Below are 112,621 nucleotides of genomic sequence, written 5' to 3'. Positions count from 1 at the left end.
TTTATGGGATTTGTATACCTGGGCGTTTGATGGTGATTGTGAAAGAGCCCTGAATGACTGGTGACTGATCCAAGGCACTAGAATTTGTAATATATATTTCGTATTTGAGGGCTGTTGTCATGTCGGGATGGTGATAATTTCTTAGCAACTGGTACTGTACATTCCCATCCCTGCTCAGTTTCTAAACAGATACCACCAAAACACCAGATGTTTCTAGGAAACTGGACTTGTAAATAGCCTGGGGAAGTGTGAAACAAGACCACTGTTTTATAGAAGGGATGTTCTCATCACACATCATAGAATAGGTACTCACAATTCAGTAATATTTTTGTCTTTTTTTGTTAATGCAGTCTGGGTAACATGCTGCCTTGGTAGTAACTTATCACCACATGAGATGTGATTCGAAATATTACCCAAATCCTGATACTCTTAGGCCTTGGTTTCTAGAGTCACCTGATGGTATGGTTTTGACAATACCAGTGTAAATTATTAGATCAGCATTATCACAAGTCTGACTATCTGATATGAACTAACACAATATGTGTTATGTGCCAAGAATTACCTTCTACAAAAGTTTAAAAGGAAGACTCCAGTGTGAAGCTGTTAAGTTAGATTTCATGCACAGATTGGATGAGATAGGCACCGACTACGCAATGCAGGAAATCAGTGTTCCCTTTAGCACTCTTAATTACATCTGCTTCCACCAATTTTCACTCCACCTTCATCTAAATTTAATTCAGTTTCCTTATGATATCTTCTGCATATAGACTGAAGAGATGGGGGGATAAAATACCTATTTGTCAGCTGGAAACCATCTTTGTCTACCTTTGCCAGATGAAAACCATTCTGTTTCTTCATATTCTGTCCCAACAATGACCTCTGGTCTAGAGTATAAGTTGTGCATCAAAACAATCAGGTGTTGTGACACACCCATTTATTTTAAAAGCAACTATAGCTTTTCATGATCCACAATCAAAAGTTTTGCTACAATCTGGGAAACACAAGTTGATTTTCTTCTGAAATTTTCTCATAGGCTCCAGTAACCAGTGTTAATTTGCAATATGATATCTAGTGCCTCTTCTTGTTCAGAAACCGGTTTGAACATCTGGCAATTCTTGTTCCATATATAGTAACAGTCTTTGCTGTAAGATTTTGAGCATCACTTTACTTGTATGAAAAATTAATGTGATCATCCCCTTTTTTAATGTTCCTTTTTTTTAAGAATTGGGGCATTTCCAGTCTATGAATTCTAGTCAATCAATCAATCAAGTGCCGTAGCTTTGTTTTCCATATTTGTTAGCATAGTAGCATTAAGATTACGATGTTGTCTTGAACCATTTTATGATTTTTTACTTGTTCTATGATCTAAGCTTTGTTCCCTTTGACCTGTCTTTAACCTGTGTTTTATTTGGGCATCAGTTTCTTACAGCTCTTCTGCTTGCTGGTGTTTTATCATTGTAACCTTGCTGGACTGATGTATGCTCTTAGAAATATGTATAGTGATTAGAAGCTTGGGCGCACTTTTGCCTGGGAACAGAGAGCGCCTGGCCCATTAGTGAGCCAAGATTCAAATTGGAGGGAGGGGTTGTAAGGGTAGCAGAAAAGTGTGCTTGTAGTTCTGCTTGCCAGTTCAAGCAAGGAAAATCCCTGCTTCTGTTTGCCATTTTCTTCAGTAAAGAGATTTCTTGTTTACAACAGATCTGCTTTTTGGGAACCTGATGGATACTTAACAGGTGTGTATCCAAGAGGGCCAAAAGCTTAAGCCAGACTTAATGGGTTAATTTTTATAGTGCCACCAGTTAGAATTAGAATATTTTTTCCTGGTATCTAGCAAAAGTACTAACCAGACTTAAGCTTACAAAATCTCAAATATGCTGCACCTCTTTGTGAACTACAAAGAAAATGCCACCTGAAATGTAAGAACGATTTTCACATGATCAAGAGGGAGTGTCAGTGGTTTAGTTAGAGGAAAAAATGAACTACACCCTGCAATGTGCCAGTAACCAAAAAAATTAAAAAATCCAGCTAATGTGAGTGATTTCTATGATAATAAACCAGTCATCATTGTATGATAATAAACCAGTCAGTGATCACCTGACATTTTCCCCCTTTTTGTTTGGTTATTGAGTTAAACACATATTTCTGGCATCCAGGCATCCACTAGAGGGCACTATCCACTGTATTGATATATTTCCAAATGCTACTGTAGTGCATGATACAGTAAACAATAGATTTGGAGTTTCCCATTTTCTAATCCAGTCCCAAAATTGTACTTTTAACAGCAGTTGATATACGGATTTTAGTTGGTATAAATGATTATCTCAATGCTGTGAAAGGATTTCCTGCGGATTTCTGCAACCCTATAAAAGGTGTAAGAGCAAGCAAGACTGATATTTCTTCTCCAATAAATTGGCAAACCTAGCTCTGGACTAAACTCCTGTAGAAATAAATGGAAAGGGCAGTTAATCTTCTGTAGCACTGATTACTATTTGATATGTATCCAACTCTTTAAGTTAGTCTGTGAACCTGAGATCTCATTTTTGAGACATGGATCAGGAAGTCAAGAAATCTATTGTCAAGAAGTACCAAAATTATTTCCTATTTTGCATCAACTGCCTTTCCAAAAGTAATAGCCAAGATATTCCATTAAAAGATATAAAACCAATACAACATGGTATGGACAAATCATGGTATAATAACAAAGTAGTTCACAGTTGAATAGCCACCAGCATAAACAGGAGAGTCTGTAGCGGCATCTTAAGAGCTGCAATGACTTAGTGGTCTTGTCATTCAGAGAATTCTAGAGGATAGATGCCATAACTGACAACATCCTAACCCACTCAGCATTCAAAATGTAATATTCTAAGTCTATTTGGAAGTCTTGGTATTTGATGATCTTCTCCTGTTCTTTCTCTTCTATTCTGCTGTCACCTGGGATTAATGATCCAAACCCTGTTTCTCATTTCTTTTCCCAATTGTGATATCAAGGATGTTAAGCTATCCCAATTGTAGAAAAAAATATGATCGTCACAGTCAGATTTTTGCCAGGTCAAGTCAAGTTCTTAAGAATTGCAGATGTATCTTTCTCAGGACTCATGCTATTCCAAGCACCGCTACCTTCGGGGCTGAGCTGGCATTATTTTTTTAGTACCCAGAATGTCCAGGTGTTTCTTGAGACTTCTGGGCACTGCCTCAAAAGCTCCAATGATAACTGGCATGGTGGTAACCACCTTCTCCCAGAGGCACTCTGGTTGTGGTTGTTGGCATTTTGTAGTCTTCCCCTGTTCCTTCTACTCAGTGATCCAAGCCTAATTGTTATTTTTTTCTACAGTTGTGATATCAGGAATATTGTGCTCCATGTGTTTATCTGTTTTTAACTAAAAGCCCCCCAAAATTTTCCTTTCACTATGCTCCACGATTTTGTCTGGTTTGTGCTCTCATGAATTTCTGGCTAATGATAAGTTCTTATTCATCTTCATATCATTATTACTATTTATGAGCTGCTGTCATTTACCTCCATGCCATGGAAAAAGCTACATATTTCCACACATTAAACCTCTCTCAAAAGGACAGGTATGCAGTAGGGAGGATGTGGCTCACCAGTGGCTGAAACTTTTGTGGTGGCAGCATCCACTCCCTTGGCCAGCGATGGCATTTTGAGTCCGTCACCTGGTTCTTTCCTGTCTTTTGGCCCCACCCATGCTGCCTTCTAATGTAAGCCTCCTCACTCATGTCCCAGCTAGAAGCGCAGCAAGACCTTGCCAGGAGTCACATGTGCTGTGCCCTCATGTCCTCCAGCAGAGAATAAGGTGTGCACCTGCTGCAAGACCTGCACAGGGCACAGGCAGAAGCTAAAGTCCTTCTGAGCCTCCCAAGTGCCATCCAGGGCACAAGCCCTGGCTGCCCTGCCCTAGATACGCTGCTGCAGTTCCCTGCCATGTAGTAGGCCTGGCCCAGTGGCCGGCACTGCACAACAATGTTATAGTTTTCCTAGGCAAAGGCTGCCCTGGGAGGGGAAGAAAAGCTGAAGACAGAGGGTAAGGGTGGGTTTGGTAGAAAGGAGAGAAGGAAGCAGGAACGGGGGAAAGGCTATGAGTTATTTCAGGGAAGAAAAAGAGGAAACAGTAGGAGAAGGGGAAATTAAATGTCCCCCACAAGTACTTGCACCCCTTGTTTGGTTTCTATTAAAGGAACAAAACATTCCATGCAGCATTTAAACTAGTAGGGAATCTTATCCTGTTTTCAGAAGTGTAAACTGTGGAAGGACATTTAATTTCATAGGGGATACAGGACTGGTTTTGTTTCTTTGTTTTTATAAGAGGGGAAGGGACCTTCAGTGGCTAATACTGTCTGGGAAGATACTTGTTTTATGAGCTAACTGTGCCTTCCTTTGGAGAAGATGAGGTCAAGGCTCTTCTCCGGCTATCTGAATGAGTGGCCAAAACCTTTGGCAGGAGACTGCTTTACTAATGGGAAATCCACAAGCCTACCCATTGCCACAAGGACCTGCAAAGCTATGCACCAATACAGTTCCATAAGCTAACACGTATCTTCTTGAATGCAACGTCTAGTTAATTTCAAGAAGCCAGGTAAGAAATCCTAACTTGAACTAACCTTGCCTGAATGTCATTGAACCCACCAGCCTGCCTCAGGCATGGGTGAATCCTTCACCCTGCCAGGATGCAATCACGTTTCGTTACTTTTCTGGGAAGCTGCCAGGGTTGCCAGGTCCCCCCTGGCGGGGTTGGGGCAGGATGGCAGATCTGCCAAATCAAAGTTGGAAAACTCTTGAAGGTTTGGGAGTGGTGCCACAGGAGGACGGGGACCTGTAAGGTGCAATGCCATAGAGTCCACCCTCCAAAGGATCCATTTTCTTCAGGGAAACTAATCTCTGTAGTCCACAGATGAGCTGTAATTCCTGGAGATCTCCAAGTCTTACCTGGAGGCTAGCATCCCTGGAAGCTCCCTCCCTTAATTCAATCACAGCCAAGAAATACATAGACTATCTTGGTCTCACCATGAATTCCTGGCCTTTACAATAATTTCTTTAATATTATTTTGGGCTGACTGCTAGAAGTATCATTGCTCTGCCAGCCAAAACAGTACAGCCCCATTCTCTCCACTTGTGCAGAAGCTGAAAACTTTTTTCTGCCTATACCGCCAAAAGAGCATTACGCTCCACCACTGCCCCAGAGAAGTGCATTGGACCTCAACAAGGCCCAGAACCTTCTCAGTCCTGGCCCCCACCTGGTGGAACGAGCTCCCTGAGGAGATCAGAGCCCTGCCTGAACTCCCAGTTCTGCAGCGCCTGCAAAAGGGAGCTCTTCCACCAGGCATTCGCTTGAGGCCGACTGACTTGAAATATCTGCTGTTCCCCCCCCAGACACCCTGTCATGACTGAACAATTTGATCTCCCCAGTGTTGTTATTCATGTTGTGTTGTAATTGTTACTGATAGATTGTGATGTTCTATTGAAAATTGTATAATGTTATAGATTGTTATAATGTTCCATGTAAATTTATGCAATGTTCCATGTAAACCGCCCAGAATGGGTGGTATAAAAATCCAAATAAATAAATAAATAAGCAAATAAATTAATGAATAAATAAATAATATACCTTGAATAAAACTTCATTGGTGTTAAAGGTACTGCTGGACTCAAACGTTGTTCTGCTGATTCAGACCAACATGGTTTTCCCACAAAGAAGAACTAGAATAGTACTGTGTGCTTGTGAGAATATCTGTTGAATATACAAAGCAGTCACTTTGAGCAATAAATTATATAGGGGATACCGTTTTCCTGCCAGTGTGGGATACAGGTGAGACTACTGATGGGGAAAGCCAGACTGAAACTCTCACTAAACCATAACACTCACTGGATGACCTCCTGCCAATCTCTCTCTCAGCCCAGCTTCCCACACATGGTTGTTCATGAAAGGACTCAGAAAATCTTGCTATTTGTTTCCTAAATGTGATGAAGAGTGCCTACTGTGCCATTCCACGGGAAGGTCAGGCACTGTAACCCCTGTGTGGCATCAATCCTTTACTTGGAAGTAAACCTCATGTTACTCAATGGGCATACTCTCAGGAAAGTATCCTTAGGATTTCAGCCTGCATTACTGTAAAATCCTTGACATCATTACATTGCCTTCTGTGTGGCTGGAATGACCAAGAGACTTGGCAGAGAACAGACAACTTCTCCCTGGCTGTCAGGTCTGATCACTAGTTCAAATGAGTTCATGGAGGAGGGAACAGAGAACTGTGCTACTATTTTTAACCATGTTCTTGGACCTGGAATTAGCTGTGTTACCTAACAGTAAAATCCAGATGAAGTGACAGAGGTGTAGAGATTGGTTGCTGGCATTTTTACCAGGGAATGTTTTGTCTCAATTAACTGGGAAGCAGCATAAACAGGACGTCCCCTTTGTACAGTTTGTTTTAAAATCAGTTCATTCCAGAAGGAGTTAGACTGTCAGACTAGGGCTGGGCAGGCCCAGGTTCAAATCCCTGCTCTGTGACAAAGTGCACAGGTTGACCTTGGAACCGTTAGGCCTTCCGCCTAACCGGCTCAAGGTCAACCTATAAGCTTCACTGCAGAGTAGGGATTTGCATATGAGTCTCTCCTTTCCTAGTCTGACAGTTTGACTCCTTTTGGAATGAAGTTATTTTAAGGGTATTATAATCTGTGCTGCAAATTTATAAAAGAAATAATTTCTTTTCCATGAGAAATTGTAGCTCACTGGGGAACCTGAGCATACATGCCAAACTACAGTTCCCAGGATTCTTTAGAGCAAGGGTAGTCAAACTGCAGCCCTCCAGATGTCCATGGACTACAATTCCCATGAGCCCCTGCCAGCGAACCCTGCTTTAGAGGAAGTTCTAGCAAATTCAACTGGCATAAGATAAAAGTCAAATTATTTAAGACTCAAGGCAAACAGTATATGCTGCAAGGGTCTATTATAAACTTCCAGCAACTGTTTAAAACTAAGAAACAATGCACAAACTTAAAAAGCAGCCAGACCAGTTTATTCTCCGCCCGTTAAATAGCTGCAGGGCACCACAATTTGCAGTGTTGGGACAATTGCCTGCACTGATGGGCTACAAGCAAGTTTTTTTTAAGAAAGGCAAGTAGTGTTTCTGGTGGATGTTTCAGGCTGGGAGAACAGAGTGTAAAGGAGGTTTAAGCCCACTTCTCCATGTGCAGTGCAGTTCCAATGCAAGACCAGACCCCATGAACCTGAGAATTGTTTCAAAATGGAACTTCCAGGATACAGTTCACTTAATAGTACCCAGGAAGGACATGGACACTGTGTAACTGAGTACTTAGGCGTCACCCACTCCATTCCTAGGACAGCAGCCATGATGATATGTTGTAGCAAACACAGCTAGGAGTATATCTGAAACATAATGTGCTCAGATGGGAGAGATTCTATAGAGAAAAGAGGAAACACATGTTAACACCGACAATGAAAGTCAGTACAGTCTACAACATTTCTCTGAAAGGTTTAGCTGAGTCTAAGATAAGAATTACTGGATTACGAGTTATTACAACACTTAGAACATCATATACCTCCTTGGATTTAAGAGGGACATTGGTTTCTTATCTCACTACATTTGCTAATCTCAGCCAGTCACATCTGCTTTCCCACTGAGAAGGACCGTACATTGTCTTTATTCTATTGTAGTTTTAATTGGATTTCTTATTTGGAATAGTGATTGTAATGCAATACAATGAATAGTAGAATGTAGTGCAATTTGGAATGGTAGATTGGAATGTACTTCTCTGGTCATGTGACAAGGATATAACACTGCCCAATCAGTCACTGTACCTTAAAGAAAAGGGTGTTGTTAGTTACCTGCATGCTCGAAAGGCAACAAATGGCGTTTAACAAGAGTCTCAGTTACTCTCAGCATTCTACAATTAAGGGTACATTTACACATCTAAATCCAATTTTGATATACTTATTTGCTCCGCTGTTTCCCTTTATAATTAAATCCAAACAAAGGTGACTATATAAGCTAAGCTTGTTATTCCTGTTTGGGCCTCGCATCTGTTAAACATCTTAATTATGTTGCATGCTAATGTGCTGCATGTATACAGACCGGTAACTTCCATTTCAAGGTACCTGAGGAAGCGTGCCTGCACATGAAAGCTTATACAAATCTGTTGCCCTTCCAGATGCCACTGGATTCCAATGTTTTGTTGCTTCAGACCAACACGGGGACCCACCCCCGCGTCAACCTACACTGGAAAGGCCCAGGCTTTGCAAAGACCGCTAACGCTGCCCCTGATGCAAAGCTGCCTTGTCCGTTTTATAGTCTGTCACTTGGAAAGCAGGTGACGCTCTATCTGCTAGCAGGGGTAGTCAAACTGCGGCCCTCCAGATGTCCATGGACTACAATTCCCAGAAGCCCCTGCCAGCATTCGCTGGCAGGGGCTCCTGGGAACTGTAGTCCATGGACATCTGGAGGGCCGCAGTTTGACTACCCCTGTGCTAAGGCAATCGCAACCCCTCCCATGGTCGCCCTGAAGAGCCAACCGCCTTAAAGCGGCTTCAGCGATACCAGGAATTACAATTCCCACTTTTCTCTCGACGGAGGCCCGCGGACTACAAGTCCCATGGCGCATCGCGGCCACCCGCTCCCTCCGGCCTCAGGCGTCCTGTCCCGCCGGGACGTCTGTGACGGTGCGGTGACGTCGGCGGGGTCAGGGGTCGGGGAGGCCGGGACCGGCGTCTGTCTGGTCGCGGGCAGCACTGAAGAGGAGGCCGGGAGTTGGGCGCTTCCTCCGGGTCCCCCCCCCCCTTCATGGCGGCCCGCCGGCTCCGGGAAGTTCTGCAACGGGGAGCGCGGGGAGGGCTGCGGCTGAGGGCGCCCCCGGCCGGCAGGTGAGCGGCGGGCAGACGGAGGGGCAGCGACAGGTGGGGCTGGCGGGATGAGCGAGGCCAGACGGGGCACGGCCAAGGGCGCCGCCTCGGGCTCCTGACCACACTCCGGTGCCTTCGCGGGAACGGCAAGAGCCGACGCGGCCTCCCGGCCCCAGAGGAAAAGGAGGCTGTTTCCGGGAAGGACCGGGCGGCGCGGGGGGGGGGAGGAGGTCTCCGGCTCCGGCAGCGCTTACAGCGGGGAAGCCGAGAAGGGAGGGGGAGAGGCAGAGACGGAAAAGGCGCCCGTCAGACGGGGGGAAGAGAAGGGAGGCAAGCGGGGATTGGAAACAAGGCTGAGGGGCGGCCGGCAGCCCCCCGCAGGGAGCTTGGAGCGCGGAAAGGTCGCTCTGGAAACACGCTGGCTTCTTCTGGCTTCGCTTTTCATTAAATGGGGCCGTTTGGAGGAGTTGGGGGGGGGGAACTGCTCTCTTCTGTCCTGTGGAGGCCTGTGGGAGAAGCCAAGGGAAAGGCCTTGTAAAAGGAAGGAGAGACGGAGGTTAAGATGGATACTCTTCGGCTGTTGAGGCTTGCTGGCTGGAGCCCAGGGCTGGCGCTCGGGAAGGGCCGGAAGGAGGGTTGTGGATGAGGAGATAGGTGTGAGGGAAGGCAGCTGGCTTGGTTGGTGAGGCTCTTTGGGGCCTTCGTGGCGCAGGATCCTGTGGGTGCCGGCCCACAAGTTACAGTGGATTCCCTTGAATAGGTTCTTGCAGGGAAACTCATTCGTTTACATGGAGGTGTGTATCCTAGATTACTTCATATGCACAAGGAAGGGCCTCCACTTTTGTGGTGGACTTGGTAAAGAATCTTGTTTCCTACACTACAGTGATGTAGTGCAAATGCATATCTTTCGTACACAGGGCCCAGCAAGAGGGCTCTGCAGAACAGCAAACAGGAAACATGTATGGAGCATCCTTCCCAATCCATGTTGCTGTGTTTCAGCCTTAGGCCACCTTGGAAGAAAGACACTCTGCTCCCCCTTGCCACTCTTAATGCTTTTAAAATGCTTCTTCAATAGCACAGCACAATTGCTATCCATCACCATCACTAGGGAATGTATTTGTAAACCATAATTTTGCACAGGATAGCCTGATCTTGGGAGTAAAGCTGGCTCAGCCCTGGTTAGTATTAGTATTTAGATGGGAAACTACTAAGAAAGGCGGAGATTAGAAAGCAGAGGCAGGCAACCTCTAAACATCTTTTGCCTTAAAAACCCTATTGGGTTGCGACTTGACAGCATTTTCCAAAAATGTACATGCGATTTCTCTCTCTCAGTTCTTGATTTGTACACTGGCGATTTTGAATACACATTAATGGACCTGAAAAAGCATAGTGTTCTCTCCCACACACACAAACTCTGATGGTGTACAGGGGTAGTCAAACGGCGGCCCTCCAGATGTCCATGGACTACAATTCCCATGAGCCCTGGCAGGGGAGGGCCGCCGTTTGACTACCCCATGTTCATAGAAGCAGCTCACACCATTCAATTGTATAGGAATCTCTTAGTTGAGCTTTGGAGATGTGAATGCCTAAGAGAATTGTATCTTTTAATATTGGTAGATATGCCCCATATAATTTAATAGCAATTTAGAACAGTTCTTTATTGTAACAGTATAATCTCTTTAAAGCTGTAAGTGGATATGGAAACGAGAGAACTGAGCAGCTGACAGTTGTCAGACTCATAATTTTTATTTTAAAATGCTGTGAATGTTCTTCAGGCTTCATAAATCTTTCTAGATCTCTGTTGGCTATTGCAGCAGCAAAACCAAGTTCTCAGATCAAACAGAAACGAAACATTCTGCACTCTTGATGGTTTGAGTTGGTTGGTGGTGCCTGTTTCTTCAGTAATCAGACATGATTTGTTAATGCTCAAGGAGCCTCAAAGAGTTGCAGTGTGGTAGAAGGGCTGGTGACACAACTTTCAGAACTTATTTTGGCTCCCTGATTGGATTCTAGACCAATGACTTTTGGACAGCTTCCAATAGGGCTTTTCCCCCCTCAACTTCTGAATTACATTTCTGATCAAAAAGCATATACTGGCATGTGTCCAATGAAAAGTGGATAGTAGTAATCTCCAGTTTGGTGGTATTCCATGAATAAAAGGACTATTGTGCAAGTAGTAGGCCTGCTTTTGTCACCGGTCTTGCACCATCATGTACTATTTGCTGCAGTTGAATATAATTGTATAAAATGCATTGTTAAACAGCAGGTATGCAAATAAAAAATTAATGTACCACTGTAGTCTCAGTGCTTCTGCAAGTGGAGAGAACTGTCTGGATACCACAACACTTTCTCTGCACTGTATGTATTGCAAGTTTTTTTTTAAGTGTTTCTCCTAATGCAAATACAATTGGGTTTGAGGAAGTGGCTCCCAAGATGCATGCTGATGTATATGTAAAACATACACTACGTCTTATAGCTGTGCTCCAATCATACTGTCGGAAGTGCCACAATTATGCATTGCTATAGCATAATGACTTAGTTTCACAGGATGCAAATGGGGATAGCTTTTGAAACATAAAGCGGAGGTCATTTGTGCTCAAAAGACTGTTGTTGGGGAGGAAGGCCTCCTGGTTCCCCCCCCCCTCCACACTCACTGAAGCCATTTTTTCCATGGGTAAAATGGGACTTCTTCCCAATTTGTTCTCAGAAAACAGCTCAGGGGCAGGAGTCCTTCCTCCTTATGCAGCAGCATTATGAGGCCAAATGGGCTCTCCTTTATTCTTAAAAAAGCACCCCCTTCAGCTGCTGTGATGCTTCAGGAACCTAGATCCCATTCTTTAAAAACAAGCATGTCTAGTTTTGTCCTCAAATGCATGACCTGAACATACTTGGAACTCCAGTGGGAGGTATCACAGTTCTCCAACATGGAGGAGCATTAGGCAGCTGATGCTCTGCAAAGATGTTTTCTCATGTCGTTATGGAACGAGAGTGGTGCTTGAATGTGAGTCCTTCCCTAAGCTGGTATAGTAGTTAAGAGCCTGGTTTCATCCATGAGTTCACTGTTAGAACACATGCTTTGCATGCAGAAAGTATCATGTTAATTCTGGAATTTCCAGGTAGAAGACTTCTGGCAGCTATGGTTGGAGGGAATATCTTGTTTCTGCCTGAGATCTCAGAATTGCTTCCTGACAGAGAAGATAGACTGGGCTAGATGGTCCAGTGATCTAACTTTGTGTTAGGCAAGTGGTCCCGTAGATACTATGGTCTTGGACCATTTAGGACTTTGAAGGTGAGAACTAAAACCTTGAACCTGATCTGCTTTTCAATCTGGCGCCAGTGCAGCTGGATGAGGACAGCTTGTATATGGGCCTCAGTCAGGTCCTGGTAAGTTCCCATGCAACCACATCCTTGACCAGTTGATGTTTTTGGAGCAGCTTCAAGGGTAGCCCTGCACTATGCTTTATCAGTTCAGCTAAAAGCTACCATGGCATTCCGTTTGTCCTCCTCTCTGATTAGGGCAGATGCCCTTTTTGATCTTGAGTAAATTGGAGATGCTTGCTCAGGGTACAGAATGATGGTAAAGACTAAGTAAACAGTACTAAACATTCCTCTTCTGAGTTCTGAGAGAAATGTGTCCATTTCCTAAATTCTGCAGGGGGGTTGGACTAGATGACCCTGGAGGTACCTTCTAACTGTGTGTGTGTATAGGTATTGAACAAAGCTTGGGGGTAGATATCAGTGTCATGTTTCTGTGACTTTTAAAGTGATTTTTCTTATATATTGTTGGGGGAAAAAGATCCCTGTGTTTTACCAGAGAGATTTGATGAAGTGCTGTCACGGGAGGTCTCAGGCCTGATCGTTTCCCCCATAAACCCTACTTTCAGCCTTGGTAGCTGTTCTGACAATCCTTGGGAACCTGTGCTGCTACTAAGGCCTTATGCTCCCCTCTCCTAGGGTTTCTGCTGTTCAAGGTGTTGGCCAACCTCACGGCAGTATTTATCCTTAGCTGTGCCAGTCTTTTGAGCTTGAGCCACCAAGGGCACCAGCCAGGGAGGTTTCATCATTGTGGCAAAGATCCAATGGTAAAGTTCTGACGGGTCACATATATAATCTGAGGCATGGCTTTAGACTGTGATATAAGTCTACTTGTATCTAGAACTGGGCAGGGGAGGGGAAGAGGAGAATGGTGGGAGTCTGCAGCATACAACCATTGTCTCCTTATAGGCAATGAGCTTTGAAGGGCTAATCTACTGATAGCTCTCAAGTTCTTGCCACCTTGGGTTTTAAAAGGCCTGTTCCTGAAGTGGTGCATTGGATTTCCTGTGACTTAATTTTCTTATGTAAGTGTCCTAGTCTCGAACACCTGAGATTGCTTGGCACTACCCCAAGACAAATATGTCCCAGCTAACCTGTCAGGGCAGCTATTCCAGTATCTGGCCATTCTTCCCAGAGTCCCTTTGTCCCTGAACATGCTATAACCTCCCCATACTGAATGGGCAACTCTGGGTCAAATTGCATTTAGTACATAAAAATTGCCTATTTCATAACAGCCAAATGCATCCCTCTTTTTTTGTAATCTTGGATTGCTCCCTACCCTTGCTGTTTACTAGGGTACATCTGCCTCAGCAGCAAGACTGTCTGGTGTAGCACATGCCCATACAGTGGATGCTGAAAGATGGACAGAACTGGGACACTTTCTTTGGTTTTCTTCTGCTTCTGGCAGTCGGGTTTGTGCCCCTTGGCTAAGGGCAAGAAGAACTTGGCCAGCTGTGGTCCCCTTACACTATATGTCCGACCCATCGCGACCGACCCTTACGCTATATAGTCTGCTAGCAACTGTGGACACCTTTTCCTTCTCCCCCAATATTGCAAAGGGGCAGCCAACTGCTTACTTGTGTTCATGGACAAGACAGGATTGGGAATGAAAGCAGCCTGCAGCTTTGTCAGTCTTGCAGAAGTGCCATTCTTTCCTATTCCTCTTCTCAGGCCAGAGAGCTCACTCTGCCTTCCCTGGAAGGGCTTCCAACTCGGTATTCCAAGCATTCATTGGCTGAAGCAAGAACTCACCAGGCACAGCGGGGAGGGCTTAGCAGCAACTGTAAGTCAGTCAAGAGCTGTGTGCCAAGCCAGTGCAGAAGGAAGTGTACAGGGACTTGTCAGACTTTCTCTGATGCTTCCTCCCATGCAATTTTGAGCAACCTGTGGAGAGGAAACCACCCTACTGCTTATGGAAGTGTTTATATTTCCCAACTGACAACTTCAAATAAGTAATCACTATGGTAAATCTCATTTAAAGTACCTCCTACCATTTAAGCAGTCATCGATGCTACTAACTAGTTATATTCTTAACCTTCCAATCCAAAACGAAGATGTTTTCATCAGTTTTTTTAAAAGATCAAAAAAGAGGACAAGTATTAAAGAAAAACAAAGCATGTGGTAACCCTAGTTTAATAGGCTAGGGACCCAAGCATTGCATGCTTGCTTTGGCAGAAAGTACGGACTCCCTGGAGAAGAGCCTAATGCTGGGAGCGATTGAGGGCAAAAGAAGAAGGGGACGACAGAGAATGAGGTGGCTGGATGGAGTCACTGAAGCAGTAGGTGCAAACTTAAATGGACTCCGGGGAATGGTAGAGGACAGGAAGGCCTGGAGGATCATTGTCCATGGGGTCGCGATGGGTTGGACATGACTTTACACCTAACAACAACAACTTGCAATCCAAGCACAAGATATGTTGGTACAGAACTAGTCCAAGATGTGCATTATCCTATGCATGTGGGAAGTAATCTGAATGACACCCTGATATAATATGGCTTCTTTTAGCTCACTTTGTTCTTTAATTCTGTAATCCTAGTTCTATTTTGTTCATGGTTTATTTTATGCTGTGTGGTTACATTGTTTTATATCCTTGTAACCTGTCTTATGTCCCAGTAAGAAAGGCGACCATAAACAAACATCATGCACAGTCCACAGGAAGTTCAAGTTTCACTGAAGTAGGACCTGCCATAGCCCTGGTAGCACTGTTATGTAGTTATCAGTGATCTCTGTGGTCTTTTGCAGGAGAACTTCCTGATGGATTGAATCCCATGAGTGACATTTGTTGGTCTGCCTTATCACCCTTATTTTTTGCTTTGATGGATGGGTTATGCATTTCCACAAACATGCAGAGACGGACACACTTACAAGTCTGAGAGATAATTGTAGGGTTTAGGGATGGTGAAGGAGCCTCAAGAAGAACAAGGGCCACTGTCCTTGGAGGGTGATTTGCCCAGGATCAGTCTTTCCAATTGATATCCCTGTGGAGATGATGCGTGAGAGGAGTTTGCATTTCCCTCTAGTACATAATAGGAGTACATAAGAGAGCTCTAGGTCATGCTTCTTTGAAATACATTGGTGAATAAAGAAAAGAGCTGTTAAAATTCTTTGTTTTTTTGTTTTTGTTTTGTTTACTTTGTTTTGTTTTTGTTAATGTTCGTACTGAAGTGCAGTCCTTTTATGTTTAATCTCTGTTAACGTGAAGTGCATTTCCAAGCCTAATTCCAAGGGATTTTTAGTTTCAGGTACATACCATCCTGTGGGATTCTGATGATCCGAGCTAGCCATGCTATTGGCAACCTTGATTGGGATCTCAGTGCCCAGCACAGCCGGACGTTCATCAACTTTACGGGGCCTTTCACCAACAAACGGAAGGAATATTCAGAAAGGAGGATCATTGGGTGAGCAGGCTTGTTTCACAGGAAGATGAATGGGGTGCTTACAGGGAAGTTGCACGATGTGTTAGTTTGACTTGTGCAACTCAGCTGAGTATCTGTCACCTTGCTTTTCTCAGAGGTCATAACGTATACAAAAGGACGCTATTTTGGGATTGCAGAGGGTCAGTTACAGCATGAACAAGTTATTTCTTGATAAGTGGGAGACAATCCTACTTAAAGGTAGAAAATACTTACCTTGTTGAGGCCTGAGGAGGCCACTTCAGTTAGATGGTGGCTTGAGTTTCCTACTAGATGCACTTAAACTGATATCTCTGGAAGTGTTGCATCGCTTCTGAATTCCTTCTTTTCTTACTTGCAGGTACTCCATGCAGGAAATGTATGATGTAGTGTCCAATGTAGATGAATACAAGGACTTTGTCCCTTGGTGCAAGAAATCAGTGGTGGTCTCTAAGCGCACAGGCCACGCAAAGGCCCAACTGGAAGTTGGATTCCCTCCCGTCGTGGAACGTTACACATCAATAGTGACGCTGGTGCGGCCTCATATGGTGAAGGTGCGCCTTAGTCTGTTTCTGTCTCTGAATTCCCTGGCACTTCAAGTTCTTTTGAACCATGATTGGCACTTGGAGGCTGAGTTGGCCTTCGTGTTCCAATGAGCCCTGGTGGTCCTGCAGAATCAGGATAGGCCTTGTTAGGAATGTCATCCTCTGATGCTGCCTCTGTTCTTTCCCATAGGCGGTCTGCACTGATGGAAAACTATTCAACCATCTGGAGACTAGCTGGCGTTTCAGCCCTGGCATTCCTGGCTACCCTCGCACATGCACGGTGGATTTCTCAGTAAGTACCCATGTCTGAAAGGCTGCCAGCCAGCACATCCTGCATTGCGTGACAGGTTCATCAGGCTGTGCTAATAAGGATGGGGCTTGGCCCTCTTATGATGATAAAGGATTATATTTGTGTATGGGCTTGTGGCCTGACTGAAGAGATGGAAGCTGGGATCGCTCAGGTGGCAGAAAATGCATTTGTTTATTGGGATAGTCACACCTTGTTCCCCTTCCCTCCCCCCAGAAGGGACCCAGAGTAGCTCACTGCATCATTCTTCTCTTTTTTATCCTTGCATTGACAACCTGGTGAGGTAGGTTAAGTTGAGAAAGAGCAACTGGCCCATAATCCCCCTCAGAGTGCTTGTATGACAGAATGGAGATGCATACCTCAGTCTCCCAGATGCTAGTCTGCCATTCGAACCACTGCACCTTGCTGGCTCTAACAAACTGAGCAAGTAAAAGAAGCAAATGCTCTATTCCTGTGATACTGTACAAGAGGAAGGCTCTTAGGCATTGTGCCTGTTGCATTCAGTCTCTGGCTGTTGGAGAGTTAGTGAGGCGGAGAGCCACTGCTCCTGACCTGGCTTCATTTCATGTTCAAATAATGACGTTGAGTATTTCTCAGCCATGATTCACACTGTGTCTCCATGCTAAAGTGTGGGCATTTCCTATGGGAAACATGAGCAGCTGCTCCTGTCCCGTGTGTGTGTGCACCAAGTGTAGAAATAGCCCTGATTTTTCTTGCACTCCTAAATAATCCCTGCCAATGGTAGCAGTATAGTGCTCTGCTTATTCTATGAAACGTTATGCTTTAGGACCTACAAAATAACTTTTGCTTTTAGGTAGTTATCTTCACGTTCCTGGTTTGCAGGTGGTGCTTCCCTTGGCAGTACAGGGCGGGGGGATCAGTCATTACAGGATGCAGGTAGCGTCTTGTAGATTCTCCAGCCAACACTGCCTGGAGAGAGAAATTCAAACAAGACTTCAAGGAGCCATTAAGCGACTTCCTGCGGTTGACACATTCTTTGACAGCATTAGAAATGCTTTGCTGGAATAGTTCTCATAGGTACTTGAATGTAAACTTTACTTTTGGGATTAACCCTGATGCGCCTCACCCTGTCCTCTGTCAGCCTTCTCAGAGCTGTTCTTGGGAAGTTGCCCATTCTCCATCAACTTTAATCATAGACCACCCAATGAAAGCAGGATTCCTTAATCCTGGCACAGCAAACTCCTCCCGTTCAGGGAAAACAGAACTCTCCTATTGAAGTGGTGTTATTCGTGTGTTGGAGACAGCCCTGGCTGCTCAGTGTCCTTTTCCTCCATGGCTTCGTCTAATCCTCTTCCTTGTTCTTCTTTTCTGCTCAGATTTCTTTTGAGTTCCGCTCCTTGCTGCATTCACAACTGGCCACCGTTTTCTTCGATGAAGTGGTCAAGCAGATGGTGGCAGCCTTTGAGCGGCGGGCAGGAAAGAACTTCGGTCCCGAGACTCGCATTCCCAGAGAGCTCATGTTCCACGAGGTGCACCAGACGTGAAGGCTGCCCGTCCGCTGTGGAGGCGACACGGACTCTTTGGGCTGGGCTGCCCACTCAAGGGCTTACCCAGCCATCTCCTTTTACCTATTTATTTGGTTTCTTCCAGTATCCTATCTAATTTATCCACCGGACCTTGTGTAATGAGGAGACTCGTTCCAGGAAAGCAGCCGGGCTACTGTGTTGCCTGTGGAACAACCAACCGCTCAGCCTTCTGATTGCCTGGCTGTGCTCTTATGCTGGGTCACCTTTTTTTTTTTTTTTGGATAGCGCATTTTACTTTAAGCTTCCCCTTTTTAAAATCCCCAATCTGAGGGTTTCCTCTCTATCTCATTGCCATTCATCCCTGTGCTATGTGCTCGCATGGCTGCCTTAAGCTGTGGACCGTGTGCCAGTCCCTGTCTCTTGAGAGCCTGGTAGCAGGAAGCGCTCATGTGCAATCAGGATCTCTCTTTGTGCCTCTTAAATCATGTGAATTTGGCCATACAAGATGGGGTGAGCAGGCTATGCCAGTAGTCTGACAGTCTCATTGAGCAGTGAGCTGGCAACAGCTGTGTAATAACCTTGCTGTCCAGGAACATTTGAAGCCAAACAGAGAGCGCACAAGTGCAGTAGAGGAGAAGCAGGCAGCTGCTAAGGACAAGAGTGGAAGAAAGGAGATGATCTGTAGTGGCTCCTTAGGGGCTCCAAAACAAGCAAGCAACATGCAGCAGCTGGTCTGGGCTGCTCTTCCTCATCCAATTTTTGTACCCATGCGTCCTTAGAGACTCAGTGGAACGACGCCCGCAAAACGGCTGCTGAAAATCTGACCTTTAGAAAAAGAGGTGTGAGAAGCGAACCAGTATGGGTGGGAGGGAGGGAGGCAGGGAGAAACCACGTAGCCCATTGCGACGGCCACCAGAGCTTTCTTAAAAGTTGACATTTCCTGTGTCTCCCGGCTTGTTTAAACCCAAATTCCAAGTACCTGAATATACCTAGCTTCTAGTGGCAGGTAGAGGGAGAAATGTCCCTCTCATGTGAAGAAGACTGACCAAATTATCTTGAGAGCTAGAGGTATTGGAGCTGGGGTATAAGCAAGCATCTTCCATTTCATCAGCTCTATGGCTGTGTGCTGGTGCTCCCAATAGCAGCTAGGGTGTAAGGCATTAGTAGCTTGGGGGCCGATTATTTTGGGGTACGGTCTCTCCCCGCCTTGCCTTCCCACAACTATGGCTGCTATTTCTGTACAAGGAGAGTGGCTGTGCCTTGTGTGCTGCGTATTGCAGAGGGTTTGTCTGAAAGTGAGTGACTGGAGCTCCATTCTCTTCAGGAGCTTCATCCGGAATCCATGGTTTCTGCCATTCTGTCCCATGAAGCTCCGTTCACAGCCATCATGGCTGCTGTCAGTCTAATTAGCCGTTCCATAAACTGCCTTCTGTTCCCCTGATGCTGTGTAAGTATTTCAGGAGAGCTCTCTCTCTGAGACCCATTTTGTTTTCCTTCAGTTTGCCTCGCTCTACTAATCAGGAAGATAAGTTTACTTAAGTTAGATGCACATTTTGCACAAACCATAGCTGCGTGTTATTGCTGTGTGGAGTTAGGGGGTCTACTTTGGCAAGATGCCAGAAGAGGGCAGAGATGCCATTCCTCAAATGCTCCCATATCAAGGGCTGAGCCATGCAGTGTACTGCATGATTTGGTTTCCAAGATTGGTTAGTTGGGAGGGAGTTTCTGTATGAGAGTGCATACATATGCTGTCATAGTTTACCATTGAGACTGTGTTGGGAAAGGGAAGGCAAGAGAGGAAAGGAGTACTGGGGTGGGGAGGAGCAGGAGTAGGGAAGTCTTAGGCACTGCTTCCCAACCTTTCACTTGCTCAAAAGTTCTGTCTGATGAATGGCTCAACAGAAGCTTGACTTGGCAATATAACTGAAACCACTGGTTGCTGAGGTTTCTTCCAGTATCAAGATTTCCAGCCCTACTTAGAGATCTTCCAACTTATCTCTTTGTTGCTCAGACGGGAATTTGCCCTGTGATTTCTACTTGGGTTGAAAAGGCAGGCTACAGAAACCTGTGTGTAGCAAACGTCTAGCTTGGTGTAACAGCTAGGTTGCAGATTTAAAACCATGTTTGGGGTACTGGGAAGCAAGCAACATGTGGACCATTCAGATGAAGATACCTGACCAGTCACTTGTGATGTAGCATGACATTTCCCCCCCAGTCCAACACCTTTCTCTGATGACTTTCCTTTCTCCCACAGGGAGCTGGTTGTTCTCTTGCTGAACATTTGTGTATGCCTACCAGTTCACCTTAAATTTGTGTGTTGCCTCTTGATGACTTCCCTGTGGAAAGACTGCTGTCCTGCCTTTTATGTCCAGCCCCTTCTTATTGCTGGTGGTTTTCAAATCCAACTTGTGCATTGTAGAGTTACACCATGATCAGCGTGACTGTATGGATTCATACCTATTGTTCATATCCTTTATTGAAAGTTTTCCTGTCAATTGATGGTTCAGATTTGAAAGCACTCTTTCGTCCCTTCCTGCTAGAAGGGGGGGAAAAAGAAGTAGCATTCTTTTCCCAACATAGGCTGAAGAAGATCTGGTTGCAAAGAACATCCCTTTTCTGAATCTTCACCCCAGTTTATGCCATTGTCCTTCATATAAGACAGATAGGTTCAACTATGGTGGAGCATAAAGGAGAGACATTTTGAAAGCCAGTAATTTGGACCAGGAGACTGTCCGTGTAAGCAAATAGTTTCCCTCTCAGTTTATTTCAAGCATTTGTCCTCATGAGGAAGCCATCCTGGGAGGAGCAGTTATTCACAATTTTTTCTAATTAGCCAAGAAGAAATAATTCACTTAGCAGACATGCATATTCTGTACTGCACTCATGCGGAAGGGAACCTTCTAGCTTATTTGTTACCTTAAGGGTGCATTGTGGGGGGAGGAACTGCAGTTCTCCCTCACCCACCCCTAGTTGCTTAACTAGCACAGAATGCTGGACAGTGCACTTTTCCCCATTTTGTGTTGAAGTGTGATGCCATGGGCTCATGGAGGGTTTAGTTACACAGAAGGAAGAACGGAGATTTGATTGGGGAAGCCCCAGATTCCTGCCTCACACATGAATGTCAGCAGGTGGATGCTTAGAGTGATCCTTTTAACCAGCTCTGTGTGCTGAATTGTTACAAAAATAATCCAAGCAGATGCAGCTTCTCCCAGTGCTGTGTAGTGATGAGATGTAGATGTAGTCTTCATGAAAGTTCTTCCGTAGTTGCAGAGCTCTTCTATCTAGCAGTCTTGCCTGGTTATGCAGTTGGGTGGGTGTAGAAATGCATTAATCAACTCAAGAGACTGGTGATTCAAAGACAACCGAGCTCTGACCACACTGGGCTTGCTGGTCTGCAGAAGCACTACGTGGGGGGCAGTGGGGCATTGAGGGCAGAATTCAGCTTCCTGCAAGTCTCAAGTTTTCATTTTTTAAAGAAGCAGGTTTCTAGTCCTTGTGGCTATGAAGATGTGTGTGAAAATGCACAGGCTTTCAGCAGGTCGGGCATATTCCTCTTATTTGCAAAATGTAGAGTAAACAGTGCCGGATGGGGGGGGAGTGATATACTGTTAATTGGTATCATATAGGCCATTGAATTCAGCTGTTCTTGATGCAGAAATGGGGTTGTCTGGGCATGAGCTCCCATGTTAGCATGGAATGCAGCCAGCCCTGCCTATAAACAGCTACTTCTCTGCCTGAGCACCTGCCTTGGTGGTTTCTCTTTCTGAGTCTGGCTGTGTGCATTCCACCAAGATGGCTGCTTCCTACACGGAGGTACAGCTTGTGCAAAGGAATAGCTGCATGGGTGGGGAAGGAGGTGAACCTGATTCTTTGTCACTTCCAGCAGTGAAACTGTGCTTGTGGAAGATGTATTTTGAGTGTGTGTGTGTGTTCCCGGTTCAAGTGGCTGCTCCCCAGTAATGACCTTCATAGGGGCCAGAAGGGGCTGTGGACAAATCCACATTCTGTGTGTGTGGAGCTAGATCATCAGTAATAATAGCAGGGATTCTTCTGGCTAGGCTCTGTGCACACTTGTGGCCCACAAAGTTGTTGGATTCTGTTCTCCAATGCTTGGCGTGACACTGATTTTGGTCATCAGTTTGTTCGTACCTTTGGTGCTTTGAACTGCTGGTGGGATATTTCTTTCATAGCTGAGTGTTAGAAACTTGCTTGTTCCCATTGGAAGCGCAGTGACTTAGATACTGACTAAATGCAAGTTGTCATCTCACCATTCTGCACTTGCCAAGAAAGGACCAAGACAAACTTGTATATACTAAAACAGTGTTCTTGTTTTGTGGAAGGATGGGTGGTAGAAATTCTCCAGAGACTATTTTTCCCCTGGGTGACTTTGAATTATTGTAAACTTGATCCTTGAATCATGAATGGCTTTTGACGTAGATGCCAGCTGAGTCCCCTTTAGATTGACAGAAGGAGATTGAGACATCAGGCCACCTAAGTTTATCAAATTGTGACTAACATCCCATTGGATGTTAGGTGCACGTATGTAGAGTGAGGCTCTTACTTCCGGTTAAATAAAACAAGCGAAAGCGTTCTTCATTAAGCGCTTGTTGAAACTCCATCCCTATTATGTTGAATTTTCTCAGTCTCTGCTGAGCCTCAGTTTCTCCAGCAAGGGCTTTGCCTTGATGAGATTCATGCTGGACCTTGCTTATCACCGGGCAATGCACGCTCCCATTGGTGTCTTCCATTGTAGGCTGAGGGGTGTACGGATGTACTTGGCTCCTGTAAGCCGGGTGTCCTGACTTTCTCAACACATTGAAACTTAAGCCACCCCATGCTGAGCCTCCCATCCCAGTTCTCAAGATCAAAGCAGTTCTGGCATAGGTGTTGTCGTGCCTCCTGCTTCCATTCACCTGTCCCCCAGCTGCCTCGTGCTGTTAAGCCTGGTGCCTGCTACCTCAGCTTGCTAGGAAAAGGAATTACTGCTGGAGAAAAAAGATGCAAAGCCAATCTCCTCAAAAAGTTAAAAGACTGAACCAATCCCAAGAGCATTTTTATAGACCAATAAAAAACCTCTTTGCAAAAGAGCATATGTGCATTGTCGGCTTTTTTGGAAAGATCGTCATTTTGGCTGAAATATTCATATGGGTCGCAATAAAGTTGGTGCTACAAGGACCCTGGGGTGTGGTGGGACAGTAACGTCTGCAGGGATCGCAGATGGCATTGGGGTTCTTCAGTGCCGCTTCGGCTAAAGCTAGAATTGCAGATGGTATGATGCTTTTAGAGCAGGGGTAGTCAACCTGTGGCCCTCCAGATGTTCATGGACTACAATTCCCATGAGCCCCTGCCAGTGTTTGCTGGCAGGGGCTCATGTGAATTGTAGTCCATGAACATCTGGAGGATCACAGGTTGACTACCCCTGATCTAGAGTATGTTCTTAGAACCACACATTCTGTACTCAGCCATCAATGTATGGCTGGCCCAATTCCTAATCTGTTTGGGGTGCTGTCAGGAGGGGTAGCAGAGAGGTACAGCTGCAGTGGCCCTGCTCATTCAAGGGAGGGGAACTAAGTTGTGGAAAGGAGTTGCAAAGGCCTGTGGCCAGCCAGCTCAATCAGACTCTGCAAGTTTCAACAGGTGTGTACTTCAGAATGTCTGTTATAACCATGCATCTGAACAGCTGGCTGCAGACCGCAGGATCTACTTATTCAGAAAAATAGGCTTCATGGGACCACACCACATGATTGAAGCTCTTGCACACAGACAGTGTAGTAATGAAAAACTTTTTTTTTCTGGTTTTCCAGAATTTGGCAGGAAGAAGATGGGCAACGGTTTGAGATACAAGGATCCTTTTCTGAAGGTTTATTGGGCTTGTGCCCTGCAGCTGCCTCTGTTTTGCTGGGCCATGATATTCTGTCTCTTTTGACAGGCTGTCCTCTCAAAGTGCAGCAGCCTGTGCTACCTGGCACAAACCCAAGCTACCCAGCCTATTTACGGAAGACTTCTGGGAACGTAATTCCAGAAGGGGCTGCAGCAGTCTCCCTTCATTCTTCAGGCAGTGGCTTCCTTCCAGTACGTGCCCAGTACTCTTTAAGGGCAAGAAAAGGCTTACCCAAGTTCAACTGAGGTTGGGGTTCTTATGTTCGGACTCCTTATGTTCATTTGATTCTGCCTTTAGGGATATGCTAGCAGTCTCCTTTCTCCAACAGCTGCTTTGCCATGCTGGACATGGTGGTGTTCATAGGTCGGAAACCATGGATCCTTCTTCCATTTTAAAGCCTAATTAAATTTTAAAATGCTATCAGGACTTGATCCTGATCAGGCCTGCAGCTTAATGGGATGAGGGATTCCCCCCCCCCTCCAGTCTTTTCTAGTGCCAAAGTTTCTGCTGGGGGGATTCAGCACTTCAAAAGCCATGGTGGGAGGTTGCCTTCAAAATGTTGGTGAAGTCTGAGCCGTGGACAGCATCTAGTTTGGCCCGTAGAAGGAATAATATTATGCCTCTGTCCCCCTCTTCAAACTGCAATCTCCCCAAGGGTATCTTCAGCCAGCTACATTTGTTTGCCAAACTTTAATTTGCAAGTTGAAGGGTTATACCCATGCCTGTCCTTATTTAAAAAGCACAACCACACTACCGCCACACCCATTTCCTTAAAGACAATGAATAAAGTTTGTGCCCAGATTATTACAAAGGCCAGATAAGATAGCAAAGCCTCCAGCTGCTGACTTGCGACTCAATAAATACACAGAGTCTGAAACCATATTGTTTTATCTGGGTCCAGTATGACAGAGGAAACCCCTCTGTTATTTTTTGCTAACAGAAGTATTAATCAAAAGAGTGCAACTAGCTAACTTTTTAGCGAGCTTTCAGATTTCCAGCAGAAATGGTTTGGCCTCCCAGCCCGGAGCTGGACTTCTAATTGAAGTCTTTAAAACAAGACAGGCAACACACATACACATGGCCAGTTTAATGTACATCCTCCATCCCCTATAACTGAGATGGGGACCTGATTAAAATATGGCAGTCTCTTATCGCCCAATGTCCAATAGGTGATGTAAGGCCATAAGGAGAAGGAGGTGCATTTGCAGACAACCGCTTGCAGACAACCGCTTGGTACCTGAAGAAATCTGCTGAGAGGCAACAGGGTTCCAGAGAGTAGTGATTTGACACTGTGTTGTGTCTAAGACCCTCTTGTTGCCCATTACAGTCTCTCATTGAGATGCAAAAGTTGAAGACTACTTCCTATCTTTGGTGAGTCTGAACTCCTGTGACAGTCATGCTGAGGAGCTCTTTTTGAGGCCCAATGGACTCTGTCCTGATGTTCTGGTAAAGGAAGTAAAGGCTGACATCTTTCTTTTAAACACTTAGGTGCTTGAAATCTTGGTGCACAATTGGGTTTACAAAAGGAAGAGAAGCGTTTATTGGGCTTGCTGTCTATCTTGTGGGAACCCCTTATCTTTATCTTCCACCAGATAGCCATACCTTCCATGAAGAGATTAGCTCCCTTGAATGGTACGCTAGACACTCTGGCCTGGGATGAAGGATCCACTTCCCAACTGCAAAACCAAGTATTTCTCCTGGCTGTTACGTTTGAAGTCATTGCTCTGGCCAACAGATGGATTGCATCCAGCAAAACATCTTCAGAGAAGACTATTTTACCATGGTGCTAAGATTTGTCTCCAAAGAGCTCTGAAAACGGATTGTGAGGTGTGTCATGATAGTACAACATTGGGGCACTTTGGTTTCTTTAAAACTTACCTGCTGGTCTGCTGACAATTCCAGTAACCTGGGCTTCATGAACACATTGCCACCGAGCCATGGCAAGACGGTTATTTGGATAGTGGTGGATCTGTTTTCAAAACAAGCTCATTTCATGCCTTGCACTTCGTTGTCCTCAGCCCAAAAGCTGGTGAAGCTATTTATACACCACATCCTACACCTCCTTCCCTGATAAGATAATCTCTAATAAGGGCATTCCATTTACTGGTGAGTTTTGGAGAGCCCTGTTGACAATGGTGGGGGTTGGCCAAGGTTTAAATTCCACCTATCATCCGGCCAGTGATAGACCAAGTGGGTCAATCAGGTATTAGAGCACTACATGCTCTGCTTCATAAATTACCAACAGGATGATTGAGGCTCAGTGCTCCCCCTGGCCAAATATGTGTACAACAATGCCTCCCACCAGTGTCAGAGGTTTTCTATGGCTATGCGCTATGGCTATTCCCTGCCTTCATGCCCCTAACAGGAGCAGGATGCTGTTCCTCCTGCACTGGAGAAGTGGGTGGAATCCTGGGAGGGGGGGTGGTGTTAGACAAAGCCCCTTTTTTTGTACAAAAAAGGGTCTGATCTTGAAAGCTCCCCTAAGCCTAGTTTGGGAAAAGGGGGCTTTGTTTACACCACAAAGAACCTACAAAACAGGCTCCCAAGTAAGTTGAGCTATAAGTTTGTGGGTCCTTTTAAAATCTTGGATATGCTAAATGAGGTGGCTGCCAGGGTGGACCTGTCTCCTATCTACTAGAAAATACATAGTTTTTTTTCATGTTAATCTGTTGAAAAAGGTGCCACTGCCTGAAGAATGACACCCGCCTAGTGCAAAGCCAGACCCAATTACGGCTAATGCAGATGCCCATTTTGAACACTGGTGTCCTGGGATTCTTGCCTGTACCAGAGCTGCCTCCAGTATTTTGTGTCTTGAAAAGGGTTCTTGGAGGCAGAAAACGAATGGATAGATGCTACTTATGTTCAGACACTGGGGTTTGCCCGGCCCATCCATGAATCTTATCTGGATTAGCCCAGGCCACAGCCCTGTGAAAGTTCGTGACAGGGAACTTCAATGTCCAAACAGACAAACCTGCCTTCAGTCAAAACCCAGACCTCATGTTGTCCATGGTGACACTAGGGTTATTGCAGTTATTGGCCCCACCCTGGACTTAATCTTTGGCACAGGGCTAGGGGTTGATCTGGTAGCAATAAGTTCTGTTCCATGGTCAGATCTCTTTTCCCTGAAGGCCCACTTTCACATCTAAACCCCTCCCTATAAAGGTAGAGGATGCATTTATGCCTGCCTGCAGGGACTTGTAGATCCTGTTGGATTCCTGAATGCTCTGTGGGACCCAATGCTTCCCAGCAACTCATTAGCCTATCTAGTCGATGACTGGCAAGCCCAGCTGCCATTGCTACGATTGCCCACCAACATCCTCCCCCAAGTTAGCCCTTGGTACACTGGGGAGCTACAAGTCCATGGAGAGGGGCAGGATATAAATTGAAATAATAAAATAAGTGGAGGTTGAGATGGCTAGAGCAAGTCTGGAGGAAAACTGGAGGAAAAATGGTAGCAAGAACAGCCTATGAGATGGCAGTGAAAACTGCAAAGAAGGAATTCAAGTTTCCATTCCATCTGCAAGTTCGCACCCAGCTCAATTATTTAGGCCCCAATTTGGTCACTCACCACCCTAGAATAAGTGTGCTCAAACAATATTCAATTTCCTATAAGCTGTGGGGCATTTACAAGCCATTTTGCAGATAAAACCCCGATGCTCCATCATGACCTTCCCCCAGCTATTAATATGTAAGGGAACTGGAGGTCCCTTAGCCATTTTCACATGAGAAAGCTTCAGGGACTAATACAAACTGAGATGGATAGAATGCTAGCTTCAGTGAGGCCAACTACTTGGCCCCTAAATCCCTGTCCTTCATGGCTCACAAAAATGAGCAATGAGAGGATAGGGAAACTTCTCCATGAAATAATAAATCTCTGTCCTCAGGGATGTTCCCAGGGAGTTTAAAGGAGGCAGTGGTTTGGCTCCAATTGGGGAAAAAACCCACTAGATTTGTAGGATCCAGCCAACTACTGCCCCACATATAGTGTTTCTGGGGAAGGTGATTGAGGAAGTGGCCATGGACCAACTAAAGCTTTAGTCCTGGACCCATTCCAGTTTGGTTTCTGACTGGGCCATGGGGTGAGAATGGCCTTGGTTGCTCTTAGAGATGACCTCCAGAGACAGCTGGACTGAGGCCAGTCAGCACTGCTCATGTTGTTAGACCTCACAACAGTGTTTGACATAGTAGACCATGATCTTTTAGTTCACTGCCCCGCCAGCGCAGGGAAACAAGGGTCAGCTTCACAGTGGCCAATCATCTTTCTCCATGGTTGAGAACAGAGGGTTACTACCGGGAGAAACAGTAATGGCACTGCCAGCTCCAGTGTGGGTTGCCGTAGGGTGCAATTATTTCCCCAATATTATTTAGTACCTTTATGCATCCTCTAGCACAGCTAGTCTGGGGACATGGGTTAGGGTGTTATCAGTATGTGGATGACACCCACCTCTCTCTGTTAATAAGTGAATGGTTGAATACTCCACCCAAGTCTTGGCCAGGTATCTGGGAGCCATGACAGAGTGGCTCCAACAAAGCCACCTGAATCTTAACCCTCTGAAAACGGAGGCCCAGTAGTTGGGAAAGAAAGGGCCAGATGAGGAAGTGCGCCTCCTGATGTGGTGCAACTCTTGATGTGGTACAACTGAAAACTACACATACCGTGAGGAACTTTCGGGTGATTCTTGACCCCTCCTTTACTAGGGAGGTGTAGGTCACAAGGGTAGCTTGGAAGGCATTTTTGCAATGCAAACACACAGCAACATCAGAATGGCTTCTCTCCCCTCCCCACCATTGGAATCTGGTACACGAGATTTATATTCAGACTGAATAAACCCCTATTGGTGGTTCGTCAGAGCATTTTATTATTTTTAAAGTGGAAACTACCGTATTTGCCGGCGTATAAGATGACCCCCAACATTTCCACACAAAATATAGAGTTTGTTACATTACAGTACTATGGGCCACTATGGGCAGCTATGTCTATCCCAACTGAAGTGCACCTGGCGTATAGGACGACCCCCCCACTTGGAGGCATGTTTTTCAGGGGGGAAAAGCAGTCTTATACGCCAGCAAATACTGCCAACAAATACTGTAGTTTTTAATTGATTATGATGGTAACTATGTATGTACAGGTTTTGATGTTAACTGCCCTGAGATTGCTACTAGAAAGGGGCGGTTACAAATCAAATCAATAAAAAAGAAGTGTTCCTTTTGACACCCTGGTCAATGTCCCATTGAAGGAAAAGGACAAACTAAATAGAGGAAAAAACCCACGCTAAGAAGAAACTAGAAATCGAATTGTGGTGCTGAAATGGAAGTGCAGCCAGTGACATTTTGTCTACCTTGAGTCATGGTCAAAGACTGGGACCTGAGAGAAAAGTCCCTCCCCTCCATGAATCAAAGACTGGCAAAACCCTGCCTCACTATAGGGTGGAGATTCTCCCAGAAGTTCAGACTGCCCGACCCAGACCAGTGGGAAGCCTTGGAATTTTCTTTATTTGTGACAACTGGTTGACCATCCTTCGTTCCAGCTGCAGTAGAAAAGATCCCGAAATGAAATTATTGTGTCAATAAAACCAGTGGAGACCATTCCCTATCCTAGGCTTAGAATCCTCTGCATGCACACAATGCCATAAGGAATCAGATATAATAATTGGGGGGGGGGGGCATAACAGAGCCATCAGGGAAAAAACAGACCCAAATACAGCCTGAGAACAAAGACCAGATGCTTGCATAATGGAACTTGTTAATAAAAACATTTATTTTGCAGTTTGTACAGAACCACCTGAAGTTTGCAACAGAATGCAGATGCTTGCACAGCCATGTATATTGTGCCTTCAACTTAAAGAGTGGGGTTTCTTTCCTTTTTTTGTGGTTTCTGGGGGTCAAGGGATTTCACACAAACACACAAAAAAACCCAAAATAAGTAGGAGTGTATGAAGTCTTTTCTAGTGAGGGAAAGATGTCAGGAGACGAGTTCCATTCTTTGCCATCACTGCTCGAAAGCTGTAGCTTACCCAGTAGCGTAATGGCTGCCATTGTGGGAAATAAAAGTGTTACCTTCTCTTTAAGATTTAGACAACCCCACCCTTTCAATACCACAGCACCAACACTGAAATCAAAACGAAGAGGGGGGGAAAGCCCTTGCTTCAAGCACCCTGTGCCTTCTCCCCCTTTAGGCCAAAGACAAAGGGATGGGGAGATCTGAGTGCCCGGCAGAAGCTCACCAGAATTCTGCCTTTGGCAACAAGGAACAGGGAATGGAGTCTTGCATGGGCACCATACCAATTAGGATAATCATGTGCTGTGGGGAAGAGTAGTACTGCCCCTCTTACAGAAGAGGAGAGTTTTACTCCTCTGTTCAGCACAGGCGATTGGGGAGCTGCAGCCTGCCTTACTCAACCTTTAAGAGCACAAATCCTGCTGTTTTACAGCAGGGGGGATATACATAAAGGGAGCAGGAGACGGAGCAAATGGAGGGCAAGGTCCTCCCTTCCCCTCCTTTCAATGCTCCAACCAGTCTCAGAAAGAGGATATTGTTCAGAATGCAGAATCTCTCCTCTGCGTGGAGGAAAAAGGTGATACGGCTGATATAAAAGCAGTACATGATACAACATGATTGTTATCCTCTGCTCCTGTCCAACAACACAGGGCAATGAAGTACTAACGCTGGAGCTAGAAAGCAACTCACTCTCTAGTCAAGGACATCAACTCAGGTTGGGAAGAGCTACCCTGGGCTCTGCACTTAAAAGAGTTTTAACTAACTTTAGGTGGTATTAAAAGGTAATAGGGTGTGTTGTGTGGGGGAAGATACATTTCTAGTTTCAGCTGAATTTTTCTGATAAATAACCCGAAAATGTGATGGTCAATGCGTCAAAAGGAAAGATCTTGTCAAGGCCCTTTTGAACAAAACCAAGAAGTTGCATCATCTCTACCATTCCCTCAATAGCTACCCCTTACTACATCCCTGGCTTTAACCAGACTTGGCACCCACAAGCACCATCAGCCCATCTGTGCTCATAGATTTGGGTCTTTCTAAGGGGAAGCCAAGTGCCCGGCTCCAGATCAGCTGAGACAGAACACCAAGCGCTCGAGAAACACCAAACAGCACCGTGTAGTAGTTCATCTCCTTCATGCCATAGTACTGTGGAGAGAAAGAGTCCATAGTTAGAGAGCTGCCATGGGAAGATGGGGCCATTCCACATACAGCCAATGAGAATATACCTCCTCTGTGTGTGTCCCTAAAGGCTTCACGATTCTTCTGCCTACCTCTGTCCCCTTATTTGTCTACTGCCATATCTAATGGCAGCTCAAGACCACTGGAAATCCAACCTGCAAAATACCTCCTTGGGGAAAGGCGACATCAAGGAACAGGGTTTGGGAAGCATTTTCGACAGCTGTGACAAATCTGGTGGTACCTGAGGGACAACCTTTTCCATAACAACCCTACAATTATAGATAAACCTTCCCAAGGAGGTACTCCTGGCCCCCTCACTGTCGATCTTCAGAAGGCAGTTTTATTTAGAACTGAACTTTGATTGGTCTAGCTTTTATTATTGGCAGTCCTAGCCTGAGTTTTTAAACTACGACTTTTATAACACGTATTTTTATAACATTAATATTGTTAGCTGCCTTGAGTTCTGCAAAGGTGGTTAATAAATGTTTTGAATAAAAACAATTTTCTAAGAAAGAGGCACCCCAAAGGTACAATCCAATCCTTTGCTTCATTCTATTTAGAATATAGTTACGCTCTCTGCTACAAGGGATTCACGGCCATTTTGGATTTCAGCCCTATCCAGCCATGTAACTACAAAATCAGCAGTTGTAGTGCCCAGCAACCACCACTAGAGGGAAGCTCTCCATCACTCTTCTGCCTGTGCTCTGTCAATCCATGCTTCCAAAACGGTGTTCTGTAGATGCTTATCAAAGCTCCTGGACCAGATTATTAGGAGTGTCAAACAAGCCGCAAGCAGGATGCCAGGAACAACTGCTAATCTTTCCTGCCACAAATATTTGGGCACATTCCAGCGCGCGCATTCAGTTTGCGCAGGGCAACAAGAAGACCAGAGAGCCCTTTCACCTGTGCCCCACACCTAGAATGCGCTCCAGAACACTCAATGATGCCTTTCTATGGCAATATGAAAAACAGGCTTCCTAAGGGCATAAACTGGCTTAGTATTGCTGTAAGCCCTGGAAGAGATGCTGTGGAAACTCAGGCACAACTATGTGAACTGTAGCCATGTTGGAGCAGGAGCAGGGGAGACAACTGAGGCAGTCAAGGCAGTTGCCCTTTCTCCATTGAATGTGCCCACAGTTGCTTTTAGTAGCAAGACAGGCACAACCTAAACCTCTGAAACTGAAGATAGGGAGACAGCATGGCACATGTGAGCCTGAGATCAACACCATTCCTAAAACAGCTCTTTCTCCAAACTCCCTTTTGAGCAATCAGTAGTACACCTGTGTCCAGCCAGCCTACAGGTTTAAATGGCTGCCTATAGAAGAACAGGTGTGATCAGCCAGGAGCAGCAAGCTCATGGGTACATGAACAAACCTCTCCCTCCCAAGGGCAAAGCCCATATCAGTTGGTATTGTATCTATCTAGTTATTCTATTGTTGGTATAACTATGCAGCTACAAGAATGAGCCAGAATCCAGGAGATTCCAGTTTCAAATCTTACCTCTCTCAGAGGAGTTCCACAGGCACTCTCTCAACCCTACTACCTCCACCAACAATTTTGGGTAACAGCTGTTTACCTCACAAGGCTGTTTGAAAGGATTACAAGGTAATTATGTAGATTAAGGAGGGCAGTCATGTTGGTCTGAAGCAGCAGAACAAAATTTGAGTCCAGCAGCACCTTTAAGACCAATGAAGTTTTATTCAAGGTATAAGTTTTCATGTGTAGGCACACGTTTTCAGATGTGAAGAAGTACATATGCACCTGGATTTTAGTATTTCGATGTTTTTAATCTTTTTTTTTATTGACTGTATTGTGAGGTGCCCTGAGCCCTCGGGGAAGGGCAGCATAGAAACCTGAAAAATAATAACTTGAATAAAAGCCAGCATGGTGTAGTGGTTAAGAGCTGCTGCTTCTAATCTGGCGAGCTGGATCTGATTCTCTCCTCCTCCACATACAGCCAGCTGGGTGACCTGGGGCCAGTCACAGTCCTGCTAGAGCTGTCCTGACTGAGCAGTAATATCAGGGTGCTCTCAGCCTCACTTACTTCATAGGGTGACTGTTGTGAGGAGAGGAAGGGAAGGTGATTGTGAGCCACTTTGAGACTCCTTCGGGTAGTGAAAAGCGGAGTATGAAAACTCTTCTTCTTAAAGGAGCCCCTGGACTTGAACTTCATTCTTTAAGGTAATTATGTGATACGTTGTGAACAACTCACCTGTAACAGGACTCCACTGTGTGCATCCACATTAGGCCAAGGATTTTTGGCCTTGCCCTGTTCCAGCAACACATTAGGGACAATCTTGTACAGCTGAGCCACCAACTTGAAGAGAGGATCTTTGGGAAGGTGTTTGAGGGCAAATTCTCTCTGGCAAGTATAGCGAGGGTCAGTCTTCCTTAGTACTGCATGGCCATAGCCAGGAACCACCTGCAAACAGAATGGTTTGTCAGAAATTTGTTTATTACACATATTTATAATTTGACATTTTCTCAAGAAAGGTTCAAGAAGGCTTTCAAATCCTTGCTTAGTGATCTAAAGTCTGAATGCTGCCACTCACCCTGCCCGAGTTCAAGGTATTCCAGATGAAATCTCTTAGCTTCTCATCTGACACATCTTCACCCAGCTCCTTTTGCAAGTTTGTCAGCCAGACCAGCACTTCCTGCAAACAGCATGGGACAAGCCTTAAAAACAACAGGGACAGCTTCTCAAATCCACTCTGTACAGAACTGTTGAGAATTGGAGCGCCTTACCTGATTTGCAAGACCATGGAGTGGCCCAGCCAGACCATTCATGGCTGCAGCAAAAGCCAAGTAAGGGTCCGAAAGGGCACTGCCCACTAAATGGCTGGTGTGGGCACTAACATTCCCGCCTTCATGGTCACTGCAGTAAAAGAGGGAGGGGAGGAGAGAAGAGACAGAGCTGAAGTAAAGCTTATAAATATGTATATTGCCACTGAATTTGGATAACTTTCCTTCTTAAGAAAAACTTGCAATAACCTCCAAATAATTCAAAATATTCCAAGAGCACAGTGCAGAATGCACAGGTCATACCATCATCCTAACTGGTATCCCAGAATGATCCAAAGTCATGTCCCTGAAGCAATAATACAAATTTCACACGTTAGTAAACCTGGAATTTTTTAAATTTCCTGTGACACAGCTCACCTGTTTTACTGATATTTTAAATCTTTATTATTATTTTTTACTGTGTACCACTTGTGTTCAAGTGTCTCTAGCAAAATGCTGGAAAGGCAGTATCAATTAATATGCAAGTTCTATTTCATAGATGCATATATATCCAGAATCAAATAAGTACACCCAGAACACCAAGATCTGACTTGCAAACTCCCCAGTTTGCAGAAACATGTTTACTAGCATGGGCCCAATCCGTGGGCTGATTTATTTATCCACTTCATTTCTATACCACCCCTCCTAGTCTCGGGGCAGTATCTAAACACCGCCTGTGGCGCCGCGGACTAAATAATTCGCTAAGGGGTAATGAGGCGGGATCTGTCCGTGATGAGGAAGGGTCCAGATTGGATCCTTCCTCCGGACAGACAATCAGAGGGACCAATCGGCAGCCGCAAAGCGCCTGCCAATTGGTCCCTCTGATTCTCAGCCCCAGCAACTGCGAGCCGCACACAGCGCGGCTCGCAGTTGTTCCCAGCCTGATGCGGCGAGAGGCGCGAAGCCTCTCGCCGCGTCAGGCCGCCACCAGACAAAGCCCCCGGCAGTCGCGCGGAGCGTGGCTGCCGTCGCCTCCCTGCCTCCGCCGCCGCCACGGGCCTCCCTGCCGCCGCCGCGGACAGCCGCCCCCGGCGCACGGAGCCGCCGCAGACAGCCGTCACCGCGGGACACCATGCTGGGTAAGTTCCTAGCGCCCGCTGTATCCCTCTTACAGCGGGCTATCTTTCTAGTACAATAATAAAAACACAGTTAAAACCAGTACCCCTCCCCTCAGCCTCTTAAATGCCCTCCGGCAGGCTAGCCAGACTGGGATGGTCTAAAATAGGGGGGGGGGGCAAGGAGAAGGAGAGAGGCCTGCATAATTTGTAGACAGCCGTGGCCTCAACAATAAGTCTGGCGGAAGAGTGATGTTTTGCAGGCCCTGTGAAACTTTGACAGCTCCATCAGGACCTGGATTTCAACGGACAACCCATTCCACCAGGTCAAGACCAGGCAAACATCTTTAGGGCCTGGGATTACCAACAAATCGGTGTTAGCAGAGCAAAATGGCCTCCAGGGTCATATTGGGAGAGGCAGTCCTCAAGTACACAGGGCCCACACTGTGCAGGGACTTAAAGGTCAGTACCAGAACCTTAAAACTGATCCAGAAGTCCACTAGTAGCCAAAGCAGCTGCTAGAAGGCAGGTTGAATATGAGCCCTCCACGGGGTCCCTATAAGGACCTGTGCAGCTTCGTTCTGCACCAGGTCAGGGCCAACGGCAGCAACATGTACAGTAAATGACAGTAATCCAGACTGAAGGTGACCATTAAGTGGATCACTGAGGTTAAGTCTCCCTGGGCCAGACAGAACAGTAGTAGCTTCACCTGATGCAGACAGGAAAACTTCTGGCAAGCTGACCTGAGCCTCCACTGAGAGAGAGGTGTCGAAGGTCACCCCAGGCTCTTGACGATGTGCAAAGCTGTTAATTGCACTCTGTCAAGGCAGGGGAGGCACGCTTTCTCTCCTGGCCCCTTTGTCCCCAGCCACAAGACCACCTGCAGAGCAGCCCACACTCGGCTATTAGCTATATAGACGACGATAGTGGTTATAAAAGACACTGGAATACAGGTCCATAAGTAGTTTGGCTAGCCCATGACTGGCCAAGCAGTCATAGCCAAGCCCAGACTCACTTACAACCCTTGCTGGGAAATCATTACAGCACGGAATTATTTCCAAAGCTAGTTTTGATACACCTGAACTAAAGGCTGACCATTAATATATACACAGAACACAAACAAAATACGAAGTCTAGTCGTGCACGCACACACACAAAAAAGTGTAAAATATCTCATCTCTGCAGATTCATAGACAAACCTGAAATTGTCCTCCACCATCCAAATTTCATCTCTGGTGTACCACAGCTATTAAAGAAAGCCTACTGTAGAGAAATGCACCCCTCCCTTTCAAATTCAAATCCGTGTTCCAAAAGTTAGGATTATACTCCAGGAACAGGAGCCCAGATGCAAGTTTGTTGCTGCCAAAAAGGCAAGGAGTTGTCAGATGACTCAAGCATAGAACACTTTGGTGCTTACAGGTGCAAATGATTCTGGCCACAGTGGAACAAAAGGTTTACTGACTCACACCCTGCTAGCAAGTCACACCTAAAGAATAGACACTGGGAAAGCCAAAAAAGCAATATGATATTTTCTTTGGGGGCAGGTGGATCAGGACTGATACAGAGGGCATATTGTTGTCATCATGCAACAATATCAGGCTACAGCACTGCATTCGGCTCCACGTGTTATGCACTATCCAGGCCTGTGTTTTCCAGCTCAAGAGCAGGACAATGGGTTCCCAATGGGTTGAACAAGTTCTAGTATTAAGAGGCTTGTAAACCTGGAGGTTGGAGACACATGCATCAAGAATGGCAGCAAGGGTCTATTAGGCTGCCTCTCCCTTCAGCAAGGACGTAACAGATTGTATGGTAGCAGCTGGGGGGGGGGGTGAGAGATCCAGATACCTTTTACTACCGCTCATTGCATAAAGATCCAGTGCTTCAAACACTGAAGCCCCAATTATCAATACTGCATCAGCACAGCAACTGAACTTTCTGCCCCAACCAGCTCAGCCAAGATGAAGGGAGCACCAGTACAGGTAGCCTCCTTATCCAGGCACAAGAAGGCCCTTGGCTAGCTCCTGCTCTGCTTAGGACAAGTGCCTGAAAACCCAATAACCAACAGGAAGGATCCTGCAGCTCCCTGTGGCCAAATCAGAGCAGGCTTCTCCCACCATCTTCCTCTGTGCAACCTCTGCAACTCAAACAAGTGGATGCAACAGCTGTCTAGCCACAGATAGCTTTCACATCACAAACATAGATTTACCTGTGAATGGTGAGGTAGAGCCGCATGAGTTCAATGAATTCTGGGTCGCTGTAACCCAGCATGTTGGTGAAGTTATGTGACCAGTCTAAAGCAGGATCTATGGCGCCAATGCTGCTGCCCTCACGGTACAGGTTACGGTAGATCTTTGCAGCTATACATGGTAGCTTGGCAATTAAGTCCATGGAATCCTCGTAGATGAACTGTAGGGAGAGGTGGGTGACAGAGGTCAAACTACTACAGCCTGTGTAGTCAAAAGCTTTTCGGCTCCAGTTAGCTAGTTACAGCTGCAACGATTTAAACCAAGGATGTGTATTCAACAACACGCACAGTACCACTCTTCAAACAGCCAGAGAATAAAGAACTCTGAACATATGTTTAGCTCTCATTATCACAAAGAACCATGGAAGACCAGTATTCTCAGCCAATTAAGAAGCCAGAGGGAACAACTCTGGTTTCTGGACACATAGAAAGCCTTGGCTCTGCATTTAAAATAAAATTATTTTTGATTTGCTACCTTTAAAAGAAGCCAAAAGCAGAGGAACTGCTTAGCCACCCCACTTTCCTAATCTTACATGCCACTTCCTATTTTCGTATAGTATTTGTCAGGAGCTTGCGAGGGGGGGGGGGGCAGGAATCTCCCTCCCATGTCTCCAATCCCACTATCTCAAAACTAATTCTATAAATTAGTCTAATTTACAGGTTGATTCATAGATTATCTCTGAGGTGTAGCTGCTACCAGAAACATTCCCAGAAGGTTGTGCTCCATGCTCCTGCAATAACAGGCAGGTACGCCACACTGCATAGTTCACCTGGTTATGTTCCATACTAGCCACACCCTGATGGAGCTGCAATGGTGGCATGAGAAACAATGCTTTTTGTCCATGAAGAGTCCACTAACACAGGACTAACGTTAAGAGTAGCAGCCAGCTACAAAACATATGAACTAGAATTTAAGAAAAGACAAGCTTGACTGTTCCTGGGATGATCAAGGGGAATCAAGACACAATGGAAGGTGCGTAGTTTAATAGAGAAAGGACAAGGCTTGAGTCACCACAGGAGACAATAAAGTATTTTAAGAAAAAGGGCAGCTGTTTTAGACAGCATGGCAAAAATGGGAGAAAGGACAGAGATAGCTAAGTGTACATTCATTCTGAGAAGCAGAGAGAGACTATAGGAACCTAGGGGCAGGACTAGTCTTCCACGCAAGTTGTTCACTTTCAGCCAAAGGCAACATCTTCTGGCGTTGCCCAGAGAGCTTTCTAGGCAACTGGGAATTTGAATCAGGGTCTCTTGATCCTAGACCAACCCTTTAACCACTACAGTCTGACTAGCAGAGGTGCTCTGAACTGGAAAAGAGATATGATAGAAGGAAATATCACTGCAAGAAGGTATATGAAGCCCAGGAAACAGAACTAGTTTGCCAAAGAAACTCAAATAAAGAACAAGCTGATTGTCATGTCCTGTTTTCTACTAGAGGGTTTGCCACACCTCAGTGATCTGTTCCCATTCCAGTAATTTGGAATTTTAAGTACACACATGCTTACAGACCACAGGTACAAACTAATTTTGGAACAAAAGATTCATCAAATGCCATTTCTGGGCTGTGTCATGGGCTGTTACAATGCACCCCTCACTTCTACACTAGGTTGAATAGTTGCTGTTTACTGGAAACAGAGCAGAAGAAGGGCTCTCCCCTCCACCCCACCATTCCTAAGAGCATCATCCACAAGGCAGATAAAGGTCCATAGAGCTAGACGAGCCTGGAGACCAAAGTCTCTCTCCTTCTATGCAGCTGGATGAGGATAAGCATGTCAGGCCAGAGGCACATGTCAAGGCACTCAAGGTCTCCTGTTTCCAGGGCAGCTGGTTTCCACATGCAAATGACCAAGGTCACAGACAATGCAGACTTTCTTGGGTCCTTTGTCACGTGCTGAAGGATCAGATGAAAGATAACTGAGCTGGTACTCTCCCAAACTGGAAAGGGAAAGCCTAAATAAACAAACAAAAAGGGCAGCCAGATCTCGGCAGACCACATCGGCCAAATCTATCTTTTTAGACTGTACACAGCCTTGCCCAACACCCCAAACCTGACAGCTTCACCAGCATTCGATACTAGCAGGGCAGTCCCCTAGGATGAGGGAATCCTGGGCAGCAGCTTAGGATGTGGAAATGTGAAGCTCCCATGAATTGCTCTGATGCAGACGGATCTGAACAAACTAGTCTTCAGTGTTCGTTTAATGCACAGCAAAATAGAATTTCTCTACCTTCAAAACAATTGATTTTTCCTTCCTGCACTCAGAGCCAGACAAGTGTCATGGATGGTCACAGCAGCAACCAAAAGTTCAGATATTCAATGCTGTGAAATTGTGGGTTAGAAGCCACGTTCCTGCTATTATCTCTTGCCAGTAAATAGAGTAGATTTTGCAGAGTGCCACTGCTGTGTCCAGCAAAACACCCAACAGAAGATTCCCCCAAAATTTCAGCTGCAGGTGATCAAGCCAGTAGTTAGTGGTCACTCATCTTCACTTGCCATTCACAGTTACCTCCCAGAACTTGGTCCGGCTGATTCCCTCCGAATAGGCGCGGGCAAAGGTGCTCTCGCTGTTAAGGGCGGTGACAGCAGCGCTGAGTTGGGACATTGGGTGAAGGTTGGTTGGGAAGTTGTCCAGCATGGTGACCACATGGGACGGCAGAGCTGCTCTCTTGGCCCATTCTCGGGACACCCAGTTCACCTGAGGAAGAGAAACATATCATAGCTCTGCACTAGGAACGGGACTGATATTCAGATGGCCTTCCCATTCCTTAGACTGGAGAGGGCAGCAGAATATTTTTGACTGCCATTTAACCAAGCTGCAAGGACTGCAGTCTTCCCACCATCTCTGTGATCAGAAACTTCATAGAGAACTTAAGACACCCCCAGTTCTTTCACAGACAGGTCCATTACCTGTTCTTGGGAAGGGATCTCTCCTGTCACCAGCAGCCAAAACAACCCTTCTGGTAGGGGCTCTGCACCTCCAGGGGCTTTGGGCAGCAGCTTCTGACACTCAGGAATACTATAGCCACGAAAACGAATCCCCTAAAAAAAAAGAAACAAAATGCATATATAGAAAATGGTTTACATCACAGTGGACAAGCCACACAACTAGACATCTATAACAAGAGGCTCAAGTTTACTTACTTCATCGGGATCCAACACAGAGGTCTCATATATTAATCCCTTCATACCTCTCATGCCGCCATAGATCTGGAGGGAAAAAGACGGAAATCAGTCATGGAAGAGGACACTGAGAAGGGATCCCCCAGAAAACTGAGTCAACTTGCCTTTTCTAGGACATTCAGTGCACAGAACACCCTCTGCCCTCCCACCCATTGATATTTTGTTAAAAATATTTATACCCCATCTTATTTCCTTGCACTCAAGGCAGATAAAAATGCAGGTCAGTGCAAACCTGAAATGGGAAGGGGCTGTGGCTCAGTGGGAAAGCATCTGTTTGGTATGCAAAAGGTCCCAGGTTCAATCCCCAGGATTTCCAGTTAAAAAAATCTGGCAGTAGGTAGCGTGTCTGTCTCTGACTCTGGAGAGCTGCTGCCAATCTAAGTACAACAGACAGTACTGACTTTGATGGACCAAGGATCTGAGTCAGAATAAAGCAGTTTCATGTGTTCATGTAATACACTTACAATTAGGGAAACATGCATGAACACCCCCAAATCCAAGCTCTGTACAAAGGACTAGGATATTAGAGTTCGCAGCCAACGTGTGAATGTAGACATTGCCACAATTTACAACTAGTACAAGCCACGTTTTGTTGGATAATGCCAAACCTTGTTTCCACCAGTATAGGGAAGACTTCCACTGCTGGGAAATGAAGAACAGGCAAGAGGCAGAACAAGTTCTTCCATACAAGCCAGGATTTGTTACTCAAACACTGCAATTTTATGCACTTACTCCTGCCAAAATCCTTTAAGTTTAATTGAGTTACAGTAACTCTGAATTGAATAACATTGCAGCCCTATACAGTGTACATTACATATACACAAAGAGACAGATCAAGATGGGTGTTAGTCTGTAGCAGTAGAAAAGCGCAAGAGTCCAGTAGCACTTTAAAGGCTAACAAAATCTGTGGCAGGGGAAGAGCTTTTGTGAATCGCTGCTCACTTCTTCAGATACAACTATGTCAAGTCCACCCTGCCTGCTTGGGATAGCAGTGCCTTCCCCCATGTCACTCACCCACGGGAACTCCCTTCTGGCCTCAGATTAAGGAGGAGAGGGAGTTATGACATTCAGGCCCTCCTCCTCTTGACCAGCTCCCAATCCTACTGAGAATCCTCCCTGACCAGTTGTAGACACTCCTTTTTATACCCCTGTGTGTTCCCCCCCCCAGCCTACTTGTAACTTTCAGATTCTGTTAATCAACCTTCTGTTCTGCCCATTAATACCCAATATTAGTTCATCCCTCAACATGGGTCATACTTGACCATGTTGACCCAAAGCAGGCTGGGTGAGGTCATTCCTGCTGCCGATTGCACACCCTCACCTGCAGTCACCATTTCTCCCAATGCACCCAATATCTACAAAGGATTTCCCACCACCAGGTCTGGCAGCTTCCTGCTCCCAGCCATTGTCTCTAGCTACCCCCAGCATCCTCCGGTGCCTTCCTGTAGCTTGTGGCCCTTTTCCCTGCCTCTTCCCTCTCCCCACACTATTCCCAGCTTCCTTCCCTCACCTGCCCCCCCTGTTCTTCCAGCTCTTTCCAACTGCAGTGAAGACTCTCAACAGGCTGATGGGTGGGGCTATCAGGGTCAAGACTTGAGTCTAGAGGGGGGGGGGTTGTCTTCCTAACCTTAGACAAGAGTCCTCACCTTGCCAGATCAAGTCGGCACAAACTAAAATGCGAGTCCAGGCTCAGCTATACTGGTAGCCAAGCAGATTAGAGTACCTTAATTGGCTAAATCATACACACACATACCCCCACCCCCACCCCCCAAAAAGCCTGGTAACATATCAAACAAGTATTTTTTCTGGCTTAGTTTAACCAAATGCATACTCCTATTTTCAATTCAGCTGTCTCTCTTTCTAATGTCCTTTTTAAATTCCTTTGTAAGAGAAATGCTACTCTTAGGTCAGCAAATGAATGTCCTGGAGGGTTAAAATATTTCCCCCCACTGGTTTTTGAATGTTGTGCTTTCTAATGTCGGAATTATGTCCATTTATTCTTTGTTCTAGGGACTGGCCTGTTTGTCCAACGTAGAAAGTGGAAGGGCATTGCTGACACAGAATGATATAAATCACATTAGATACAAGTAGGACTATGATCTTGAGATGGTATGGCTGACGTTGCTGGATCCAGTGATGGCGTTGATATCTTTGGGTTTTTTTTCCAGGCCTTGGTACCAGAGGCCATGTTAAGTAGCTTATCACTGAGGGTAAGAAGTTATTTTAGGTTAGCAGGCAGTCTGTAAAAAAGAAAAAGGTCTGCCTCCCCGTGCCAGTGTGAGTGTCAATATCCAGCACAGGTTGTAGGTTGTTAATAATTCATTGAACTGGCTTGAGTTGTAAGCTCTGTGTGATCACCGATGATGTTCTGTTGTCATTTTCTCTGGGTTTGTCTTATAGCAATCTGTCCCTGGGTCTGGCCTTTCCAATAGTATTTCTTACCACTTCAGGAGGACATTGTGGTTGTAAAAATGCCTGCTGTAGAGCTTTCAAGTGAGTAGCTCTGCCTGAGTAGTTGAAGCAGATGTGACTCTAGAATAGGGCTTGGCTACAGACAATGGATTGTTGGATGTGGTTAACATGCAGATATGTTTGCTAATTTGTAGGTTTACAATATAATGTCGTATCCGTACCGTGTAAGAGTAATTCATACATTGGGGTGGAAGTTAGTGAAAATCCAGTGAAATTTTCAAGGGCCATGGATCCAGACAATGGAAATGTCATCAATGAGATTAACTTAATGGACCGCAAGCCATTAAAAACATCATGCTTGAAAACAACAGAGCAGATCTTGCCACTGAATGCTGAATGTTTGTCTCAGTAATAAATACTACAAGTTTAGTGAGTAACTATAACTTTCAAATCAACGGCACAGCCATGGGCATCCCTATGGCTCCACAATATGCCAACATCTTCATGGCATATCTAGAACAGATCTAGGGGAAAAACACAAAGGAGGAAACTCCCCAAGGGTAAATTGTGCAGATAGAACTCCACTGTCATAAATGCCCACATGGAAAAATGCCCACATCAGAAATAAAGGGAAGAGGTTTTTTTTAATCAACAAACTTTATTCAGAAGGGAAACCAATAACCATAGAAATTTAAATATATATATATAAACAAAATAATGATATCTTATTATTTTCACTATTTCATAGTTTTTTTATCTCAAAAATTTGCCAGCTGATGACCAAAGCCAACATGATGACAGGGCCAAAATGGCCACGGGCACCTGCTGGAGAACTTTAAGCAGGACAGTAACTGCTGGGGAAGTAGGAGACCAAGGTCCAGTTCACAGCCAATGCTGGCCGAGCAACCAGGGCTGACAGTGGAGGCCAAGATGGCTGCAGAGACTACAAGAGCTTGAGGATGAACAACAGACATGGTAGGCGGGCACAGCCAACTGTGGGTCAAAAGCCAGAGTTGACAAGGCAGTTGTGGGCAGACCGCAGGGGGCAAATGGAAGATTGCAGGGGACAAAGGGAGGGCTGCAGGTGTTTTTCCATTTATACTTTTGAACACTGAATTTATCTGTTACCCTAGATTATGTACATGCTAGAAGTGAAGTTCAAAAATGCAGTATTGTTTTTGCTGTAAACAAATTACATCTTTTTAAAAGTAAGTATATTAAATCTAATGTTCAGTATGTTAGGTCCAGGATATACCCATGAGCAGAGGCACAGTCTGCCAGCTGACATTCTTTTAGAGTAGTGGTCCCCAACCACCGGGCCACGGCCTGGTGCCAGGCGCACATGCGCCATGCACAGCCGAAATCGCGCATGCGCAGCACTTTCGAGGGCCATCACCCTCCCTGCTGCTACCGGTCCCCAGCCTGAAAAAGGTTGGGGACCACTGTTTTAGAGTACTGTCTTGCATCTCCTTTCAACCATGGCACTTGGCTTAGGGATACACAATGTGTCAGTTTCACCCATGAAATTGATCAACATTTCACTTTTACTCCCTGTATTTCTGATATGCATATTTTCCATGTGGGCATTTATGACAGTGGGTTAGTTTCTGTGCGCAGATTTCCTGTGGGCTTTTTTCATGTGTGCTTTTTTTTCTGGTCACCGTCTAGAACAGCATTTTCTGAACTCTTACCCGTTGACACATTTCCTTTACCTGAGATTCATGGATGACATTTTTATTGTCTGACCTAAAGGAATTTCAAAGGCAGATTAGAAAGAGAGACTGAATTGCAATTGATAATGTAGCTCAAGGCAATGCATCCTCCTGGACTAAGCGGAGACCTATTTTTCCTGATTGTCTCCATGCATACCTGAAGTAGTTTCCATTACCCCTCTGCATATCACACCTAATCTAATGTCATTTGCTACTGTCATATGGCATCTGGAATCACTCCACTCTCCGATAGGGACATATCTGCAGTGAGCTGTGACTCACGAAGGCCACAGTTTTTGTTAGTTTTTAAGGACTCTTCCTCTTCTCTATAAAAATACAAAGGTCTACTATCTTTAACCGCTCCTAGTGGAACGGATAAAATAATCCGTTAAGGGCCCCGAGGGTGGGCCCTGTCCGTGATGAGAAAGGGTACCGATAGGCTCCTTCCCCTGGACTAACAATTGGAGGGCCCAATCAGCAGGCACGAAGTGCCTGCTGATTGGGCCCTCTGATTGTCAGTCCAGAGGCAAGGGACCAATTGCGAGCCGCATGCTAAATAAATTAAATTAAATAAATTTATTTGCTTTATATTTCCAGTGCAGCATAAATGCGTCTAATAAACAGTGAACATTTTCATACACAAAGTTTAAGATTCGTGGGTTAGGATGGGACACTGGATCTAATCCCTATTGAAAGCACACAGGGACATTTTTAATTGATCTGGCATAGCTGAATCTTCCCTCAGTACCGTCAGTCTGATTAAGAAGCCTGAACCAAGCGGTTAGAGACCCAGGCGTGTTTTTCAAAATCATAGAATCATAGAGTTGGAAATCAGGCAATCAACTGTCTCTGAGCTGAGGCTCACAGTCGCTCGGACCCCTGAGGTTCCTTCCAGTATGGATGTTCCCCCCCAATTGGTTTTGGATACAAGATTCCATGGAAGGGCATGTGTAATGAGCAGTGCATTCAGCTTCTTGTGAACCTCAGCTCTCCTCTTTTTAAATTAAGCAAGGTTTTACTTCTTCTAGCTGCAAGAAAGAACTGCTGAGTTCTTGTGCACTGCTTTTTACTACCCAAAGGAGTCTCAAAATGGCTTACAATTGCCTACCCTAGTGATATGTGTGATGCCTGCCAGCTGATCTCAAAACAGAGGTGGGCTTATTAAGATTTTTATTGAATCTGCAATATCCTCTGTAGTTACTTATCTCTTTGTTGACTAATAAAATCAAAACTGTGCAGCATAGTAAAAACTATTGACGATATTATGCAAAATAACATGTCACAAGCTTTGCTTGCCTAATACATAGAGATTGCAGAATGCAGCTTTATTTGGTGCACAACTCAGACTGCCCAGGTGCAAATATTTAATTTCTTTTAACAACAAATTACAACACAGACATGACTAATGCATCAGCAGGGCCCATGCCCATTGTTTACCATCTGCCTTCCAGAAGACAGTCTGAATATTGGTTAATTCAGCTCAGCATCATGGACCTTCATGGCTCTCCAGTCCAAATGAAGAAGTAATTTCTAGCTGTGCTAAGTAGGCACCTACATACTAAGATGCCGAAGTCTGAATTCAGGTTTTTATTCATGCACTGTACATGCATTAAGTGAGCAGTTTATGGGTTCTTGCAGTCAGAGAAGAGCTGTTTTTTTATATCCCGCTTTTCATTATCGATAGTAGTGGTATCCTCACTGAGCTATGACTCCTTTTCTATCTTAATGTCACAGCATCCCTCACATTCTCCTAGCTCCTAGCAGCTCCTAGCAGAGCTTTTACATAATGGACACACGTGGGCTTTACTTACGTCTCTTGCTAGCAGTTTCCCTTAAAAGAGCCATAAGGGACCACCAGGGGCACTGGAACAAGAAGTGGATCACATTTCATCCTAACTGAAGGCACATTACCAAGTGAAGTGCCTGGGGATACCACTGAACAAAAGTATTTTTGCAAGCCCATGAGGGTGGTAACAACCACTGCACACAGCTTTAACCTCTCAGATTTACTCTCCAACCCTGCTGCCAACATGGCAGAACTCACCATATCCACAGTTATCTGACCAATGACTGTGTTGCCATATTGTTGCCTGAAGCTTTTGAGTCTTGTTTGCTCCTTGGGTATCATGTTTGCAAGAACATCTTTTAGATTCTGAAATAAAAGAAACAGTGAGCTCTGACACAGAACCAGCCAACAACGTTAATTAATATTCAGCCATAAAAAGGGAGAGAGGGGGAAGGGGTTTTTTTTTTTTTGAATACAAGGTTTTCTGCAATTTTGTATTCTTTAGAGACAATTTATGGAGGATCCTGGGTATAGCCCCTGAAGGCTAAATTACCACGTTTCATCTCCCCAGCACAACCCACCAGAAATCAAACAACCACTTACCGTGGAGGCGCTGGCATGTCTAGCAGCAAAAATGATGCATGATGCATTCTACAAGAAAAATGAGAGTTATGCATCAGCTACTTGGTAATGAACACCCATCTGCTTCCCACAAATGCATCTCAGACATATCCCAATATTTTTGATGTAAATATTTGTATCCCATTTTTTTTTCTCCGGAGGGATCCAAAGCATATCACAACACCATCCACCCTATATACAGATACATAAACCAATAAACAACAAAACAGCAAACTATGCCTGGGCTTGGTCCTCTGAAGGCCTGGGCTTTAAGCTGAGGGCTACATGATGTTTGGAGCTAGTGGTGTCGTGGACACCGGATCCCCCATTACAGAAAAGCCACTCTTGCCAATTTCACATGAACAAAGCCCATCCACGGGGCATGCTAAGTATTTCCACAGCACAGCATCTGCACCAGAGAAATATGCACAGTAATGCTTCCAAAGATGATTATCTGCAGAGCTATCTCTGCACTCTACCCAAATCTAGTTTAATTTTTCTTGTAATGCAAGGATAAATTTGTCGCTATTCTGCCAGCTGACAGGGCTAAAAGCAATGAGAGAGAGAAATTTTATTAGAGGCATTACCCATCCAAGAGTTTGGGTAAAAATCCCACTCAGTGAGAGATGTGTCATTCCCACCAGGGAAAGCAAAGAGTGTGCTGCAGGTCATCTTTAAAAGAAAGTACTTTATCCCCAAATGTTGCGCCGAAGAAGAAACTGTAGTCTAGAATCTGAGACTTATAGACAGGCTAAGAGAGAAAGGTTAATCCTCTAGGATTCTAAAACAGACTTTTTAAAAAGGCAAATAATACCTCAAACTAGAAATCATCAATCTACAGACATAATGGTGGTTTCTCTCACGTATGTTCACACATACGCTAGTGTTAGAGAAACTTGGGAAAAGTGGCATCTTTCGGGGAATCCTAGGTGTAAATCTCGTTCATTATTTACATGTCAGGCTGCCAAGAACTTAAAAAATATGCTGGTTGGGAGTAAACTGAAAAAAATCAACATAAATACTTGGATGGATAACAGAATGACTCCAAAGGGAAATTTTCATTGTGCGAGATGTACAGTTTGTCTTAAAACATGTTTCAGGGTTCTTCTAGTACCAGTAATTACTACATAAGATCTTTTGTAAATTGTAATTCTAAAGGTGTGATCTATGCTATACTATGTGGATATCCACACAAGGTTTATTAAAGTAAAGGTAAAGGTAAAGGTATCCCCTGTGCAAGCACCGAGTCATGTCTGACCCTTGGGGTGACGCCCTCCAGCGTTTTCATGGCAGACTCAATACGGGGTGGTTTGCCAGTGCCTTCCCCAGTCATTACCATTTACCCCCCAGCAAGCTGGGTACTCATTTTACCGACCTCGGAAGGATGGAAGGCTGAGTCAACCTTGAGCCGGCTGCTGGGATCGAACTCCCAGCCTCATGGGCAGACAGCTTCAGACAGCATGTCGCTGCCTTACCATTCTGCGCCACAAGAGGCTCTTTTATTAAAGTATACATATATTAATATATAAATTGCATTAGATTACAGAGAATACAGGCTCTGCTGGTTGGGCATTTCATGGCCTTGAAACACTCAGATAAGCAGCTGAAGTTCTGGATCACTGAAAGAGCAAAAAATTTCAAAACTGCAGCTGTATTGTCTACTGAGAAGTTCAGGAACCATACGCTGAACACCATGGTGCTGTCTGGCCTGAACAAGGAAACAGACTGGTCTTGTGCTTTCTGAGAGAATAGCTGAGTCATTTCAGTTGGTTCTGCCCAGGTGTAAGAGCTACAATCCAAAAATCAACATGAACAGAGTTAGGTACATTTGAAACACTGTGGTTCTATCCTAATTGAAAACTGTTATAGTGGTAGTCTTCTGATGACACTGGTAGACAGTCGTATTGAAGTTCCCCGAGAAGAAAGAGGGAATGGAGCTGTTTGGCTATCGCTTGCCAGTGAAACCATAGTCCACACACTCTCACTGGATAGCTGCCAATGCTTGTCATCTGACAGGTTCACTTCTGCCCCCTCCCATCACAAACTAGCCAGACACACAACCCAACTCAGACAAGAGCTGGCCTGTACAAACCCTGGTTATTTTACACCTGAGTGATCTTGGGATGACATCAGCTTTCTTAACACAATGTTTTACATTTACTTTGGAAAACAGGAAAAAAGGAAGATGTATATAACTGCTTACATAGGGAAAGGGAAGTGGGGGGAAATTTCAAACACATGGGAGAATATGGAACAAAGATAAAAGATAGTGCAACCTGAACCAACTGGTTTCCTAGCTTAACATGTTACTATTATTATTATTTGTCAAATTTCTATCCTGTCCTGTCTCAAGCGACTCTAGGCAGGTAATGAATCCATACAATATAAACTGTTTGAAACCTATTTTACACTTTGGGGGGGAATAGTGGAAGAGGCGGTCCCAAAGATATGAGGGTCCCAGACCATTAAGGGACTTAATGGTAAGAACCAGAATCTTGAATCTGATTCAGTCTCCAATCTGGATCCAGTGCAGCTGCACAAGTTATCTGCTGTAGCTCACTACGGAGTCCCCATAAGGACTTATGCCTCTGCATTTTGGACCAGATGGAGGTTGAGTCAGTCTCAAGGGTAGCCCCTCTTAAAGCAAGTTACAGTAATCCAGTCTAAAGGTGACCATCGCATGGATCACAGTGACTTGGTTGGGAATTGACAGAAAGGTGCCAGCTGCCATGCCTGGCCAAGATAGTAAAAAGCCTGGCAGGAAGCATTTGTGATCTGAGCTTCCATCGATAATGAGAAGTCCAGTTATCACACTCAGACTCTTGATGCTCACTGAAAGTGTTAATTGGGCCCCATCAAGGAGTTGTAGCGATGGCCCAGCTTGGCTGGATTTAACTTCAGCAAACTCCACTTAAGCCAGTCCACCATGGCCTCCAGACATCAGGCCAAGGATGGGGGGGGGGGGGCGGGCAGGTTGGATGGATGGCCATCCATCAGCAGATGTAGTTGGGTATCATAAGTGTACTAGTGACACCACGTTCCGAAATTCCAGGTTAGCAGGGTGAGGGAGCATTAAACAACATCAGGGAGAGAATCACTCCCTGCAGGTCTCAACATACCAGGGAGTGCCACTGGGGTGTTCTCTCCCCAGTGCCACCCCTTCTTGCCGCAACTGATACAGAAAGGGAGCTGGAGGTCCATTGGCCATCTCGGGAAGTGACATTTGATGGCTTCAGGCAGCTCTCATTAACCAAAGTGGACAATTGCTGGGGTCAGTCAGGGCAACCACCTGCCCACATGATGTCTGTCCATCTTGGCTGCTCCAACGGAGCAACCAGCAGATAGGAGGCCCTCTCACGGATATTATCAACATCTCCCTGTCAACCAGGGAGTTCCTTGAGGTGCTGAATGGGTTGGTGGTTCGTCCCTTGCTGAAGAAACTATTGCTTAATCCACGGAACCTGGCAAACTACCACTAAGTCTTACATCTTGCATTTCTGGGAAAGGTGGTTGAAAAGACTGCTGCAGATCAACTCCTGGCATTCTTGGAGGAAGCTTGCGCTCGATCTATACCAGTCAGGCCTCCGTCCTGGCCACAGGATAGAGACGGTGTTGGTCGCACTGACAGATGACCTTTGGCACCAGCTAGATAGGGATGGTTTGGCTATTCTTGTGATGTTAGATCTGTCAGTCACGTTTGACATCGTTGACCATGAAATCTTAGCCTACCACTTCACTGGGACTAGCATTCGTGGGGTAGCCCTTCAGTGGCTGGTTTCCTTCCTTCAGAATTGGACACAGGGTGTTGCAGTGGAAGAAGAGTTTTTAGCTTGCTTTAGGATGCTTTGGGCTGATCCTGCGTTGAGCAGGGGGTTGGACTAGATGGCCTGTAAGGCCCCTTCCAACTCTATGATTCTATCACATTGTTTTCAACTCCTCTGTGGAGTTCCAAAGGGGACGGTTCTCTCCCTCGTGCTCTTCAACATCTTCATGCATACTTTAGCCCAGCTGGTCCAGAGTTTTGGGCTGGGCTGTCAGTATGCAGATGACACCCAAATCTATCTCCTAATGAATAGCCACCCAGATTCCACCACAACCCCAGAAACATTTGCCAGATGTTTGGAAGCCATAGCTGGATGGCTCGAGAGGAGTCGCCTGAAATTCAACCCCTCCAAAGGGAGGAAGGGGGCAGATCAGGAAGCGCACCTGCCCAGCATGGCCAGGATGCAGCATTGCATTGGTTTCCAGCTGCAGCCTGGATCAAGTTCAAGGTTTTGGTTTTAATCTTCAAGGTCCTGCGTGTTCTGGAACCCATATATTTGAGGGACCATCTATCACCTTATGCCCCCCGCAGGGCAAGTACTAACTTGTTGACACTTCCTGGCCCAAGGAAGATTTGCCTGGCCTCAACCAGGGCCAGTCCTTTTCAGTCCTAGTTTTGGCCTGGTAGAATGAGCTCCCAGAAGAGCTGAGGGCCCTGCAGGGCCTACAACATGGAGCTCTAGGTCTTTGGTTAAGGCCAGAGCAAGGAAGATCTAGGGGGCCCTCCATATTTAGCTACATTCACACAGCAAGCACCCAGACCTCTGCCGGGTGGGAGGTTAGGTTTTTTAGCTTGCCGGCAGTTATTGTGGATTTTTATATTGTTTTACTTTTTATGTGTGGTTTTTATGACTGTAACCTGCTGCAAGACGGTTTCCGATAGCAGCAGGAAACAAATCTGATTGATTACCTGTCCTCCAAACACTGCTGGCTCTTTGCCAACTCCTGGCTGATCTGTAATTTCCTCGCTACTGCTCTTTCTGAGACTCATTTGGTCTCCTGTTGTGGATTCCCTCCTTTTCCTATTTGCCTCTTCCACATTCATTCTTTGAACTCCACCTTAGCAACATATGCATTCCAGCTGTTCTGAGGCAGTCCATGCTATAGCTAAACAACATGGCTGAATGCAAACCTCCCCCTCCCCCCCAGGGCACCTCAAAACAGACAGCTCCAATCAGCGAGGGTTCTGGGACAGGAAGCCATGAAAAAGCTGAGCAAGGAGAAGCAAAGCTGTTTCTCTTCAGGGTGCAGTAGCCTTAAGAATACTGCAGGATCCAAGAGACTCCTGAAATGTTGCTAAAAGGCAGCTACACAGCTAAAACTGAGTATGCAAAACGGAGAGCAAAAAATCAGCCCCAAACCCACCCCTGTTTTATTCCTCTCCCAAATCAGAAATTTCAGGAAATCATTGTTTAAAGCAAACAAACAGAGATTGTTTTGGGGTAAGTAGCATGTCTTCCAGAGCTGTAGCTAAGAAGCAATGATCTCTTCTTTGCTCCTCTGGACCAAGAGATGTCCCTTGGGGAAACACCCAGAAGGAGACAGGGAAATAGAAAAACCAAATGAATATTCACCAGCAAAAACTGTCATTTCCTATCACAAGCAGCTGGTTGAACTGGCAAAGCATACCAGTTAGGAGGTCAAGAAAATTACATGCATCTATCATCACCCCATGAGAAGCAAAACTGGACTGCTTAACATGATCATAGAATCATAGAGTTGGAAGGGGCCATACAGGCCATCTAGTCCAACCCCCTGCTCAACGCAGGATCAGCCCTAAGCATCCTGTACAACCACCTGTACAGTCCAGTAAGTTAATTGTACTGTGCATCCCTCTTTCTCCTCCTACCTCTTGCCAAAATAACCCATGGAGATTTGTACTGGAAGAAAAGATTAAGAAAGGAAATGGCAGTCCCACTTCTGCAATGTGCTATCCTGCTAGAAGAGGCCTGTTCTAAGACATGCCCAGAAAGGAAGCTCAGGAACCTGGTTCAGTCTTGCACCTTCGGCAGCAAAAGCAGTAGACCAAACATTCATAAAAGAGCAGGCCCAAATAGGCAGGACAAGGAAGGAAAGCCCAAGAACCAGCTACAAAGGGAAACAAACTTGCACCAGCCAGTACATGTGCAGAATTAATAAAAGCTGGTATGGATATGACCCAATTCAATAAGCCGTGGAGCAGAAGAGTAGAAATGGACATGAAAGCAGACATTGGGGAGCTCTGGGGATGGGAAAGGATATTTAAAAAATGCATGCTTCAAAATTTACAGTTAACCCATATGTCCCAAGTAAAGAACAGAGCATCACTTCCTGCTCAAAAGAATCTGAGTAATTTGGATCATGCCTCTGGCAAGATCATTATTTTTTCTCTCCTCCCTGGAGGGGATCCCTTCCCAGCACATGCATAGCCCATACCCCAATTCCCCAACTACCACTAAAAATCAGATCCCAAGTCACAAAAGGACTTCTGTGTTCCATGCACAGTCTCCAAAGCAAAAACCATCCAGAGTTGGAGGCTTAGCAGGAGCAATTTCTCTTCCACAAATGGGAAGCAATTCTAAGTTTATCCTTATGAAAGGGCTAAGTCCCTGAATAAATGACCTGGAAAATAGAATTGTTTTGCTAAGGTTATAGATCCGGCATTCAGATGCTGGTAAACTCACCATCTGTATCGCCATTAAGCTTCATTTTGATAATCCATTTTTCACGGACCTATACCCAAAGTATCATATAAATGGAAGGTGCTGTCTGGCCCTTGAGAGATACATGTAAAATTGTAGTATTAACTGATAATTCTACCCCTAGGAAATCAGGTGACTGCCTGGGCATGAGCCTGATCATCCCTGTGGAATCCTGGCAGATGCTATCCTGTTGAATTGGCAATTTCACAAGTGGAATATTCCTAACCCAGATCTCATTGTGCTGGGACTGCCTGAATGCCCTTGCAAGGCGCTCACTGTGACCCTAATGTCACACTGAGGAGTTCCCTCACCATTGGAAGAATCATCTTTGCAAATCAAATCCATGAATCTGGCACCTACTAAACAGTAGTTAGTTCCTCTAAGCTGACTACCATTGTATTTGATCCCTTGATCTCATTTATCAAACTTCTGGAACAATCTGATTCCCACACAGCGGAATCACATGCAGTAAAATTTGATTAGTTGGAACAGCTAGTCCTGTACCCCTCTTTTGTGTGCTGCCATTTCCCACTAGTATTTCTCTTCAGTCTTGCTCTTCTTTTAAAAAATTGTGTTTTTATTACCTCTCTTCATCCCAGGTGAAAAGGTATCAAAATCCCTCCCACAGCCCCATTTTTTTGGCATCATTTTGGACCTATCCTATTACCCACAGCCTTACAAGTTGGGCTGTGGGTAATAGGGTAGGTCCTATGATTTCAACTCTCCACTCCCTGAACTTGCTGCTGCAATTCCCTCCCCCACCTGGTTAGTTCAGCTCCTAAAACTCCTGTGGACAACCCCTCCTCTCCCCCTGTTGTCTTCCGGCTTGTATGTCTTTATCCCCCTTTTAGGTAGACAAGTTTTCCTGTCCTTTACTGCATTGCCTTTTCCTTTCTGTAATTTTCATTGCCACTTTCCCTGCATTGCATAGATTAATTTGACCACTGCTGTATGAACCCCCCATTTTTTAGAAGTTTCTCTCCCTCTTGTTTTTTTGAGTATTGATGTTGACCCTGGTATAGACATAATAACCTTAAGATATAGGTGCTCAAAACAGGCATGCTTGTTCCATGCATTAGGGAAAACCCTTACACATTATGACCCTGACACGTATATACCAATTTAGTTAACAAATTCCACCATTATCCACAGGAAAAAAAGTCATGTACAGAAGACTGAAGACGGGCTTTAGCTGAACCTAACCTCCAACATGGGGTCACGATGGGTCGGACACGACTTTGCACCTAACAATAATAACAAACCTCCAACAAGGCCTTTTCCTACTGTCATGTGACTCTTAGCCTAGCCTACGTCTCCACGTAACTTTAAAAAACACATATTATAATGAAGAGGCACAGATCTGATCAATCAATATCAATACCTGTAAATAAAATCCAGTTCCTAGTATTGTGGCTGAGTCCTTGTCATGTTTTTAGTGTTAGATGTATTGTATAAACAAAGTCTTACTTAGTTTATGGGCTCACCACTGTTGAAAACTGAACAGATCAATCATGAAACTCACTAAACAGTGCACTTATGAATGGGGTCATGATCACATGCTTCACTTAGCTGACCAACTTCTGACTTCAGGGGACCAGGTAACTCTTTCCACACATTTACTTTCCTAGTTCAGACTAGGAAAAGTTCAGACTTTCAAAAGGAACTCTCAGCTGTCTTGGGTTTTTCCATTCTATATTTGGTATTGGATGACTTTTTTGTATTCTTGACAAGCATTCTTTTGTCAACAAGATCTCAACTACAGCTACCACAATAGGTGGCCTATAAAACAGTGAAGCCAAGCCGAACTCCCAACACATCACCTGATCTCTGCTGACGAGTTGATTCAATGATGCACAAAAGGTATTTTTCACATACTGGTCAGGAACCAGAGCCAGCAAATGTCATTAGAGTTTTATTGGTGGACCCACTTGCACTATACTATTCAACAATGTTTCCGAGAGTATTATCTAGCCACACAAGTTTCCACCCAAAACAAACCTGAAGGGGAAATAAACACAGCAAAGATCCTTAGCAGAAGAAACAGGGTTACCCATACATTGCCACTTCACAGAGATGACCAAAGCAAAGTATCTCTTGCAATCATAATGATCAGTTTACACCTGGAAAACAAAGGAGACCCCATCGCTGGAGGATTGGATAATGAAACTATTGGATTTTTCAAAAATGGCTAGACTCACAGCATTGTTTAAGGATACAGACCTAGAAAAGTATAAAAATCAATGGAGACCATTTTGGAATTATATTGGGAAAACATATAAATTTGGAGTGGGAATCCTCAGTTGAGATTTAAAGAGGAGGTTCAGAATTTGTTTATTTGCATTTGTGTCAGTGTACAAAAATTATACGATATGTTGTATAAAGTGTTACTGGAAGTTCAATCATGTTATATTGGAAAACTACATGTTAACATGGAAATGTATTATTAATAAAGTTACTAATAAAGTGTGTGTGTGGGGGGGAAGTATACACCTGCCAGCCCATCCACTGCCTTCAGAAAGGACAACACTATTGAGATGAAGTCCTCTTTGCTCCAAAGGATCCAAACCATCAAAAATTATGTCAAGACTTAGCTTTGCAAATTAAGTCAAAGCTACATACAAGGTGTTGTGATTATAACTGAAGGAAGCGGAACAATTTTAGCATTCTCACACATAAAGTACCTCCTTCAATCTGCCATCTGATTTTAATGGTAAAGCTAGAAGTGCCTGCATTTGCCCACCAGAAAGCAAAGAGCAGCTGAGGCATGTGAGGGCAATGTGGAGAAGGAAATGGCATACATGAAAGGAATTTAAATGCCTACCTTTCACTGTTCCACCCAGCTGAATTTAGTTGAACCAGACTCTCCACACAGCCTTGAGAACTTCCATTTACTGCTTCCACAGGGCTCAAAGCAGCTTGCATAAGATTTATGAGAAGTCCCCCCCCCCTCCAACCTAAGCACAAACCAGACTGAGACCTTCAGCTGGGGTCCCATGTCCTGTCTGTCCTCACAACTGTATCCTGAGACCTAAATACCCAAATCTTCCATCTGTGAATCAAGGCAATTATCCACTGCAAGGGACATAATCTCTCTATGATACATTTCCTTGCCAGCAGCCAAATGGAAGCACTAGGAGGAAAAAATCAGGCAAAACTTGTAGGTTGAGTTGACAGGGTACTGCCTCTGACTCTTTCTACCAACTCAGCCTGCTTGTTAAGGAAGGCACCAGTCTCTCTTCCACCCTTGCTTCTACAGCCTTGGGAAACTAAGTTTATACTCAACACAGGGAGGAGAAAGCCAGAAGCTGATTTGGGGGCAGGAAACAGAAACAGCTTGGCACTTATATGCTATCCTCTTCTGCCCTGCTCCAATTCATGAATGCTAAACATTCTCCAGCCATAGTAAACTTCCTTAAGCCCAACAGGGAGTGAGGCACAACCCATCCAAAAGTCACTGAAGCTTCCTTACAAAGTATACAGATCCCTTTGGGCACCTGGGCAGAAAAGCTTTACAAGTAATGGTGATTTTCCTTGGGGATACAAATGATTATCAAGTTTGTGGACTGGGGGTGTTAATTTTATCACAAGAGATACATACACATGTTCCAAGATGGCCTCCTTTGCATTTACTTTATTTATATTCCTCCTTCTTCCCAATGGGGACTCAAAGTGGCTCACACGCCTCCTTTTCATCTTCACAAAAACCCTGTGAGGTAGATCAAGCTGAGAGTGTGACTCATGCAGGAAGGCAACTCACAAAAGTACCTGTCAACCAGAAGCCGGATGTACAGAAGGAACCAGCTTGCAGTAGTAGCCATCAGGATTTTTACAGCTTCCTCCCCACTTAATAACTAACATCAGTAATTAGGACTGATGCAACAGTGATCAGTTGGGGTTACAGTGATCAATTGTGGTGTTATATAATTCTTAATTTATTTTAATTTATATAATTATTAGATTTCTATACTGCCCTCCCATACTGCTCAATGTGGTTTTATCCATATGAATTACTGCTTCACTGAGTTTTTAGACTATGCAAACTGCCCTGAGACAGACAACTGAGAGAGGCGGTATATAAATTGCAAAATAAACCAATCTTCGAAGGTCTCATTTTCTAACTCACACCATCACTACCACAGCCAGTGTTCCCATTACTCCCTCTCTCTGCAGTGTCTGGTCCCTTTAAGCAGCAAAGAAACAGAAAAGCAGCCCAGCTTCTTTTTTCTACTTCAGGCAGTCAATAGGAGAATGACTAGGTGACTAGGGTTAGTAAACCAGCATAAAGGTACCCAACCCACTTTTAAAGAAAAACAGGTTTAGTAGCAAAGGTTCTGTCCTCTCATAGCATTTTCAGTCAAAACAGCACTGACTTCTTCAAGGTTTCCACTTCGCTGCATTTCACCTGTTTACTGTAAGCCCAAATTATCACTGTTCCCTCTAAATAGAGGGAAATCCACACAAATAAATACAGAGCAATGGCAGAAGGATAGCTGCAGTGATTGTTACTTTAGCAAACAGAAGACTCTTGAAGAATGCAGGAGCCTCAAGCATTTTAAGAGAAGTCCTGTTCTTAGTCATAGAACATCTGAGTCTGCCATGGGGTTAGAGAGAGGCCTACAAACTCTGTCTCAGAAAGGAGGAGAAATAAGGAAGGAAAATAATGATGAAATCATGACTCAGAGTCCAAACCATTTCTGTTTTGGAAGACACACATACTTTTAGATCACAGAAATGTATTACAATTCAGTTTTAAAAGCTACCACTGTCCATTTTCTACTGTACTGTCCATTTTCTAGTGTCAAAGTAGTATTTCTGATAGTAGTATTTCTACTAGTAGTATTTTTATTATTGAAGTCCAGACAATGTTTTTCAAAACCCAAGCACCGTGCATGTAAAACATTGTATTTCCCTTTCAAATGTTTGTTAAGTAAAAGCACTGTTTGGGGGGAGGGGGGGTTACATCTTAAGACAAGAATATGCAGGAAGAGGCAGAAAACAGCGTACTTATGAGTATCTCATCTTTACAGTGAAATGGTGATTTGAAGTCTATGCACTGGCCAGACGTCTGCAAGGTTTACTAGTCACCAGAGCAGAATGTACTCATTCAAGGTATGATAAGGTTACTATTGATAATTTGCTCCTGGTGCCCTTTAAGCACAATGACCAAATTTATTTTTAACTGTTTGCAATGCTCAACAGCACCTTTGCAGTGCTGTTGGAATGTGCTTTCTGCAGTAAGAGCATCAGTAAACAGTAAGAAAAACAAGGTTCAAGACGGCAAAATAAGGCCACAAAAAGACAGAGTGACCCAAACTGGAAATCATTGCAGACTTAAAGTTTTACAAGCCCCAGCCACTTGAGACTGTCCAGCACCCTGCATTTCAAGTAAAATGTTGACTATACAGTTCTAAGTGTCCCATGATTTCTCAAGAAAGGAGCAAAAATAAACTAGTATCCACAAAAAACTGAGCTGCATACCAGATTCTACAATATATTGACATGCAAATCACATATAACAACCAGTCGGATTCTATGTTTCTGTCAAGCTACACAACCCAACATTAATCCATAACCGGAGGAGAAAAGAACTTAACACAGTGGACACAGCTCAGAGGACAACCCAGTTGGTGGGCCTATAGGAGAAAACATGCACACAGAAAGAACTTCCAAGATCCTTTTATTCGGTCTACAACAGGTGTGCATTTCAGCAATGAAGATATATCCCTGATACTTAGGGAACAAATGGATTTTGAGCTGCAAAGCTATTGTGCCCTGCCCTTGCAATAGGGACACACGTAGCAGATCAAAGTCTTTGTTCACTGCCTTTGTGCAGAAGACAGAAGTTTTTATCTGCCAGCAGGAGACCAAGCCACTTAAAGGATTCATACTAGCTAAATCTGTTTAGACAGAGCCTAGAAGACATACTGTGACCTAGAGAGCCACAATCACATTGCATCAAGGATGCACATTCAGTTATCCAGCCAGAAAAAAGCCAAAAACACCTAATTGGTATTTTTGAGTATTAATTCATCTGAATAACCTCCCCTCCCTTTCATTTATCTGAAAGGTCTGAGCCCAAAAATGTATGGGATATTTGCAGGACCATCAGATAGGCACAGTTGGAGTACATTTCAAGGTCTCTCAGTCACTTTAAAATGCCTTCATGGTGCCCTCTGAAGGCATTTAAAGGGACTGAAATGCCCTCTGAAGGCATTTAAAGGGACTGAAAGTCCTTTGGCATTTACTTGCACCTTCCCTTTAAACACCTTCCTCCCTACACTGGAAAGAATGGAAGATGGGGACACTTTCTTTGGGGGCCCAAAGAATTAGCCCTCCTGGTTCAGTATTTTTCAAATGGGAGGGGGGTAAGGAAAGGCACCAGCAGCTATGCTGCAAATTTGGTGACTCTCTCAAAATATAGCCCCCTCTCAGCCCCAGATACGCCCAGATTAATTCTTCATTATAGCCTACGGGAACCAGTGACTACAAAGGCTATAATAGAGCTGAAAACTCAGCATTACTGAATCCAAATATCACATCGATCTTGAGTTTCTGGAATATACCTGAACCTGAAAAATTCCATTTGGGGTTTTTTTTTTTGCACACCCCTAATGAATATTAAAGACATGTTCTATATACATATCTGACAAAAAAGAGTGTTGTCCCTTAAAAGCTCATATCGTGAAAATCTTGTCTGTCTCTAAGATGCTACTGGACTTGAAACTAGATATTCTATATAGAATAGATACGTCCCCAATTTTCAGCCTCATGTTATTTGGAGATATTATCAGATTTCAAGTAATGGGACCTCTCTTAATAGAGACCTTGAAGTTTATTTCCTTATTTCTGATTGACACACATCCAGATGACTTCACCCAGCCAAGGGCCACCTCACCAGTGAAACTCAGCAACTGTTAACTCACTACATGCAATAAAACATGATGAGTCAGTTTAAATACCCAAGTTAATATTCTCTGCACAAGAGTACTTGTTGGCAAGTCCTTTCCACTTACAGGGTGCCAACTTAAAGTCAACTCTCAACTGATTACTTCCCCTCCTACTCAGGTACGTGTGACCATAAAATCAGACTACTTTAAAATGTTTCATTAAATGGACTACAGGGAAGGGGTTATTATGAAATATTCTATTAACACTGGGTCATAGTCCAAAAGTGGCCAGAAGTCTGCAAGATATAAAAGTAAGCAGGCATTTGTTCATTTTGGTGTTGTGCATTTATCACCATATACTTTAACTTCCTTGAAGTTAAAACAGCATGACTGTGAAATTATGCTCATTATGCTCAAATTATATTAGAGAAGACGCTGCATTTAACAAAGGCTTGAGTTGTGTGAACAACAACAGAAGTCCCTCCTTGTTTGAGGATACTTTGGAAAATCAAACATTAAAGGCCTGGTAGAGACAGAACATTCCTGACCTCCAAACTATGGATGATCAGTCTCTCCCCCAAATTCAGCTGCATTTAGCGCTTAGAACAAATATGGGGGCAGGTAAACTTTTGTTCCATCTTGAAGTTTAGAATCCCAATTTTAGCAAGCTGATCAAAGAGACCCCTGCCCATAGCCAGGTTGCAAGCCCATTCGCTCACTTCCTCCCTATCACCTGGAAGTATTAGCCCATTTACAAGACCAAATATGGACCATAAAGGCCAAGCAAAATCCAGAGGGAGCCCACTTTGAATAAATCAGAAGGAAGGAGAAAGAGTGTTGAAGAAGTCTACCTACAGCTATAGACTACTCTCTCAACTACTAATCTCTTTATTTTCTAAGAGTTCTGGGGAAAGCAATAAGGGATTGGGGGGGGGGGAGGAAATGATTTAGCCAAAGCTTAGAGAAGCTAGAATTATACAGCTGACATTATAACCAGCCTATCTCTCTCAAATGGTAACGAGAGACCTAGTGATGGTTTCCTCGGAAAACCTGAATTGGAGCATTTTCTAATTCTCATTTAAATACCTAAATAGTGTTAACAAAATGATAAATGATAAATAGACCAAGCCCTAGCACCAGGATTTGTCCATGCTTCCTATCTCAGCTTGAAAGCAAGACAGATTTGCTGTACAAAATCCCTACAGATAAACAGATTATATTTATATATATGCAGGATGGAAAAGGTTCCCTAGAAAAATCTAACGCTGGAAAATATTTCAGAAAAATGTCTGCCCCACATCAATGCACACACCTATGTTGCAGTGACTGAGTCTGGCAGGTTACCCAGCTGGCTGTATGTGGAGGAGGAGCAGGAAATCAAACCCAACTCACCAGGTTAGAAGTCGGCACTCCTAACCACTACACCAAGCTGGCTCTCATGTTACTCAAGTACACCCACACAGCCTCTCTGCTTTCTTACAGACCAGGATCACAGGATAATCAAGAAACTGATCCTGAGAAAGCTTGAAGTCAACAAATGCTTACCTTTGCAACCTCAGCTGAGAAGAACCTATCCGTTCTTGCTTACTTCACCTATGAACCAGAAGCCTCCCAATGACTGCAGAAACACAAGAATCAGAGGGCCTATTCAAACCCTTCTGAAAGTGGATAAACCCTGGGCAGTAGAACAGCACAATCATATCTACCCAGAATTCCTTCATTACCATTAAGTGAACACGATGTCTAATTGATCACTGCTGCCAAGATAAAAATACACACACAATTAAGGCTTGAACATTACAGGGTGACACAATTGGGACAATAAACACCATGAAGGAATGATCAAATCAACACAAAAGAACAAAGGGCAGGCCCCTCCCAGCGCTGCTACCAATTAATGCTATTGTGTGGGAGTAGCAGGGATGGCAAATACTGTACACAGAGGCAAAACGTGCCAATGTTTAAGGCAGGCAGGCAGGCTGGCCCAAGCCCTGAGCACATGGCATATGCCACATTCCCAAAGCTGTGACTAGGCCCACAGACCACAGTTTCAGTATGAATCTCAAATACCAGCAGAGGCACAAAGCTACTTCTCTACAAACCCATTAACAACAGTTCCAAGGAAGATACACCTGTCATTGGAGATCCCATGGATATGTCACACAGGGTTAAAGACATTTCAGTAAGAGATGCTTTCAAATGCTGTGAAATCCTGCTAGCTGTGTAAGTGTCTAGATAACATCAAAGGCTACTCCATCCTTAACTGCATGATTACTGTCACCTGTGGAAACAAGACCGGTTCCTCAAGAAAAACGACAATTAAATCCATTCCTTATACATACACATTTGCATTATATATACAGTTGCATATAATCAGGGAGATTCACTACCCCAATATGCTGCCCATCATGTTTTTAAAAAAAAATTGGAAGGGACCAGGTAGATGTTTTGGCCACTGAAGATTTGATTGGCTGTGCAGATTTTTAAAAACACTGCTTGGCAGCAGCTTCTACTGCTGGAACACAAGAATCTTCCCGGTTCAACTGAGGGTAAGCTGTGGCAACCAGTTTTGTGGCTGTGCCCACCACACTATGTCAGAATCCCAAGGTGCCCACTGGTTTAAAAAGGTTAGGGGCCCCTGCTGTACACCACCATGTTGCTTTAGTATAAGCATGCATAGGGTGGACTCTTTGTTTAAAAACACTCAACCAAAGAAAAAAACTTCCAAAAATTCTAAGCTCTTACAGTCCAAGCTGAGTGTTTTACATATCCTCAAGTCTCAAGACACCCATGTAATAGAATTAATAGTGCCAGAAATATAACTACTCCTGGGAGGAGAAAGAATAACCTCTGCACATCAAGTAGGAAGATTAAAACAGAGAACAAAAAGCAGCCATCAAAAAAAGAAAGGGGAGGGAGAAAGAGAGAAGCCAAGGCAGAACAAATTAGGAGCGTTAAGACGAAGAGCTTACCGAGGTCACTATGAGTCTAGCTCATCTGGCTTTTGTCTTAAACACTAAGAATGTACTAATTTTAACTTTTCCTGGTTACAGGTACAGGTACTATTCCCTCACCAGGGGTTGTATTCCACCCCAATTTCCATGTGTGCAAGGAGAGCATTTTTGACAATATCACTTTCTGTAGCAGGATATACCCCCCCCAAGTTTCTGAACCCCTCAAAAATAGCTTGGAAGGGGTTTCCCACAGCAAAAGTGATTGTGGGAAAACACACACACAAACCCCAAACTGCAGTAATCTAGGCAGGATCCAAGCCTAGGCTCAGCCCCTGAAAAGTTTTCAGAAACTACAATTAGAACACTGTAGCCACTGTTCATTGCTGACTGAAGTAGGTAACAGGGACCATATTACTCCAGTCTCCACCTATCTCTACTAGGTTTCCATTTTGCTTCCAAGCCATAGGTATTGATCTTTAAAGCCCAATATATTTGGGATCATCCTACTTAGGGAACCCCTACTCTTACAGGAACATGCTCGACCATTACAGCAATCTTCTGAGGCAGAAGTTAAATGGGTTGGAACCCAAGACAAGGCATTCCTGGTCATGCCATCAAAACCATGGAAAATTCACCACAAGGGTGTCCATCGGTCTCTATCACTATCTTCCATCAGTGGATGAATATATATTTTTTAATTTTGCCTGGTATTCACTCAATGATCCCTCTATTCTGCTTATGCTTTAATTGCTGCATCTGTGTTTCATATATGTATTTGAGGTTTTGTTTTAACTGAATCTCCTTTTATTTATCCCTAATAATTTTTATCCACCATGCTGGTCTTGAATGGGCAGAAAGGCAGATCAAACATTTTCAAATAATGAAAACCTACAAAAATGGTCTTTCCAAGAGACAAATGGCCACAGATTATTACTAACACTATCAACATGTCCTTTTTTAGACCAAACAGTGCCATACTAGAAGGGAAAAAGCCAGGAGCTGCAAGGCTGTGTGTGTGTCCAAATGAAATTGGCAGAAGGCCCTTGACCATGAATAGGCCATGACTGAATTTTCCAGCAAGGCAGCAGCAAAAAGACCAAGGAACAGTATCTAAAGAGAGACCAGAAAACCTGAGAAGACAAGCTGGGAATCTCCAACTTTAATAGAATCACTATTGCAGGGGTAGTCAAACTGCGGCCCTCCAGATGTCCATGGACTGCAATTCCCAGGAGCCCCTGCCAGCGAATGCTGGCAGGGGCTTCTGGGAATTGTAGTCCATGGACATCTGGAGGGCCGCAGTTTGACTACCCCTGCACTATTGTATAGAATATGCTTATAAAAAAGACATTCACCTCCTTAACTTAAATACTACCAGTTCACAAAAGGGAGAGTAAGTTCCCTCCACCTCAAGGCCTAATTTGCCCCTATCTTGTTTCAACAGACCAGGCAGTAAGCCAATAAACAGCCCTTAATTTATACAAAGTCAGATATATTAGGCAATTTCAGCCTTAGTGATACTAGCAAACCACCAGCATTATGTTATCAATTTCTGCAGTTATGGTGATATTCAATTCCCACCTTAAAATATAGGAAAAGCAGCACAGGCCTAAAATCTCTAGATACAACACATCAAGTTCAGGAGAAACTGACCCTTTTTTTCTCTAAGCACATTACAAATAAACGTTTCAAGGAAAGAAGATAACTTGCTTTGTTGATTTTATATGGGACTTTTGCCAATCCCATAGGGCAGGAATTCCCAACCAGGGGTTCATGGGAGCTCAGGAGGGGGTCCACAGCCTTTCCCTTCCTGCTTTAATGGCCTCTGACATAAGCTAGGGAACCAGCCACTTCCACTGTTTCCCCCTCCCCCTTCCCAAACGTGAGTTCTCTCATGGTTTCTCTAGCCTGGAGGGGACCAGACCTGCATGCCTACTCCTGCTTTAAACCATGTCCCCTCCCCCCCCCCCCAATCCTCTTTGAGCCTTCCATTAACACAGGTGGTCATTTCTGGTGATATGTCATTTCCAGGGGTGTGACTGGGAGGTGTGGCCAGCTAACACAACTTCAGGAGCTCCTCAAAGCCTGAAAAATTATTTCAGGAGCTTCTCCATGGTCAAAAGGTTGAAAAAGGCTGCCATAGGGTTTTCAAAGGCAAAAAGCATTCAGCGGTCTGACCTTGCGTAGCAATCCTGATATCTTTGGTGGTCTCCCATCCAAATAACCAGAGCCAATCCTGCTTTTTTTCTGAGATCAGGCTAGCCTGCTTAAGGAAGGCCAATGAGCAAATGAGAAGCAACCATTTTCCCAGCTATACAGGGGTAGTCAACCTGTGGTCCTCCAGATGTCCATGGACTACAATTCTCATGGCTCATGGGAATTGTAGTCCATGGACATCTGAAGGACCACAGGTTGACTACCCCTGCACTAACTAACCCAGTTTAGTTTGTCCACTTCAGTCACATACTATTAAAAGGATGCACCTTTCCCCTAAATACCAACTTAAGCCTGGGGGAAGTTATGTCATGTGAAAGCAGCCCTTTCCCCCTTAAGCAAAGCAGCTTCCACACCTAGATCATAAGGACACAGGGGGAGGGGGGGAGTCAGCCGAGGTAGCTCCAAAGCACACCGTGACAGCACCCCAGACTGTCATTGCAAGCCAACCCAAAAGGGGTGGGTGGGACACGCGCACAATTCCGCCCCATGGCCATCAGAGTCTGCCCTAGCCACCATTTCAACCCTTTTCCAAACTGTTCTTTCCCATCCAAAGGAACCTGATCCTCACCCAACGACGACCCAGCAGGGAAGCCGAAGGCGGGAGAAAGGCTTGCTTTGGCGAGCGCGCAACGAAGACAGGCCGGCAACGCTATCCCAAGGGCAGAAGAGGTCGGAAATCCCAAGAAGGAGCCCTCCCCGCTCGCCACCAGCCTTCCATGCAACCGCGCCCTGCTCCTCGGCAAGGAAGGGGGAAGAGACGCCTGGAGGCAGGCAAAGAAGCGCGGCACTTGAAACCCCCGCCCGCCCTCCCGCCCCACCGAGCGCTGCAGGGACTCCTTCAGAAGCGGCCCGGCGAGCGGGCGCGGTCTCCGGAAGGCCCACTCCCGCGGGGGGGGAGGGGAGGGGGGAGCCACGAGAAGCGTCACCTTGGCCCCCAAGAGGCGCGCGGCCGCCCGGCTGCCGGCGGTCAACAGGGTCATGGCGAGCGTCGCGGGGCGCGGGGTGGCAGCGACGGGGAATCGGCGGCCGCCTGACAGGAAAAGGGGAAGCCTCCGCGGGCGGTGAAGAAGACCAAGGTTGAACGAGGCAGAGGTGGCGGCGGCGCCGGGCAGGGTCCTCGGCGACACGGGCAGCGTCAGCGGCGCAAGGCGGGGCGAGCTCGGCGAAGGCCCGGCTCCTGAACAGCGCCGCCCCTTTCCGCGGGAAAGCCACGCCCCCTCTGGGGTCTGGGCGCGACACCATTGGGCGGGGTGGGGCGATGGGCGGGGCTTCCGCGCTCACGGGTTTGCGGGAAGGACGATCGGGGCGTAGACGCGCCGGGGGTTTAGGCGTCCGTGGCAAACGCCTGATGGCTGGCGCCTTCCTACCAAGGGGCTGCTTCCCCCTCTCTCCCCCCCCCCACCCCCTTGAGTACGTGCGCCTTCTCCGAAGACTGGAACTCCGTCCCGAGGATAGTCTCACAGCGAGCGAAGGAGCCGTGGTGAGCGTGGCCAAACTTCTCCTTTTTTTTACGGCCCCGCTTCTCTCTTTAAGAGTTTAAAAAGAAATCCAGCCGCTTGGAAATCCAGCCCCACGACTTTGAGAGTTCGGGGCTGAGGAAGTCCCATTGGACTGCATGGGAATGGCTTCGGCGTGGATTTGCGTCCGAGAGGCTTATTTATACAGCTCTACACCTAAGCACAACGACCACGAGTAAAGCCCAGCAGCAGACCCTATGCCGGCAACTAGATTGTTAGCATCCTACTCTTCCCTTACACCAGGGGTAGTCAAACTGCGGCCCTCTAGATGTCCATGGACTACATTTCCCATTTCCCATAATGGACTACATTATGGGAAATGTAGTCCATGGACATCTGGAGGGCCACAGTTTGACTATCCCTGCCTTACACTGAATGACTCACTTCTGAGTGATCGTACTGCGAGTTGGTTGCCCTTCTGGAACTTAATGGTGGATACTGTTGTCAAAGATGCGGAACCAGAGCCAGCAATATGTTCTCAGAGTCTGATGTAGGAGACATCTGCTGAGGTGCTCCTCCCAAGGGAAGTCCCAGAAGTTGTTACCTCTGCACAAGTGTCCAAACCTACCGTGAAACCCCTCTGCACTTTGCATCTAGGTCCCAGGGTAGGCAGTGACCCTAAGTAGGCCCAGTCCTACTTAAAAGTCCACCCCTAAGTAGGAATGCATACATTTGCAATTAAGTGCCTGTAATAAACTTCTCACTAACTGGTTGCGGTTTCTGGTTCTGATGTGATAAGATTAACTGTAGCACAATGAATGGTCATTGTGTTTTCTTTCTGTCACAAGACTAACTCATACATTGTTCCCTTGCTATAGCATGGAAACTTGGGGGGGGGGTGGCAGATGCACTTTTACTGCATGTTGTCATGACATGGAGAGTGATCACAGCAAAATCTCAGCATCTCACTGCAGGCTTGAGAAAACTTATCATGCTAAAAAGGAAAGATCAAGGGAATATCCTCTAGCTGGGCATACTGATGGGGAGGGAAAAAATAGCCCAGGCTAGCCTCATCAGATCTTGGAAACTAATCATTGTCAGTCCTGGCTAGTATTTGGATAGGAGATTCCCCAAGAAATATCAGGGGTGTGATGAGGCAGGCAATGGCAAACCACCTCTGAATGTCTCTTGCCTTGAAAACCTCACAAGGTCATCATAAGTCACCTGTGACTTCATGGTCCTTCCAGCACCATCTGGTTCTCAGTGCTCTGCTGTGGCACTTTTACAGCAGGTAACAGTATGACAAAGTCACATTCACTACAGTTTGAAGGCGTACATATTTCTGGGAAAGAAAAACACCATAGGTAAGAGGACAGCTCCTCAGAGGTGTACAGCTGAGTTATTTGCATGGGGACAGCACACAGTACAATGCCAACAGTGACATAAGCTTGGATTCCATCACACAGCACAACTGAGATGTGTGGGGAAAGAATGACAGTGCGGGAGATGTTGCAGAACAAAAACTTTTCATAAGCTGAGCAGCCACATCAGACCGCTGTGTTCTGGCTAGCTCCCTTACTCCATTTGGTCCACTGCCTTAACGCATCCTTTTCATCATGATGACAAGTCACACACTTGCCAATTCTGGCATTTGCATGTGCCCTGCTGTCCCAGATGTGTGACTGAGAGTACAGAGTCCTCAGGCTGAACCTAACAGGAGGTCACCATAGCCTTCTCTTTCTGTCACTCCTGCCAGGCCCTTCTGCTGCTGCCAAGTTGAGTGAAATGGAATTGTGCCAGATGGCTTAAAGAAAAACAAGGCAACTCCTGAGCAGTGAGGATTTGTATGCATGTCTGTGTATGCCAACTTCCATCAAGCCACAGCCAACATACGGCAAGAGATGTTCAGACATGGTTTGCCATTGCTTTCTTCTACATATTGACCTGGAATTCCTTGGTGGTGTTCCGTCCAAATAGTAATTACCTTCCAAGTTCTGAAGAGATCCAGTTAGCCTGGACAATCCAGGTCAGAGCTGTGAGGATAGGAAATTCTAAATAAAAAAAAAAGTATAAGGATTTTGTCAATAAGAGGACAAAGGACCAACCCATTAAACAAAAAGAGCACCTTTGAAATAAATTCTTAACTCTAGAAGATGCCTTATTAAATAAATTAGCAGAACTGTAAATTAGCAGAACTGAATTTAGAAGCTGTAGAGACCATCATCTGTGGAAGCAATACAAACCAACTAGTCTTTAGGAAGCTATAGCACTTTTGGTATTCCTGCTGCTACAAACTAGTTTACAAACTAAAACGAATCCTGCTTTTTCTGGCATTTATTGATGGAGTGGTTAAGTTACTAGATTCAGTTTTGGGAGATCTGGGTTCAAATCCCCATCCTGCTGGTTGATGTTGGGCTTGTCACTCACTCTCAACCTAATGCACTTTACAGGGCCGTAAGAATAAAGGTGGAGAACTGCAAATGCTGCTCTGAGATTCTTAAAGGGCAGGATAAAAATGTACCAGACAGACCCATTTTGATGGAACATACAGAGGCAGAGACTTTCTAATGTAGAGCTTAGTCTTAAACTACTGTTTTCACTTATTCTCTCCTCCCTTTTCAAGAAATTGGGGAAGTAGATTAGACTGAGAGAGAGCCCAAAGTCATAAAAGCTGTGTCTTGCACATCTCTTGCTTATCTCATTTATCTTGCTTCTCAAGATTACTCAGTGCAGTTTTGAACCTGGGTCTGCAAAATCCTAGACCAGCACTATAACCAGTACCCCATACTGGCTGTCACACATGTTAGTGGACTCTGGTTGAACATCTGGGACTAACCAACAAACGTAACATTCTTAAGCATCACACTGAAAACAACATATACTGTAATGGTCTGCAGTACAGGCCCAGCATTGCAAGATCATATGCTGTCCTCAGCTAAAAGTTCTTACTCCATTTCTTTAAAAAGTCAATATTTGTTCTTCATTTTGTGCCTTTTTGAAATATTTGCTTAACTGGAATAGGAACAATTTCCCAAGCAGTTAATTATCAAACAAAGGGCATAGTCACTTCCTACAAGAGGGGGAAAAAACCCTTCCCTATTTAATAGCTCCTCATTTTATCCTGGACAAAACACTGTGTATTTCATAAACATCTGTTGTCCTGTTGAAGGGTTCCTTTAATTCCACTATCATATGAAACAAGATAGCCAAGGTGACTTTTGCTGATGCTGCCCACAAGATTAAAGGAAAGGGAATATTAATACCACATTATTTCTTGTAATAACAGTGTTCATACATATAAAGCAACAAAAACATGGAACAATACAATTATAACCTTTGGGGCCTCTAACCCCACTATCTTGGTATACTTGGCCATAATTTTGGGAAGATGTGGATGAGGGAATTATTCTAAAGAAGCTACTCTTAGACCTAGATTATTCTTACAGCCTAGGGCCAGAGCTGAGCTTTTTTTAAGGCAAGGTACTTAAAACAAACATTGGCAACCCATCCCTGGGTGACACAGGCCCTATTTCAATCTGACCTCCAGCCCTGTTTTACAACAGATTCTTGTGGCGCAGGGTAGTAAGGCAGCCAACATGCTGTCTGAAGCTCTGACCACGAGGGTGGGAGTTCGATCCCAGCAGCCAGCTCAAGGTTGACTCAGCCTTCCATCCTTCAGAGGTTGGTAAAATGAGTACCCATCTTGCTGGGGGGTAAAACGGTAATGACTGGGGAAGGAAATGGCAAACTACACTGTATTGAGTCTGCCAAGAAAACGATAGAGGGCGTCACCCCAAGGGTGACTCGGTGCTTGCACAGGGGATTTACCTATACCTTCCTTGGTTGCCTGGTGGCTTACCTCTGCCTGAACCTACTGGCCTTCTGACTGTCTTTCTATACAATTACCTTGATATTCTTCCAGATCATCTGCGCTCTCATAAGTTAGAGGCATGGGACTTGCTCAACATCCACCTGGTAGAAAAATTCCATGTGGTGGTTATGGGGGACTTTTGCATTATGGATCTTGTTAGATCCTAATATTCCCCTTGTGGTATTTAACATGTACACAAAATCACTGTGTGAAACTCAGTACTGATAAGACTGGCTCCCTTTATTGAGTCAATCCATCTCAAGTTGAGTCTTCCTCTTCCAGCTGCCTTTAACTTTTCCTTGCATAAATTACTGGTGCTCACCTATAAAATTCTAAGCAAAATGGGTCCAGGCTGTCTGAAGGGCCCCCTGTATATATGCCTGCCTGTTTGCCAAGCACATCATCTGTCCGCATTGTAATCTTTAAAAAAATGAAATTGTAGTATCTTTTTCGCATTTCAGATGGTAGCTAGTTTAGGGACGCACTGCAGCGACATAAACAAGAGCAGTAGTTTGAACATTCAGAATTGTTACATGAATTGTACACACCTACACCATCACTTGAGCAGAAGAAACAAAGCTAGAAAGCAAGCGCCTCTTGGTAACCTCAATCACAGTGAATTTACTTTCTTGCCCTCACTAGCAGATCTGTGACTTAGGATCAAAGATCTAAAGCCAGTCTGGTGTAGTGGTTAGGAGTGCGGACTTCTAATCTGGAATGCCAGGTTCAATTCTGCACTCCCCCACATGCAGCCAGCTGGGTGACCTTGGACTCGCCACAGCACTGAGAAAACTGCTCTGACTGAGCAGTGATATCAGGGCTCTCTCAGCCTCACCCACCCCACAGGGTGTCTGTTGTGGGGAGAGGAATGGGAAGGTGACTGTAAGCCGCTTTGAGACTCCTTTGGATAAAGAAAAGCGGCATATAAGAACCAACTCTTCTTCAATATGTGTTAAAAGAAATACGCATCCAGCTTCCCTTTCAGAACAGAGTAAATACCTCCTTCGCAGTTCATAACCTAATGCAAACCTTATCAGTACACCATTCTGATGAGCCAGAAATTAGGTTTACATTTCTTCAGTTTATATATGTTTATAATGGAGGCTGGAGAAACAGCTTATGGGGGCCAATTGCTATAAGGTGCTGAGCAGCTTGATGTATGGATAAATTACTCTGCATGAAGCTTGTACAATAGTATTTTCCAGAGGTCACTGTCTGAGGTACAGACCCCTTCCATATGAGCAAGTGAACCAAGCAGCAGTCTCTTCAACTTGCTTAAATTATGTATGCTGCAGCTGATGCATGGCAGATGTTTTGGCAGCCTTGACACTGCTGGCATAGCATACGCAGACAACCTTAACCCCTTCTGTTGCTGAAACAGCTAGAAATTGATCCTTCCTTACAATGGCTCTCTCATAGGACTGAAGGTGTCTGTTCAACAAGTTCCCTGCTTACTCAGAGAAGAGTTACAGTGACAGACAATGGAACAACTTATCATAGTAATATGGTGATAGAAACACACAGGAACACTCTCGAAGCACCCGCTATTCAGACCAGGACACAACCCAGAAGAGTGTTCCTTTGACTTCAAGCTATAGGAGAGGAATGGGAAGGCGACTGTAAGCCGCTTTGAGCCTCCTTCGGGTAGGGAAAAGCGGCATATAAGAACCAACTCTTCTTCTTCTAGATCAGCCCATCTAACAAGCATAGACAAACACTGCAGATAAATATTCAGCTATGCACAGGAAATAATGGACTCAGAGCTCATGTTACATAAAGGAAAGCTCTGAGTAATACTTGTTATAAAGAAAGTCACACAACAGACAGCTTTTCTTTCATTTGCTTTTCTTTTTTTAAAAAACAAATCTATAACGAAGTTTTGTATTTTCTTTCAGAGGCACAATCACGGATTGTTTAATGTTCTTCGCATAATGGATGGTGGAAAAAAAACAGCAGCCGGAAACTGGAAGGTGGTCTTCCACAATGGATAAATAACCCCACAGCATTCATCTGATTAGTCACACCTATGCATATCACAGTTCATCATGTCGGAGATGCAAGGCGTGGTCACACAGATCTGTAAGAGAAGAATGAAGTCTGTGATGCTTTCTGGGGAGCAAGGGCATATCATACATGGGGTCCAAGCGAGCCAATGTAGTACAGTGATGATTAAGAGTGGTGGACTCTCTCAGCCCTACTTACTTCACAAGATTACTGTAACGGGGAGAGGAAGGGAAGGTGAACGCAAACCACTTCCAGACTCCCTAGGGCAGAGAAAAGCAGGGGAGGGGGGCAGCTCTTCTTTTTCTTGAAAGCAGCAGTCCAGTCATTGTTTCCTTACACGGATGTTTTTTTAATTTTCAGTTGACAGCTCCAGGCATGTGAAGGTGTTATCTTCACCCCCCTTCAGGTTACAATGCATTACAAAGGAGAAGAGCCACCATACAGCAATCTGCCTCTTTGTTTAGAAACCTCCCTGAGACTGTTTCCACACTGGGAACTTTGCTGCCCCAATTCCTGTGCAGCAGCACAAATCCAGGGCAGGCAAGGTGCACTGGGCCAAATGCTCCTTCATGTGGGAGCCGGAAAAGGCAGGACAACCTGCCCCGGTTCAAACTCCAGCCTGCAGCTCGGCATGGTGCAGAAAAGGGCTAAGCTCTACCTCATCTTCTCTGTTCCCTGCTCTCTACAACCATGCCCTGCCTTATAACACCTGGGCCCAGAAACCCATTGTTCTTCCATCCAGACTTGCTCACTGCCTATGAGCCATTTGTGCTTCCCTGGGACAGACTGCCAAGGCTGCCCTGTTGCTGTGCCCCCCCCAAATACTATTATCTCCTATCCACATATAGATGAAGAGCTAGGTTCACAATAGGACACGCTCTACCCCCCCCCCCAAAAAAAAGTCAACCACAAAATATGAACAGAAATTTTGTTGTTTTGCCTGTATTTCAGGGCAGTATTGCCTTATAATTTTCTTGGGTAGACTTTTCAATTGGGGAAAAATTTTCCTGTAGCCACCATTTTCCAAGACAGAAGATATGGTTCTTTTGATATTTAAAATTCACCTAAGACGGTGTCAAAATATATAACATCCAAGCACCTTGGACTCACTAGGTGACATTGGGCGACCTTCCCAACAGGGTGACAAGACAGTAAAATCCCTTCCCTAACTGAGGGCCTGCCTTATTTCCAAGCCAGCCAGCCTCAACTGGGTCAGGTTTTCCAGGCAGAGTGTGAGGTTGGCTGTGGTGCTTAGCCCCACCACTGCATAGTGTCATGTTCACGTCCCAGCTGGAAAGCGAAAGCGTGGGAGAGAGATTAATACCAAGACGTGGCCAGCCAGAAGCAGAGTAGTGGAGGGCCTCTGTGAACTTCCCCTTTCATTTGACTCTGCCCACACTCCCCCACAGTGGAGCAAGATGCTAGAAGGTACTCTCAAAGTGACCGCTGGTGCTCCACACACACCCATGTATGTCACAGAGAGAAGCATCTTAAAAGAAATATTCCTTTGCAACAAATAACAAGGTATGTCTCTTTGAGAAATATGCAGCGGCCAGGACCCTAACAACAGCACCGTGGAGGTCCCACATCCAGCCCATTCTCCATCAACTGCAGTGGTTGCCAATTGAATTCCGGATCAGGCTAAAGGTTCTGGTAATTACCTTCAAGGCCATATGCAGTCAGAGCCTAGTGTACCTGAGGGACTGTCTCCCTGCCTATGCTCCCCAAAGGGCTCTACGCTCCGCCACCACCATCCAGCTAATGGTCCCTGGCCCTAAAGATGCCCGCCTGGCCTCGACCAGGGCCAGAGCATTCTCAGTCCTGGCCCCCACCTGGTGGAATGAGCTCCTGGAGGAGATCAGGGCCCTGACGGAGCTAAAACAGTTCTGCAGGGCCTGCAAAAAGGAGCTCTTCCGCCAGGCATTTAGTTGAGACCAGGCATAACCAACAACGTCTGAAGGGTCCCTGCTCCCTCTCTCCCAGAACTCCATCAATGCACTCTGGACCTGTTTGCACTGTTGCATTGTTTGCACTGTTGCAATTATCAGTTATTAGTATTGTTATGGATTGTTTCATGTATTGTTTATACATTTTATGTAAACTGTCCTGAGCCTCCGGGGAGGGCAGTATATAAATAAATAAATAAATAAATAAATAAATAAATAAATAAATAAATAAATAAGCACCTTCTTGCAAGTAACCACGTTAAAAATAATAAAGTACATTGCAATATCTGCATCCCAGTTAACTGGGGACTCCTTTTAAAAGTGATCAGTAAGGATTCAATCAATTCATCCAATAGACTGAACTGTCAACATTATGAACTGCCCAGAAAATATATAATATGATCTGATTTCTACCTATTTTTCAAGTCTGCTAATGCTGACTGAACCCCTCCCTAAAGCCCCTGATCCTTGGGTCCCACACACTTACCTGTGCGTTTACTGCATAGTCGGTCCTTCACATTTTCTGCCTCATGCGAGAAGAACTCTATGAGTTCATCTTCATACTCTTCAGCTATACTCTCACACTGCACAGGAGAAGCAAAGAAACCAGTCAAACAACTCTGCTGCCCATCCCACAGGCATGCTGGACCCAGCCAATCATCAACCCCACTAATGCTAGGCTCAAGACTACCTTATAACTCTCCTCTTTAACAGGCTGTAAAACGGAAAATATTCAAATTGAGCCTGCCTGTGTAGGAGCAAGAGTCCACTTGCTTAGCTATTATCATGTTGATGGCAAAGCTCCTCCTTTAACAAGCAGAAATCCTGTTGGTTATATATCAAAACAAAACATACATGCACTTAAAGCCACCATAATGAAATGCTCCCTTGCTAAGCAGGCTCATTATATCGATATATAAGTGCTGCTTATGCACTGACTCCTGCAGTAATCTGCCTCAACAAGAAAGGCAGACAACAAATTAAGCAAATGGGTTTTTTAAAGTTTAAAGCACTGCAGGAACATGAGTGCTGACAATGAAACTGGAAATAAATATAGCTATTTGATGCATCCCCTACACCACCCCCAATGTTTAGGTTGTCCAAAAGGGGAAGTGACTGTACAGAATCTAAAGATACTCCAGAGAAACTTATTAAAAGCTTGATGGGGCTAAACTGCTTGGCATATAAACTACAGACTGCCATGGCAGCTGGTCTTCTTATATCCTGTCTACTGTTCTGCCTTGTGTCCCTAACATATCCTGTACACCTGTATGCCAGCTTTAGCTATAGTACTGCAACTAATTTGCTGCATCAGATTTGTTACACTGCGTGTAATTTGTCACAATGACACTTTCCATAAACGTAACAAGTGAATAACAGCATGAAGAGCCAAAAGGAAAAGCTACAACAGCATGATCTCCTTTTTCCAAATGCCAACATGTACGACAGCCAGCTGTACCTCTACGTTACTCACCGCAAATTTCAAGCTTGACGTCACATCACCGTCAAATTTGGTTTCAGAAAGGTCCATTTTAGTCCCGTCATGAGAGATAACCCTTACATAGTTTTTACGGTGGGTGGATGGATCCACCTTCTCTCCATATTCTTTCATGTTCTCACAAACACGCTCCAACAATTCTGTCAAGTGAGCTTCAGACCTCGCATAGGGCACCTACAGGAAAATGAAGGCAGTCTGCTAGGCAGATGGCGAAAGGCACTTTACCACAGCTAACAATAAAACCCTATTTCCTCTCCGGTACATAGATGTTTCAGTTAACTTCATGACAAATAGAGGTTTGTCCACAAAAAAACATCACAGAATCATAGAGTTGGAAGGGGCCATACAGGCCATCTAGTCCAACCCTCTGCTCAACGCAGGATCAGCCCAAAGCATCCAAGAAAAGTGTGTATCCAACCTTTGCTTGAAGACTGCCAGTGAGGGGGAGCTCACCACCTCCTTAGGCAGCCTATTCCACTGCTGAACTACTCTGACTGTGAAAATTTTTTCCTGATATCTAGCCTATATTGTTGTACTTGTAGTTTAAACCCATTACTGCGCATCCTTTCCTCTGCAGCCAACAGAAACAGCATCCTGAGCGTGCCTTTGCCTCCTTTTGAATGGGAAATGCCTTCTTGACTAAGCCCATTTGGGAAACTTTTACGGAGCTAGGGAAGGAAGGGAGGAAGGAAGGAAGGGATTCTACTGTCTCCATTCTTTTTTTTAAATCAAAAGTTGAAAATCCAAGGATGTGACAGTTTTCATAGATATTCATCTCAGCATCTCCTGTTCTAGAGATAAGAATGACATCATTGCCCTCCTATTATTTCCATCAGTTGCCACTGCTATTAAGGGCCAGGAGCTGCTTGCTTTTCAGCTGTCTGAATGAGAAGAAGCCTGCTCTTAAGGGATGAAGACACCTGCTGCTACCTAGCCCTAGTCGCTACAATGTCCTCCAGCCAGGTATACTGTTTTTCTGATGGCCTTTAAAGAGAAGCAGAGCTTTAGCAATAGTAATATCTAAAGAGAAGAAGACATTTTACCTTTCCTGCACATTTACCTGTCAACATTGTCTTTGTTTCTTTTTGTGTTATTATCCCTTTTATTGTTAACCACTGTGTATACTTGGCCTCAAGCAGAAAGGTAGTACATACGTACTTTTTAAATGAATAAACAAACAGGAAAAGATTCTACTGATCTAGAACAAGCAAAAATCTGGTTACCTCGACAACCGACTGGCTTCCATCTGGATTGATGCGGAAGGAACCCATCTGGATGGTTTTCTTTGGGTCCACCTGAGATATTTCCCACTCCAGTTCATCTACCAGAGCCCGACATGCTAAAAGGAGAGAAAATTTAAATTCAGATAGCCGTACCTAAAGAAGAGATCATTCATGCTAAGGATATTTAAAATGGGACATTCAGAATCTAGTCTTAAACAATAAAAAGGACTATTTCTCCATATCACAGGACTGATCTTCAAGTACTTTCTGGGCTGTTCAAAACAATCAACAATAAGTTATCCAGATAAATCCAAATAGAATCAAAAAGCTTGAATACTAACTGCTGGGTTTATCTCAGCTTTCCATTGCACTCATTTGCTGCCAATGAAATGTTCCTCTGTCTAACCCATCAGAGGCCATTTCCAAAATCCAACTCCCTCCTTCCCACTATCGTATGGACCTAAATCCTTATGATTTATACCCATTTTGCTGAAATTTGGCATCTGAATAAATGCAGTATTCAAGATGAAACCTACTGCAAACAGGAAGCCTTTCAAACAAAAATGAGGGGAGTGAAGGCATGGCAAAGGGGAGTAAAGATCTTGCTAGATACATCATTTAATTTATTTATTGCTTTTATATACCATCCTCCCCTTGCGGCTCAGGGTGATTTACAGAGAACATGGAAGCGATAAGACAGGTACAATATAAGTTCAATAGCTGCATCTGGTAGTAGCAGCAGCAATACCAATAATCACAATAACATCCAGTAATAACATTATCACAAATGTTAACTTGTCAACTTTAATACATTAATCAATGCATGATTGCTCTTTGATGTAATTAATGGCCATAACGGTATGGGAAGAGGGGTTCAGGAAGCCCCATAGATGTTGTTGATTCAGTTGACCTCATCCAAATGCCTGGTGGAAGACCTCCTTTTTGCATACCCTGCAGAACTGTGCTAGCTCTGATGGGGCCCAGACCTCTTCTGGAAGCTCATTCCACCAGGTGGGAGCCGGGACAATGACTGTTGTTGTTATACTAGGGGACAAGCTCATTGCATTCAGGAATACAACGGGCGCTAGATGGGGGGAGGGCAGAAGAACTCTGTATATGGCTTCCCCCCCCCCCCGGACCTGGAAAAGCTGCAGGCAGCTGTTATGGAACTCACGGGCAGGGGCAGCATTCACGTGGCAGGGATCTGCAGCCTCCAAGCCTCAGAGAGAAGTGGAAGAAGAGGATGGGGTCAGGGGTGGAGGATGGACGGCAACTGGCTGGCTATTGGACAGATAGGCAAGCCGGTTGGAGGAGGTACTCAGGGGTTAGACAGCTGCGCTGAGTGGCGCTTAAGCCATGAGACATGCTCCTCCCCCAAGGCCTTACCAGAAATATTGTGGAACAGAAAAATATATATTATACAATGGTCCATAGTCAAAATATAATGGAATACCCAAGATCAAAGGTGTTTTCTTAGCAGCCCTAATAAGTTCTTGATATTCTATATCCAGGATTCTATGCTTTATAATTACATATATATTATATATATATATATGTGTGTGTGTGTGTGTATGTATATGTATGTATATGTATGTATATTATCTACATACTTCATAAAACAGAGGCAGATAAAGTCCTATAGCATGAATTAAAGTTTAATATGCAGCAATATGAGCTGGGGAAGCAAAAGATGGGGGAAATTGTGGGAAAGGATCTACTACCCCTTGGCATTATATTTGATGTCATACAATTGTGCACACCAGTAATTATGATGTACTGTCATCCAATCCATATTTCTGCAAAGAATTTTGGGAGTCCCAAATTGTGTGCCATACACAATTATGTGTTTGGAGACATATCAAAGATTGCTGACAACTAGAGCATGGCTGTTTGTTACTATGTTCTAGTTGCACTTGCTATTCATTTCTGATACAACCAACTTAACTTTTTTAACACTTTCCGAAAAACAATTTAAACAGATAAACTTTATTGAGCAAAAAATCAAATCCATTGGAATAGCATTAGAAGAGCTGACCCAGAAATCTGAGACCTCTGCATATAAAACAGATAATCCTGGATACAGAATATCAAAATCTTATTAGGGCTGACACTTGTTCACTTTTGAGTTTGGGAATTCCAGTATATTTTGACTATGGACTATTGTATTTTTACTATCTAACACAGAGGTAGTCAACCTGTGGTCCTCCAGATGTTCATGGACTACAATTCCCATGAGCCCCTGCCAGCAAATACTGGCAGGGGCTCATGGTAATTGTAGTCCATGAACATCTGGAGGACCACAGGTTGACTACCCCTGATTTAACAGATCCACAGCAATGTAGAGCCTATAATGCTTGCCAGGTTCAATGCTTTACCTTCAGCAATGACAGGGAGATTTCTTAAAATTCCTCACCCAAACGGATTGTGCCTTTTTATTATTATTATTATTAGATTTATTTCCTGCCTCTCCCGATAGGTTCGAGGCGGGTCACAACAACTAATCCCATTAAAATTCCCATTAAAACATCAATCTACTAACATGGCGGCTAAAAATCCCATCCCTCCCCCAATTATTAAGAGGTGAAGAGGAAAGGATAAGGGAGTAGCGTACACTCCAACTCCTAGGGGGGGAGCGATGTCCCTGATTTGCCGACCCCAGCCTCAACCATAGACCTGGTGGAAGAGCTCCGTTTTACAGGCCCTGCGGAAAGCTGACAAATCCCGCAGGGCCTGCAGATCACCCGGGAGCTCATTCCACCAGGTAGGGGCCAGGACTGAAAAAGCCCTGGCCCTGGTCGAGGCTAGGCGTGCTTCCTTCGGGCAGGGGACGACCAACAGGTTCTCACCCGCAGAGCGTAAGGCCCTGCGGGGGGCATAGAGCGGTAGGCGGTCCCTCAGGTATGTGGGTCCCAGCCCGTGTATGGCCTTGAAGGTTAAAACCAAAACCTTGAACCGGATCCGGGCAGCAATTGGCAGCCAATGCAGCTGCCTCAGCACCGGCTGGATGTGGGCCCTCCAAGATGTTCCAGTGAGGACCCTGGCAGCTGCATTTTGTACCAGCTGTAGTTTCCGGATCAGAAACAAGGGTAGGCCTGCGTAGAGTGACCAAGTCTGTAAAGAATCTGTTATCCATGTTCTAGTATACTGTCTACTATATGGAAGTATTGGAGCTATATTTCTGTTGCTACTCCGAATTAGAAAGTGGGAGGCTTCTGATAAATGTAAGATACTTCTGCTACTAAATAGCCAGAACCCAGTTTTAAGCAATAAGAACACAAACATTTTCTGTCTAATTTTACACATATGTCTGGCCCCATATTATTAATTTACATTGTTTTGCATGCAATAGAGGCGCTGTTGTTGTTTGCGTATGTATTGTGATCTGGTTACAATTAATATTAGGCAGATAAATTGTGTGCGTATGTGCACAAGGTACTGAAAATAAGTAGCAAGAAGATGCTAGTGTTGCCATCTGTCAGCTTGAAGAAAAAAAAACAGTCTTAAGATATTCCAGGGCAACAAAACAATTCTGTCCTCCTATCTGTCCCTCTCCAGTATAAAGAAGGCCTTCAGCTCTTCCGTTAATACAACAGGTGCCATTTCTGGTGAGAGAATCTAGTAGCTACAGTTAAGGTGAAGCTACGGCAGTATCAGAACATTGTTTTGAAACAAGTGGGGCCTGTGGAAGGACATTAGCAGTCCAAACACCTCCCTTCCCAATATGAGTGAAAAATCGTTCTAGATGCAACCACTTTACATGGTGGGGCATAACAATTGCAAATTGTCAACCATACCACTAGCCCAGTTCTGAAGGCTTCCATGCCACAGCCTGGGGTGTTCACCCTCCACCAGGGGTGTTCAGTGATAGCACACATGATACATTTGAACTGGCTTGCAAAGTAAAACCAATATAAATGCAGAAATCACGTTTTGGCAGTCTCCCCCAAACAGGCCACATTGGATCCATCCTTTAATTATTAGGGACTCTTACATAATGATAAACATTCATAAGGTGATGCTGTTGCAGGAATGCAAATTAGCTGTAACAGGGTCTGTATTCTGAACTGAGTATTGCTGGTTCTTTCCATTCTCGTACATCAGCGGAAAGGCAGAGATTTACCCATATTAATCTCCCAGCCACTCACCCCATGACATGGAAAAAACATACAGATCCACACTTCTTAAGCATATAATGGAAGATTCTGATGCAAGGTACATAATAAAGAGGTAAATCTTAAAATGAATTGCTATGCTTGGGTCCAGGTGGCAAACTTCTGCTGGCTGGACTGAGGGCAAAATATACAAATCCAGCAATTATTTTTTTCCTTTTAACAAAATGCAGCAGCTGTGCATAGGATTTAAAGACAAACCAGCTTAAGGAAAACTGCTATTTTTTTTCCTCGTGTCCTTGCCCACTGAAAAATACAGTTTTGTGGGGACCAGCATATGTTTCCCTTACCAGAGGCAAAAGCAACACAATTTTGTGTTTCCCTTACCAGAGGCAAAAGCAATTTTTGATGGAACACAATGCAAAGAGAGTTAAATAGGCCTTTACCCAACCACCCCCATATCAGTTTCTACCTTTGAACTGGAGGTCCTGTAGCTTTTTTATCAAATTTGTACCCCACCATTCTCATGACATGTGAGGGTGGCATACAAGAAAGTCAAATACAATAAGTGTTCTCTGATAAAGCATTTGACTAGGATGGGGCCACCACATAGAAGGTCCTTGTTCTGGGAGAAAAGCAAGCTAGTCAAGAGCCGGGAATCACAAAAGATTGTAGTGATGAAGAACAGAGGCAATGTGGGACATTATAGTGGTCCTTCAGATATGGTCCCAGATCGTTTAGGGAGAGGCAGAGCATGCTTGAAGCCCAGCTATGTTCAGTTTTAAAAGTCATGAATATAATCTACATGTCACATAGAGTTGTTATCTAGAATAAGAAAACAAGAAATGGAAGATAAATTTAACTGACAATCCAGCTTACCCACCACTACCAACCTCCCATGAAGGCGACCCTTTAAAAATGTCTGAGACCCCAGCAATCAAGTCAACACCGCTTTGTGAAATCAGAAATTTGGAATTTCACTAGGAAAATCAACACACCTGTACTGTGCTGACTGATATTCTTCAGCAGAACCTCTACTGTGTAATTAATTAAATAACTAGTAGATTGGTTTAGGTTTAGTTTGCTCCTTTTACCTCCACAATGGAGATCTTGGCTCTTCCGGGTAAGGGCACCTTTTAACAGCAGTAAGAGGACGACGGACAGGCAGAGCATGCTTGAAACCCAGCCATTCATCTTCGTGGATGTGGCCAAGCACAACAGACTGCACATAAAGGCAGAAGTTAGCTTCCACACAGCTTAGGAATATTCTTATTTATTAGATTTTTTAAAAGTTGCCACTGACCCACTGGATCTCATGGAGACTTACAACATTAAAACCATACAATAAGATTAAAAACATAAAAACAAACAAATATATTAACATTTAATTGTTAAAATATGTGGTTAGCACCCTACCACTAACAAACCAACCCCCAAACATGTTGATTACCCTCCAAAGGCAATTTGGCTCTGCATGCCCTGAGAAACTAAACAAGTCTGGCAAGGTCTAGGTGTCATTCGAGAGTGCATTCCACAGGGTACAGCCCACTGAAAAGACCCTTCCCAGGTGACAGCTAAGTGAGCCATCCTGGGGCCAGGCACCTGCAAGAACCCCCTATATCAGGGGTAGTCAACCTGTGGTCCTCCAGATGTCCATGGATTACAATTCCCATGAACCCCTGCCAGCATTCGCTGGCAGGGGCTCATGGGAATTGTAGTCCATGGACATCTGGAGGACCACAGGTTAACTACCCCTGCCCTAGATGACTGAAGGGAGCAAGAGGACTGTAATGGATTATCCCACAGGTATGAGGGTCCCAGAGCTTTAAAGGTTAACCAACTTCAATTGGAACCAGAGACTAACAGGTAGCCAGTGCAAATGCCGCAGAATTGGAATAATATCAACTTTTGGTCAGCAACATGGCAGATGCAGTCTGGACCATTCTCCACTCTCTTAAGCATTTTCAAGGGTTGCCCTACATAGAGCGAACTGCAGTAGTCCAATCTGGAGGTGACCACTGATCAATGTGGCAAGTAGGGATGGGCACAAATCAAATTTTCCCACAAAAATGCTCCAGTTTGTGCCCCCCCTAAAAAAAAAACTATTGATGGACTTTTGTCCAATTAGGGGTTCGGCTGGTGGACATTTTAGGTGGACATCAGATGGGTGTGAACAACCAGCTGTCAGCTTAAAATGGCTGCAAACCATTTCAGCACTGAATCCCATGCCAATCCTGAGCAGTTTAAACTGAGATGCAAAGGGAGCCAGCCCCAGCCCAGTTGGTAGAGAGCTGTCAGCTCCCGTTCCCTGGCTCGATCCCTTGCAGACCCTAAGCTGATCTAAGCACAGGAAAGCAAACCAAAGTAGTGGGGGGGCGGTGTGTGTCTGGTCATCTCAGTTCAGCAACACCCTGAACCAGAATTTTCCATTCTGTGTCCATCCCTAGGGGCAAGGTCTGACACAAATAAGCAGCCAGTTGGCAGGCCTGGAATACCTAAAACACATTGACTGTGCTACTTGTTTATCCAATGAGAGTGCAGAATCCAACCACTTCCTGAGGACATTTATAGAATATTTAAGGCTGTCAGCCAGACACCATGGAGTCTTGGGAGTGACCTTCTAGACAGCATCTCTGTCTTGAAAGAATTCAGCCAGCTCCCTCTTAACTGCATCCAGGCACTGGGATAGTGCCAAAATCCCTGCTGCTGACCACTCATTCAGCAGGAGGAAGAGCTCAGTGTCATCAGCATATTGATGACACCCAACTTCATATGTCCTGACAATCTTGGCTAGAGGACTCTAGCACAGATGATCAAACTCTGCAGGACCCCACAATTCTGGTCTCATCAGGAAGATCTCTCACCAATAAGTGACCCTGGAGGAATGAGGAAAACTAGCAAAGGGCAATGTCTCTTACCCCCAGGGAGGTAAGGCAGTTGATTAATACCATATAAACTACCAAAGGCCACTGGTAAATCCAGAAAGATCAACATTGCTGGCATGCCTTTATCCACTTGTAAATGGAGATTGTCGGCCAATGCAACCAGTACTGTTTCAGTCCTGAAGCCATCCCTGAAGCCCAGCTGAAAAGGGTCCAGGCAGATGTCTCATCCAGGAAAATTGGGAGTTGCTCGGCCACTGTTCACTTAATTACCTTCGTCATAAAAGGTATAGTAGACAATGGGTAGTAACTGGTCAGTTCTGGTCAACTGGTCAGAGAGCCAGCTTGGTGTAATGGTTAGGAGTGCGGACTTCTAATCTGGCATGCCAGGTTCGATTCTGCGCTCCCCCACATGCAACCAGCTGGGTGACCTTGGGCTCACCACAGCACTGATAAAACTGTTCTGACCGAGCAGTGATATCAGGGCTCTCTCAGCCTCACCCATCCCACAGGATGTCTGTTGTGGGGAGAGGAATGGGAAGGCGACTGTAAGCCACTTTGAGCCGCCTTTGGGCAGGGAAAAGCGGCATATAAGAACCAACTCTTCTTCTTTTTTATCGAAGGTTTCTTTAGCAAAGGGAGTTGGGATCCATGTGAGAGAGATAAATTAATAATCAGTCTAAAAAGGCTACTAACCACTAAATGGCATGATTTTATCAGCTATGATGGACAAGGACCCAAGGAGCAGGTAGTTGGTTTCACAGCTATCAGGATCATGTCAACTTCTGAAAGGGTGAGCAGGCCTAAAAGAATCCCCAAAAGAACCAAATGGTGCAATTGGAGCTCCATCTCACTGCTGCTATCATGTTTAGCAGCCAACTCCAGGAGGAGCTTACAGACTATCTGCAAAAAGGTTTGCCAATGAATCACTACTGAGGATCCTATCAGCATCAGTTTTAGAATACACCCAAGGGGTGGTCAAGAGCCTCTTGTGGCGCAGAGTGGTAAGGCAGCTGCCTGAAAGCTTTGCCCATGAGGTTGGGAGTTCGATCCCAGCAGCCGGCTCAAGGTTGACTCAGCCTTCCATCCTTCCGAGGTCGGTAAAATGAGTACCCAGCTTGCTGGGGGGTAAACGGTCATGACTGGGGAAGGCACTGGCAAACCACCCCGTATTGAGTCTGCCATGAAAACGCTGGAGGGCGTCACCCCAAGGGTCAGACATGACTCGGTGCTTGCACAGGGGATACCTTTACCTTTACCTTTAAGGGGTGGTCAACTGTTGACCCAATCTGATTAACTGGGCTGCTTGCAAACTAGCAGATGAAATGCAAGCAATGCAAATCTCATTTTTAATCAATTTCTCTACCACTTCATAAGGCATCAATTTGGCTCCATAGTATGTTCTCGTGACTTTGTCCTGAGACGATTGCCAATTCTGAGCAATCAGATCGCAAAACTGATTGCTGCTATTGCAAGGAATCTCATCCTAGCTTCCAACAGGATCCACATATAAGCTGCCTTTTGTGTGGCAGGACAAAAGTGGCAATTGTTACTGGTTTCCAGATGCTAAAGCACATCATACAATTTTAGCTAAAGAGAAAGTTTAAGGGAAATTATTCCAGTTTCCAAAGACCTACTAGAATGTCTGAAACAATCAAATTTAGGTTTTAAACATGCAACAGGAAGCATGGAAACAAAATTGTGTGAGATTTTCTTTTTAATCCTGTCAAGATATATACTAAGGGAACCTCCATATATAAAGCATATGCCATTACTTTCTCTAGCCTATCGTTTGAATCAACAGCAACCCTCCCCTCCTGTTATATTTCAAACCCCTGGTTTTAGTAGCATATACCCTGCAAGTCCACTGAACAACATCCTTCAAACAAAAGAGCCACTTAAATTGGAGACTCCTTGGTCTGCAGAAATTGTATCTGGCCTAAGACAGAATACATGCCGCTTCGCTATAGAGAGCTGATAACAACATCTCTAGCGTAGGAGTTGAACGTGAAAACCACTTCACGGAATATTACTATCATCAGCCTTTTACAACAACTTGGTGAAGTAGGTCGATATTTTTATGCACACAAGTTTTTGCACGCGGGAGAGGCAAGTGGGAGGGAGGGAGGGAGGGAGGGAGAGAGAGAGAGAGAGAGAGAGAGAGAGAGAGAGAGAGAGAGAGAGAGAGAGAGAGAGAGAAAGAAAGAAAGAAAGAAAGAAAGAAAGAAAGAAAGAAAGAAAGAAAGAAAGAAAGACTACCCCCTGGAGTGCGTGGCAGAAGTGAGATCTGAACGGAAGACTTAATAGCCGACTCTCCGACAAACTCTGCTCCCCCGCCACAGAGCCTCCCTACAGTAAAAACTGCGTGGCTTCTACACTCGCTACTTGGCCCCCCTCCGTTCTCACCACCTCCTCCCGCGACCGAACCCCAACTCAGTGTCGGCGGCAGCAGCTCCTCCAAGTCTCTTCTAGGGTTGCCAAACATCTGCCTGACCGGCAGACTGAACAAATGAGATAGCAACTATCCCAATCCCATGTACTCCATATCCGTCCGAACTCAACCCACATATCCTTCCTTCCTTTCAAAACCTTTTCTACGAAATGCCGTGAAAACTAGCTTCCCGAGGACACAGGCACTTCCCCGGCCCGCTTAACTCTTTCCGAAGGCCCTCCGAAGCCCCCTCTGATCGCGTGGCGAACGGCGCGGGAAGGGAGGCGTGGCTCGCCTGGAGAGGTTTCGCAAGCGGAAAGGCTGTCGGGAGAGTTGCCCGGAGCCTCACAGGGGCTGCGCAGGGGCGGCCACGCCTTCCCGGGTCTCCATGGTGATAGAGAAAGACAGCCGCTCGATTCTAGGCGTCTGGGTAGCTGTGGGAAGAGCGCAGCGTCGTGTATGGCTGCCAGTGGCTGGCTTGTAGAGGATCGTCATCGCTCTGCTTCACCCCCTTCATGTGCAGCGTAACACAGGTCTAGATCTGTTGCAAGTGTGCCTTGCTCGCATCCCCACATTCGCACCCTATAAGAATGATAGCGTTGGCCCTGGCCGCCCTTCAGGAACAGATACTATGTCGCCCTTTTTAATCATTAAAACATATACCCGTATTTGCCGGTGTACATTTCCAACATTTCCACTCAAAATACAGTACTATGGGCCACTATGGGCAGCTATGTCTATCCCAACTGAAGTGCACCCGGCGTATAAGACCCCACTTGGAGGCATGTTTTTCAGGGGGGGAAAGTAGTCTTATACGCCAGCAAATACTGTAAGTCACGTGTGCCTAGAGCTGCCAGCTCTGGGTTGGGAAATACCTGGAGATTTTGGAGGTGGAGCTAGGGGAGGGATTTTAGCAAGGTATAAAGGCCACATCCACCCTCTAAAGCAGGGGTAGTCAACCTGTGGTCCTCCAGATGTCCATGGACTACAATTCCCATGAGCCCCTGCCAGCAAACGCTGGCAAGGGCTCATGGGAATTGTAGTCCATGGACATCTGGAGGACCACAGGTTGACTACCCCTGCTCTAAAGCAGTGGTTCTCAACCTGGGGATTGGGACTCTTTTGGGGGTTGAATGGCCGTTCCACAGGGGTCGCAGTGGGGCAAACAGCTTGGCTAGGGGTGGCATCATCCATACAACAGCCTTGTGGGGTAGATAGAGACAGAACATTCATGCAACAGCGGAAAAGAGTGAGATCGGCATGGTGGGACAAGAGGCAGAGCTGAACTGAGAAATCCCAGAAAAAAATGAATTTATATACAATTGTGAATAATGGATTTTCATGCCATTGGTCTGTTTTGGTTTAATTTCTTGCATAATTGTATGGTTGAGGGTCACCACAGCATGAGGAACTATATTAAGGGGTTGCAGCATTAAGGTTGAGAACCACTGCTCTAAAGTGACCATTTTCTCCAGGCGGCTGGAGATGAGTAGTAATCCTAGGAGATTTCTATCTGCCACCTGTTATTTGGCAGCTCTTCATGTGCCCCACACCAGGAATACCTGAATTTCAAGGGACTGGCGAGACATATTGCAACAAGATACACTACAACAAATGAGGAAGAAGTCTTGAATGGTAAGCAAACGGCCACTAGCAGCTGTCCTGACTATTGTGTTAATACCCAGACCCCTCATAGCTCTGAGGGGTAGCAAAAACAAACACTTTTCCATAATTTTCCAAATGCTGATTTGCAGTACACTATCTTGCAGACTCCACCCTCTCCATGCCACTGTTTTTACCAGCTTGATTTTTTCTTTTCAGGTTAAGCTGAACAGAGTTTGAGTCCTTTAAAGCCACCAAAGTTTTATTCAAGTTTCAAGCATTTGTGTGCACACACACTTTTTTAGATACAATGAAGTAGAAATTACCAGTCCATACATATAGGTAGAGGGTGAGCAGGAAAATAGCATACAGCATAAAGACAATGTTTAACAGATCTAAGAAACCTGTTTAACAGATTTAAGAAACCTTTAATAGTCTAAGTGCTGGTGCCATTGCAGCAACCTACTCAGTTCTTTGAAACCACCAAAGACGAGGGAAATGATGAGATGCAAAGTTATTTCCAATCCAAAATTCGGGGCAAGCATAGTAATCCAGTCCAAGAAGTCAAGGTTTTTAGGCAAGGAGTTTGCATCCACACCCCATAGTGTCCCTAGAGAAGCTTTATAGTTAAAATGCCAGATGCTGAGACTCAATCCTACAACAACTCATCATCACTTTCAGCAGGTAGCTATCATCTAGCCGTAAGGTAAGCGCTTCTTCTTTTAGCCTGCAACTCCTCTCTAATAGAACCTGTGCCTTTGTTTCTGTAATGATGGCTGGTGATCCTGAGGGGCTGGAAACAGGTAGCTGGCTTTCATCTGCTGGATAAGATCTGGGGGATGGAGGTGACTGTACAAGCTCTCAGCTGTAAATCTTTGCATGTTAGTACCTCATTCTCTTGAAATTTGCTACCTCTGGTCTGCCTATGCAACCCTTTTTTCCTCTGAGGAGTCCTCAACCTTGCTGAGTCTTGGTTGACCCAAGACAAAACCAATATCCCTGTTAAGTCCTGGGGATTCCATTGTTTTGAATGTTGTAATAATTTGAAACTCAGCAATTTCCTTGTCTAGTCTGTTGCTGAAATTCCTTTGCAATAACACAACTACTTTGAGGTCACCCATTGAATATCCTGGAAGAGATAAAGTGTTTGACCACAGGTTTCTCAGTTTTGTGATTCTTTTTTTTATAGCAGAATTTTTATTTTATTTTCCAAAATTAAAGATGGTACAGTACGAATAATCTACATTATTAATACAGAAAAAAATAGGTTATGCTCTTCGTTTGATACACTTAATTCCCTGTTTCAGTCCCCTTTTAAATTATTTTCTTAAGTAATTCAGATAAGGGCCCCATTGTTTTTGAAAGGCCTCTTCTGTTCTTCCATTAACTATCAGTGTCAGTTTGGCCATCTTGGCAAAGTCAGCTAGTTTGTTCAACCAGTCTTCTATCGAAGGTAGTTCTTGCGTTTTCCATTTCTTGGCAAATTCTAGTCTTGCTGCCGTTGTCGCGTAGAAGAATAAGCTTTGTGTGTGAGTTGGGAGGCACTGCGAAGGTATACTTAATAACATAGATTCAGCTTTCATAGGAAATCTAAGACCCCACATTTTCTGCATAATGGTGTGTATTTTTGCCCAGGACTTGTAAACCTTTTCACATCTCCACCACATATGAAAGAAAGAACCTAGTTTATCATCACATTTCCAGCATTTATTATCACAGTTTTTAGCAATTTTGGCGATCACTTTTGGTGTCACATACTACATGTAAAACATTTTATACCTATTTTCTTTAAGTATTTGACTATTAGTATACTTAGGTATTCTAGACCATACTAGTTCCCATTGTTCCATTGTCACATTTGTCTCAATATTTTGCATCCATTTAATCATACATGGCTTAACCCGTTCCGTTTCCGTCTCATACCTTAATAGCAGTTTATATATTTGGCCCTGCAAGTGAGGCTTGTCTTGGATTACCAAATTTTCAAATTCTGGTATTGGAGCCTCAAGATTTAACGGTTGCTGAAACTCTGCTTTGAATCTAGATAGTAATTGGTTATACTCTAACCATTGAATTTCTACTCCTTCTTTCTTTATTGTTTGCATATCTTTAAACTTGCCGGTTTTTAATATTAAGTCTTTGTACTGGAGACAAGTCAGCCTTTTCTGTTGAGCTTTACCAAAGCATGCTTCAATTGGCGATTTCAATATTGATGGTGCTGGAGATAGTCTTTTATTGTATCTTGACCATACGTTCAAAAGTCCACTAATCCAGGTGTTTGCTACTGCTTTTTGTTTTTGTTTTCCTGCTGGCCATAGTCTTTCATGAAAGCTGTTACCCATGGTTTTTCTTTCAAATACCAGTTCTCTTGAATGCTGTTCCCGTACCCAGTCCACTATGTATGTAAGTGCTGCTGCATCTTTGTATAGTTTTAGATTAGGAACACCTTGACCTCCTCTCTCCTTCACGTCTTGAAGTATTTTAAAAGCAACTTGGCCTTTTTCCACTCCAGATAAATTTATTGATCACTGAATACCATTTTCTCAGCGTTTTCTCCTGGATCTCTATTGGTAACATTTGGAACAAAAAGTTAAATTTTACTTCTCACTTCTGACTGCAGAACTTCAAACTTGTCATCTGCTCCTACTCTCCAGCCTTCCAGTTTTTCAATTTTGTCGTTGTGCTCTTTTAGTTGTTTTATGTTTCCATCTACAAGTGTTTTTATTCCGTCTATTCTGTCTGAGAGTTCTTTCTTGGAGTCTTGTATTTCTTTGGAAAGTTCCTTGGATTGTTGTTTGAGCGCTTCTTCTGTATATGCTTTTAATTCCTTGCTTTGTTTCTCCAGGAGGCGGGCTATTTTTTCCATATCTATGCTTTCTTCTTCTGAGATTTCCTCCAACTCTTCTTGATCTAGTTGTGACTTCAATCTTTCTGATTCTTTTTCTTTTTTCTTAATTCTTTTTGCTCTGGCAGCTGTTGACATATCCTTCTTTTGTCTCCAAAAAGCTGCCATGTCGACCTTTAGTTTCTTTTTTGGCGATCTGTCAGCCTTTGGGAGTTGTCTATCTTTTTTTTCAGACATACATCGAATATAGATTGTGTTAGTCGGCAATTGGTTATATCACCTGGTATGTGTCACTTTTAGAGTTCTATTATTACAAAACACTATTATGTCAACATATATTACGATATACCCAATATGCTTTACAGCCAAGTTAAAGAAGAATAATTATATCGGTATTCTACCCTCCAATCCTGCAGTGCCTCCTTGATGTTCCAACTTTGCTTCGGTTTTTCAACCCTTCTTGTCTGCAGCGTTACAACTTGTCCCCCTCTACTCAAGTGATTTCGGCAACAGATGGAGGGCTTATTCCGGTTATCTACACCTGCACCTTAACATGTCAGGTGACCCTAGAAGCAAGGAAAGATAAGAATATATTAGGTGTGGTTTAAGAGAACAAAAAAGGAAAAAAGGGGGGAAAAGGGGGGGGAAGCGAGTCAGAGGCTGAAAAATTGCCAAAGAAAAAGGTTTAAAATTCAAAAAGAAGAGAAAAAAGAAAAAAAAGAGTGAGAGAGAGAAAAAAAATAGACCAGTCCTGGGGCAGTGACTACCGCCTTTTGTTTTTGAGAGAAAGAGAAAAAATAATGGTAAAATAGAATAGAAAATGATGATGATGACAAAAAGGCAATGTGCTAAGAATACCAGCAACAGAAAAAAGAAGAGGAATGAATGCTCTGTTGCAGTTTTTTTTCTTTTTAAGCAATCAGCAAACAAACCAAGCAGCTTCTTTATACTTTAGTCCACCAGATGGCAGCAAGGTCCTAATACTTTGTCAGTCTCTCCGTATAAAACTTGGTAGGAAAATTCAAAGTCCTGAGGGAACAACAAAAGAAAAAGGAAATACAGAAATAGAAATAGCACTCCAGGTAAAATTTTGCCTCTTGCACAGCTTCTCTCTGATCACTGAAGCTGTCAGTGGGAAACCGAAACTATTTTCTTCACCAGATGTCAGCCCGTCGCTCTGATGACGTGTTGAAGCTTTCCCAAGCCTGAGTTCTCGTTCTGGCAAGCAGCTCTCGCGTGGCCCTTGTATCTACATTCCAATCTCCGTTTGTAAACAGTGGCGAGGGGATGTTCTAATTGTGTTAACCCCTTTTCTACCTCCTCTCCCTTATCTTCCTGTTACTCTGGCTTGCTTAGATTAGAGAAAGCAGCTTTCAACGCCAGGAGTTTGTTCCAAGGGGAGGGAGTGTCGGGGGAAAACCCCACTCACTGTTTGTAGGCTCGATCTGAAGTCTGCCAGTTGTTTTCACTCTGGAGTTATTGTGAGTCGAAGAGTCTTGCAGGGAAATATCCAATTAGCTTTGTATATTAAAATAAAGAGCTTTGTAGATTAAAGTGTAAAGTTAAAGGAAAAGACAGAAGCTTTAAAATGGCAGGAGCACTTTCCTGACTCTGTTCACACTGAGCTTGTGGTCCATGGGATATTAAATTCCCTGCGGATCAGAGCGGCCCCAGAGATTCACAATTCCTGGATAGATAGTGGGTGGGTTAGCGTACCCAAAACCCGTTTCTGTCAATCACAGCAGCGATTGACCCCTCAGTGGAACAGGAGCTCGAAGTATTTGAGCTATCCAAGTGCCATGTCTCCGCCCCCCCCCCTCGTGATTCTTGACGTCAGATTTGTGTCCATGTATCTTTTGGTGAAGGGTTTTATTTATTTGATGATCTTTGTACCGCCCTCCCAACCAGCCAACTCAGGGTGGTTCACAGCATTCTATATAAAACAATTAAACTGTGTGGGCTTTGAATTTGTGCAGTGCAAATTAGTGCCATAATGGCCACTTACCAGCTATTTATATGGAAGCGTATGACAGCATAGACTGATTTATTATCTGAAAATAAGTTCTGTAGATTGAGGTGACCAAGCTGTCCAGACAACACAGGGAGGCATGCTGCAAACATGTCAGTCCACTCTATAGCTTCTGCTGTCACCTTGCATCACTTTGCATGGCTAAAAGCCACAGGTTTTCCATCAGACAAGAACCAAGGCTTTTGAAGGCAATTCTCTCTTCTCATCCAAAACTGCCTTCATCTGTGAACTTTGCTGTCAGGCTCGTTCCTTTTGTTTCATCCTGGGAGGAGATTACATCTGCTTCCTCGGTCCTTTCCATCATTAGAGATGAATACAGGGAATTTTGCCTAAGGTTGCCTCCAAGTTTGAACTCTCTCTGATCTCCCTGCCTGCCTTTTTCAAACTTATCGACATGAAAAAGCACTCTGTGCATTGAAACCTAAAAGGGCTTTATTGTACTATTTATGTTGTACTAAATGTTTTTGCAAGGAAGACTTGCTGCTTATTTTCAAATGAAGGGTGCTTGCACTCGAAAGCTCACGCCTTGAATAAATCTTTGTTGGTCTTAAAGGTGCTACTGGACTCTGATTTTATTGTTGCTGCTTATTTGTCATACAGGGCCTCATAAGGGCCCTACTTTGTCCTCCCAGATGATTTGATGCTGGGTTGTTCAAACCATTAAACTGTATTATTGACATATCGGTGTTACCTGTCCTCTCCATATAAAAGCTCATTCCATCAGGGCTTTCAGTACATCAGGAGCCTTTCTCCATGGTGTTATGATTAACATCTGTAGAGCAGTGATTTGGTCTTCGACTGACACATTCACCAAGCATTACTCTGTGGACATTGACGATTGTCAGGAGTCAGCTGTGGGGAAAGCAGTCTTACATTTGTTTGACTACATGATACGCTTTCCCCTATCTTGGCTCACCCCACCTCCATCGGTAAGCAATTTGTGACATCCCAAATGTGGGACTACATAGAAGACTGAAGATGAAAATTGGGCTGCATTTACCTGTAACTTGTTCATTGAGCTGTCTTCAGTGCAGGCAACACAATCCCTCTCTCTTGCTCCACTGTTTTTGACTTCTGGTGGCTTAGAAGAACTGAGATAAAATGGTACTCCTCCCTCATGGTAAATGGCTTTTGGGGTGGGAAAACACTGCATGCACGGGGGAGGGACCCTTTACAGCTCTAGAAAGGTAGAAAGCTCTCTCCCAACTGACCTGCACTTGCACTGTCCCAGATGTATACCGCTGTGGAAGACAATTCAATGAACAAAAGTTAGAATCATAGAATCAGAATTGGAAAGGTCATCCACGGTCATCTAGTCCAACCCCCTGCACAATGTAGGAACTCACAACTACCTACCCACTGATAATGACCCCAATTTCAAAAAAAAATTCCATCTAAGCATCCAGAAGAAGTTCCTGACAGAGCGGTTTCTCAGTGGAACAGGCTTCCTTGGGAGATGGTGGGTTCTCCATCTTGGGAAATTTTTAAACAGAGGCTAGATAGCCATCTGACGGAGAGGCTGATTCTGTGAAGGCAAAGGGGTGGCAAGTTACAGTAGATGAGCGATTGGGATGTGACTGTCCTGCATAGTGCAGGGGGTTGGACTAGATGACCCATGAGGTCCCTTCCAACTCTATTGTTCTTTTGTTGTTGTTATGTGCGAAGTCGTGTCCGACCCATCGCGACCCCATGGACAATGATCCTCCAGGCCTTCCTGTCCTCTACCATTCCCCGGAGTCCATTTAAGTTTGCACCTACTGCTTCAGTGACTCCATCCAGCCACCTCATTCTCTGTCGTCCCCTTCTTCTTTTGCCCTCGATCGCTCCCAGCATTAGGCTCTTCTCCAGGGAGTCCTTCCTTCTCATGAGGTGGCCAAAGTATTTGAGTTTCATCTTCAGGATCTGGCCTTCTAAAGAGCAGTCAGGGTTGATCTCCTCTAGGACTGACCGGTTTGTTCGCCTTGCAGTCCAAGGGACTCGCAAGAGTCTTCTCCAGCACCAGAGTTCAAAAGCCTCAATTCTTTGACGCTCGGCCTTCCTTATGGTCCAACTTTCGCAGCCATATGTCTATTGTTCTATGATTCTATTATTCATATCCAAGTGATCCCTTCACCAAAAATCTCTAGAATCCAGCCTGGGCTGTATTACATTACATGTAAGTGCAACCCTATTTAACTCTTGCTACATTGTCTTATAATAAGGTAATATGAAGATGGGCACCATAAAATGGCTGACTAGATTTATTCAGGAATTATCATTAACCTACACAACTATGTATTTTAGATATAATGAAAAAAAAAAGAGGTTTTGCCCTTATACCTACAGTTGCATGGAATGACCAATTTGCTCTGATCAGAGATTTGCAGAATAAAGAAGAAAAGGAATTTATTCCCAAAGGAATTTATTCCCAAAACATTCACTGATAGTACATTCAAGTAGCCACACCAGATTGGACAAATGTTCCTTAAAAAAAAAAAACACCACAACCTGTTACCCAGTTCATGCTAAAATTGTGGAATAAAGAGGCACATGAATCGGGAGAATGAGGCCCAAGCAAATAGGCAAAGGACCTTAAAACACTCTTAAATATTGTTGGTTCATGGCCATAGAACCACAATTACAAAAAAATGTAAAACATTTTATTGACTTTTAAGAAATTGTGTTAAAACTTGGGCAAACATTTCAAATCGCATTTTATTCTCAACGTTTACAACAATTCCATTTACGAAGCAGGCCATAACTCATGTTCCTTCAGGCCTCTAACTATCTAAAGGCCCTTGGCGCCCCTTCATTTTTTCAGGTGGGAGTGAAGGCCTGGCAAGCGAGGAGCCCAGAGCTCAAGAACTAAGAATGATCCAAAGACGCCTGCCATTTCTCCAGGGAGTGTGGGGAGAATGCATTCTTCACATAAGGCTTGGAAAGGTCAGAAACAACATCGCAGAGTACCTTGCACCAAATAAGACCAAAGATGGCAGCACAGGTCCCTGGTTGTTAGGCATTAGGCCCAGAGAAAAAGTAACCATCTGATTGCACTCAACTCTGATGCCAGCCATACTGAAGTGTATGGAATAAAAACATACAATCTAATTTAGCCATATAGCACAAAAACAACAGTAAAAATGTTAATTTTTCAGAACAATTAAAAATCTCTTGCCAGTGTTGCCATATTTCTAATCTAACATTATTATTACTATGAAAGCCTACCCACAGGATGCTTCAAGCTATCAAAAATATTTTTGGGTGGGGGAAAACAGCAGTGATCTTCCTGGCTACCTAGATAGTCAGTATTAGTTTGGCTTTTAAAAAGTGGCATACATTTGTGTGTGACTTGCTATACACCCTCCTATGTAAAAGAGATTCTATGAGAGCTTAGCACTTTATAGAAATTCAAACAGAGTTGGCTTTTTGTTCACAACCTTAAAATAATTTAATCCAGGATAGTTTCACAAATCTCACTATGAAACTACCATGTCAATAAATGATTTTAAGGATTGCAGAAGTCTAAATGGAGCTAAATTCAAGGGCACATACCCTTAGGGCAGGAAAGTGATGTGGGAAGACGGATGGTGCAACAAAAATCAAAGACGATGAAAAAGTGATCATGCCAACTTCCTGCAGAGAATGAATGTGTAATATACAGGTGTGGGGAGTTCTGAAGAGTACAAGTTTTACATGAAATACAAGTATAAATATACTGAAGACCATATTTCCCACCTGGTGCTCATCATCACATATTAAAAGTACATTTCAAGGTTAAACTTAAAGTTGGTTTCATAGCTTGTGCTCCAGCCAAGTGTCTGTCTCTTCTCAGTATCTAGCTCTCTGCCTGAGAGTCAGGTCTGTAGGAGGTAAAAAGATACCAAGCAGATGGCAGAAGAGGTGCCCTCTAGTCCTTCACCCATTATCTCTTGCTGCTTCGCCGTGTCTCTTTGCCATTGCTGACTGGGTTGGATGAGGAACTAGTCCCCAATGACCCTCCGCTCTGGTGGTTGGGCTGACTCCGGGTGATGCGACCACTGGTGGGATGGGTGGGGACACTTGGAGCGTGTGTGGAACTGCTAGCAGTGATCAATCCATTGCCATTCTGGTTGTCAGAGGCTTAAAAACAAATATAAAAGAAAACCCTGGGGGCTAAGCCATTCATTTTTTCTGGGATACATTAAAAAATATATAGATTTAGTTCTAAATTGGTTAGTAACTGCAATAATTGGATGAAATGCATTTCAGATAAATGCTGACTGTGTAGAATATGGAATACTCAAAATTTATTATCAACATCTGATGTCAGATTAGTTGAAGGGAGAGGAACAAGCAAATGTTTTTTGAGAAATGAGAAGAAACCTGTGGAAAGTTCAAAAGAAAAATATATTTCTGTTGATGAGATTCTTTGAAAATGCCAGTTTAAAAAAACCGTGCGAGGATGGAGTCTTTTGCTTAAAATGTTGCAATGGTTCAGTGATGTAGTTAGGACTAAAATAAAAACATTCTGCCTGGCTAATTAATTAATTTTTCAATTTGTAACCTGCCCCTCACAAAGTCTCAGGGCAGCTACAAAGGAAAGGATTTACAGAAACCCATAAAATAGAATAAAAGTAGAATAAAAATATAAAATAGTGTAAAATCCCCATACAGCTCCTCAATAAAAAACAGTCAACCCCACATTGTTGGTCCCAGCATGGGTGAACTGGGCGACCTGGGGAGAAGATGATAAATTCCTACACCATGAATAGTGGGGGCAATATACATACATCAATACATATGAATAAATGCAGTCATAAGTATGTGTGTAGGGGAAGAAGGCCCAGTAATAACTGCTACATTCAGTAGGTGCATATAGCAAGACAATAAATCTTCCTAACCTGCTCTTGGCTAAATAAGTCATGAGGCGCATCACTCACCTGAGAGGTCTTAGCACTGCTAAAGAATGCTGCCTACCTGCTGTTGCCGAGGAAGAGGGGCCTGGCACGGTTTGGGAGGCTGCAGGCGCTGAATTGTCATTCTGCGTCTGGGGAAAACAATCAAGATTATTCACATATTCTGTCAAATGTTCTATCTGGCTCCCTGAGACTCTAGGTGGATCACAAAATACAGGAAACAATTCAGTCAGCAGCAAGATCAGCAGCAATGCGGGAACAATGCAAACCAAACCATCAAAGGTGTGCCGTACCATAACTAATGTGGAAAGTGGGTGGCCTTTGTAGCAGGATAGTACAAACAATAAACATTGCAACAGACTACAATCCTGGTCCCTTATAAAAGTACCCTCTAGGATTGTTCCATTATATTGCAGTTCTGATCCCTTCATAAAAAGCTCTGATTTACACATTCCTTGGAAGTATGGAAGCCATCTTGATGGTAATCTTTCAAAAGTATGATGGGAACCAATCTGATGGATGGATACTATAAATAGGCTGGTTCTGGCACCATCAGAGCAACCAAATCCATAACCAGAGAAGGCACCTGCATTTTTAAAAAACTGCACAGGAAAAAAAATTCAGTGCAGATTCTTCTCACTATAGTACCATGATGGAAAAAGCCACACTCGGTGAAACTCTATGTACAGTGCTGCACTTAAAATAATAGATGTCCTTCCTAAATTGTGGACCTGGTAAATCTATAGGTTTGGTTTCTAAAGCGTTGCCCTGGTACCCAAATCTTCCTTTTTGCTTTCATTCTGAGCTCTGGTAAATCTATCGGCAGGATATTCCAAGGTGTAAATAAGCGTGGGAGAGAAAAGAGGAGCTAAGGGCCCTGTCGGAGCTCTCGCAGGTCTGCAAAGCCTGTAAAACGGACCTCTTTCACCAGGCTTTTGGTTGAGGTTGGGGGCCAGGATACTGACTGGGTCCCTCCTCCCTCACCATGTGGAGGGAAGTGTGGCAGGTGTTATCCAATGAGCTGCAGGAAGGGAAAGAAGGGGGGTTGGGGGCTGGGAGGGCTGTATTGTGTTTTTAAGCTGTGATTTTACTGTGATGCAACCCACCTCAAGCCAGCTGGTCGGGAATGGTGATCAACAAACTCAAGTATAAATAAAACAAAATAAACAAATAGCAGGTGTTAATAGGAATCAGATGAAGGAATGTCTGTCACAGGGGTCTGTCAGCAGAAAGAAAGCTAGGACTTCAAGAATACCTAGGGCCATTTCGCACGGCTTCAAAATAGCACAATGGTTGCTAATTGGAAACGCTACTAATTTGCCATAACCCACGACGTCGTAGACAATCTGCAACAATCCTGAAACCGACCCGCAAAAAGCGCTTCGTTGTGGCGCTTTCAGGGGAATCCAGAAAAGTGGATTCACCCTCCGGATAGCGATACACTCCTGCAACCAATCTGCAACAGTAGCGCTAAAGACCTGTGCGTTACCATTGTTGCTGGTTCTTCAAAGTCCCTCCCCCTGGCTCTCTCCTCCAAACTTCCGGCGAAGCGATCGCCATTTTTTTTTCTCCGAGCGAGCGGGGATAAACGCACCGGCGAGCCTCTTTCTGTTTAGAGGCTTCCCTGGCTTCAGTCCTTCACCTTTAGTCACTAAGCACAAACCACTTAAAAGCCCGTTTGCTGAAATAAAGTCCCTTTATTTTTTACACATAAATTCAGCCGAAAATCGGGCCCGTGAGAAGGGGGGGGGGGAATTTTTTTTTATCACTCGAGGCAGCGTGCAAACTATCATACAATCAAATGACAGCTCACATTAGGCAGCTGGATGGGTCTCTCCGTAGCAACGAATCTACCTAGATTCGTTGCTATGGGTCTGTTTTTTTTTTTAAAAACCTTTCTTAAAGGGAAAGGGGCTGTTTGGGAGCATGCTAACGGCTGCCCATTGGCTGCTTGACGGCCAGGGGCGGGACGAGCTTGGCAATAGCGCTTCCTTTCTAGTGATTTCTGCCGAGACCGAAAGCCTGTCGGAAACGCTAAAAAACGCAACTGATTCCACTACAAAGGCAGGTATGCATAACGACGAATTCCACTATTTTAAATGGCGATTTTTCATTCCGCAAACAATTTGCAACAAAGATCCCCGTGCGAAAAGGCCCCTAGTTTTCAAGAATACCTAGTTTTCAACAGAAGATACAAGGGCACCCTGTGGTGGAATAAAGAACACCCCAGGAGTGGGAAAGCCCATGGAGACATCAGATACACCCACAATTTGAGCCATACTTGCTTTGCTTGTCAGCGTCAACTAAGGCTGTCCCATTATACTCACATTTTTGTTTTGTGACTGCTGGGCCACATACTCTGGGTTTGGCTCACTGAAATTTGGCACTTCAGAATAAACCATACAAAATCTGTGGTGGGAGAGAAAGTGGTCAATGGAGCAGCAGATGCATTGACCACACCTTTCCCTCTTTTGCAAAGCATGCAGTATGTTAGCAGCAAGGTACAGGCATCACATGCTAACTACTGGCAGTGATAATAGTACCGAGAAATGCCAAGAAATGCCACGTTTCAAATCCATTTTAGACCTGGATTTGCCAGACATCAGTAGATGCAAAATGTTTAACTGTAGTCTTTTCACTACAGGTTATTGTAAATTTGGTTTATGGAGACACAAGCTCAGAAGTGTCAGAATCATAACGAGACATTGTGCAAACTTATTTAGGCTATGCTGTCAGAGTGATATGGACGAAAACCATTCAGTACATTACTAAAAAGGAAAGTGAGTGACAGAGGTGGGGAGCAACAATTCTGCCAGTGAATTTCTATTAAGGGTAAATTTCTATTACACTTTGATTAAAGGCAAGAGCCAACTCCAGTAGCACCCAAGGCACTAGACACCCACATTTGCACAGGTGGGGGGGAAAACTGCAGGAAAATAGTACTGTGGGATTTTTTCATATTGCAATTTGGGAACTCTGGGACTAAATTGTAAGGGGGAGTGATACTCAATTTACCTCAGAATGCAAAGTCACAATATGTAATCCAAATGGAACACTTCTGAGGTACGGTATCTATTCTACAAAATAGAAGAGCACTACAGAATTTGAAATTCAGGGGTGTCAATTTTGTTTAGCATAGCACTGTACAGGTTGTGGACCATTGTTATGTAGCTATGGACCTTTATGGTTCTGAAGCCAGACCAATCTCTCAGGATTCAGAACAAATACCAACTAAACTGAAAATTTTACCACAATGTAAACTACATACAAACACCACAGATATATTTTACCCTGGAAGTCTGGGGGAGCTCATTCCACTACTTCAGGGTAGACGACATTCTCTGTAACATCACTATTGCTTCGCCAAAGCTAGGCTTTGCATCTGAACTAACCAAGCCCACCTACCCAACTCTTGAAAGCAACCCTGGGATAAGCTATAGGTCTTACTCTCCAACTTTCTGCAGATCTCCTCCACGTCCAGTGTATAAAGTCAGGCAGCCTTTGAAAATTGATGCATACCTGGATAAGGAAAAACCTTTAGTTAATGTCAGCAGCACAAAAGATCTCCAGTATGGCGTATATTTATTTATTATTATATTTATATCTGATTTTGGTTGCCCTTGTGGCATTGCATGGGTGACTACACATGTTAACTCACCTGATTTAAATTAATTGAGCTTCTGCTAACTCACCTGATTTAAATTAATAGAGCTTCTGCAGTCCTTCAGAATAATGCATGCAGTCTGAGGACAGTTTACAGTGCCTGCCTAAGCTGTTATACCTGGCTAAGAGTGCCGAAGTCAACAGGCTTAGGAAGCATGCAAATTTGCTTAGGGTGATATGGTACAAGTGTGCTTTCAGTCTCATTGAAATTGTTAAGACTTAAAACACACTTGACTTGTTCTCACATGGGCTCAACATGCTTGCAGGGAAACAAGCAGGTGCCCAGTTCATCATAGCTGGCTTTAGTCTAGAGAAAGGCAAAACTGTTAATTTACCAGGGCCTCAAGGCTCACAAAGGGTCCACTCTTCTACCGTTTTCACTCTGAACTTCAAGAGTGCTCCATGCGAGAGATTCCTATTTGCACAACCTACATCTTTCAGGTTAGGGGACCCATTGCCAGAGCCCCCCCCCCCCGCCAATTATGAATGCAACACTGTGTTCTGGATTATTTAAAACACAATAATAAAATAGTTAAAGGTAAAGGCTTCAGCTGAGAAATATTCTTAAAATTATGCTTATCTACACCAGAATATGTATTCAGAATGCTTGCTTGGTTATCCAGAGCAGGCTGGGAAGAGGAAATGGCCCTGAAATAAGCCAAGCTTAGCAGCCCTTTGAGCATTACAGCGGCTTAGCAGTGCCAGCGATGGGCATTAACTCATCCACGACTGCCTGCAATTACTACTGCCAATTATCAGAGCCAAGGGGCCCCTGAGAGATTGGCAGAGTAGCTGGGGCTTTGGCTACCAGAGGACCTCTATGTCAGTGGCTCACTGGGAAATTTCCCCATGACCTAAATGGTCAAACTGCCCCTCTAGATTACTATGGCAGGGAGGGAAAGTGCTGCACACAATTATTATTATGATTATATTTTTATTTCTAGGCCGCCCCTCTCTGGTAACACCCTTGTGGCAGCTCAAAACTATAAAACTTCATACAAGATAACATTTGCATCTAGTAATCAATTTAAGCCAGTCTTAAATAAAACCAAACAAACATGCTCCATCACTAAGACCTGGAGACAGATGGAACAAATGAGAGCACGTGAAGAGAGCTACTGGGGAGTGTTGCTGCTGACCAGGTGAGGCTACTGTGCTGACTGGGTGAGGTGATTGCTGGGAGGATTAAAAAGGGCTGCTCCTGGGCTCTTGGCCTGTGGCTCTTAGCCTGGGGTTCTTGGCCGAGTAATTAGAATCAGTAGATTATATTTCCCTAGTACTTGCACTGCCTAGAACTTACAATGGATCTCCAGGACACTCATCCCATCATCTGCAGTGAGTGTGACATGATTGCCTTCCTCCCAGAAGACAAGATGGACTACATCTGCCTCAAGTGTAAACTGGTAAGACTTTTGGAGGAAAGGATTAGGGGATTAGAAGACAGTATTATTACTCTGACCCAAAGTAAGAAAGGGGAGGAGTTCATAGACCACAGCTGTGCAACTCGGAATAAAGAGGATACAACCAGTCCTGAAGAGGATAAGGAGATTGACCTCACTACGGAGCCTCTGCAGACAGTTCTGAAAAAGACTCAACGGTGTAGAGTGCGATGGTTCTTGGGGCCTTTGGAGCTCCAGAATAGATTTCAGGCCGTTGCATAAGAGGTGCAAGAGTCAACAAGGGAAGAGGTCCCAAAACAAAGTCTAAGACAAAGTGAAGAGGCCACGGGGATAGAAGGAAATGGAGTTAAGAAGAAAAAAAAAAAGGAGTGTACTGGTAATTGGAGACTCCCTGCTAAGAGGAATAGATCGCCATGTGGCTGGGCCCCACCCCCTAACCCGAGAGGAGCAAATTTGGAAAACTCAATGTCCACAGGATTGGAAAAGGTCAGTTTACATTCCAATCCCAAAGAAAGACAATGCCAAAGAATGTTCAAACTACCGCACCATTGCAATCATTTCTCATGCTAGCAAAGTTATGCTCAACATCCTACAAGCTAGGCTCCAGCAATATGTGGACCGAGAACTTCCAGAAGTACAGGCAGGATTTCGAAGAGGCAGAGGAACTAGAGATCAAATTGCCAACATACGCTGGATCATGGAGAAAGCTAGGGAGTTAAAAAAAAAACCATCTACTTCTGCTTCATTGACTATGCTAAAGCCTTTGATTGTATGGAGCACAACAAATTGTGGCAAGTTCTTAAAGAGATGGGAATACCAGAGCATCTTATTTGTCTCTTGAGAAACCTATATGCAGGTCAAGAAGCAACAGTGAGAACCGGGCATGGAATCACTGATTGGTTCAAAATTGAGAAAGGAGTTTGGCAAGGCTGTATATTGTCACCTTGCCTATTTAACTTGTATGCGGAGTACATCATGAGAAAAGCGGGGTTAGAAGAGTCACAAATTGGGATCAAGATTGCAGGGAGAAATATCAACAACCTCAGATACACAGATTATACCACTCTAATGGCAGAAAGTGAAGAGGAACTAAAGAGCCTCTTGATGCGGGTGAAGGAGGAGAGTGCAAAAGTTGGCTTGAAACTCAACATCAAGAAAACAAAGATCATGGCATCCGGCCCTCTCAATTCCTGGCAAATAGATGTGGAAGAAATGGAGGTAGTGACAGATTGTATTTTCCTGGGCTCCAAGATCACTGCAGATGGGGACTGCAGCAAAGAAATGAAAAGACGCTTGCTCCTGGGGAGGAAAGCTATAGCAAATCTAGACAGCATCCTAAAAAGCAGAGACATCACCCTGCCAACAAAAGTGCATCTAGTCAAGGCTATGGTCTTCCCAGTTGCAATGTATGGCTGTGAAAGTTGGACCATAAGGAAGGCCGAGCGTCAAAGAATTGAGGCTTTTGAACTCTGGTTTTGAATTCAGACTTTTGAACGCTGGAGAAGACTCTTGCGAGTCCCTTGGACTGCAAGGTGAACAAACCGGTCAGTCCTAGAGGAGATCAGCCCGGACTGCTTCTTAGAAGGTCAGATCCTGAAGATGAAACTCAAATACTTTGGCCACCTCATGAGAAGGAAAGACTCCCTGGAGAAGAGCCTAATGCTGGGAGCAATTGAGGGCAAAAGAAGAAGGGGAGGACAGAGAATGAGGTGAATGGATGGAGTCACTGAAGCAGTAGGTGCAAACTTAAATGGACTCCGGGGAATGGTAGAGGACAGGAAAGCTTGGAGGATCATTGTCCATGGGGTCTCGATGGGTTGGACACGACTTCACACCTAACAACAACAAAAATGTCTTTAATGCACTTCTGAATTCTGAAACACTACATATGTAATAATGTACTTGTCCGAGCACGTGAAGAGAAAGCAAAGAGAAGTGGGAATACATCCCATATGCACCACTAGCTCTATAGCACACATGGCTGGCTTCCCCCCCCCCCCATGAGTTCCATGCCCTTTCCCTGTGAGTTCCTTGTTTTGTGCTAAAGCCATTCTGCCCTAGGCTTTGGCTGTTCCAAGGCTGTCACCCAGAAGAATATTCAAAACAGCTGTAATGGATCAGACCAAAAATCCATCTTGCCCAACATTCTGTTTCTGCCAGTGGCCCAGCAGAAATCTCTGAGAAGCTGATCTTCAGGACATGAAGGCAATCAGTGTTGGTTCTTAGCATCTGGTGATTAGAAGGGATGAAGACTGCCCAGACTGCCAGGTTTTGTGCTGTCGCTTCAATCTTGTGGCATGGAATCAGAGAAGGGACTGAAAAGGTCACAGAGGGTCTTTTCAAAAGCCTTCACATGAATGTGCTACAGATGGTGCACAAGGAATGAAATATGCTAGCGCTGATAACTATCCATTCCCAAGCGGCAGGCTTGATCCTGCCCTGAATGCTAATGTTCTGTTCACAATTTCCAGCTTGCCAAACAACATCTCTCATTCAACCAGATGATCCTAGTCAGAGAACTAGAGCTAGAAAAACTGGGAAGAAATGTAGCTGCTATTAAAAAAAAACATTGTTCAAGGACAAATTAGCTAACTGTACAAGACTTCTTCCTATACCTATTGAAATTAATGGGATCTGACTCAAACAACTCTGTATGGGCTAACTATATTGACATAATACTTTAAAATTATGATGGTTTAGGAGCTATGAAGGAAAGTGTATGGATTATACATAGTACCACAATGGTTCTCTATTTTTAAAGCCCTAATAGAAATAAATTAGAATGCAGCAAAGCTAGTTAAAAGATCACTTGAACCTGAATGCAACTTCAACCATGATCTTTTCCTGAGCTCGCTCTCTGTGCCGGAAAATGCAAGTATTTTGTAGCAGAAGTATTTCAAAATAGAAGAAAGGTGGCTGAGTTTCTTCCTTCCATAAATACACCAATCAAATGGCCAATATGTACCATGACTGCTGGTGTGTCTATGGTGAATTATGCCCATTAGGAAATTGTGTTCATTAGGAAAAAAAAAACAAGGTTCCATGTACATCTGAGACTCAGCTTTCTTTGTTAAGTGAGTGAAATAAACTGCAGAATGCCATGCTTCCTCCCTCCCCTCCTCCCTGCAAGCCATTTTCCCTTCAGAAGGACTTCCTCTACTGAAATAAACCATAATGATCATTGTATTGGGCCAGTTGCCAAGCCATCATTCAGGTTTTGCAATCCATGGCTGAAGAGCGAGTCTTGATTAGCATTAACATCTGTGACAATAGAGCCATCTTTAGGATTAGTGGGCAGAATCTGTATACAAGGAGAAAAATCTGGGAGGTGGGAGTGTGCTATCAAGTGGTTCTAAAAGCCACGCTCAAAGGCTAACCCACATTACATCTGCAGTGACCCATAGAGGAGAAACTCATATTTGGAAAAGCAGTTCCCAGCTGAGTTTTGGCAGCTGGGGGAAAAAAACATCCCTTTCCCCTCCTTCTCCCTCCTCTCCTTCACATGCATACACAGAGATGGATGGGAAAGATGGGCAGAAGTCCACCATTTCAGCCCAGTCCTAACCATAAATAAGTCCCACTGTGTTCAACAGAAGTTGCCTCCAAGAAATTGTAAATAGGGTTAGCATCTCTAAAAGTATGGAAAAAATGCCTTGCGGTTTCAAACAGTCTTTCAGCTAACCCAAATATATCATTCCCATTCCCCATCCACCTCACTCCAACTGGAAAAATGTTCAATACCCTTTGGTGAGTCGGATGATGTCTCCTGGCTGAATGAGGTTGCCAACGTCGTCCCATACCGAGATGTTTATGCTGCCAGTTTTGTCTGCTACTTTACATGTCCGGACTTCATGGCCATCCTTCGTCTTGGTTACCCGACCTGGTAGTGAAGCAGTTACCATAATCTCATGTAATTAAGAGGATATTGCTGTTTTTATGCCGAAACAACCAGAGTTCTATCCCAGCCCCAGGCCCATGGAACCTGTTAGAAGCATTATCATTGTACTTTGTTCCAGAAATAAACAGAAAATGGAGACGAAAATGTGCTGTTAAACTGTATTGCTACACAATAACACTCAGTACAAAAGAGTAACAGGTAGAGAAGTTAGGAGTGGACTGGCTGTGGCTTAATGATAGAACATCTGCTTTATAACCAAAAAGATCCAGAGGTTGAACCAACCTAGGGATTGTCAATGTTATTGTTGTTGAATGCTGTTCTAGTTGGTATGATATTCTTATCTGTTATATTGATATTGTTCTATGTAAATGTTCTACAGTGTTTTATGTAAATCGCCCACAGCTGTAGGGAGGGGCGGTATAGAAATCTAAATAAATAAAAGGGTGATGCAAAAGTAATCTGACTGGGACCTGGGAGAGCCGCTGCCAATCAGAGCTGCCAATCTGTCCCTCTTAATAAAACAGTAAGGAGGGTTGGGGTGGGTTGAGTATGTGATCAAAACTCCCGGATTGGCCCCTTGGCCCCAGACTGACAAGCGGACGGGCCAATCGGAAGGCACAAAGCGCCTTCCGATTGGCTCCTCTCCGGGACAGACCAGAGTTCCAGCCAGTCGGGTGGGTGCAAAGCCGATGTTCTGACAGGGCCCATCCACCCAAAGGCAATCTGGAGACATCGCTACCAGTCTGCCCCTGACCACCGCAGGGAGAGGAGGTCAGTAGGGCTGCCAAGGGGGATGAGAACAGAGACTTGGACAGGCTGTTCCAGCCCTTTTCACCCCAAGGCTACTAACTGTCATGTCCAACTGCAAATTGCCTCAGAACCCTGACAAGAGTTGGCAGGAGGCTGGAGAGTGCTCTCCCTCCCTCCCCCTCCCTTCAGGCCTGCTACGAAGGAGCCTCTGACAGGCCCTGACTGAGGGGAGGGAGGCATTTCCAAAAGCAATGCAGGGGAGCCTGAGGGCATTCCTTTTGAGGGTGGGGAACTTTCCCCTTCTGCCAAACAGTTGGCTGACAGGGAGGCCACAGAAAAGCCCCTTCTCCCTTAAAATACTGCTCTGGCAGGGGGTTAGACACAGCCAAGCCATGTGTCTTTCTTCTTTGAAACTCTCTGCAGATTTGAGGCGACTGCACAGCGTTATTCTGCAGATTAAACTGTTTTTTTTCTCCTGTTTCATCTGCACAACAACCCTGTGCACTAGGCCTCAAATCTTTCCATTCAACAACTTGTGTGGGAGGCCTTAAATGTTTCTTCTCTACCACAACCCTGTCCAAAGTAGCCCTTTCTGCCTGGGGAGCTGATCTTAATATTCTGCAGGTGAGCTGTAATTCCAGGAGCTCTCCAGGCCCCACCTGAAGGTTGGCTACCCCTGGGTTGGAAATATTCCTGGAGGTTTGGAGGTAGGACTTCAAAATCGTACAATGCCTCAGAGTCCAGCCTTCAAAGGAGCCATTTTTGCCTGCAGTTGAGAGGGATTGGTGCAGGTGTATCCCTCCTGGGCTATGGGCTATGGCCAGCCCTTACCAGCAACTGTTTGTATTCTGGGGCGCAGAAAGGCAGACCAGTATCAGTCCTGTGAGTCTGGGAAGTGCAGGAAGATCTAAATAAATATTTACAGCCTGAAACTGTAAATTGTGAACAAGTAAATGGCTGGACAGACATGGGAACTAAAATGACTTTTTTTCAACCTTGGCCTGGCAAATAAAAAACCAGTGTAAAAAACCTTACTAAGGTCAAGACTACTGTGCACAGAGAGTCTTCCTTTTAGGGTTGCCAGCTTCCATGTGAGGCTCTCTACCCCACCTCATGGGGAGTCTGCTATGGGGGGAGGAAGGGAAGACGATAGGAAAATGCTTTGAGACACCTGAGGCCTGCTGGGTCACTACAGCCCATTCCCAGTTCTCTCAGACCTCTCACAGCCCCAGATAACTCACAGGTTGACTATTGTGGGGAGACAAACAGAAAAGGTATTTGTAAACTGCTTTGAGACTACTTTGGGTAGTAAACAACAGGGTATAAAAATCCGTTCTTCTTCTAAGGAGCAACCATGAAAGAAGCATGTGGGCACATAACATTTTATCAACAGTGAAAAAATGGAGAAGAAGGAACCGGGTGGACACTTGTGTACTGTGACTACCCCATGTGTATTATGGCAGAGGGGCATTTCGGTGTCTGTGGCCTAATTCACACAAGAAGGGAAATGGGAGGAATTGGATTCTATGTATTCCCCTAAGAAGAGTCTCCAGTCTGATTTTCCCTTCACATATCTGAAGACATGGCTCTGGAAAGCTCATCTGTAACTGCTATGCCACAATTCCCAAAGGTCAGTCCTCTCGCACACTCAACGAACATTCCAAAACACAGGTTCTTGACACCCATATCTCCACACCCATGCCTTCATTTGCCACCACAACCTCCCACACAACACACACATTCAACCCCATGCCCTTACAGACTGGACAACTCCTCCCCTTCCTCTTCCCACTGCCAAGCTCTAGCGCCCGTTGTATTCTTGGATACAACGGGCTTTGCCCCTAGTATATATACAATAATTCAGGACAAGGCACTTTCATATATTGAAATGCAATGTTCACTAATAAATGGAGCTAAAATATTGTGACATAAGCATTAACTGGAAATACCCAATGGTCAGGATAGGATAACCTTTTTCTGAATCCACAGACTCTCCTTCTATGCTGAAAACTGAACTCTGTGTACGCCTATACACTTAGCATGATGGGACACTAGTCAGCTTACCCAATTTACAGTGTCTTATCAGTAGGTACCTATTACAGACATCCCATAAGTACTCATACAATATCCTCACCATTTTAACTGTAAACAGAAGAAAGTCTATACACAGCCATCTTTATCTAAGAAAAATAACATCACATCACACTAGCCAGCTGTGCAAAAAGGACAAACTTAATAGAATGTCCTTGAACACATCCAACATTTCTAAATAGCAATACATGTGGGAAGTCATCCCTACTTGGATTAGGCCCACAAGTATTAACTCTATCGTCCAAATATAATTTTCTCGTCCCAATGGCTCCCTTTGCCTCGAAGGAGGAAACATACCACCTGCCTATCTATTTCCCCTACTGGGAAAAAATAATTACTCCAAGATGCCATTTGAGGTCTGAGAAAAAGGCACAAACTGATGACTATGTTGTCCTGTAGATTGCTGACTTATTCCATCTGAAGGGCTTTAACTCCATCATCTGTCTAGAAATGGTATAAAGACCTGCTACCTGGGATTTGGATGGGAGATGTTCACTGACTTACTTTGTAAATTCCCACTTCCCAGTTCACAATTCTAGTTACCACACTTTAGGACAGAGGAAAATCTGCACCAAGACTTATCATTGGCTCTAGACCTCTTAATCTCTAGCACCTATAGCCTAGAAGTGATGACTGGACTAGCTGCTAGGGGTCAAATTAGTGTTATCTACCTCCCCAGGGTATTAAATTGCCACCACTTCTGAAAGTGGCAACATGGCTAGGTCTAAGATGTGCTCCCATCCAGCTGCTGTATTAATCCTTGGCTTAATAAGCATTTTCTTTTTTAGGTAGGGGTGTAGTATTGCCCCCCATGGCTGGTTCTAGAGCTTTTTTTGCAATTGCCATACGAAGCTGTTGAGATCAAAGGGATATAAAGAAGGGCCTGGGTACCAATTTTAATTTTACAATAACAAAGGAGTGAGTAGTTGATTTCTCAATGTATTTGGCTTCTGAGCAATTATTCTGTGATTTTAAAATTTGTAAGCAACTTTCAGGCTTGTAATGCAGGAGAAAAGTGTCATGTATTTTAAATAAATAAGAAACTTCCTCTCCATACTGTAATCCCAACCCAAATCTCATACACAGAGGGTACTATTTACCAATAAAATATACTGGAAATCTGCACAGAAATTAACTGGCTTCCCTGCTATTCTGCTAAGATTTTTAAACTCAAACTAACCATAACAAGCTAAAACAAAATCACTCACCTGTCTCCAGTACAATGAATATAAGGTTTAAGTTTTTCAAGCCTGGTTTAATATCCTTCACCAAGGTATCTGCCGTCGTCATGTTCAATGCCTGTTGATTTCTGATATCTGAGTAAATTGTTTTTTTTTGTAAAACATTTTTAAAACCAGCCAGCAAAACAGCATGAATATTGCAGAACATAATAAAATCTTGTTATTGTAACCTCACTGTTTAACTTTATTTTGTGCATTCCTCTAGGGAAAAGACTATTTCATGGTCTTCATTTTTTACATATTCTACTTACTAAATGGTCCTCTGTCATCCAGTTCTTGGCCCCCAATAGTAAAACAGTTAATACCTATCATATGTAACTTGTATCACATTACCTTATCAACATAGTGTAATTTATACTCCCATTTTCACTGAGGAGAAATTTCTTCAGTTGCAAAGTTTACATTGGATCATAGCATATTTTCAGAAGTGATGCTGAGCTTTAAGTGTACCTACTTTGTATATAAATAAGACAATAAATAAGTCAAAGAGCCTAAGTTCTGATTAACATGGCCCTTCAATTTCCTCATTCATAAATCCATGAGGCAAGCAGAGTAGAAATAAAATTTGCCAGCTCATATAAATTATTATAATATAAATGACATCTCTTGAATAGCTAGGCTATATAGATATTAAAAAGACTAATATAGTGCTAATATAATAAACAAAAACATCTCACAGCTATTCCTGAAATTTAATTAGTAAACAATTATTTGTAATAATTGTTTCTGTAATTCCTCAAAATATAAATACCCACAGAGATTGTTCAGAGTAGCTCATAGAAAACATAAAGAAACATTCCCTCTGTAGCTTCATCTTTCCAGAACTTAATAGCTCAACATCCCATAATTTGAAATAATAGAAGGGCTTCTTAGCATCTTTTGGCATTAATTTAATGTGCAATACATTTTCCCAAACAGAATTCAACCAGAATTTTTGGAGCTGGAGGGCCTATTGTTTCCATCTATTAACAAAATTATTTTAGTACCGACAAGAAGGATTAAGGCAGATTCCAAATATGACAAACAACATAATGTTTAATATAACCAAAATAATATAATAAAATCAGAGTCCAGTAGCATCTTTAAGACCAACAAAGATTTATTCAAGGCGTGAGCTTTCGAGTGCAATCATAAGGTGGATCATGGTAAATATTTAACATATATCATTAATGGATCTAAAATCCCCCAAATGCTGTATTTTTGCACAGCTCCAAAAGATACAAAACTAGTACCAAATTATCAACATCTCCAATCACAATACTGTAAATTCCTACATATAATAGCCAGCCTATGTGCGGCAAGATGTCACTGAAACAAATTGTCCCTCAATCTTGAGGACATAAGTGTAGGCAAAGCAATATTCAATAACCATTTCCACTCCTCTTGTCTGAAGTTTATCTGTAAAACCCTATTCCAGTTATTTGGGTAACCAAAAGATACCTCAATATTTTAAAGCAAAAGAACAGAGATATCTGCAATAGATTCTTAAA

The 112,621-nt window shown here is 44.3% G+C and overlaps 4 protein-coding genes and 1 long non-coding RNA gene across 16 annotated transcripts in view; 1 reads left to right on the top strand and 4 right to left on the bottom strand.

The window, feature by feature from the left end:
• Positions 1–8,691: 8,691 nt before the first annotated feature.
• Positions 8,692–23,001, top strand: COQ10A (coenzyme Q10A). The gene is made up of 5 exons (XM_077328556.1): positions 8,692–8,888; positions 15,420–15,581; positions 15,937–16,129; positions 16,311–16,412; positions 17,765–23,001. Exons 1-5 carry the CDS (start codon positions 8,809–8,811, stop codon positions 17,930–17,932), a joined length of 705 nt encoding a protein of 234 aa, XP_077184671.1. The 5' UTR covers positions 8,692–8,808; the 3' UTR covers positions 17,933–23,001.
• Positions 23,002–29,531: 6,530 nt separating this feature from the next.
• Positions 29,532–66,513, bottom strand: CS (citrate synthase). Of its 2 annotated transcripts, none has more exons than XM_077328554.1 (11): positions 66,244–66,513; positions 46,742–46,789; positions 46,397–46,504; positions 40,190–40,255; positions 39,956–40,087; positions 39,555–39,743; positions 37,012–37,211; positions 33,715–33,844; positions 33,522–33,623; positions 33,182–33,391; positions 29,532–30,936 (listed from the first exon to the last, which is right to left on the bottom strand). In XM_077328554.1, exons 1-11 carry the CDS (start codon positions 66,295–66,297, stop codon positions 30,766–30,768), a joined length of 1,410 nt encoding a protein of 469 aa, XP_077184669.1. In that variant the 5' UTR covers positions 66,298–66,513; the 3' UTR covers positions 29,532–30,765. The 2 variants fall into 2 exon arrangements, with proteins under 2 accessions (XP_077184669.1, XP_077184670.1); XM_077328555.1 differs by lacking the exon at positions 66,244–66,513 and adding an exon at positions 65,886–65,991.
• A 5,960-nt stretch (positions 66,514–72,473) lies between these two features.
• CNPY2 (canopy FGF signaling regulator 2) lies at positions 72,474–87,081 on the bottom strand. Of its 7 annotated transcripts, none has more exons than XM_077328548.1 (6): positions 86,963–87,081; positions 82,520–82,647; positions 77,317–77,432; positions 76,070–76,267; positions 75,083–75,179; positions 72,474–72,722 (listed from the first exon to the last, which is right to left on the bottom strand). In XM_077328548.1, the coding sequence occupies exons 2-6, from the start codon at positions 82,617–82,619 to the stop codon at positions 72,679–72,681; spliced, it is 555 nt and encodes a 184-aa protein (XP_077184663.1). In that variant the 5' UTR covers positions 82,620–82,647; positions 86,963–87,081; the 3' UTR covers positions 72,474–72,678. The 7 variants fall into 7 exon arrangements, with proteins under 7 accessions (XP_077184663.1, XP_077184662.1, XP_077184664.1 ...); XM_077328547.1 differs by lacking the exon at positions 86,963–87,081 and adding an exon at positions 86,714–86,894; XM_077328549.1 differs by lacking the exon at positions 86,963–87,081 and adding an exon at positions 86,717–86,844.
• Positions 87,082–88,584: 1,503 nt separating this feature from the next.
• Positions 88,585–93,241, bottom strand: LOC143833117 (uncharacterized). 2 transcript variants are annotated; one of them, XR_013229527.1, is made up of 2 exons: positions 92,118–93,241; positions 88,585–91,751 (listed from the first exon to the last, which is right to left on the bottom strand). It is a non-coding gene; the product is annotated as an uncharacterized LOC143833117 (long non-coding RNA). The 2 variants fall into 2 exon arrangements; XR_013229528.1 differs by having other exon boundaries at positions 92,136–93,241.
• A 2,595-nt stretch (positions 93,242–95,836) lies between these two features.
• Positions 95,837–112,621, bottom strand: part of NABP2 (nucleic acid binding protein 2) — an 18,090-nt gene continuing 1,305 nt past the window's right edge. For 2 of the 4 annotated variants that reach the window (XM_077328542.1, XM_077328543.1), the window contains exons 3-8: positions 111,099–111,206; positions 106,893–107,031; positions 101,536–101,607; positions 100,416–100,497; positions 98,150–98,219; positions 95,837–97,312 (exon numbers count right to left, since the gene is read on the bottom strand). In XM_077328542.1, the coding sequence (XP_077184657.1) occupies positions 97,116–97,312; positions 98,150–98,219; positions 100,416–100,497; positions 101,536–101,607; positions 106,893–107,031; positions 111,099–111,180 (642 nt within the window). In that variant the 5' untranslated portion in view covers positions 111,181–111,206 and the 3' untranslated portion in view covers positions 95,837–97,115. The remainder of the gene's footprint in view (positions 97,313–98,149; positions 98,220–100,415; positions 100,498–101,535; positions 101,608–106,892; positions 107,032–111,098; positions 111,207–112,621) is intronic. The other 2 variants (XM_077328544.1, XM_077328545.1) reach the window with 1 other exon arrangement.

The sequence above is a fragment of the Paroedura picta genome, chromosome 3 (genome assembly GCF_049243985.1).
Source record: "Paroedura picta isolate Pp20150507F chromosome 3, Ppicta_v3.0, whole genome shotgun sequence".
Classification (NCBI taxonomy): domain Eukaryota; kingdom Metazoa; phylum Chordata; class Lepidosauria; order Squamata; family Gekkonidae; genus Paroedura; species Paroedura picta.
Note: the sequence above shows the minus strand (reverse complement) of the source record. Positions and strands in the feature narration are given on the sequence as shown.

Bases quoted from the DNA above. Each gene is read 5' to 3' on its own strand.
- CS (XM_077328554.1), bottom strand. From the start codon at position 66,297: ATGACCCTGTTGACCGCCGGCAGCCGGGCGGCCGCGCGCCTCTTGGGG. The intron at 46,790-66,243 runs GTGACGCTTCTC...TTTTTCTTGTAG, and splicing joins CGCGCCTCTTGGGGGCCAAG to AATGCATCATGCATCATTTT. The intron at 30,937-33,181 runs GTGAGTTGTTCA...TTCTCTCCACAG, and splicing joins ACAGTGGAGTCCTGTTACAG to TACTATGGCATGAAGGAGAT.
- COQ10A (XM_077328556.1), top strand. From the start codon at position 8,809: ATGGCGGCCCGCCGGCTCCGGGAAGTTCTGCAACGGGGAGCGCGGGGA. The intron at 8,889-15,419 runs GTGAGCGGCGGG...AGGGATTTTTAG, and splicing joins AGGGCGCCCCCGGCCGGCAG to TTTCAGGTACATACCATCCT. The intron at 15,582-15,936 runs GTGAGCAGGCTT...TCTTACTTGCAG, and splicing joins TCAGAAAGGAGGATCATTGG to GTACTCCATGCAGGAAATGT.
- CNPY2 (XM_077328546.1), bottom strand. From the start codon at position 86,185: ATGTTGTTCAGTGGACTTGCAGG. The intron at 82,648-86,162 runs GTATATGCTACT...CTTTATGTGCAG, and splicing joins TTGTTCAGTGGACTTGCAGG to TCTGTTGTGCTTGGCCACAT. The intron at 76,268-77,316 runs GTAACCAGATTT...ATTTTCCTGTAG, and splicing joins GAAGCCAGTCGGTTGTCGAG to GTGCCCTATGCGAGGTCTGA.